Here is a 136,270-nt window from a genome sequence, read left to right as displayed (position 1 = left end):
AGTGCTCTTAGCCATTGAACCAGCTCTCTCCACTTGTCTTTTTATTATCCAGCTTCTTTAGAGTTGAGTTAAAAGTCACTTCATGTAAAACTCACACAATGGCTTTAGAAAACAGTAAAATTTTAACACCGTTTAGATTTTTGTCTCTTGCAGCATTCCCAAATGGAAGTACCCTGAGTAGAACTGTGAAAATACAGTTTCCCTGCAGAAGGGGGTAAACCCATTCAGATAAAGTTTCTCAAACCTTGACTGATGCAGTTTCTTAGTTCTCCCCGCCATCATGAGAGCTGCAGAACCTGCTGACCATTCACCACTTCCCACAGGCCTCAAGGCTCAAGTTAGTATGTCAGTTTAGCACTTGAGAAATTTGTCCTGTAGAAAGCAAAGCTGCCTTTGAGCCAGCCTCCACGTCTGCGAATCTCACCTCTGTTGATGACTGAGGGTGAAAGCTTGATAGGCATCCGTGTCAGGAAGGTGTTAACAGTGTAGGGCCTGACAGCTCTTAGATCAGAATAGACTGGAAGTGCTCTGCTTGGAAAATAAATACATTTCTTTGAGTTTGTTGAGAGTGGAGTAGAGTACTGTTGCACTGAGTAGTTCTGATGTCCCTCAGGTGGAGTGTGTCCCGCTGAAGCCAGCTGTTGACTTGGTAAATAATGCTTATCAGATCATGACCCATTTGGCTATGGGGAAAAGGTCACTAGTGACCAGCCAGCTTTAGTCTTCATGCAAAGGAGTGTAATTTCCAGCCAGTGACAGGAACTTCATCTCTTCACGGTGCTGAGACCCCAGGGAAGATGCCAACCTAGACGGCAGCTTTCCATTGGTTCTCCTTCATTTAAGGGAGCACTTGAGGTGCTGTGAGCACTGGCCGAGCCCTCAGAGCTATTGCTTGTACACAGGGCCCAGCCACTGTTCACAAGTTTGCAGTACACTGCCTGATGAATACCTCCATGTGCCTTGAATGTGCTCTTTAACCATTCTCAGATGAAAGCAATAGTGTAGACTGTCCTGTATGTGAGATGGTAGAGTTGGTCAAAACATGCTTTTGGCTCGTTATAAAAATATTAATTGGCCAAAGGCCTCAATTAAGCAGTTAATTGGGTAAAGCCCTTTCTTGCCAACATCCATTGTGTTTGGGGTTCTAGGGTATCCTCTTAGTCCAAGACTCCAGTTTCACCAGGCGTCTCTGCCTAGCTTCTGGAGCCTCAGAGGCCGATGCGTCATTCCTACATACCCATTGCTTACACTCTGTTAGAGAACTGTGATGCTGCCCTCCACCCAGCTTTCTGCTCAGCCTTTATTGTCACTATATTCTTGGTACCTGTTGGCAATCTAAATTTGGCATGGGGTGTCCCTGCCTAAAAGCCTTCATCGACACCTCCAGAATCAGAGCTTAGGCCTGCCATGCCTGCCTCCTCACAGCTTCATTAGCTGCCACATGAAGCTACTTCCAACTTAATTACGCCTTCCAGGGTACCCCTAGCCACTGCCTGGGTTCTACTCCCCCACTCCCTCCCTAGCTAACTTGCCCTGCTCGCACCTTAAGGCAGAACCAGATTCAGTGTCCGCATACTGAGTTACGGGTCCCCTGGTCCCAGACTGATGCTTCAGTTTTAGGCCCAGAGTTCCTCAGATTTTACTACACTACTAGCTAGGTAAGATTGACTCTATACAAATTTTGTTAAATGAATTTGAGAACTGAAAAACCTAGGCACCAAGGCTTCAGAGAGTCTCGGAGGCACATCTCAGCAGTGTTTCTTCTGTTTATGGGGTTTGAAATTAAGAATGTGTTGCTACAAAAAGAGAAGAGGTAGCGAAGAGAAAAGCTCAAGAAGCTGTTTATGAAGCCAAAAGTAGACCACGGAAGTTGATGATTTTGCAGGAGGCGGACACTCCAGCACTGCAGCCTGGACCTGAGTGAGCCCAGGTGCAGGATAACTTAACATTACTGTGCCTGGGAAACTCTTTTTCCCTTCCTACTGACCCCAGCCACCACACCACAACACAGGCACTCCTTACCTGGCCTAGTTGACGCCAGTGAGAACTTGGAAAACAGCAAGGTAAGGTAAGAAACACTTGAGTTTACAAGGGCTGGAGTGATTGTTCCCTGCTTAGGAGCACATACTGTTCTGGCAGAGGGTTCCTAGCACCCGTGTTGGATGGATCCCCACTGCCTAGAACTCCAGCTCCAGGTGATCTGATGCCCTCTTGTGGATTTCACAGGCACCTGTACATGTGGGCACATTCACACACACATGTAATTTAAAAATAATGAAATTTAAAGGACAAACTGATAAACGGAAACTGACTGGGACCTGATGTCCTTTCTTGTGGGGAAAAAAAGCCTCCCCTGTGTGGAGAGACCTTTGCCCTTAGAGCAGGGAGAAAAGGGAAAGAGAGAGGAGTTAAACCATGTTTCGCAGAAGAGAGTTCGTGAAGAAGTGAGCGCTTTCCTTCTACCCATGTGTAAGCATGGAAAGTGCCTGGGCCCTGGAGCAAGCCTGCTGCTTTCCAGTGAGGGAATTCACTTCTTGAGCCTTTATCTTTAGGTAGTATACAATTTACTTACATAAAGTCACAATCTGAATCATCCTTGATGGTCCCAATAAGGAAAATGTCCTCTGCCTTCCCCACAGTTCACCTGGTAAGTAATCAATGCTGCATGGTAATAGCATCCGACACTAGGTTCAGCAAGCAGGCCTGAGGCAGTTTCCACATTAATATTCTCAGTGCTGGGATGGCAAAGTGCTTCGAAGGCCTAAGTCTACACCCAACAACCTATGTAGCCAAACAATCTCGCCTACTGAAGAAGTTCCAGACCAGTGAGAGGCCCTGACCAAAAAAAAAAAGATGGTACCTGAAGGACACCCCCTGTGAGAGTGTTGCCAATTTGACAGAATCTAGAGTACGAGCATCTGGCCTCTGGTCGTGTCTGTGGAGGATGGTCTTGAATACATTAGTTGATGTGGGATGACTCATATTGAGTGGGTGGGACCATCCCCTAGGCAGGGATCCTGGTCTGTATAAAGTAGGGGAAAGGCAAACTGAGCAGTGGTGTAAAGCTTTCATTGTGGTTGTGCTGTGACCAGCTGCTTCACACTCTTGCCACCTAGACTTTCCCACCGTGATAGACTGCCTTTAAGTTGTCAGCCAAAATAAATAATTTCTCCATTAAGTTGCTTTTGTCTAATTAGTATCACAATAAAAGGGGGAAAAAAAACTCAAAAAAATTGTCCTCTGGCACACACATTCCTCTCTTTCCCTCTCCTCCTCCTTACCTCCCCCCCTTTCTCTCTCAATTTTTTTTGGCATCTGAACACTCATAGTTGTGGTTTTCTGAAATTGTTTGCGTAATGGTGAATCTAGTTGAGATACCAGAATTGGAACTGAGAAATTAAATTATGAGGAGAGCTGGTGGTGTTTGTCTTCACTGTAGAACACCAAAACAGCCCCCAGTGTGTGTTAACTAATTTTAACCAGCAGCAAAATACAAAATGCCATTTGACAGCATAAGTTTGTGCTATCTCCTGTTTACCCTCAGGTTTGCTTGCTTTGTCTCAGTTGATCTTTTACCATCACAACCCAACTTGTGTTAAGCAAAACGAGTGCTGCTCAGAGTTTGCTCAACTGAGTCTCTAAAGCCAGGGAATACTGTTGTCAGTCACGAGTTCAAAACAAAACAAAAAACATGACAGTTAAATATTGCTAACATGCTTTGAAGAGCCAGAATCTACTTCACTAAGATGTGCTCTCATTTTGTATGATGATTTGACTGGGCTGGAATGCCCAGTTGTTTGATTGAACAGATGTTGTGAAAGCTATTTGTAGACATGGTTACAACATGGAGTCAGCAGATTTAACAACAGGTCACCACTTCATATGGACAAGAGTGCTGTCAAATCCATCTAAGACTGTCAGAACAATTCTGTCTCCAGCATTCAGCACAGAGCAAGCCTGTTTGGGGCTTCCTGGCAAAACTTGTAGATTTTGGACTCAAAATTGTAACATCACCTCCTACCTGAATGTCTAGCCAGCCAGCTCTGCAGATTTCATAACTCACAGCAGTGTAAGCCAAGTCTTTAAAGGCATAGTCTCTCTCCACCCTCTCCCCTCCTTTCTTTTCTCCCTCTTTCCTTCCACCCTCATTGTTCACTCTGTGGATGTTGAAATTCGGGAATACTTCTTAATTATTAGTATGTCTTTTTTAAAAAAATGCTTTATTTTTGTAATTAGGTTATGTGCTGGCTAAATTCATGAGATTCATGTCAACCTGACAATCTAGTCATCTGAGAGGAAGGAATCTCAATTCAGAAAATGCCTCCTGTGATCAGGCTGTAGACAAGCCTGTAGAGCATTTTCTTAATTAGTGATTGGTAGGGGAGGGCCCAGCCCGTTGTGGTTGGTGCCACCCCTGGGCTGGTGGTCCTAGGTTCTGTAAGAAAGGTGGCTGAGCAGCCGTGAGGATCGAGCCCATAAGCAGCACCCCTCTGTGGCCTCTGCATTAGCTCCTGTTAACTCTGGGATATACCACATTTAGCAATAAAAGTAGGCATACATTTTCGTCTTGTCTCTGAAGCAAGTCATGAGACTGGCCAGAAGGGAAGATGAAACTAGCCTGACCTCAGTGACAAAAGAGTCAATCTGACATTTACGATGAAGAGCATCTTCTAGTGACTGTGCTCCAAATCACATTGCATGGGGTCGCATTAACCCCAACAATGATTTTTTAAAGCAATTATTTATAGATACATTTAGCTTCAGAAGTAACATGAAACCATTCTCTTTGGGGAGGAAAGCACAAAAAACTTCACAATTACACCTAACAGCACTGGAATTGACTGCTCCAAATTTAGTTCTTAGTTCTCTCCCAACATGCCTGCCACTTTCAGTTTATGTGAATATATCCGACCTTTTACTTTGAGGGTTTATACTCTTATAACTTGAACACACCTAGAGGGTAAGATAAAATCTAGACTAACTGCTTGGGTTAGAACCTGCCTCCTCACTAGCTGCATGAGTATGAGTGAGACAACATCTGAACCTGATTATAATTCATAGGGCAGACTAGAATCCCAAGAGCCCATTCTGCAAAGCAGCCAGAACAATGTGACAGATAGCAAACACTATAAAGTGCTAGCTATGGTTATCCCCCCCCCCTTTTTTTTTAATATAAATGGCCTCCTACTGGATGTTATTTTATAAACCTGTTGAATTTGTTAATGTCCTGTAGATATCACTCCATAGTAATAATTACTGATAGAGCCATCTCTTTCCAACTTCAAGTCTCATTCTCCATGAAATGATTTCAATAGTACCTAGAAGAAATATCTACATTTACTCAAAAAGCTTGCCTCTTTTTCTTTATAGTAAAGTGAATCAAAGAATCTGGGGGAAGGAGTGTTTGGTGAATTAAACGGTGAAGTTGGAAAGAAGGCATAGAGTAAGCAAGGCAGTGTGGGAAGCTGGAGGGAGGTAGTAATGGATGGATATGATCAAAATATATTGTAGACCTGTATATGATTTTCAAATAATAAAAATATAATTTAAAAATGTTATGAAAACATTTCTCTACCTAGTCTCCACTGGGCACAGGCTCCCGACGTTAGTTGGTGTAATCACCTCCCTCGAGGCCTCTGTTGGTCTTTGAGTCTTGCATATTTGAAGACAGTGGCTCCCCCAGGATGAAGAAGCTTCTGTCAAAGTTATCTTCCTTGCTGGTCTAGTTTTGCCTTGCTCTGTGGCGGCCACACTGTAAAGAAAACCACAAAGCGTGCTTAGAACTCAAACATGTGTTGTGGTCCAAGGTGATGGTTTTCAGTGGAGGCATTTCCTCCTTCCCACCCAAGAAAGATTAGAGTGCTGGTGCCTCAGGCTACTGCTGTTGCCTTGTAGCCCTCTACCTGTGCTGAACTGGAAGCGGTCCAGGAGGGAGAACGAACAGAAGACCAGGTGACACGGATGGAGAGGAACAGATGGCTGAGCAGTTAGTGGCGTGCTGCAGAGGACCCCAGTTGGGTGCCTAGCACCCATGTCCGTTAGCTCACAACCGCCTGTCACTACAGCTCCAGGGAATCTGATGCCTCTGGTCTCCATGGACACCTGCTCACACATACAGATAATACAGTTAAAAATAATAAAATCTTTGAAGTAGAAAGACAACCATAAGGGAAGAATGATTTGGAAAGGTGTGTGTGTGTGTTGGTGGTGGTGGTGTTTTTTTTTTCCTTTTTTTTTTTTTTGTGTGTGTGAGTGTGTGTTTGTTTTTTGGTTGTTTTTTTTTTTTTTTTTTTTCTTTCACTTTTATTTCAGATGTAGCAGAAGTGGAATGTGCCAGAACAGACAAGCCCTGGGAAAGGTGGGTGTTCCCTGGTGTACAGTGATGCATCCTGAAAAGACAGCACTCATTTCTGCCTTTCCTTCCTGCAGCTTCTAACAAGGAGAATGCACAATCTGGGCACAAATCTACCTAGACAGCCAGGTGAGCTCTGTAAAGGAGGGCTCGGGCTGCCGAGAGCCAGCCAGCCAAGGCCTGTTCCCACACAGGTCCAGGGTCTCTCCTTTCCTTACTGCTTTCTTCTCCCTGATCTTCACTATAGATCCTCTGCTTCCATCTCTGGTCACAGCAGCTTCTGCCACAATCCTTAGGGGTCTCCTCTTGCTTGCCCAGTACACTCCTGGATAATGCTCCCGACTCTTGCCTTAGAGGTCTGATGGCAAGCATGTCTTGAGCACTTCATATTAGAGGTCACACAGGTTTCCCCACCCTGTTGTTCCTCCCACCTGGCCCACATGCCAGCAGCATTGTCATTAGCTGCCCAGGTCAGCACCTGGAATCTTCCTATGCCCACCACTGAACCCTGCTAAATTCTCCATCCAAAAAGATCTCCCTTTTTCCACCTCCCATTCACTCTTCACACATATATACATTCTCATAACACTCGAAGATCTGGCCATCCAGTGCTCTTTTGCTGATGCCCTTTTGAGGCAGGCAAGCCAGTTCTGTCTGGGACCCTACTTGATTTAGGGTTACTCACATTTCCTCCTCCTCATAATGTAGCCCAGTTCCTTCACCTATATGCAATATACACATACAATAAATGTGCCTAGCCTAAACCATGCGCCTAGCAACCTTAGAGCCCTCCCTAGTTCACCCCATAAACACACTGAGCTATGCATATGCCCATCCCTGGACAACCATGTGTTTCTCTGCCCCTGGTAACAATCCGATTTAGATGATTCCTATTCAAGTGTATTCCCAATGTCTCCACATTTGAAGAACAAAAGGACCGATGAGGCCTGAACTTGCTTAAGGTTCAGTCAAAACTGTGTCCTCTAGTGACCTTTTAGAAAGAAGGTTTATCATCTTAGGCCTGCGTGTAGTTGCATGTGCATATGGTTAAAATCAGATGCACTATGAGAAGGGACATGCCCAACTAAGTGAATGTTGGGTGTGGTGGTGTACAGCTTTAATCCCAGCACTTGGGAGGCAGAGGCAGGTGGATCTCTGAATTTGAGGCCAACCTGGCCTACGTAGAAAGTTCGAAAGTAGCCAAGGCTACATAGAGAGACCCTGTCTCAAACCAAAAAAAAAAAAAAAAAAAAAAAAAACAGAGAGAGAAGAGGAAGAAAGGTGAATATATGGACTATCAAATTATACCACCAAGTAACTACCCCTCCTTCCTTTAGACACTATTCGAAAGAAAGAAAGAAAGAAAGAAAGAAAGAAAGAAAGAAAGAAAGAAAGAAAGGAAAAAGTATGTAGCTTGGGGCCTTGAGTAATCCTGTGGACTTACTTCTTTTGGAAATCTGAGCCCTTATTGTCAATCCTTTGTCAGAGGCCAAGAACCTGGAAACATGTGGTCCAGATGCTGACCACCAGTAACACATTCCTGAGGGCTGGAATGTAAGCAGTTAGCTGGCCCACTGCTACCTCACACTCCAGGGAGGAGACAGTGCTCTGGACTCTCCCTGCTCCAAACTTGTGTACAATTCTTCTTTGCCTAAGTAATTCCAATAGTTTCTCTACAAAACCTTTATTAACTGCACTCCAGCAGGAGAGGTGCCCTTTCTGTGTCCCTATCCCCAGTGGCCCTTGCTTACCTGGGCCAGGGTGACAGCAGGGTGACATCTGCACCTACATAGGCCAGCTGTCCTTCCCTCTGAGACCTTCACCGCTGGAGCACCTTCAGGTCATAACTTGGCTCTTTCAAGTCTGTGGGTACTGTGGTCTGAATGTCTGTGTCCCTCTGTTAGGAGGGTCTGGGTTAGTGTTGTTTGGCTCTTGCAATGAACATGACTAGACCTTCCATCTGTGAACACTTTGGCCTTGAACTTCCAACCTCTAGAAAAGATAAAAAAAAAAAAAAAAAAAAAAAGATGTTACCCATGTATGAATTATTCCACCTCAGATATTTTGCTGGAACGACACAAGACATTATCTCTAGCCCCTCAGACTGAACTGAATGAGCTCTGCCCTGAAGCCTCACTTTAGATTAACAGCATCCTGGGATGTCGTTCCTCAAGGCAAACAACCTGACACTTAGACCCCTCTGCCCTATGGCAGAGCAGAGCCACCTTTATAAGGCGGAGTCAGAACTCATGGGTGTGGGTATTTTAGGAATCAAGGATGAGGCAGATATGCCTAAGGCATCTGGGCATGGTGCCACCCGCCATGCTGAAGGATCATTCTTACCAGATGCTCTTCAAGCTGGTATTTCTTCCCGGTCACATGGCTGAGCTGAGGAAATTGTGTTCCAGAGGTTGTAAGAGAAAAGTTGCTGGCATTCGTATCTGCAAGAGCCCTTGTCTTGTTTCTGTTTATGTGGCAAAGGTTTTCACAACAGTCAGCCCTCTGCAGGAGAGTGCACACAGCTTGTATGGCCAGCACAGCGGGAGACAGAGCACAGTCAGGCAGAGTTCAGAAGGAATACCTCTCTCAATCAGCACCCCTGTGGGGAACTCAGAGCACAGCCAGCTTACTCAGTGCCCTGGAAGAAAAAGCAATGAAAATCAGTGAGTTTCCACATGCACCCCATGGTCAATAAATGAGCATTTGTTCCTTCAGTCACAGTAAAGGAACAGGACAGAACATCCCAAGGGGCCCAGCCAGCCAGGTGTATGCCCTTTTCATGGAGAGCAGGATGGACCATGGCACATGTGCCCTTGCTCTCACTGAGCTCTACTTGTACTGGCTAACTCAGGCAGGTGGCAGAAGGGTCAACATCAGGCAAAGGATTCTAAACCATTTCTTCAACCAGATCCCAGAGACCTCCAGTTTGCAAAGCAGAAAGTAGGGTGCTTTTAAAAGAAGAAAAAAATATGAGACAAGGTATCAGTTGCCCAGGCTGTCCTTGAAGTTAAAATCCTTCCTCCTGCCTCAAGCTTACAAGTACTGTTTGTTTTCCAGACAGGGTTTCTCTGTCCAGCCTAGGTATCCTAGACAAAAAGTACTTTTCAATGAATTCTTTATTTCCCTGTCTTCCATCCACAAGAGCAAGATTTTCCTTCCCTGGCTGCCATCACCAACACAAAAATGTACAATCTCCAAGTTTGTCATCATCAACTCTTCAGTGTACATGAGAAATATCAGTTCTATCCCACCACATATCCTGGGGGTGGTAAATAAGGCCATTGAAAACTTTCTTCCAAGCTAGTTGTCATGGTGCATGCCTGTAATCCCAGCACTCAGGAAGGCAGAGGCAGATGGATCTCTTTGAGTTTGAGGCCAGCCTGGTCTACAAAGTCCAGAACAGCTAAGGCTACACAAAGAAACCCTGTCTTGGAAAACAAAACAAAACCCCCAACCTTCTTCCAGGTGCTGGTTCAGACTGTAATCTCAGGCATGAGGAGGAGGAGGAGGCTGAGGCATGATTGCTAAGAGTTCAAAGCCGGTGTTTCTCCACACTGCCTTCATTTCTGACTGATGATTAAGGCAGCAGTCAGCGGTGATCCCTCTGCATGGAAGTTCAGCTTATGCCTTTAACGTGGGCCCTGATGTCCACACTGAATGGAAACCAGAAATAAAAAAGAAGGACATGACTGCTCCTAGGTATGGTGGAGGAGAAAGTTTTTTGTAGATAAAAGAGAGAGCATATACAGAGGCAGGGACATGTGGGAGAGCCCAGAGTGAACATGACCTTGAGCTGGGCCAAATGAGGAGAGGGTGGAAGGGAGAGGGAGAGCTGGGAGAGTAAAGGGTGGGGGAAGAAAGACAGGTAACCAAATGACTGGATTATATAGGGAAGGTCAGCTGGGCAGCCTAACCTCTGGGCACGAGGTAGGGGGTAGGGTATGCCAGCCAAACTCTGTAACAGACAAGGACTGAGGGATGCTGGGAGAACCTGGTGGCCAGGTCTGCTTTGATACATTACATGGGTACCATTTGTCTCAGGTTTGAGACCTAACACATACAAAGAAGAGACTTTTTTTTTTTCACAGACATTTTCTATTGAGGCCTTAAATAAACTGAGGCCCTGTCTTAGTCTGCTTTCTATTGCTGTGATAAAGACTAACCAAAACAACTTAAAGCAGAAACGATTTATTGGCCTTACATTTCCACACCACAGTCGATCATTGAGCAAAGTAAATGTAGGAACACAAGCAGAGAGCATAGGGGAAGGCAGCTTACTGGTGTCCACCAAGGCTTTCTTGTACAACCCAGGGCCACCTGTACAGACGTGGCACTGCCCCCAGTGAGCTGGGCTCTCCCACATCAATCACTAATCAAGAAAATTCACTATAGACTTGCCTACAGGCCAATCTGATGAAGGCATTTCCAAAAGGAGATTCCTCTCCCCAGATGATTCTAGCTTGTACCGAGTTGATAACCTAACCGACGAGGCTCCATGCTATTCAAAACTTGTGCTCTTAGGCTGGGAAGGTGGCTCAGTGGATAACAGCACCTGCAGGCAAGCCTGAAAACCTGAGTTCTGTCCTGGGACTCCATGATAGGAAAGAACCAACCCCTGAGAGCTATTCTCTGACCTCATATGCATGCTATGCACATGAGTATGCTCTTGTGTGGGCACTCCCCACCCACACATATGTAGTGGGAATTTTGGTTTCTTTGAAAACAAATGTTACAGGAATGTGTTTGTTTTAGCCCCAGGTGTTGGATATGGAGCTGCTTCAGATTGTCCACAGCAGCTAATTATGATTGGTCTCAAGCTCTGGCAGGGCCAGCTGAGGACAGTTTACATTTAGACTTCTGGGGATTCTTCAGAGGGTATATAAATGCCAGAGCCCTGATCGAGGCAGTGGTTGCTACTTACACTGCTGCTTGCTGCTTGCTTGCTGCTTGCTGCTTGCTGCTTGCTGCTTGCTGCTTGCTGCTTGCTGCTTGCTGCTTGCTGCTTGCTGCTTGCTGCTTGCTGCTTGCTGCTTGGAGATATTCTGACGATGATCATACTCACCCTGAGGAACTTAATGGCCGTAATCAGCAGGAAGTACTCTAATAATATTGATGACCCCCTCCCCTTTCCTCCCAGCCTTCTCTCCTTTTTAGTGTTGGGATAAAGATGGTATAGGGAGGTAGATAAAAGAACCCATAAGTAACCAAAAAGTCCGGCTACATACAAGCATACACACACACACGTACCAACTCACCCCATACTCTTTGTCTTCTTATGTAAAGTGCTACAGCCTCTGTAAGGGATCTAAATTGGGTTTCTAACTGGGCATTCGGCAGCCTGTTGACATAGCTAGGAAATGACACCCCCAGAGTCTGAAAGACACTGTCCTCTGGGGCTCAAGCTTAGCAAGGATTTGGGACTTTAATACATACTTTGCCTATTGAGCAGGTACGCAAACTCTGCATGCATACGATATTGAGAAAGCTCCCTCTTTCTTAATTAAACATGATTTCTAGTATAAATTCTCAATTCCCTCTCAGAGGGATTAAAATGGCCCCAGACACTCCTCACATTTAGAGGGAAAATCTGTTTCTCCGCCCTCTGAGTCTGCCTGGCCCTGGGACTTGCTCTGATTGACCTGTGTGGTGTAACAAAAAGCCCAGGAGTGAGTTTTTCTGACGTTGGCCTTGAGAGACAGCGAAGCTTTTACTTCTTGGCAAGTGTCTCCCATGGAATGAAAGGCTTGAGAGACAGAGAAGCCCAACCTATCTAAGTCATTGGGTACATGAGAGATACCTTGCGTCGTTCAGCCTGGGCAACCCCTGAGTGACTCCAAACTCAATTCTTCTGATTGCAGAAGAATACTGCAATCAAACCCTGTCTTGGTAACCAGCTCAACAAATGAACAAATGAACACTGTTCTTTGGCTTACTAACCTTTGGGGAGATTTATTATGCAACAATATTCCTGGCATTTGAAAACATGATGCTAATCCCAGGAAGTGTGTTTTGCTTAAATTATGTCCATTCAAATGTGGCCTTCTCCCTACACACCAAGCTAGATCTGTAGGCTTCTATAACATCACACCATTGAAGATACTCTGAAGTTGCCCTTCTTGTGAGCATTGGGAAAGATGAGCTCTCACTTATTGCTCACTGTTGTTCTCCACCAAATTGTGTCCCAGCCATGGAGCCTATAGAGTAGTCACAAACATTGCCTTAGTTTCTTTCCCTACTGATGTGGCAAGATTCCTTTTAGAAGTAATTTAAGAGAGGAAGGGTTTATTCCAGCTCTCAGTTCAGGGGAACTGTCCATCATGGTGATGAAATCAAGGTAGTAAGGGCTTGAAGCAGCTGGATATGTCATCTACAAGAATAGAAAGCAGTGGGCTGAGAGTTGTCTCTGTGTCTTAGAGTACTGGCTGCTCTTCCAGAGAACTTGGGCTCAGTTCCCAGGACCCACATTCCTCTGTAACTCCAGTTCCAGGGGATCTGGTTGCCACTTTTGGTCCCTGCAGGCAATAGCTACAAAGGTGGTGCAGAAATATACATGCAGGCAAAACATCCATATGCATAATTTTATGCAGTGAGCAATGAATGAATGAATGAATGAATGAATGAATGAATGAATACATCCATGCCAGGGCACCTTAATTATGCAGTTCTGAATCTCCTGCCCAGGGAAATGGTGCACACAGAGTAGGGGTTGCTTCACACATGAATGAACTTAATTACACGAATCCTTCACAGATATTCTCAGAGGTCCTTCTCCCAGGTGATTCTAGATCTCACCAAGATGTGAATGAACACTACATTACTTTTCTATTGCAGTTATAAAATGCCACAAGCAAGGCAACTTTTAAAAGAAAGTGTTTAATTTGGTTTAGGTTTAGAGTTTCAGAGAGTTAGAGTCTGTTATGACAGAGCAAAGGCAGATGACAAGAACAGCTGAGAGCTCACATCTTGATCCTTAACTAGGAGGCAAGAGAGAGGGGGGAGGAGAGAGGGAGAGAAAGAAAGAGAAAGAGGAGATCGCTTGAGTCTTTTGAAACCTCAAAGTCCTCACCCTCCTCCAACCACACCACGACTCCTTATCCTTCCCAAACAGTTGCACCTACTAAGGACCAAATGTTCAAATATATGAGCCTATAGGGGCCATCCTCATTCAAACCACCACAAACAGTATCCTTCACCTTCATATGACACTCCACCAGGTCTTGCTTCTCAGGGTGTGTCCTTTGTTGTTTCCAAGCATGCTGAGCACACAGGACATTTCCAAGTTCATTCGAGTTCCATGTGATCTTCCCCACCACCTGAGTATCAGAAGTGCTTTGTGGGGCTTGCCACCTCCCAAGGGACCCACATTCCTTTTGTCCATTTATAAATTGATCTTAGCTAAGAGGATGAAGTGATGTAACACTTTTTTTTTTTTTTTGGTATCCAAGTCAATAGCTACCATACAATTATCTTTCTCTCTTCTCTTTATTCCCTAGCCTAGCAAGCTTTTGTATTGTTAGGTATTGAGGGTAAAGAGAGCATTACTTTGACCATTAACACATTGTTCCACACCTACTGTTTAGACTGGGACTTTAACTTAATACTACTCAAATGATTCGAAGTTTTACAACTTAGGAATTCTATTTCAAGAGCTAGAGAGATGGGTCAGTGGTTAAGAGCACTGTCTGCTCTTCCAAAGGACCAGGGTTCAATTCCCAGCACCCACATGGCAGCTCACAACTGTCTGTAACAGCAGTTCCAAGGGATCTGACACCTTAACACTCACTACTGCACATAAAATAAAATTACCTTTTAAAAAATAATTTTATTTCAAGCATACTATTTGTCTTGTTTCAAAACTTGGAATTCCCATTTTCCATATTCTACATGCACTGTATGTGCACATCTGCATGCACGTGAAGGCTAGAGGTCAACCCTGTTGCCCTAGATTTTGGTGACAGGGCTCCTCATTGTCCTGGAACTTGCCAGGCAGGTTAGGCCAACTGGCTAGTGAGCCCCAGGGAACCTGCCTGTCTCTGCCTACTCAGTGTTGGGATCTCACCATGCCCATCTTTTCTGAGATGGGTCTGGCATCAGACTCATGTCCTCACGCTCACACAAGCATTTCCTGAGGGAACCATCTCTTTAGCTCTATACGTGCATTTTGAATGTGTATTGTCTTCTGTGCACACATCGTGTTATGTCCTGTGCCTTACTGTCTCCACTATGCTTTGTTTTCTTGTGCTACTCTGTGTGTATCTAATGTTGTGTCTAATTGCTACAGGACACTCCTTAGATAGCCACATTTTTTTTGTGTGTGTGTGTTTCTGTTTTCGTTTTGTTTGTTTGGTCTTGGACATGGTCTCTTGTGTAGCCCCACTTGTTTCAAACTCTAGAATGATCTTAAACTCCTAATCTCTCCAGTCTCCTCTTCCAGTAATGGGCATTACAAGAATGCTCCATCTGTTTCATATGATGATAACACTTAAACCCAGGACCTCATGTATGCTAGACAATCAACTCTACCAACTGGACTATAATCCTAAGGCAACATCCACAGCTCTCTCCAATGATCGTAATGCATGCTTCCAGCTTGTTCTGTAAGATTTTTCCTTGAGAGTCATGGCATAAACATCTGTTTGTCCCAGATGGGAACTGATAACCAATGAAGTAACAATGACACCAAAGTCAAACCCAGTGAACCACTGAGTTCAGAGGGGTTACTTACAGGAGATGGGTGAGGGGTAACTTTCAGGATCAAGTGTGACTCAAAGGCAATTGCATCACCAGAAATTCTGCCCCAAGCACGTGAAGGCGTTGGAAAGCTGCAACCCTGAAGCTCTCTGGAACTTGCCAGCAGCTGCACAGGTAGGAGTCCTTCCCAGCAGCTGTTTACTGTCCCATAACCTTGGGTATCTTGTGAGCTTCAAGAACTACCTCAGACAGACTACTTCAGTCATTTATTTCCCAAGTTTTTTGTTGCTGTTTTGTTTTTCAAGACAGGGGTTCTCTGTGTAGCCCTGGCTGTCCTCACAGAGATCCACCTGCTTCTGCCTCCTGAGTACTGGGATTAAAGTGTGTGCCACCACCACCACCACCAGGCTTATTTCCCAAGTCTTGTGACACTCCCTTCTCTCTCCTGAAGACAATGCTTTACTCTGGGAGAAATGGCTTCGCAACAAAAGTCCTCGTGGCAATAGACACCTTCCTAGAGCTCCCCTTGTCTGTGAGAATTCCTTGGAAAAACATAATAATGCACAGGTTCTCATCTGGCTAGGGGCTGGTGTGCATTCCCTTTACAATGACTGTAAGTATTTGTATGTATTGTTTGAGAGTCTCTTTCTTAGTAAATTGCTTGTCATGTTCTTTTCTTATGGGGCCCGTCTTTCTTGTTGAGCTGTATTTTCTCCATCTTCCTTCTTCTCTTCCCTCCCTTCCTCTTCCTCCCTTCATTTTGCAGTACTGGAAATAGAAGGCATGGCTTAGGCATGCCAGGCAAGTGTTCTACCACTGAATTATATTCCCAGTACTTTGTCAGTCTAAACCATTGAAAATTCTCCTTCCAATCTGTCAACACCTAGTACCACTGTTGGCCATGATGTCCTTCATTGTACATAGACCCTTCATTTTATACTGCATTTACTGTATTTTTAAAAAAATTATTCTTTGTGAATTTCACATTATGCACCCCAATCCCTTTCATCTTCCCGTCCTTTCATATCCACCCTCTGCCCATGCAACCTCCCTCCCCAACCCCACCCCATGCCCAGCTAAAAGAAAGATATACATATATATAACTATCATTTATTAAAATTTATTCAATTTGTATCCCAGCTGTGGGCTGTAGGCCCCTCCCTCATCTCCTCCCAATCCCATCCTCTCTCCATCTTCTCCCCCCATGCCCCTCCTCTAGTCAACTGATATGGGAGGGCCTCTTCCCCTTCTATCTGACCCTAGTCTATCAGGTCTCATTAGGACTGTCTTTCATAGTCTTCCTCTGTGGCCTGGTCAGGCTGCTCACCCCTCAGGGGGAGGTGATCAAAGAGCCAGCCACTGAGTTCACTTCAAAGACAGCCCCTGCTCCCCTTATTAGGGAGTCCATTTGGACATTGAGCTGCCACAGGCTACCTCTGTGCAGGGGATCCAGGTTATATCCATGAATGGTCCTTGGTTGGAGTATCAGTCTCAGAAAAGACCCCTAGGCCCAGATATTTTGATTCTGTTGTTCTCCTTGTAGAGCTCCAGACCCTTCCAGGTCTTTCTATCTCCCCCTTCTTTCATAAGATTTCCTGTACTCTGCCCAAAGTTTGGCTAGGAGTCTCAGCATCTACTTTAATACCCTGCTGGGTAGAGTCTTTCAGAGGCCCTCTGTGGCAGGCTCCTGTCTTGTTCCTTATTTTCACCTTCTTCTGATATCTATCCTATTTGCCTTTCTGAATAAAGATTGAGCATCTTACCCAGGGTCGTCCTCCTTGCTTAGCTTCTTTAGGTGTACAGATTTTAGCATGATTATCCTATATGTCTAATAACCACTTATGAGTGTATACCATCTGCGTCTTTCTGCTTCTGGGATAGCTCACTCAGGATGATCTTTTCTAGATCCCACCATTTGCCTGCAAATTTCATGATTTCCTTGTTTTTAATTGCAGAGTAGTATTCCATTGTGTAAATGTACTACAATTTCTGTACCCATTCCTCAATTGTGGGACAACTGGGTTGTTTCCAGATTCTGGCTCTTACAAATAAAGCTGCTATGAACATGGTTGAGCAAATGCCCTTGCTGTAGACTTGAGCATCTTTTGGATATATGCCTAGGAGTGGTATAGCTGGATCTTGACGTAGCACTATTCCTATTTGTCTGAGAGAGCACCAGATTGATTTCCAAAGTGGTTGTAGAAGTTTACATTCCCACCAGCAATGGAAGAGGGTTCCCCTTTCTCCACATCCTCTCCAGCATGTGTTGTCACTTGAGTTTTTGATCATATAAGGTGGAATCTCAGGGTTGTTTTGCATCTCCCTGATGAGTAAGGATGTGGAACATTTAAGTGTTCCTCTGGCATTCAATGTTGCTTTATTGAGAATTCTGTTTAGCTCTGTACCCTAGTTTTTAATTGGATTACTTGGATTTGTTGTAAAACTTCTTGAGTTCTTTACATATTCTGGATATTAGCCCTCTGTCAGATATAGGGTTGGTGAATATCCTTTCCCAGTCTGTAGGCTGTCGTTTTGTTCTGATGACAGTGTCCTTTGTTTTACAGAAGCTTTTCAGTTTCATGAGGTCCCATTTATTGATTGTTGCTCTTAGAGCCTGTGCTGTTGTTCTGTTCAGGAAGTTGTCTCCTGTGCCAATGAGTTCTAGGCTCTTCCCCACTTTTTCTTCTATCAGGTTTAATATGTCTAGTTTTATGTTGAGGTCTTTGATCCACTTAAGACGTTAGTTTTGTGCAGGGTGATAAATATGGATCTATTTGAATTTTTCTACATGTAGACTTCCAGTTAGACCAGCACCATCTGTTGGCACCTCATGCCCAGCTAAAACAAAAAAAAATTAAAAAAACATTAACAAAACAAAACAAAACAAAACAAAAAACCTTGTCAAGGAAGCTCTGGTGTGTCAAGGTGTGTCCCACAGTCTATCTTTTTGTCCAAACATCTTACTTACAAATGTTCATTGCAATGAGTCATTGGTCTGATTCCAGGCCTCTGGTTTCGGCTATACTATCAATACTGGATCCTCACAGGGACTCCTCTCAGATATCCTGTTGTTGCCCTGTGTCATGGAGATCCTGCAGCTTTGGATCTGCAGGACTGGCCCCTTCACTCATTCCAGCAGTTCATAGAAGGGGTAGATTTTGGGGTGGGCCAACTCAAAAGCCTTGGATCTGGTCCTGGGCAGTGGCTGAGCTGGTCAACTGCCAGCTCTCCTGAACCCACACCACCAAGGCCAGCTTTCCTGCAGTGCCCCAGCTAGCTCACCACAAGTGCCTCAGCCAGCAAGAGGCAAGCAAGGTCAGCTCTCCTGTGCTCATGCCCTCCAGTCTAGCTCACCTGCCTGCTGCAGGCCACAAGAGGTAAGGGGCAAGAGGATGGGGAAGGGCATCTCTCCAATGCCCATGCCACTGCACAACAGAGAAGGAGTGGGGCTAGCTCTATTGTGCTGTGCAGGGCCTGTTCTCCCCAGTGCACATGGCTTATATTTTTAAAGTTATATATATATATATATACGGTTATATCTATCTATATATAAAACTTTAAAATATATATAACTTAAAAATATATATATATATATATGAAATGCATCCACACTCCTAAAAAGAGAGATTATTCTACGTTTTTGACATCATAGTACTTTTGTGTTCAGGACTTTTAAAAAGATTTTCTTTTCTTTCTTTTTTCTTTTTTGGTTTTTCAGACAGGGTTTCTGTGTGTAGCCTTGGCAAGCTTTTCTTTTTAAACTGTTTGTTGTGTGCGAGTGTCCCCCTTTGTGTTGGTTTGTGCATATGGATGCATTGCTCTGGCCAGGAGAGGCCAGCAGGCTCTTGGAGTTGTGCTGTGTATCAGGTTCCTCCAAATTAAAGGGGAAATTACCTTCAGGAGAGAGGAGAAAGGCTTTAAAATTTCTAATTAGTATAAGGCTAAACTTATAAGTCACCTTTATTCCTTTATGAAATAAAGCATACTATTTTAAATAAAAATGAAAATACTGATATTTTAGGGAGTCCTTGAGTTAGGTATAATCATCACAGAAAGCATCCTTATTATCTTTCACACTGACACATTAGATCTAATGGAACATTTCTCCTGTTTCCTGCTTCTCTGTTTTCAGAAAAGAATGTCAACCCAATAAACTATCCTAGTATCAATGGGGTAAGAGGTAAATACCTCCCCACAGGCTGCTCTTAGAACCTTTGCTAACATTCAGGTTGGGGTAACCGGAGAGTAGCTGGAAAGGATGGCTATGGATCTCGAGAAGAATTCATACTCCTCACCTTTGTTTAGGAAGATGGCCAGGGCTTTCTCAGACAATTAGGAATAGTGCTACCTCAAGATCCAGCTATACCACTCCTAGGCATATATCCAAAAGATGCTCAAGTACACAACAAGGACATTTGCTCAACCATGTTTGAAGCAGCCTTATTTGTAATAGCCAGAACCTGGAAACAACCCAGATGTTCATCAATGGAGGAATGGATACAGAAATTGTGGTACTTTTACACAATGGAATACTACTCAGCAATTAAAAACAAGGAAATCATGAATTTTGCAGGCAAATGGTGGGATCTAGAAAAAATCATCCTGAGTGAGGTATCCCAAAAGCAGAAAGACACACATGGTATATATTCATTTATATAGCCCTATAAGATAGGATAAACATACTAAAATATGTACAACTAAAGAAGATAAACAAGAAAGAGGTCCAGGGGTAAGATGATCAATCCTCATCTAGAAAGACAAAGGGGATGGACATTGGAAATAAGAGAAAACAAGAACAGGACATTAGCCTACCACAGAAGGCACCTGAAAGACTCTACCTAGCAGTGTATCAAAGCAGATGCTGAGAGCCATAACCAAGCCTTCAGCAGAGTGTAGTGAATCATATGAAGGAAGGAGGAATTGGTATATCCTAGAGGGGACAGGGAGCCCCACAAGATCCAAATATATCAGGGCACAGGGGTCTTCTATGAGACTGTTTATCCAACCAAGGACCATGCATGGATATAACCTACAACCCCTGCTCAGACATGAACTCATGAGCTTCCCCTCCCCCCTGAGGGAGGAGAAGCCTTGCTAGACCACATATAAGGACATTGCAAACCATCCTGAAGATACCTGATAAGCTAGGGCCAGATGGAAGGAGAGGAGGACACCCCCTCTCAGTGGACTTAGAAGGGAGCAGGGAGAAGATGAGGGAGGGAGGGGAGGATTGGGAGGGAAATAGGGAGTGGGTTACAGCTGGGATACAAGTGAATGTATAAAATTATTTAAAAATAAAAAAAATAAAAATAAAAATAAAAAAGGAAGATGGCCAGGACCTGGCTGCCTCAAGCTCACACTCTTGCCTCAGCCTCCCAAGTGCTGAGATTGATCACCAGCAGGCACCACCACACTTGGCTGTCCTTCTCCACGGTCCTAGACTTTTGAAAATACTAATTCCTTCCTCTTGGTCTTATTAAAAATTGGATAATTTTTGATAACTGTTCCTCTAAAAGGAAATGCAAGTTAGCCATTTTGGTGAAATTTTTAAAAATGAAATTAATCCTTTTAGATAGACAAACATTACAGTGGGATTCAAATGTATGGTTATATAGCCTTTTAAAATAGTGTTTTTAGTGTTCTGTTGGTTCTTGTTATTTTGTTTTTGTGAAATGGTGACTTTTGTTATCAGACTGGCCTCCAAATTTAGGTTCCAGTGAGCCTCCTGCCTCAGTCTCTGGGATAGTTCAGTACAGGCCTATACTGTCCAGCAGTCCCATGCTTGGTTTGGTTGGTTTTGGTTTCCTAGACAGGGTCTCACTCTGTATACCCAGCTACCCTGTAACTAGGTATGAGACGGAATCTCAGAGTTGTTTTGATTTGCATTTCCCTGATGACTAGGGACGTTGCAGGTGATATGACGGTATATGTAAGTCACCCCAATAATTCTACCAAGGAACTCTTAAGCTGATAAACACCTTTAGGAAAGTGGCTGCATACAAAATTAACTTAAAAAAAAAATCAGTAGCCCTCCTGTATACAAAAGACAAATGGGCTGAGAAAGAAATTAGGGAAACAACACCCTTCACAATAGCTACCAAAAAAAACATAAAATATATTGGTGTAACTCTAACTGAGCAAGTGAAAGAATTGTGTGAAAAACAACTTCCAAGTCTGTAAAAAGTAACTTGAAGAAGATATCAAAAGATAGAAAGATCTCCGATGATCATGTATCATTAAGATCAGCATAGTAAAAATGGCCATCCTACCAAAAGCAATCTATAGGCCCACACTTCCAATTACTAGACCTTTGTAAGTTTTGAACTTAAGGATACAAGTCAACTCTGCTCATTTTCAAAATATTTTGCTCATTTTTATGTAGCTAGACTTGAGAGTGTGAACACTTATAAAAGAAAAAGGGAAGCCCCCAAAGTCATGCTTTCTTGTAGCTCTCCATCTTGACTTTTTAAATTTTATTCACTTTTTTATATGTGTGTTTTATCTGTATATATGTGTGTGTAACATGAACCTGTAATGCCAAAGAATGCTAAATGAGAGGAGAGGATCCTAGAGACTAGAGTTACAGATTAGTTGCCATGTGGAAGCTAGGAATCAAACCCAGGTACTTTGTTAGAAGAGCCAGTATGATCTTAACCACTGAGCCATCGCTCTAGCCTTGAACTTTCCTTCTTTTGAAAGAGTCAGTCAATCAATGTCTGTTCTCAGAATGGTCCACACTGCACTCCTGGAATAGCAAGGTAGGTATGCAATGTACTCACACTACAGACAAGTGGACATGCTAAGGGGTATGTGAAAACCCATCAAAGTTCTATATTGTAAAGTACCAGTTCTCAACCTGTGGGTCGTGACCTCTTTGGGGTTGCAAATCAGATATTTACATTACAATTCATAACAGCAGCAAAATTGTAGTTATGAGTAGCAACGAAAATAATTTTATGGTTGGGGGTCACCAAAGCATAAGGAACTGTACTAAAGGATCAAAGCATTAGGAAGGTTGAGAAGCACTGCCAGTGAAAAGAGAGTTGTACAGAGTGAACACGAGGTTCCTAGCTAGCCATGGTAGTACATGGCTGTCATCCTAGGACTTAGGGAGCTAAGGTAGGAGGATTGTGAGTTGGAGGTAGCCTGGAACACAGAGATAACTGTCTCAAAAAAAAAAAATCCAAACCAGAAATGAGGAAAAGTCAACAAACGTGGGAATGGAGAGATGGCTCATTCAGTAAAGTCACTCCTGCAAAGGCACAGGATTGTGCATTCAGAATGCATGTAAAAAGCGAAGCATGGGAGCACACTTACGTGGTCCTAGCTCTGTGGGGGTAAAGATAGAGGAGCTTGCTGGCTGCTCCAGGCTTGATGAGATCCCTTGTCTCAACACAGTGGAGAATGCTAGAGTAGACACCTAATATCTCTACTTAAACACAGAGAGAGCAGTGGGCTTTAATGAATCTGTTAGCCCTCTGAGTCTGTCCCCTCATTCTTTTCTTTTCATTGATCTTTATGTGAGGGTTACATTACCTGTTCTGCCTGCCTCCCAGAGATACACTGAGGCTCATCTGACATCAAGCGTGTGACAGTCCTTGCAATATTGCGATGCTTGCCGACTTGGAGGCTGTTGTCATCCACTTGGCTATTGATCTTTTATCTCTCCAGAGTCATGAAGCATTCTTAATCAGCCTCTTGGTGACCATTAAGTAGGATTTTCTGGTCACAGAAGTTCATAGATCCTCCAAAGTTCATTGTTAAGAGTTTCAGCTGACAGCTTCTTCCCCAGTCAGCTCAGGCAGACAACCAAGAAGCCATAGTCACACACTGATTTCATTCTTGTCTCACAGCCAAGGAAAGACCCAGAAGAAGGTAGGAAGCCTGAGGGAGAGGAAACTCCTGGGCATCTAGGAAAAGCTCCCTTTTCCCTTCCTGAACCTGTGAGGAAAAGTACTAATACTATTCATTTACCAGGCTGCCTCAGTGCTGGCTGGTAACAGCAAGGCCTATCCTAACAGGAGGTCCTTTAAAAAGACTCAATCAGCCCAAACAACAGTCTCCATTGGCTGTTGGCCTCAGAGCAATTGCCAAGGCTCCTGACAAGTCACTATAGGCCTCTTGATAGGATTCACGCCACCTACAAAGGTACAGAGAAATCTCTTCATCTCTGCATGTTAATTAAGGAGGACAGATGGCCCTGTGATTATTCAACCATATGTAGGTCAAGACTAAATGAATTAATAAGCAACTTAATTCTTAGCCACCTCCATGAGCTTATGGGCATTTACGAACAAACAATTGTAGTATCCAGGGAAACCAGCACGGCAGGCAGAGAAAATACATCTCCCTTTCAAACACCAAGTCGTATAGTCCAGGAAAGGACATCTTTGCCTTTCCACCCCATGTTGCCTGTTACATAATATTTGGGATAATAAAATGAGCCAAAAGTTACACATTTTAGTTGTCCACTCGCAAACTGTGCAACTGAAGTGAAGAAGGGGGTCTTGGTCTCTCTATCCCCTCTCTCATTTTTTTCTTTCCTGTCTTTAAGTTAAGCTTGCCTTATTTGATCACTTGAGGGCTAAAAACAACAGAAGTCCCAGAGCTATCTACAAACAAACAAACAAACAAAAAACCCAAAACTAACAAAAAGGCAGAGGAAAGAAAGGTGAAACAAATACTAAAAATGTTCAAGGGAACAGGAAACTGTCATAACTCAGACTGCTGAAGTCAGAAATTGAACTCCAAAGGCCCATTTCAGAACAGGGGACCATAACTAATTCTTGCTTTGATTTTTACTCTTGGGATATAGCAAGGCTGACTTTGAAGTCATGGGCCCCTGCTTATGACTTTGGATGTGGAAGGCAGAAAGCTGTGCCAGACATGCAAGGGGCTGGAGTAATCTCCTCTGAGGGCAGAGCTGAGACAAGGGAGGGTGTGGACTGGATGAGGCGGCTCAGCAAGAGGAGCCCCAAATGTACTTAGTTGAATCCCACAGGGTAGAAATTTATAGCCCTCTTGGTATCCTCTGTGACAGGAGTCCCTTGCAGCGTCATCTGCCATGTATGCATCTCTTATTGCCTTGATAGTTTCTACCCCGCTTGCTAACTTCTCTTTCGTGTGTCCAAAGCTTTTCTTCCATTTTCAGACACATGCCATCCGATTTTCACCACAGTAGATATTTTTTTTTTTACCTTCAAGAAGTACCAGTGGTTTTTCATACTGTCAAGCAGGACTCCATGCATATATGTGTGTGTGTATATATATATATATATATAATTTTGGAGCAGAATATTACACACACTGGAGTAACTTACCATGAACATGGTGCTTCTCAATTCCAAAGTCCCATCTTCTTCACTGCTTCTAATGTGTCAAAAGAAATCCAGCACTATTTACAAATAATGTATTTTGTAAACAAACACTAAAAAAGGAGATGTGAGAATTCACAGTAATCAAAAGATACTTAATATGATTTGATTAAAACATGTTTTGACCTCCCCCCTTGTTAAATAACACAGTGAACATAAGCCAAAAATACAAACAGTGTTTTCCTTTACAGAGCTGTTCATAAAGAAGAGAAGCTTAGTAACTCCTCTGGGTTGGCAGCAGCCCATCTCTGTGGGACTTGAGCACTACCAAAAAAACCAGGAAAGCTGACGAGGTCTAGAAATGTGTAAGTTTAGAGTATCTGTCCACGTAATCTGCTCTGGAGAGTTGTGCGCCTCCATGGACAGATCCTCCATTTAAAACCCTCTATTAAACCAGCCTGACTTGACAACCCAAAGCAGTAAGAGGGTGTGGGCACGTCATTGCTGCTGTTGTGCTGTCACTGTTTCTAAGATATGGCCAGGCTGAGCTGTCCAGGTGCTTGTACCCTCCGGCCTCAGCTTCCTGAGCCCTGGGATTAGAAGTGAAGCCAACATGCCAGGACACATTGGTTCTCTCCCTCTCTTCCTCCCTCCCTCTTTTCCTCCCTCCCTCCCTCCCTCCTCCCTCCTTCTCTCTCCCTCCTTCCCTTACCCACTTCCCACCCCTCTCCTCTATCTCTGTGTATATGTGTGCATGCATGCCATGGAATGCATGTGGCAGTCAGAGGGCAACATGTGGGGGGTCAATTCTATCCTTTCACCGTATGCATTCTGGGGATTGAACCCAAGCTGTCAGGCTCTGGATAACACCTCTACACATGGAGCTATCTTACTGGCCCCCAACTTGAGATTTCTGACACACTTGTGAGGTATTCTGTCTTCCTTTGACCCGTAAGTTACACTATGTCATTTTGTTCACCCACGCAACATCTGTCACACAATACTAACAGAACCACAGCCAGGTTCTGGTTTGAGGATTCTCCAAAGACAGTATCAAAAGTGTGTCACACACTGCACATGCCGGGCAACAGCCAGACTTGAGTCTCATGAACGCTCCACCAAAGGGATTTCCGAAAACAACGCTGCTATCATGTGCCACTTAATTTTGTCCTCCCCACTGCTGTTTTATCCAGTGCTGCTTAACAGACTTCACACATTCCCCATCAACAGCTTAAGAACTTATACAAACTATGGCTGTGTGTGTGGTGGGTGGATTTCAGGTGTTCTCTACCCTCCTCTTCCTTCACACTTTGTGGAAACAGCTGTGGCCAGAGGAGGCAGCATTTCTGGCCCTTGTTTGTAGCTAAGTGGTCAACTGTGATGGGGAAAGCAAGCTTTGGCTGGACCATAACTTCCCTGATAATTCTTCCTCAAAACACCCTTGTTGTGACTATTTGAACTAGAACTACATCAGTGCAATATGACTTAAGCATTAATAGTTCAAACACAGTCAAGATGGGAAAACTAAATGTTTCAGGAACAGTAATTAAAAACTCATTTCTGTCAGATATAGGGTTGGTGAAGATACTTTTCCAATCCGTAGGCTGTTGTTTTGTTCTCATGACAGTATCCTTTGAAATCCAGAATATATAAAGAACTGGAGAAGTTAAACAGAAACAAATTAAGTAATCCAATTAAAAAAATGAGGTACAGAGTTAAACAGAGAATTCTCAATAGAGGAATGGCAAAGAAACACTTAAAGAAATGTTCAACGTCCTTACTCATCAGGGAGATGCAAATCAAAACAACCCTGAGTTTTCACCTTATAACCATCAGAATGGCTAAGATCAAGAACTCAAGTGACAACACATGCTGGAAAGGATGTGGAGAAAAGGGACACTCCTCCATTGCTGGTGGGAATGTAAACTTCTACAACCACTTTGGAGATCAATCTGGCACTTTCTCAGACAACTAGGAATAGTGACACCTCAAGATCCAGCTATACCACTCCTAGGCATATATCCAAAAGATGCTCAAGTCTTCAGCAAGGGCATTTGTTCAACCATGTTCATAGCAGCTTTATTTGTAAGAGCCAGAATCTGGAAACAACCCAGTTGTCCCACAATTGAGGAATGGGTACAGAAATTGTAGTACATTTACACAATGGAATACTACTCTGCAATTAAAAACAAGGAAATCATGAAATTTGCAGGCAAATGGTGGGATCTAGAAAAGATCATCCTGAGTGAGCTATCCCAGAAGCAGAAAGACACACATGGTATATACTCACTTATAAGTGGTTATTAGACATATAATATAGGATAATCATGCTAAAATGTGTACACCTAAAGAAGCCAACGAAGCAAGGAGGAGGACACTGGGTAAGATGCTCAATCTTTATTCAGAAAGGCAAATAGGATAGATATCAGAAGAAGGTGAAAATAAAGAACAAGACAGGAGCCTGCCACAGAGGGCCTCTGAAAGACTCTACCCAGCAGGGTATTAAAGTAGATGCTGAGACTCCTAGCCAAACTTTGGGCAGAGTACAGGTAATCTTATGAAAGAAGAGGGAGATAGAAAGATCTGGAAGGGTCTGGAGCTCCACAAGGAGAACAACAGAACCAAAAAGTCTGAGCCTAACGGTCTTTTCTGAGACTGATACTTAAACCAAGGACCATTCATGGATATAACCTGGATCCCCTGCACAGAGGTAGCCTGTGGCAGCTCAATCTCCAAATGGACTCCCTAATAAGGGGAGCAGGGGCTGTCTTTGAAGTGAACTCAGTGGCTGGCTCTTTGATCACCTCCCCCTGAGGGGTGAGCAGCCTGACCAGGCCACAGAGGAAGACTATGAAAGACAGTCCTGATGAGACCTGATAGACTAGGGTCAGATGGAAAAGGGGAGGAGGACCTCCACTATCAGTGGACTGGGGAAGGGGCATGGGAGAAGAAGAGGGATGGAGGGCAGGTGGGATTGGGACGGGGCGAGGGTGGGGCTACAGCTAGGATACAAAGTGAATAAAATGTAATAACTAAAAAATTATATTAAAAACCATCGTTCCTGAAAAACCGATGTTGAAAGTGAAGATGCTTGCCACCGCCACACAACACAGCACGGTTGCACTGAATGCAGTTTATACACTTTAAGAAGACTGGAGAAAGTCATGTTTATTAAACTAGGCATGGTGAGGCCTGACTCAGGCCAGCACTCGGCAAGTAGAGGCAGGAGGATCAGAGGTTCAGGGTCAGAGGTAGCAAGTTCAAGGTCAATCAGGGTTGTATGAGACCCTAACTCAAAAAAGACAATTTTTACCACTAGTCAACAACTAATAGAGCCTATGAAACTTCACTGTGTCCTCCTTAAAGTCCATACTGTAATTTTGAATACTGACATGTGCAACACTTACTAAAAAGTACAGTAGAATAAAGCAGGCTGGGGTTGGTCATGACTGGGTGGTTCCTGCTCAGTCAGGGTGTCTGTTCAAATTGTTTTCAACTTAAGTACAGGAAAAGGCAGGTACACGCTGACCTGTAATAAAACTGATCTACAGAGGATAAAAGACAAATTTCTGTGCTAGGAATAAGCTGTTGTTAAAGTTGTTATAAAAGTTGTAAAAATTATCGAAGAATTCTTGGGGCAAATTATCAAAAGTGAACATAAATATGATTTCTGAAAAGCAGGGCTTAAGTCTAACCTGGAAATGTGTGGCCATACAGAAGGGACCTCAACTGGATGGGAGAGGCCCTGGCAAGGCAGTCTCGTGTCCTGCTCCTGAAGGGTCATAATGAGGCAGACTAGCTCCCAGGCACAGAGAGTGGCCATGTTTCAGATCTGTAACCCAGCACCTACTGCACAGAACTCACCGTGGCCAGCTGTTCAGCCCTGATTCTGACAGGCAAGTCAACCTGCCACACACAAGGCCAGACAAACAGTCCTCACTCATCTGAGGGCAAGAACAAAGACGTGGAGCTTTAAGTACACTGACTTCACAGAACCCTTGAACACTGCTAACCTCCTAGAGCCAGCAAGTCTTGCCTACTGAGTGTCTGGTCTCAGGCAGCTCCCCATCTCAGGTGCTGTGTCCAGAGCTCTGCTTGGGTTCTGACAACAGCTTGAAATAAGCAGGACTTGGTAACTGAAGGGCAGTAACTTACCATGAGGAGCCTGAGCTGCACAAATGAGCAGCTGTTCACTTCCTACCTTAAAACCTCAGGAGTCTGTGGTTTATGGACTGTTCTCAAAAATGTCCATAAAGGCCTTCCCTCAAAGCCCATACCTTAGATTTTACTTAGGGACATGCGACTCCAAAGCAATCTAAACATAAACATTATGGGACTAATATATACATTATAACAAGGATCAAACACCTCTTAAATACTGTCGGTGGGGTGCTATACACCTGCAATCCTGGTGTGTGTGTGTGTGTGTGTGTGTGTGTGTGTGTCTGTCTGTCTGTCTGTCTATGTTGAGGCAGAAGTTGGTTGAATTCAAGTCCAGCTTATACAGTGTAGTGAGGCCCTGTCTCAAACAAACAAAACTCCTATCCTAAAAGACATACTGTTTGTAGACTAAGAATCATCTGGAAAAATAAAAATGCAATGGCACATTCTGGCTTAGAATTTACCACAGTAATATGTGTGTTAGAAAGCATTTTAGTAGCCAAGTCTTTCTTCATTGTTCAAAAAACAAACAAACAAACAAACAAACAAAAAACCAGAATCATTTGAAGCAGGGCTGGAGATATAGCTAGACATGAAGTATTCGCCTAGAAAGAGAGAGGACCTGCTTCAATCCGTGGCACCTTGCCGGGCAAGGTGGCACACACCTGTAATCCCAGCATTCATGGAGGCAGAGGCAAGCAAATACTTGTGAGTTCAAGGCCAGTCTACAAAGAGAGTCCAGGAGAGAAACCCTGTCTCAAAAAAGAAAAAAAAAAAAAAAGTCAAACTGGCAAACAGTAAAAAGCTACAGATGATTCTTTTTAAAAGTATTTTATTCTTATTACTGTGCACCTGTAACCACAGAAGCCCGAAGGTGTTGGATACCCTGGAGCTGGAGTCTCAGGCAGTCATGAAGTGTGGGTTCTGGGACTCACACTCTGTTCAGCTGTAAGGGTAGCTACCACTCTGAATCAGTCATTTCTGCAGCCCAAGATGCTTCTTAATAAACCTTGGAACATAACTTCTACATACCTAAAAGCCAGAAAAACATTACTTCTGAGTCATCTGGAATACAAATGATCATTTTTGGTTTGTATTTTTCTGGGAAAATGAGGACTCTAGTCTTTTCTAACCATTATGTCCCTGAAGAATTATCTAAGTACTACACATGTCTGCATCAGAAGCCACTAATCCGACAAAAGCCTTACCCATAAGCACCCAGTTGTGATTCCAGCTGCGACACAGCACTGTTGTTATGTCTCCACTGTTGAAGGGCCCCGTCATGTTATGGCTGACAGGTTATGGCCAATGGCCTGGGCTTCAGGATTGCAACCCTAGCTTGGTCATCTGCCCAGCTGTGTGATAATTTGTTCCTCATAAGAGAATGCTCTACTTTTAAATTTCTCATGTCTCTTTACCAATGATTTAACTACATAGTTTATGTTGGCCAGACATGTAAATTGATGTATCTGATAATCTTCCTTTGTTTCCATTCTGAGAGAGTCAATTACTAACTTTTAAGTGACAGGAAAAAAATACCAAAGCAAAAATTTAATATGTTTGTTCTATCAATAATACAATAGCTCATACTAATTTACTAATAACAGGGTAATGTGTGTGAATATTAGGAAATCAGGTCTTTGATATAATTCTGTATCACCACAAGATGGAGTAAGAGTTCAACACACACACACACACACACACACCAAACTCTCTCTCTCCCAAGTCATAAGTCTCCAAGCTCTGACTTATTCTGTTCTGCCATCTAGTGGTTATATGATTGAGTATTATTCTGTTGGAGCTATCTCCCACCAAGAATAGAAAAATTAAGTTTTGTAGGACATAAGGGATTAGTTTGAGGAAAAGACTGAGCACATAAAGAAAGGTGGTAACACCACAGCATGATAGAAAGATGCTAAGAAAACGCCAGGCTGAAGTTTTAGCTGCCAAAACAAGTTCAGGAAAATTAAAATAAAAGCATGGTGTGGTGGTCTACAGAGATCATCCCAGCACTTGAGAGGTAGAGGAAAAAGGTCAGGAGTCAAGGTCATCTTTAGCTTTACAGTGGCTGGGATAACAGGTGTGGGACTGTACCAGGGAAAGAAAAGTGCAGGATCTCAAGGAATTTAAACTGTGAATTTGACCACTTAGATTTATAGTCAGTTAAAAATATTTTCTTTTTATCAAACACCAATGCTTTTATTTGCTGGAGTTTAACATTTATAATTAAGGGTACATACTTTTAAGTTTTATCAAAAAAATGTACTTAAATGTAGAATCAGACAGCAGGGGTTTAACATTCTTGGTAAGTAAAATGTCAAATCAAGTCAAAGAAGATAATCATTCCCCTAAGGGGGGGAGAAAGGACATAATCAAGCAATCTACAAATAATATAATCAATAGAAAATACAACTTATCACTCAATAATTTGAGTGAAATGACGACAGAGCCAGCAAGAGGTTCAGAAAGCTCTACATCAGCACAGCAGCTGCAAAATCAGGTCTGACTGGGGGAAGGAGCAGCCAAAGCTACAGGCCTCACAACAGCTACAGTCTGCTATGCAGTCCTGTTTTGTTGACAGAAAGAGAGAGGAAAGAAGAAAATTTCCTTCAAACTGTATATATAAAAGATATGCATCATTCATATCCATTTCTGAATTTACAAACTATATGCATAATCCTCCCTTGCTTATGACGTGTTCAGATATGGATTGACAGTGGGATGATTTGACTCCTTAAAAGTTCTATAGAAGAGATGAATACAACATGCTGTATCTTCTGTAAGAAGGCTGAGCTGAAATGCCAGGTATTTGTGTGTGAGATCGAGTGTGTGTGTGTGTGTGTGTGTGTGTGTTTTGTTGTTGTAAACAGTAGCCTTCAAGAAAACCTGATGTCAAAGTGCATTAGTACAGGATCTCTTAAGGTCAACCAGACCCTTGTTTGTGGAATCAGAGAAAACATGTGGACTTTATCTTGCTAGAAAAAAAAAACACTACAATTTTTCTTCCCTATTGTTTTTCTGATTATCACAATTAAACATCAGAAGATCTTCCTACATACATAGACACCAATGTTGATTTCAAGAACACACAACGTTCGTGTAAACATCTACTTCCCTGGTACTTCACCCCTAGAGGCCAAGACAGCACTGTCCCGGTGTGAGTTGTCACTGGGCTCCTGTAGATTTCTCCTGGGCATGTTAGTTGGGACCTGCAGTTCGCTGGCAGATGCAGGCTTAGCAGCACTTGATGGTGTTGTGGAGGAGCGACATGGAAGTCTACGGCGATTACACTCTTCCCCAGAAGTAGATGAATGTCTTTTTCTTCCAAATTCCTCACTAATAGGGGGCTGCAAAGCATGAAAGACAGCAGAGTAGACATTTTCACCTCTTCCCTCAGAGTCGAAGGCCAGACTTTCCCACTGGGGGATTCATACTGGTGCTTTGTAGACTTCAGCAGTATAATGAATTCTTACAGCAACTCAGAGGACTGCATTTACATTTCCTTGGCAGACTAGGACTAGCTTGTTCAGTCAACATGAACTTGAGAAGCTTTTCCTATGCTTGTGGCTGGGCTATGATCAGGGCATGAGTACAGAGGTGGTTCCTTCCCTCCAAGAAAATATTTCCATTGACCTTCCTTTAGCTTGGATTCATTGCAATCTTAGCCTTTCCTAACCACTAAGGTCCTATTCCAAGCCTCTCCAGTGTGTAAAGTTTAAATAACAGCTGAGTGGAACCAGGAGAGAAAGGTGCCAGGGCAAACAGCCTCAGGCCAGTTTGACATTTCACATAGGATTCCTATGCTAGAGGGACCAGACCAGACCAGTATTATTGAGGATACTACATTTAAAACACCTTCAGACCCATTCAGACTGCAAGCCGGAAGGGGAGGGACTCTGTATTTAAAATGTCTATGCTTTAGGATTTGTTTCAGTTATGCAGTTATAGATCTACCACCCTCAATCTAGCCCTTAATCCAGAAAGAATTCCAGGACAACCAGGGCTACACAGAGAAACCCTGTCTCGAAAACAAAAACAAAACAAAAAAAGAGGAGGTTGGGGCTAGAGAGATGACTCAGCAGTTAAGACTATCACCAGAGTTGAGAGTCCTAGCACCCATATCAGTTGGCTCCCACCCCCCTGTAATTCCAGCTCCCGGGGATAAAAAATCCCTGTTCTGGATTTTGTTGGTTGTCTTTATACATGCATACACACATGCACAAATAAAATAATTTTTGAAAAGAAAAGGCAAAAAGGTTGGGTGAAGATAAAGCTTAGTGGTGAATACTTGCTCAGTCCTCAGCAAAGAAAATAACCCAAAGCTAAACCAGACAAAACTGAGTGAAAAGGTTTCACACTACTAGTGCATCTCATGGTTTCAGAAACCATCTAAGTATGGTTGGGCATCAGAATCAAATGCACTGACAACCGCACCAGGTAAGATGTTCCCACTGGGGAAATTACATGAGTGTCTGTGTCTGTGTGAGTCTGTGTGTGTGAGTGTGTGCATGTCTGCGTGAGTGTCAGTGCATGTGGAGACCAGAAGTTGATGCTGCTGTCTTGCTCTGTCACTCTCCATGCTCTCTTTGGAGACAGGGTCTCTCACTAACCCTGCAACTTAGGGCTTTCGGTAGGCTGGCTGGCCACTGAGCATCAAGAATGCGCCTGCCTCTGCTCCCACATTCTGTGCCCAGCACCATGGTCACAGATACACACACCACCATGCTCAGCTTTCACATGGATGCTGGGTAGATCTGATGCAGGTTTGGCAAGTACTTTACCAACTGGGCCATCTCCCCATCTCTTAGTTTTGGGAAGTGTAAATGAAGAAAGTATATGGTAAGTTTTAAAATCTACTTTGGTGCCTGTTTTCAAAGTTTGTTGTCAAAAGAGAAAAGTTAAAATTTCAAAATTAAAAACCAAAAAATTTAAGATTAACGTTATGAAAATCTGTTATATTTTAGTGTTATACAGGTACAATCAATAGAGGAAAGAAATGAAAACTTACATCAACACGGAAGTCTTCTAACTTCTTAAAGCTACAGAGGTATTCCTGAAGTTTTGGGTCGACAGACTGGGTCTTCGATTGAGAATATTTCAGATAGGCCCAAAATTTTTCCAGTCCATATAGCTGGCCTTAATAACAAAAGTATATATGTTATAGGTAACTAAAAACCCTGTCATGCATATGATTCTACCAGCAGTAAACCACTTACTGTCCAATAAGACACATAATGGATTAGAAATGGTGGCAGCTATTATTTGCTGATCATTTGTTATGTAATAGGTACTAACTAAGTTTTTATCACATGTCAAACTAACCTGAACCATCTGTAACCAGCCTGGTAAGACATGCCCTCCTGTTTACATTATAGATGGGAACACTGGAGCTGGCAAGGTAGAGGAACTAGCCTAAGTCACATGGCTTCTAAGAAATGGAAAGGGACTCAGACCTAGGGATCTGGATGGGTTACAGGAGGTTGCAACATTTGACAACTCATTGACCGATTCAAGCCTACAACTTTGAAAGAGAGTGTTTGTTTTTACCAGATTCGTAGTCTTTTTTGGTTTCTTCTTGAAAATCCTTAAAAATTTCTTGTCTGAATTTTTTTTCCAGTCCATAACTATAAAACCTGAACAGACATTCTAACCCATACCTATGGAAAGGAAGGAAAAGGGGTAAAATTGTGGCTTTACTCAAATAAAGCAAGCGCCTCCTAGTGATGTTTTGTACAAGCAAACATGGTACAGACCTTAACAAGAGATGAGTTCAGTAGATATTTCTTTGGTTTTCTCACTCTATACTCAAAGCTACCCTCGAACTCACTATGCAGTTTTAGCTTACCCTGAACTTGCCAGCCTTCGGCCTCAGCTTCATAAATGCTGGAATGGTATACAAATTTTTAACTGACTCGCTAATCTGTGCAGGACAACATTATTTCTTAAGAACTAGTGAAAAGACTAAGTGACATTGGAAATGTTTTAGATTTTTCTTAAAGCGAAGTTTAAATGGTATGCTTGTTTCTTGAATATACTCTTCCATCTGGAAAAGTCCACATTTTTGAACTCTTCCACTATAATGGCATAAGCTTATTTAGATAGCTCCTGATAATTATAAAATATATTCACAGCAGATCTATTGACAAGAGAGCTATAAGCTATAAACTTGCTTTACAAATCAGAAAATCATTTTCCCTGTTTCTTCTAACCACCTAGAGTACCAGTGACAAGTACCGACTGGATCAACAGACGGGCTCAACCATCAGTAACAGTGAGCAGAGCCACTCATGACAGAGGGGCATAGTGAGATGGAACACAAAGCATGAGAAATCTTGCTTTCCCCCATTTCAAGAGACCTTAAATCTGCATTGACTCTCAGTACGCATTAATCTGGGGTTGCACATGCATAGCCAAGGACATGTACATGATGGGAGCATTAAGACAGAACATCTTTAAAACATTTTAAAATTTTTATTTAGGTATGTGTGTATGTGTGTCTGCTTGGCTGTATATGTGCCAAGTGTTGCACTCTTGGAGGCCAGACAGCATCTGATCCCCTAGGACTGGAGTTACGTTTGTAACCACTTGATATGGTTGCTGGGATGGAACCCAGGTGCTCTGTAAGAGCAACAAGTGTTCTTAACCACTGAGACATTTCTCTAGCCAGGAAAGAACATTCCTGTGATTACATTCTGCTCTGTGCCAGACTGGATTTCTACTGATCACACCTTCTGTTTTCCGCAGTCTCATGTAGTTCTCTTTCACTGTAGCTAGGCTGCTTTGTCTGAACAATTCCATATGATAGATGAGACGCTGTCAATTCTAAGGAAAGGTTATTCAAGATATTGAGGCTTCTGCCTTGGAAGCTGCTCTTCTTTCTTAGATCACTGCTTTGTGAGTAGCTACATTGAAAAACACTGTATGGAGAAGCAGCTGTGGTCAGGAAATGATATTCTGGTCAGCAGCTAAGGAGAAAAGCCTGAGGAAGACCCTGCAGAAATGCCAGCCCGAGTAATACTTTGAATGAAACCCTATGAGGTTTGGGTTGGAGCTACCCGGCTAAATGGGTTCCAGAGACCCCTGCACCCCACTAGTAGTTAACAAATGTTTGTTTTACTTTGAATTTAAGCATTTCCTATTATATAGCAACAGAAAACAAATACAATCCTCATTCCAGTTACATTGTTATTTTCATAGCTCAAAAATCAGACTACTTGAAATTGTGATTTAAAAAAATACTAGAAAAAGCATTAGGAACCGTTTGACCTGTAATTCTCTTTTGCATCTTCCCAAGCAAGTTGTCTAAATTCCTCATACATTTTTCTATTGAAGTGGTCTCTCAGGAAGAAAGACCAGAAACGAAAGAGGGTGTTCATTTCCTGTGACTGTCCAATTCCCAAGCGTTTTCTCTCTGGAAAGACATAAGAAAACACCTTAAAATTAAACATGCCTTTAATAGCCAAGGTAGCAAGCATTTTATATAACTCAAAATTAAAAGCTAAGCAAAACAAAACAAACAAACAAACAAACAAAAACCCCGCAATGAAACAGTAACTGAGATTCTCTTAGATAGAGGACAAACATTAAATCTATGACATACTGTTTAAGTTATAAATACTTGTCAACAGTAACAAGAATGTATTAAAAAACAACAACAACAACAAAAACCGAGAAAATGTAAACTAAAGGCCAGACTATCTTGGCCAGATATGAAGCGACAATCAATTTTTAGAACCTCCTGTAACATCAGCACAGCTTGGCGAAGTGCATCTTACCACTTAGGCACCTTCGACGATATTTGTGGTACACTTGTTGGGTGAAGCCGTTTTCCTGCAGCAGTTCATGAGAAGGGTGCTGGACCTTTGGGAATGAATGAGGAGTGCAGCTGCAGCTTCCCGTGAGTGGCGCACCTTCTGAAGGTGAAGCATTTGAACTGCTGTTTGAGGAGAGGAAAAAGCCTTCAAAATGAAGCCTCAGTGGTTGACTCAAAACAAGAGGGCTGGATTCGCATCACCAGAGCTCATGTGAGTGCTGAGTGGACACGGCAACTGCCTGCACTTCTAGCTTCAGAGGTGGAGACAGGAGATCCCAGGAGCAAGCTGCCTAGCAATATCAGTCATTTCAGTCACATCAGTGACTCTGGGTTTGACCAAAAAGACAAAAAACAAAAACAAAAACCCTGCCTCAATGAGTAAGGTAGAGATCAATTGAGGAATATTCCCGACATCAATCTCCAGCCTCTATGTGCATATGTGCACATACACACACGTGAAAAGAAGAAAGAGAAAACCCCCAAACACAAAGCAATCCGTGTTATTCTTTCTTCACTGTTGACTGCCTGGGCAGTGCAAAGTTATCCTTAACTACTGACACAAATGAACAGAAGGGACGCTATACAGGTCCAAAATAGGATCACTCAGAACAATGTCACAAATTCACTAAAGCTCAAAAAAGAAAAACTGAACAGCTCAGATACTCTGTCAGGTTGATTATCAATTTAATTGAAATTGGGTTTTGTTTTGTGTGGTCAACATTATAGTACTAGAGAAAACATCAACTTGACTAGATTAAAAAGAAAGATGGAAATGGGAGACATAAAATGACAGGATGAAACTAATAATCTCACCTTCTTAAAAAATACCTTATGTGCCCACCTTAGCCTCTCTCTGAAGTACCCACTGCCTGGGTCCTTGTTTTCGTATGAACCTGTTATTCAAGTTTAGGCCTTTCTCTTCTTCCACTTGTATTCACTCACTATTCTTCTTCCTCTGTCTTGCCACCAATATCTTCCCAAGACAGAGATCCACATCAGCAGTTTTCAAAGTGCAGGCCCCAGAGGGTTCAGGAGAACCTTCTCAGAGCCAGCAAACCCAAACGGTTTGCGTGCAGCACTAAGACACTGTCGGCTGCTGCAGTCCACCCTAGCAGGACAGAAGTGTGGTGTGACGACATAAGCTGAGGCTGTGGTCAAACTTTATTAATGACTGTCTTCTTCCCTGCTGTGATGTGAGGAACTTCCCTACTTGTAATGAGAAAAAAGACGTAGCTTCACTTTTGGATGTCTTTGGTGAAGCAGAAAAACTAACTTTATAGGAATACTACTCAGCAATTAAAAACAAGGAAATCATGAAATTTGCAGGCAAATGATGGGATCTAGAAAAGATCATCCTGAGTGAGTTATCCCAGAAGGAGAAAGACACACATGGGACACTCACTTAAGTGGATATTAGACCTAAATCTGTACACTTAAAGAAGGTAAGCAAGAAGGAGGACCCTGGGTAAAATGATCAATCCTCACTTAGAAAGACAAATGGGATGGACATTGGAAATAGGAAACAAGTAACAGGACAGGAGCCTACCACAGAGGGCCCCTAAAGACTATACCTAGCAGTGTATCAAAACAGATGCTGAGACTCACAACCAAACCTTGGGCAGAGTGCAGGGAATCATATGAAAGAAGAGGGAGTTAGTATGACCTGGAGAGGACAGGAGCTCCACAAGGACCAAATATATCTGGGCACAGGGGTCTTTTCTGAGACTGTTTCTTCAACCAAAGACCATGAATGGATATAACCTAGAACCCCTGCCCAGATACAGCCCATCGCAGCTCAGTATTTAAATGGGTTCCCTAGTTAGGGGAACAGGGACTGTTTCAGACATGAACTCAATGGCTGGCTCTTTGACCTCCCCTCCTCCAAGGAAGGAGCAGCCTTGCTAGGCCACAGAAGAGGACATTGTAGCCAGCCCTGAAGAGACCTGATAAGCTAGGATCAGATGGAAGGGGAAGAGGACCTCTCCCCCATCAGTGGACTTAGAGAGGGGCAGGAAGGAGATGAGGGAGGGAGGGTGGGATTGGGAGGGATTTAGGAAGAGGGCTACAGCTGGGATACAAAGTAAATAAACTGTAATTAATATAAAAATAATAAAAATTTAAAAATAAAAAGAATTAAAAGATATTTTTGAGCATAGCAACAACAAAAAGAAATCATAGCCTTAGCACGCTCATCTTTTCTGTGTGACAGAAGTATGGGAGCTTCAGATTTGCATAGTGGACATGTTATGAAAACCTTTATAACTGCATGCTGAAAAACAGGATGGGGCTGGAGAGATGGCTCAGGCAGTAATGCGTATACATCTATATCCCCCACACTTGGGGTTTTGTGAAGTCAGGCACATCCTGGGTGCTTGCTGACTAGACCATGTGGCCAAAATGAAGACCTCCAGGTTCAGGAAAGGTGGGAATTGACAGAGGAGGAAAATCAATATTGGCCTCTGTCCTTTACACTTGCATGCAGGGTACATACCTACACGCACATGAATAATTAAGACAGCAACTTTCTGTTGTTTTTTACCACAACCTAAAAACCACAATGCTTTCGTAGTCTATTAAAGAACAGATATCTTGTGCCAAATCACTCATGTGATTAAGCTGTGAGGTAAAACAGCAGCTTTCCCATGGAGCAATGTTTTTAGAAAATATTCATTCGTGCGTGTGTTATGCGTGTACGCATGCGTGTGCTTCCATGTGCATGTTGTAGTCCACAGGTAGAGGTTAGAGGATAACTTGCAGGGGTCAGTCCTTTCTTTTCACTATGTGGGTCCTGGAGGTGAGACTCAGGTCATCACGGTTAATGGCCAGTGCCTCTATTTGATGAGGCAGCTTACCTGCCATAGCACTATCTTCATTAAAGTGACCAATGACCACATTCTACAGGCATCATTATTTGTGAGACGTTACCTTGACTGGGTTTTTAACATCAAGAAAAATTACTGAGTATTTTCAATGATAAAACTTGAGTTTTCAAGCAAAAGTGAGATTTTATCAACATTGTATATTTGTCTGAGGCTAATACCTAAAGATTTTTCCCACTGATAACTAAAGACTTTTCTAAAAAGTAATGACCTTTTTGGGTTCTTATGTTAAAATATGTATAACATAAATGACCATTCTATGTGTAAACATATAGTTCATTGGCATTGTTATCCGCACCCCAGATTCTATTAGCCTGTCTAACAGTGTACCTATTAACCAGGAACTTTTAATCCTCCTCCTCCTCCCAGAGTTATCCATTCTACTTTCATCTCTGAGTTTGACTCTTTTACATACTTTACACAAATATGATGAAAAATGTTTTTAGGACCTCCAGATAGGACTGGACAGAAATCTTTCTGGCAAGGCACTAGCTTAGAAGCACGAGAGTCTAACTCAATCCCTAGAAACCACATAAAAAAAAAAAATCAAGCCCTGGCACATGCTTGTACCCCAGTGGTGGGAGAGATGGACAAAGGCATATCTCTGTGCTTACAAGGGAACCAGCCTGGTGTTCTAGGGAGGTTCAAGGCTAGTCAGAGGCCTTGTCTCAAAAAAAAAAAAAAAAAAAAAAAAAAAAAGGTAGACAGTGCCTAAGGAATAGGTAAGGTTGCCCTGACCTTGACATGAATGGAACACAGTTATGAATACCAGCACGCACACACAAACGTGTGTGTGTGTGTGCACCCAAATACACATAGGCATGCATACAAATGCACACAGTACCTCTGGGTAGACTTCTAGGCACAGTATAGCCGGGCCAGAAAGTAGTTCTACATCTTAATATCTTGAGAAAATGCCACACTCTTCCACAGCGGCTTCAGCATTTTATATTTCTACTAGCTATGCAAGAAGATTCCAACTTATCTGCATCCTCACAAACATTTTCAGAAAATTTTTTGTACTTCTGTAATCACCTTGGGCTATAACAAGACAGAACAGATTGGACTGGCTTCAACAAAAAAAATATGTTCCCTTAAATTCTAGACACTTGATACCGAGAACAAGATGGCAAGTAGAAGAGGTGTTCTGGTTCCTTTCTGACAACTTGCCCCAGACTAGAGCAGCCTGGGAAGAGGGAATCTCAGCCGAGGAATCGCCTCTATCAGGGCGTATGGTCAAGTTCGTGGGCGCATTTTCTTCATTAATGGCTGATGTAGGAGAGGACCAGGCCCTGTGGTATAGGAAAGCAAGCCAGTAAACTGTAATTCTTTATGGTCTCTGTTTCCTCTGTTTCAGTTCCTGCCTTGAAATGCTGTCCTGATGTCACTGAGTGATGGGCTGTGACCTGGGAATTGTAAGACTAAGTAAATGCTTCTCTGCCAAGTCGGTCAAACTAGGACACAATGTGGTGGGTGGCACACAACTGTAGTCCCAGCACGCAGGAGGCAGAAGGCAAACAGGTCACATGTTTGAAGCCAGCATGCTCTACGTAGCATCTTCCAGACAGGTTTGGGCACCACCATGAGTCCTTGTCTCAGAACTAATGGAAGGAAGAGAACTCAGCAATGGCCTAGCATGCATAGAGCCCTAGGGCTTGATTCTCAGCATCTTCCCACACCCCAAAAAAAGCTGGTTTCCAGTGAAACTTCTCCTGACTTGCAATGAGACCACGTTCATGCTATGTCCTGTCTTCTGTTTAGGCAAAAAGAAATATGCTTGGTGTATCTATATCTTCTTATAAACCTTATAAAAACAAATGCATTTTAGAACAGAATTCTACCCTTACAGCTTCATTTATTGCCTACTGAAAGGCCCTATCACCAAACACAATCACATGAAGGGTTAGGGCTTCAATACATGGATTCTGAGGTACAGAATTTAGTTCACTTGACCTAGTGGTATCTTATCATAGGGTTTTTTTGTTTTGTTTTGTTTTGTTACTTATCTTTTTAATCCTTGTCTAGCCAAGAACTATGTCACAATTTTTTTCGTGTGCTGAGTTTTTACTTGCATACTTTACCTTCTAGAGAAATGACTACGTAAGTTTCACACACATTCTAAAACTGAACTTTCTTTCTGTTGAGACAGGGTTTCTCTGTGTAGCTTTGGCTGTCCCGGACTCACTTTGTAGACTAGGCTGACCTCAAACTCATAGAGATCTGCCTGCCTCTGCTGGGGTTACAGGCATGCACCACCATGCCCATCTTAAGATTTTCCTTTAAAAACTTATTTTCATTTAGTCGTGTGTGTGTGTGTGTGTGTGCATGTGTAGGTGAATGGAGTCCAGCAGAGACTACTGGCTCCTCTGGCATTGGAATTCTCAGCAGTCGTGAACCACTTATCAGGAAGCTGGGGGCTGAGCTTGTGTATTGTAAGAGCAGCACACACTCAACCACTGAGCAGTCTCTCCAGCCCTGGGCCCCTAACTTTGTTTAAACTTTATTGTAATTGTTGCTGTTGAGTTACAGATGTCTTTATATGTTCTGGACTTAAATTCTTTATCAGCTACTGTAATTTCCCCACTAAGGTATATTATTCTATTGATGGCTTCCCTGCTTCACAGATGTTGATTTTGATATGGTCTACTTACTTTTTTTCTTTTATTGTCTGGGATTTTAGTGTCCCATTCATGGAAATGAAGCCAAATCCAATGTCATGAGATTTAATTCCCTGAAGCTGGCATTATAGGCAGTTGTCAGCCACCTAAAATGAGTACTGGTAACACTCCCTACCACCTTTGACTTTTGGTTTTTGGGTTTTGAAACAGGGTTTCTCTGTTTAGCTCTGCCTGTCCTGGGTCCTGTAGACCAGGCTAGCCTCAAACTCAAAGATCTGCCTGCCTCTGCCTTCTGAGTGCTGGGATTAAAGGAGTGTACCGCTATAACTAGCTATAATGAGTCATATCACTGGCTTCATGATTTGTAGTTTTGTGCATACAAGTTTTTCACATCCTTGCTTAGACTTATTCCTTTCTACTTAATTTTTTGGATACTAATATATGCAAATGCTTTGTAAATTTCCTCTTCATATTGCTTATTGGGATTATATTGAGAAACAATGCATTTTTTTTCCTGGCTTTTCAAGACAGGATTTGTCTGTTTGTAGCCCTAGCTGTTCTGGAACTCACTTCTGTAGATTAGGCTGGCCTTGAACTCACAGAAACTCACCTGCCTCTGCCTCTAGAGTGCTGGGATTAAAGGCTTGCACCACCATACCTGGCTTAGGCAGTAGTTTTCAAAATCAACCTTAATAGTTTTCCTTTGGATTCCTGAGACTTGCACTATCCATAACAAAGTTTTAATCTTCCTTTAGAATTTGATGTCCTCTGTTTTTTTGTGTGTTTTTGTTTGTTTATTTGTTTTATGTTGTTGTTTTTTTCTTGTCTTTTGGCTCTGGCTAGAACCTTAAGGACTAAAAAGGAAAGCAAGCCCATAACAAAAGAAAAAAATTGCAGGCATTTGAACAACTAGTATCAGAGCAAATGTAGTCTTAACATATAGAAGAGTCTACTAGCCCATGGAATTACCCGTGTTTGTTGAGAAAGAAAGAAAGAAAGAAAGAAAGAAAGAAAGAAAGAAAGAAAGAAAGAAATCAGGAAAATGGAGGATGATAATGGATTTAAGAGCAGTCAACAGAGTAATTCAACCAATGAGTCCTTTACAGCCAGGACTTCCTTTACCTTGTTACCTAGATCATGGCCTATAATAATAGCTGACTCGAAAGACTGCTTTTTCACAATACCCTAGCATGAGCAGGATAGGGAAAGTTTTGCTTTTTCAGTTCCTACTCTGAACAATAGTGGTCCAATACAAAGATACCACTGGAATGCATTTCCATAGGGAATGTTAAATAGTCCAACTTTACGTCAATATTTTGTACAACAACCATTAAAACAATTTGTAGGCAATTTCCTCAATCTATTATATATCATCACATAGATGACATTTTATTTGCTGATTCTGACCCAGATACTTTAGAGAAAATGTTTAAGGAAACACAAAGAGTTCTGCCTTGCTGAGGGTTACAGATTTCTCCAGAAAAAATATAAAGAGGAGATTCACTTATTTATTTGGGTTTTAAAATCAGTCAACAAAAAATTCAACCACAAAAGGTACAGAACTGTATGGACCAATTGCAAACTCTTAATGATTTTTAAAAAGAAATAGAAGATATTAACTGGCGGAGGTCTACAATTAAATTGAGTTAAGTAATTATTTCAAGCATTACAAAGATATTCAAACTTAAACAGTCCAAGATGTCTAACAGAAAAATAGTTAGCTCTTGTTGAACAAAGACTGCAAGATATATATGTGGACTGAATTGATCCTAAATTCAATTGTATTTTAGTCATTTTGCCTTCAACTCATTCTACTACTAGGCTTATTATGCAAAGGGAAAATAGTATTATGGAATGGATTTTCTTAGCATATAAACAAAGTAAAAAATTGAAGACATATATAGAAAAGATTTTTGAATTAATTATAAAACATAGAATAAAACTATGTCAATTGTCAAGAACAGACCCAGTTGAAATCGTGGTACCTCTTTCTAATGCTGAGATCATGTCATTGTGGGTGATCAATGACATTGGTCATGACATTGTGGGTGATCTTTAGCCTGTCGTAACTACTTGGGATAATAAATATCATAAAAGCAAATGTATTCCGTTTATAAAAAGAACAAATTGGATTTTTTCACATATTGTAAAGAGAACAGCAATTCCAGAGGCACCAATATTTTCTATACTGATGCAAACAAGAAGGGGATGGCAGATTATAAGTCAGGAAAAATAAGCCAGGCGATCAAAAGTCCATATGCCGCAGTTCAAAAATCAGAATTGTATGTAAGCCTTATGGGATTATTAGATTTTCCTGATTCTCTTAATATAATTATTGATTCTTTATGTGCAGAAAGAGTTGTTTTGCATAGGGAAACTGTTGAATTTGTCCTTGATAACTCAGAATTAATCTTGTTATTTATGCAATTACTACAGGCCATCAGAAATAGAAATTATCCATTATATATTACTCACATAGGTTTGCCAGGTCCATTGGCACAAGGAAATGAGAAACTGACCAGCTACTAATAGTGAATGTGTTAAAAGCCTCCACATTTCATGAGAAACATCACGTTAATGGAAAAGGCTTAAAGAAAAAAATTTTGGCAATATCAAAAAAAAAAAATTTAAAATTTGTCCTACGTGTTCTCTATACAACCAAATTCCCTACGGGTAACCCTACGGGTACCAAACAAAATGAAATCAGGCAGATGGATTTTTTCATTTTGCAGAATTTGGAAATCAAAAGTATATACACCATACCATTGACAAATACTCAGGGTTTCAATGGGCAACTATTTCAAGTTCTGAAAAGGCTGATTGTAAAATTACACACTTATCAGAAAAAATGGCAATTATGAAGATACCTGTACAAATTAAGACTGATAAATGCTCCTGCATATGTATCCAATAAAATAAAGCAATTATTTGCAGAACAAGCAGTTATAGAAAGAGCCAACTGTACCTTAAAAGAGATGTTTATTAAACAAAAAGGAAGAGTAAAAAAAAAACCCAGGAACAGACTAAATAATGCTTTGTTATTTCTATATTTTCTTAATGTTGGTGAAAAAGAAATAGCTGCTGAGATACAAAAAACTGAAGAACTAGGTCAACCAATATACTATAAGGATGTGTTGACATTAGAATGGAAACCTGCAATAATTTTGAGATGCGGATGTGGTTATGCTACCGTGAATGACAAAATATGGTTACCAACAAAATTTACAAAGACCAGGGAAAACCTCTTATCACCTGAGACATGAAAGTCTTCACAAAGCAAATAGCCCAGCTGATTCACTTTCACAGAGTGCCTCAATTACTGATTTTTGCAAAATTCTGCATGGAAGTCATCTTCAAAAGAGCTAGCCCAAAGGACAGACAACACAGAAACTAGACAGGCAACACAGAAATTGGAAAGACAACACATACACTGGACAGACAACAGAGGTAATGGACAGAAAAACATACAGGTAGCTTTCTCGGGACTTGGCCAATATTCCAAACTTTCATAGGGCACCCAAAATATATCTTTGCCTGCATGACTTCCCTATTCGCAAAAGGTGGGGAAGATGTCGTCTGTCATTTAGCGTGTTATTTTACTTTAGTATAGCTTAATGTATATTGGTAGAAGTTTATGGTTATTTTGTGTAATTATTGAATAGTCATAAAATTTTAAGCTATTTTGTATTGTATATTGATAGACATTTAAGGTTTTTTGATGGGAATTTAAAGTTATTTTGTTTGACTATTGATGTATTGTGCATAAGTAGCTCATTTAAAAATATGATGTAACGTTTAAATGTTATGGTTCTCATAACTATTCTTTTTTTAAGTAATTAATTTTTATTTTATGTGCATTAGGGTAAAGGTATGAGATCTATTACAGACAGTTGTGAGCTGCCATGTTGGTGCTGGGAATTGAACTTGGGTCCTTTGGAAGAGCAGACAGCGCTCTTAACCACTGAGTCATCTCTCCAGGCCCTCATAACTATTCTTTTTTTTTTTAATTATTTATTTATTTTATGTATATGAATGCTCTGTTTACACACATACCAGAAGAGGGAATCAGATTCCATGACAAATGGTTGTGAGCTACCATGTGTTTGCTGGGAATTGAACTCAGGTCCTCTGAAAGATCAGTCAGTGTTCTTAACCACTAAGCCATCTCTCCAGCCCCATAAGTATTCTTATTGTGTATACACTGTTAATGTTAAAGGAAAGACCTTTAAAAAAACAAAACAAAAAGGGGTATATGAAGTGGAAGTTTCTGGTTTCTTTGAAGACTTGATTGAGTCATATGTTGCTTTGCTAGAAGCTGTCTTATGAGAGGGCATGTGATGTTTTGCTGTGAGCTCTTTTGTGTGAGGGGCCTGACTCTGGCCAGCTGAGAACATCCATGGGTGGACTCTAAGGAGAGGAGATATACAGAGGCCCATGGACAGTGAGACATCACTTTTCTGGATCGACATTGCTATGCTGATTTTCGTGCTTCGACACTTGACTTCACAGAGAGAAAGCTCCAAAGATCTTCTCAGGGAAATCCAGCTCAGTCTGTGGCTTTTGCTGACTTGTCCCGATCTTCTGAATCGTGATGATTCATGTTGCTTCTTGGTGTTGGCCTTTGGACTGGATTACTGGTATCCGGACAGTGAAGAGTGGACTCATCCCAAGGAACTACTTCTAAAAAGGTCTACAAGCCCCTTTCCCTAATAATCTTCTTCCTCCCCTACCTTTAATCAGCAGGAACCCTAAATAAAGTAGGGTTGGTGAACAATATAAGCCTACAGCAGTATGTTGAACAACACACACACATTCTGTCTGTTAAGGACAATGCATTTAATGGGAGCAGTGTAAAAGTACTCTAAATAGGTGTTGATAAAAGTAAGTTTCAAGATTTTGAGTTTAAGATGAAATCTCTAGCACTTATTTTCATAAAATTAAGAGTCTTTCCTGGGGCCTACAAAATGGCTTGGTAGAATTTAATATGGAACAGGAAAAAAAGATCAGATTTTTTTCTTCTGAAAATATCTACAAACTTGAAATTGGCTTTAGTGTTTTTATATTTATTGTGTGTGCAAGCTCACCTGCACACATGCCATGATATTAGAAGACAGATTATGAAGAGTTGGTTGTCCTTCCACCATGTGAGTTCTGGGGCTTAAACTCAGGTTGTCAGGCTTCATGGCAGGGATCTTTACCCAGGGAGCCATTTCAGGGGCCCATGAAATAGGTTTTAAATACACAACACTACCATGGTTTATATTTTCACCTATTTTTGAGGTAGATAATGGTGTTTTTAAAGTTAAAGCTAAAGGAAAAAATATATCCTAATAGATGATCTAAATTGTTTCTTCCCAAGAGGAAAGCAAATTCAAAATATTCTGTTCCTATATTCGTAATATAGTTTCAATAAACCATTTAACACAAAATTCTCTTAATAATACCTCCTAGGAACCTACTAAATATCATGAACTTTCCTTAGAAAGTTCTTCTTTCTAAGGAACTTTCACACCATTCACAAATCCCCTTTGTGAAAAAGAACTAAAATGGAAACATGTGCCACTGAAGTCTTTGCTCTGTGTACGCCTTGGAGAACCCTCCTGAGGTCTCTCCTCCCTGTGCTCCCTACAGTGCTGTGCTCCTTCACCCCTCTGCGGTTGCTTGCTATTGTGTAATTCTCTACATATTAATTTTTCAAATACTTCCAAATAGCAACTTGTACTCTTTTCAGAAAACTTGAAATGAGAGTACAAGACAGTGGCTGACAACCACGTACCTGACAGAGGGTGGTCTTGGCCTGTGGTCCCTGGAATCCATCACCCACCCAAAGGGAGACTCTAGAGGGGGGGTTGTGCCTTGACTTGTCTTCCTCTTTCGTGGACTCTAAAGAAAAAAAACTCAAACATTGCAATTTCTTTTGGTAGTATAAACTTCACAAGTAAATTGAAACCCTCTGACTGCAAACCAACTCATACATTTTCACCCTGCAGATGGCACATTATGAAATCACATGAAGTCACAAAACCCAAATATCTCACACACAAGTTACAAAGCTTAACATCAAGGACCCTGACTTGGTTTGAGTACAAGACTAAAGGAAATCAAAGCAGAATAATCCACCTCACCGTGATTGTCTTTAACTACGTGACTCTGTGAAAAGAAGGTACTTCTCAGGCTGAGAACATCACTATGGTAAATAATATTCTAAACAGAATTGCTCTAGTTTAAAAATGACATGTTAAAAGCCTTCTCTTGCACTGTTAAGAGGACATACAATGCAGACCTCATATTCCTGGGTGTTGTACCTTTATGTTGATGGCACTTGGTTCTTTGATGACAGGATAAAATCTTGGTGTTTTCTTTAGATCTTGTAGTTGGGGCATTTGAGGTGCTCTGTGAGTCCCTGCAGGATGAGTCCTGGGAAAAGCAGGAATTGCAGAGGGCATTGTGCAAGCCACTGTGCTGAAGTCATTTCTGAAAGATCAAACAGCTTCTAAGCTCATTCATCAGTCAAGTCTGCAACATGGCTCTTTAAGTGATTTAGATGCTAAGAAAATATTTTGCCTTGAGAGTAAAGACAAATCTGAAAAACTCCAGGCACAAGAATTTTTTTTTTTTATTGAAACGTTTCAAATATCTTAAAAAGAATTTTAAAAAATACTCGGTAATTAACTGTTGCCTAGTTTTACACCATTCTGTTCTGTTTTACAGTGAACGGGCAAGATGGTTCAGCAGGTAAACATACCTTCCATGGCGGCTGAAGACCCAAGTTCTGTTACAGAACGCATGTTTGCAGGGAGAGAGCAGACTACAGCAAGTTGTCTTCTCACCTCCATAGGTGTGCTGTGGGGTGCGTGCCCCCATACTCATGCACAAATGCATAAATAACACAACTTTAGAAGGAAGGCTTACGCCTCTATCCTCATTCATAATTCCATTTCCTTCCTGCCTGCGCCCTCAGAGATAACCAAACTCTTAAACTCAGTATTCTAATGTTAATACAAATATACAACAATATTATTTTTCCTACTTGATTATATATGAAATCACACTTTATGTATCATTCTCTAGTCATTTGTACTTTACTCGTTTGCCAATCTTGCATTTCTGTACTGAAGAATATGTCATTATATAAACATATCAAATCTACCCATTCTCCTACTGTTTAGACATTTGTTTTTTTCCAAGGTTTTGGCTAATCAGCAATACTACACCAATGTTGCTGAAAATGTGTCTTGTACTGGTGTACCTTTCTCTGGGGTTTATATGAGGACATGCCATCAAAGCAGATCTTCTGACTTTCTCAAGGCTAACTTCACCATTCTACAGTAGGTCTGCAGCTGACACTCCCACCAGCAAGCAACACTACAGACTTCTGCCAATTTCACATCCAAGTCAAAACCAGCTTTTCTTCAGACTTAAGCACTTTCCCATTATAGGATCTGAACGCTGTTTGCATTTCCTGGGTGGTTACCGTGATCTCGAGCATGTTTGCATACACCTACTTAAACTTTCAGAATTCCCCTTCTGTGAGTTTATTACTGACTTCTATTGAGCTGTTTGTCTTGTTGACTTGTTCATAAAACTCTTATGGCAAGAAAATGGCCAGAAAATGACCAGAAAAATGGACCAAGAAGCAGAAACATTCAGGCTCTATTTCTGTGTTTCCTGTGATGCTCACATAACCTTTTTTTCTTTCATTCCATAAATACTATCAAGTACTTGCTATCTGCACATACTTGTGTAGGTCTAAGTCTGTCACGTGACAGCTGAACTTGCCCATGTGCCACTTCTACTCCAGTGATTTCTCTCATGTTCCCATGAGACCTGCTTCTGCTCAGAACCCTGCAGCAGAAAAGCCCATCTTTGCTGATTTGTTCCATCTATTGCTATGCTCCACATCAATCGTGGTTTCCCAAACAGCTGTCCTGCTTCCTTGATGCACAGATTTTCAGGTGTATTTCCTTCTCTCTGAAAGCCCCATCCTTTAAATTGCACATAACCAGTTGTCCCTGTGTCTTTCAATGCCCAGCACAGATGTTGGGCACACGAGACACTTCTTGAGCACCTCCTGCCAGTAGGGTGAGTACGTCTTGTGTCCTCTGTACTTTATCCATTTGTTGCTTCTGTTATAGCATGGATACCTCCCAGAGACCCAGGTGTAAACAGCTTGATACTAAGATTGGCATCATTGGAAATGGTGGAAACTACTACAGCGGTAGAGCTTAGTGAAAGTCAGGTCACATAGGGACAGAGGTCCCTTTTCTTTCTTCACAAGCTACCACCACAGGTCCAAGTGACAATGGACTGGATTCTTAAAACTCTAAGCCAAAATAAACTTCTTCTTATAAGTTTCTCAGATACTCTGTCTTAGTACTAGAAAACTGGGTCATAGTTTCATTTAGCCTACTAATGTTCACTCTTATCTGTCATCTCATTAGATCCCTGAAAAAAGCAGACACAGTCTCATGGAGTACCAGTGTCTGTTATAGTGGCTCTCAGAAGGAATGTTAAACTTAATTCAAGTGGGTTTGTGCTATTTTACATCTGTCAAAATATCACAGAATTTTGAAAATAAGAATGAGCAGATACTAGAAAAATGAGAAATCAAGCACTAAGGTGAAAGAAATACCAAACATCTGGGATCAACAACAACCCGGGCAGTGATCTCTGGGTCTGATTCTCACTTGAACAGCTGGGTTTGCCCAATAATATCTGAAGTAATATACAACATAAGCCCTGGAAATCCTGAGCCTAGGACCCAATAACACTAAATTATTAGAAACATATTAGTAGGAAGTAAGAACATACTTAAATAATAGTAACAAAGGTCAAAGGACAGGGGAGAAGTTTAGGAATCCCACCAATTAGCAGCAATATGACAACTAAAAACAGTGGCTGAAACAGATTACCAAGAAGCAGATCATGAATTCCTTGAGTTTACAGTGAAACACTAAGACTCAGTTATTTTCAAAGGTTGCTGGTATACCAACTTAATATTTTGAAAACTGATAAATTGAGTTACAAGAAACAAGGGTTTGTCACTTAATTTCCTATAAAAATTTAGTTTCGAATTAAACAGAGTTTTCATTGTGAGACAGTCTCACTATGTAGCTCTGCTTAGAATGAAACTCCCTACAAAGAACAGGTTAGCCTTGAACTCAATAGAAATTTGCCTGCCTCTGCCTCTCCAGGGCTGGATTTAAAGATCTTTTTAACCAAATAATTCTGTGTAGGAAATGCAAAAGAACTTGACCAAAGTGGAGGGTCTAGGAAATATTCATGAAGGACTACTATAAAGGCCAAGGAAAACCTGTGTCTGTTAGCCATCATCATCCTGCAACAGATGAGGACGTATTTCCAGAAAAATGATGCAAAGTGAGACCGAGCATAAAGTACCTGAAACAAACAGATGATGAAAGCTAGTGAGATAAAGAAAGAATGTCAAACTACTACCATCCATCAAAATCAGGTGAGACTGGCACATGGCATCCCTTATACAATCTCCAACATTTTATCTGTATCCGAATATTTCGAAAATCAAATGATAAGGCCTTTTAATTACATTTATGCACCTGAGTGTAGGTGTATGAAGTATGGGCTCAGGTGTGGAGGTCAGAGGGCAACATAGGGTCACAAAAGATAAGATTGTTTATTTCATTTTTGAACTTGATTCTACTGTTAGTATTAATTTGATATGCCAGTAGATATAGCAATTTTATGACCTATGATCTATATATGCTTTTTAACTCAAACATTTTTTCAAATTGTATGAACCATTATTTATAATACTTTGTCATAAAATTAAAAAATAGTTCATTTCAAATAAAATACTTACAGCAGGCATTAAAATACTATTAAATTAAGCACATTTAGGAACTGGAGTAATGGTTCAGAGGTTAAGGACACCAGCAGCTCTTCCAGAGGACCCAGGTTCAATTCCTAGTACCTACATGTCAGTTCAAAATCATCTGTAACTCCATTCCCAAAAGATCTGACACCCTATTCTGACTTCCACAGCTTCCATGGGTAGCAAGCACACATGTGGTTTATAAACATACATGCAAATCAAACACATACAGACAAAATAAATAAATTTAAAATATGCATATATAAATAGAAAAAGCACATATGAACATTTTTATCAACTTCTACCCTGGTAGAATAGATTAATATTAATTCCTGTTAATCAAAACTATAGGTCTTATCATATACATGAATGATCCTAATAGTTTTGTTTAGAATAACAAATAAATATTTATTTGAATAAATATTTGAATAAACAATCCAAATATCCACTAAGTGTTAGTCAGACAAACAAAATGTTTATACATACATGGAATACTATCCGTAATAAAAGAGAACAAAACACTGGTCTGTATAATGACCCTCAGCTGTAAGACTGGCTCGTATGAAGGCTTCCACATAGCCACTTATAATGTGATGCACCTATATATTTTCTGGGAAATGAAAAGCCATAGAGAAGCAAGTATGCAGCTGCTGCCAATGACTGAAGTCAAGTGCTGACATCACCAGCAGTGAGCAAGAAGAAACGTTTAGCACGATGGCATTGCTACATACTGGCAGGGTTGCTGATGTGCAACCATAGCATACACTGAAAATCAAATAATAGCCTTAAAGTGGTTAAATTTTTAATGATATGTAAACTATACTTCAAAAAGCTATAAAACAAATCACCCCATCTGCTCTTCAGAACACCATGCTACAAGCCATCTGTCATCCATCCAGAGTTTGAAAAAAGCTTATGAAGGAATAATATTTCATAAGCTAAATAGTGGCTAACAAAATGTGGCCCTAACAGCACCCGGAAGAAAGCTCGCTAGTGATGTGCATCCCCAGATCTCACCTACCACTTACTGAACACGTTTCCCAGCGAATAACCAACACTGGCTAAACTTAAGGGACCACTGAGCCTACTTTTCCACAAGTTGAGATTTTCCAAATCTTCCCCCTCCCAAATCAAAGCACAGCCCAGTGTGACCCCTTCCCGCACTGCTGCTGCCCATGCGTTGGCTTGTTCAACAGCAACACCATATTCACGAGAGCCAGAGGCTTCAAAGGTTTTATGTTCGTCTGGTTTTAAATCAATAAAGATGTCGCTAAAGCCAAGTTCAGCAAATGCCAATGTGTAAATATTTTTGGCTTGTTGGGTCAAGTGACCTCTGTTGAAAGAACTCAGGCTTTGCGTCTGCAGGATGAAAATAGCTTTTAGTCCTAATAATGGAAGGTATGACCAGCTAACAGGTTCACAGCACTCAGAGTCCACCAGTGAGAATATGCTGAGCACGGACTGAACCAAAACAGCAGGTCACACCTGGCTTGGACTTTGCTTGTTGGTTTGTTTGTTTTTAAGTGCTGGGTGGTCATGGAGCATGCCTTTAGTTCCAGGCAGGTGGATCTCCTGAGTTTGAGGCCAGTATGGTCTACAGATCAAGTTTCAGGACAGTCAGGGCTACACGGAGAGACCCCTTCTCAAAATGACAAACAAACAAACAGCATGAGGAACCAGACAAACTTGTACAGTAGAAAACCACAGTTTCTAAGACTTAAGAACATGAAGTAATACCCTAAAGAAGAAAGGACGGGTGAGTGATGAAAGTACATGACCGGGGGCTGAGGATGGAGTAGGGCATTAGTGAAGGAACAGCTGTTTCAAAACAGCCTAACTTATACATAACTGGAGTCTGCAGAGAAAGGAACAAAAAATATTTTTTAACTAAATTAAAAAATTTTTAACTAAATTAAAAAATATTTTTTGTTGATACTGGGTCTTGTTATGTAACCCACACTAGCCTGAAACTGAAGACCTTCCTTCATTAGTGTCCTGAGTACGGGGGGACAGAATACTTATCACACCCAGCTTCATTTAATTTTTTAACTCGAAATCATGGAAGTTTCCTAAGATTTATTTAAAAAAAATAATTAGAATTATGTAGATAGAATTCAATGGCCAGCACTCGGGAGGCAGGAGCAGGCAAGTCTCTGTAGAATGCTCCACATAGCAAGTTCCAGGCCTGGCTCAAAAAAAAAAAAAAAAAAAAAAAAGTTAAATTAGTTTAAATACAAGAAGTAGAGGGTGGGAGTGGGAGGGAATGAGGGAGCAGGATACAGCTGTGATACAGAGTTAATAAAATGTAACTGATAAGAAAAAAATAAAATTATAAAAAAGAATACAAGAAGTATGGGGCTGGAAATATGGCTCAGAGGTTAAAAATACTGGCTGTTCTTCAAAAGGTCCTGAGTTCAATTCCCAGCAACCACATGGTGGCTCACAACCATCTATGAGATATGGTGCCCTCTTTTGGCATGCAGGCACACACACAGGCAAAACAGTGTACACATAATAAATAAATATAAATATATATATATGTATTTAAGAGTACAAGAAATACAAAAAAGGAAACTATGGCGATTATACCTAAATGTCTTTAAATGGGTCATAAAATAATTTAAGAGGAACCAGGCAAAAAGCAATAGAAATTGTACAATCTCAACAGAGAAAACCAATTAGAAAACATTTGCAGTGCTTCAGGTAATTCCTACGAAGCCATCCTGACGACAGCGTACTCCAACTGGATGTGATTGATAGTGCACAGCTGCCATCCGCCACTGAGGAGGCTGAAACAGAAGGACCACCTTAAGGCTAACCTGGGCAACACTGGCAGATGCTGCCTTGATAGAAGATAAGGAAAGCTAGAGAGAAAAAAATATCGTCTGCACTGTGAGACTGAATTTCTGTGACCAAAATCAGGCAAGCAAAAGAGAAGTGGTACAATGGTTTAAAGTGCTAAAAGAAAGAACTTTTGACCCAGAGTTTTACATCCAGTGAAACCACAGGAAGTACTAGCAGATAAGGGAAAATTGAGAGAAATCACCAAATGCCCTAAGAGAGTTGCTAAAGAAAGGACGTTAGTAAATAAGGCAATGATACCAAAAGGAGACTCAGACCACCCCCATGTTTAATAAGTAAAAAGCACAAGGTGTACACCGCCCGATGGGCTTTTAATTGTATGAAGATGTAAGAGGAAAACTATTGTGTAAGGAAATACATGGGAGGGGGCTGGAGAGCTGCCTCTGCAGTTAGGAGCACTTATTGCTCTTGTGGGGACCAGGTTCCGTTCTCAGCACCCACATGGGTGGCTCCAAAAGATCTGATATTCTCTCTTCCCCCGACAGGCACCTTCACAACATGGTGTACACATACATGCTGGGAAAACAACACTCACACAATTCTGTTGCAGAAATAAATCTTTTAAAAAATAAATAGACAGGGAGACAGTGAGATGACTCAATGTGTGGAAATATTTGCTGTTCAAACCTGACAACCCAAGTTCAATCTCTGGACTCCATGTAAAAACAAAACAAAACAAAACAAAAACCCAAATTACCTGTTCTCTTAAGATGAGATAGGAGATAGAAACCAAAGAATTGTCTAGAAGATGGCACAGAACTAGCCTAACGTACAAAGGAAAAGGATGGCAGAAATACGAGATACTCCATCTCAAGGGCAAGGTGAAAAGAACCAGTTCCTGAAAGTTGTCCTCCGACTGACCTCTCCCCTATGTGTCATGGCATGCATGTGACTCTAGACACACATCAATCTCCCTCCCTCTCCCCCCACACACAGAGGGAGAGGGGGGAGAGGGAGAGATTAGAGAGATGAGTCTGTTGGGGGGGGGGGAGATAGAACAAATGGGGGAAATTATTGCAATAGTAAAATAATGTTGCCCATAACCTATGAAAAGTTGTTTCACAAATGCTAGAGCAACCACTAAAATCATTAAACACACACATAGTCTAAATTCAAAATAAATAAAAAAAAAAAAGAAAATTACAAATAACCAACAGAAAGTAGAAAAGGGGAAACAAAAGCAAACAAAAGTCAGGGAGCAGAAACAAAGAAAAACATAAACCTGATATTAAACCTGAGAGAGAGAGAGAGAGAGAGCAACTGTATACATGCATTAAGGTGGAAAGAAAGTGGAATCAGGACAGAGGAGGAATTGAAGGCGAAGTAATGGGGGTGGATTGGATCTAAACACTTTATATCTATATATAAAAAATAAATAAAACATTAAATTAAAAATGTAACCACAGTCAGGCACAGTGGTACACGTCTCTTAATCCTAACACTCTGGGAGACAGAAGCAGATGGATCTCTGTGAGTTCAAGGCCAACCGGGTCTACGATGTGAGTCCTAGACAACCAGAGCTACACACAGAAACTCTGTCTCAAGAAGAAAAACAAACAAACAAAAAATATAACCTCAAATCTCAACATATTTATTATATTAAAAGTATGCCCCCAGAATTTGGGAGGCAGAGGCAGGTGGATCTCTGAGTTCAAGACCAGCCTGGTCAACAGGGTAAGTTACAGGACAGCCACGGTTACACAGAAAAACCCTGTCTCAAGCAAACAAACAACAAAACAAACAAACAAAATAATTAAAAGTAAGCAATCTAAATATGCTGACTAAAAGGCATTAACAGATTGAAAACAACTTCACTTCAAATATGATACAGGAAGTAAAAAAATATTAAAATATATATCACACACCATAAAAAATAATCAATAAAAGCATAGAGTAGCTTGACAAAATCAGAAAAACTAGATTCTAGAGCAAAGAGAACTACCACAAATAAAGAATGATAAAACATCAATAGGAGGGTCAAATTCACTGCCAGACACAATGATCTATGTATGTAATGCATCTGACAGAAGATCTTCAGAAACACAGAATAAAGAGAAAGTGCCTTCAACTTATCCTCAAAAATAAGCAAAAAATAAAAAAATAAACATAGCAAGCAGACAGAAAAGCCAGTTCATCAATACCAACAGCCAACTGAATCAAAAAGATACCATAGAACATTCCACTGAACACAGCATGGAACTCCAGCGGGGAGTGATTTCGAAGCATCTGAGAGGGCTTGGATTTAACCACCAGAACACATATGCATACACACAAGTTAGACTTTCATGGCTATAAAGTCACTGAAATAATGTAAAATATATTCTTTATAATGAAATTGAACTATACAAAATAAGACTGGTATGAAAACAATAGAAAAACTTCCAATTGTTTGGAAACCAAATAACACATTCCTAAATAAAGATAAAAGCTGAAATCTTAAAATATTCTAGAAATCATTACAAATGAAAATTAATAATTATATCAACATTTGTGGCTGCAGCTAATGTAGTATTGGAAAGAAAATAAAGCCTACACTTGGTAATTTAAATTTTTTCCTCAAAAAATTTTATGAAAACCCTCAAGAAATCTTTAAAAACCTATTGAAATAACTGATAGGTCAAAACATTTTTAATTACAAAATATTAGGAACTGAATGAAAATAAAAAGCATGTTTTGCAATTTGTGAAATGCATTTTGCTTAAAAGGAAACTTGCAGCATTGGGTGTTGTCAGCATAAAACTCAGTCCCACTGTCCACTCCAACTCATGCCAAGAACAAAACAAACCATGCCAGGACAGAGAGAAGGGAGCAAGAGCAGAAACTAATGGGACCTCAAGAAAGAGCGAAATAACTCAGAAACACTAAAAAGATGAAATTAAGAAGTAACAGGGATGCAGAGGAGACGACCTGCCTCTGGGGACATAAGCTGGGGCACAGCTGGGCCAGGAGAGGCCTCTGTTCAGTTCTCTACGCTACAAAACAAATGCCAGGAATTTTTTAACCAGCACAGTGGTGCATGCCTGTAGTCTCAGCTTCTCAAGTTGGGAAAGCAGGAGGATGGCTCAAGCCAAAGAGTTCAAGGTGAGTCTGGACAAGATAATGAAAATCCCATCTCACAGTAAATAAGTCATATTATTGTGTGTGCAAAAGTTTTAGCGTCAAGCAAATCAACCTTCTATATGGAACTTGTGGGAATAGAAAACAGGTTAAATGTGACCACTGGGACCCAATTTGCAAAATTCTGACAGTGCAAACTTCCTACAACAAACCCCTTCGCTTCTCCAATAATGAACTGTGAGACACAGCAGACTTTACTACAAGACATAGCAAGAACTTCTCAACTAGAGGGACTAGGTATTTGCAGCTTACATACATGCTGATTAAGAAAATGCCACTGGGGCCACAGAAATGGTTCAAAAGTGCTTGCTGAACAATCACGAGGACCCAGCCAGAACACATGTAAATGCCATCTGGGTGTGAAACATGCCTGTAATTCCACCCAAAGAGGTGGAGACAGATCAGAGTCACTTTTTTAACCATATTCAGAAAAAGTATCATCCTGAGTGAGGAGGTAACTCAGACCCAGAAAGACAAACATGGTATGCACTCACATATAAGTGGATATCAGCTGTAAAGTAAAAGATAATCATGCTACAATCCTACAGTCCACACAGCCAGAGAGGCAAAGGAACAAAAAGGGCTTATGGGATGACGCAAGGATCCCTCTGGGAAGGGGAATGTAATAGACTTCACTGATGGACTGGAGGCGGGTGGAGTTGACAACAGGAGGAATCGTGTAAAGGGATACTGGAAGAAATGACTGAAATGGGGGGGAGGCATTTCCGGATCAAGGTAGAAAGCTAGTGTATTGGAAACTCTGTGAAATCGACAAGAGTAGCCCTAGCAAAGAATTCTAGTAATGGGAGACAAGGAGAATGAATCGGCCATCTTCTCTAGCAGGCAAGGCTTCAACTGGAGGGACTGGGACACCAACCCAGCCACAAACCCTCTGACCTATAGTTCATCCTGCCTGCAGAGTGTTCTGGGACTGGAGCCAAGCATAATTGCCATCAGAGACCAGAGGGACTTCATCTAGCAACGGATGGGAGCACATGCAGAGCTCACTGACAAACATTAGGCAGAGACGGGGGAGTCCTGCAGAGGAGCTGGAGGAAGGCTCGGAGGAACCAGATGGGTCAGGGACACCACAAGAACACAGCCCACAGAATCAACTTGACTAGGACTCATGAAGGCTTGCAGAGATCAGGGAGCCTGGTGGGGTCTGACCTAGACCTTCTGCATATATGCTATGGTTGTTAGCTTGTTGTTCTTGTGGGATTCCTAACGGTGGGAGCAAGGGCTGTCTTTGATTCTTTTGCCTACTTGAGGGATCCTTCTCCTACTGGGATGCCTTGTGTAGCCTCGATGTGATGGTATGTGCCTGGTCTATTGTTGCTTGTTATGCCATGTTTGGTTCATGTCCCTGAGAGGCCTGCTCTGAAAGGCAGGGAGGGGGGTGGTGGATCTGGGAGAGATGGAAGGCGAGAGGAGGGGAAGAAGGGTAAAATGCTGTCTGTAACTCCAGTTCCAGGGGTTCTGACTCCCTCAAACAGAAACAAAACATGCAAAACATCAATGTACATAAAATAAAAAGGAATAAAACATTTGAGAAAGGAAGGAAGGAAGGAAAAAAGAAAAGAGAAAGAAAGACAGACTATAAATAAATCAATTACACTTGCCTGGAAATGTCAGATTCCATTTAGGGCTACTACCTGTATTTGCATTTTCACACAGAGCTGCAGCCTCAAAACAAAAGCGTAAACTCCACAGTGTGTTCTAAGGACTGAGAATTTTAACTAATCATAAGAAGAGAAACATTTCCAACAAACTAAAAAAACTGCCTCAGATGCACACAGAACCAGCCAATTTTGAGCAAGAATGTATCGCTGAGCACTGTGCAGTGCTGGTGCAGTAACAGATGAGGACGCGGCAGTGGTGAGGTTATGTGCCTCGGCTCCGACTAACAGCAATCCCATCGAGGCCTCCTACTGTACAAGACTGCCTCCTGTCAGGTTTGTAGTCAGTGTTTTTGAATTATTCACAAGTTCATTATATATAATACGTGCAGTTTTTAAATTCTAGTATTTCCCAATGCCTAATGCATCCTTTAAAACAAGGTAAAAGTATTCAGACACGAAAGCAGGTGTGCGTACCTTGCCTGGACTGCAAAGGTGCTACAGGAACTTCTCAGTTTGGCTCAAAAGGAAATTCAGGTGTTAGGTTTTCAAACTGCTCTTTACTAACGAGATTTAGCTTCTCAAAGTTCTCAATTTCTTGCTGAAGTAGAATGGAGTAATCTAATTAGTAAACTGGCTAAAAACTGATCAACAAACAACAAATGAGCTTTTGAACATGGCTTAACTCTAAAATAATAGAGATGTTCTGATAAGGAATCTAGCAATATATTTAACAATATTCAAAGATTAAGAGGCATAGAGAACTCTAAAGTATTATGAATATTTTATAATTAAAAACTGTAAGAGCGGCAAATGGTGGGATCTAGAAAAGATCATTCTGAGTGAAATATCCCAGAAGGAGAAAGACAAACATGGGATATACTCACTTATATAGACTTATAAGATATGATAAACATAATGAAATCTATACACCTAAAAAAGATAATCAATTGAGCGGACATGGGGTAAGATGATCAATCCTCATTTAGAAAGACAGATGGGATGTGCATTGAACGTATGACAGGAGTCTACTGAGCGCATCTGAAAGACTCTAACTAGCAGTGTTTTCAAAGCAAAGACTCATGACCAAACCTTTGGCAGAGTACAGGAAATCATAAGAAAGAAGGGGAGTTAGTCTGATGGGGAAAGGATAGGAGCTCCACAAGGACCAAATATATCTGGGCACAGGGTCTTTTCTGAGACTGACATTCAACCAAGGACCATGTATGGATATAACCTAGAACCTCCGCTCAGATGTAGCCTGTGGTAGCTCAGTAACCAATTGGTTTCCCAAAGTGAGGGGAACAAGGACTATTTCTAACAGGAACTCAATGACTGGCTCTTTGGTCTCCCCACCCCCGAAGGGAGGAACAGTCTGTTAGGCCACAGAGGAGGGCTTTGCAGCCAGTCCTGAAGATACCTGCTAAAACAGGATCAGATGAATGGGGAGGAGGTCCCCCCTATCAGTGGACTTGGAAAGGGGCACGGTGGAGATGAGGGAGGGAGGGAGGGAGGGACTGGGAGGGAATGAGGGATCGGGACACGGCTGGGATACAGAGTTAATAAAATGTAACTGATAAAATAAAATAAAATAAAATAAAATAAAATAAAAAAAGATGCTATCAACTAAATTTTTGAAACAAACAAAAAAAAACTGTAAGAGCATATATACTAGTCATTAGTTGAGCATTTATAGACAGGAACGCTGGGCATTATGAATTTACATAGTTATCTAAATATGCCTCACCCTTAAGGGATCTTTTATTTAAGTTCAAAAAAGAAGTATACACATAAAAACAAATGATTATCAGTTGAAATATAAAGAGTGACATTTGGTATAAGATTAAAGATCACTAGAAAAGTATCATGGGAGAGCTGGGACAAAAAACAGTCCCTAAAGGATGAAAATTTACAGTAGAAAAAACATTCTAAATAGGGATTGTAAGCAGACACAAGACACTTAGAAAAGGCACCACATTTATTAGAAAATAATTAGGTAAATGAGAAAATGTGTGTATAACATGGGCAATTACAGGCCTGTTGAGGAACCTGGAGAGAGCTACTTGGAAGTTTTGCTTCATTTTCTAGTGATGGGGTATGCGTGATGGATGATACACTGAGAAGGGCTGGAGATTCACTTCTAAACCCCTCTCACAAGCTCGGCGGACAGAGAAGAAGACTGTCAACCTCCAGCCCGCAGGCTCCTCCTCCTACATTATCACGTACGTGTCCACTGCCCTGGTCTACAAACATGCATTACGAGATGCAGAGGCCATTCACTTCTGTAAGGTAGAAGAAGATCTGGAGTGACTGATTACAAGCTGCTACAGGAAGGTTTACCAAACACCACCTAGATTTCATCCAGGTGGACAATATGCAAAGAGGGCTTGTCAGATGGAGGCAAATTAAAAGCATAATTACAGAGAGTTGTAGAAGTTTGCTCTGAATATCTAGCCACTGAATGTCACGTCTTCAGTCATTAGTTACTACCAACCGGCATCATCTAAATTCTGTTGGTGTTTTAGATGATCTTGCTTACATTTAGAAGGTCAGTGTGTTGGGGGATTTGAAATGTGGAGGAGATAGGGAAGGAAATGGATGATCTATTTCATGGTATACATATAAGGAGTCTCAAAGAATTAGAAATATATATTTAAAGAGCACCTTAAGAAACTATATTAGTTCCTTACTTTAGGCCAAAATTTCCTCTTCCAAAGCCTTTAATAGAGTCTGGGAGAGTTATCTTAGCATGTGTGAAGCACTGGGGTTCAATCCCTAACACTGGGGAAAAATAGGGGAGGGGTTTCTATGTTGTAGAAGGAAGGAAAGAAGGAAAAGATCTGGGCACAAGGGTCTTTCCTGAGACTGATATTCCAACCCAAGACCATGCATGGAGATATAACCTAGAACCCCTGCACAGATGTAGCTCATGGCAGCTCAGTGTCCAAGTGGGTACCCTAGTAAGGGGAACAGGGACTATCTCTGACATGAACTCAGTGGTTGGCTCTTTGATCACCTTCCCCTGAAGGGGGAGCAGCCTTCCCAGGCCACAGAGGAAGACAATGCAGCCAGTCCTGATAAGACCTGATAGGCTAGGGTCTAGGGTCAGATGAAAGGGAGGAAGACCACCCCTATTAGTGGACTAGGAAGGGGCAATGGAGGGGATGAGAGAGGGTGGGTGGGGGCTACAGCTGGGATACAAAGTGAATAAATAAAAAAATAAAAGGGAAATAAAAAGAAAGAAAAAAGGAATTGTTCTTCATTGTCTGTTCCTTATTGTGGCCCAAAGCTCATTATCAACAAGTTCTAATTCAAGTCAATTCTATGTTTATAACATGGGAGACATAAAAACACAATCAACCTGGATATACCCAGGCAGTGTCTGTTCTCTGTTATAATTTTAAAACAATTGATATAAACTAGATTGATAAAAAATTAGTTAAGTGCAGGAATCAAAAGTGTCAATCTAGATAGTAATCAAAACAAGAATGGGGGCTAGTGATCTTTCTCAGTGGGATAGAGTTTGTCCAGTATGAGACCTCAATACAGTTCCCAACAATTCCCCCTTATACACATGGTGAACAGATCCATGTAACTACCTCTCAGAGTGAACACTAGCACTCTAAAAGCATCTTCCATGCCTGTACCTAGCACCCTGCTGTCAGCTTCTCCTTCCCCAATGTTAGCCAGGGAGCTGACTTCATCACCATAGATTCTGGTTTGCCATACAAGACTGTGTGACTCACTTGTGTGTATAATAGCTTACAATGCTACAGACCAAAATCAGTAAGCTACACACAAACCTGGACAAGGCCAAAGTCTGCTCTCGGCATTAACTGGAACACAAGCGCACCCAGTTGCTTAGTAGGACAGCTTCATCAGTGTGACTGAGAACTGAGTGGTTGCCACAGACAACACATGACACTCTTTCACCTCCATCCCATCCCACTGTACAAATACACAATTCCTTTTAAGACCTGTTGTACTGTTACTATTTAGTCCTCTCAGCATTATGGCTATCACAACTAAGTTGCTATAAAGATGTGTTTAAGGACTCCTTTTTTATGAACAGTTTTTGTTGTGAAGTCAGCAGTATGCTGCTCCTTAATTTTAAGAAAAAATGCTAAACTGTTTTCTAGGTTGCCATCCACACCTCACCAGCAGCAGAGTAAAGGTCCCAGCCTTCACTATGCACCAACACCTGCTAACACCAGCTCTTAAAATCTAGCCATTTTGACAAAAAAGAACCCAACATAAAACTATGGAGTGTGAATGAGAACACTGTGTAGGTTTGTAGTTGAAACAAATGTTCCAGGGTGATGAAGGTATTGATAATGGAGGTGGCTAGACATATATGGGGGGGGGGGTCGAAAAACTGACTTCTCATTTTGCTATGAATTCAAAACTTTCCTAAGAAATAAGTAAAAGTTCAAAGCCATTTTGACATAGACTATGGGTCTATGCACCCCAGACTGGCTTTGAACATGCAGTGATCTTCCTACCTGAGTGTTCTCCATGAAGGATCAGAGGCATAAGCTACCACACCTAACACCTTGACAGGGGTGGTGACATGACTGTGTATTTGGTTTACTCCCAGACTAACTTCAAGCTCAGTTTGAAGCCACAGTTGGTATGAAACTCCCATTCTTCCTGCCTTTAGCTCTAGACACCTTACTTTCTGAAAGCTCCAGTTGTGTGTAAATACCTTTGCTTTCTCTTTAAAAAATTGAATGTGTTTACTTGTCAGTTTTTATACTATGTACTTTGTATACATATATATGTATGTATTTGAAATTTTATGTATTAGTAGATGTATATTTAGAGGATGAAAGTTTTGGACAGTTAACTCTATGATTATAAAAAGCCCATCTTTATATATTAAAAATTATTATTATGAATTTATTTTATTATGTGTGTGATGTGTTTGGGTGTGTGATGTGTTTGGGTGTGTGCCATGACAAATAAAGGTCAGAGGACAACTCTGTGGGGTTGGTTTTCTTCTTCCACCTTTGTGTGGGTCCTGGGGATTAAATCAAGTTGTTAGGCTTGTGTGGCAAGTGCTTTATCCACTTAGCCATCTCTCCAGCAATTCTTTCTGTCCTGAAAATCTGCTCCTCTCTGTTGACAGTATTTTTTTTTTTTTTTGGATGTGCAGAGAAAAATCAGCTGGGATCACAGACTGCCCATACAATTGGAGAAGACCTATTTCAGACAGGACTGGTATCTAGAATTTCAGAACTTCAGAAATTAAGTACCAAGGAAATAAAACTGACAGCCAACAAACTAGGCTAACAAATTCAATAGGAAGTTTTCAAAAGAAGAAATGCAGGGGATGAAGAGATAGCTCAACAGTTAAGAGACTTGGCTGCCTCTTCCAAAGTTCAACCCCCCAGCACCCACAGGGCAGATCACAACTGCTTGTAACTCCAGTTCCAGGGGATATGACACCTTCACACATACATGCAGGCAAAACACCAGCGAACACAACATTTTTTTAAAAATAAACACGAATGGCTAGTAACCATTTAGTAGGTATTCCGCATCTCTCATCACTGGGCGAATGTATATTAGAACTAACTTTGAGGTACTAGAGCAGCTGTCATCAAGAAAACCAACAAGAGGATGTGGGGAAAGAACTCTTTATTCATTGCAAACTAATAGTTATGGAAATCAGATTGGAGGTTCTTCAAAACATTAAAAGGGTAGTTCTACTACTTTATTAAAGAGAACTACCACCCAGGAAGTAACACTGCATACCTTTAATCCCAGCACCTGGGAGGCAGATGCAGATGGATCTCTGAGTTCTAGACCAACCTGGTTTACAAAGTGCATCCAGGACAAAGAAACTGTCTCAAAAAACAAACAAACAGAAACAAGAAAACTACTCAGCTTTCACATTCCTGGGCATATACCCTGAGAACTATACACTCCGCCACAGAGACACCTACATGTCCATGTTTACTTCCATGTACAGCAAGAAATGGAAACAGCCTAGATGTGTCAATAGATAAGCACATTATAAAAGCTGGCACAAACTATTTAATTCTATTAAAAAAAAGAAATCACTCGGGAGGCAGAGGCAAGTGGATCTCTGTTAGCTCAAAGCCAGTCTAGTCTACAGAATGGTTCCAGAACAGCCAGGGCTACAAGAAACCCTGTCTCAAAACAAATCAAAACAAAACAAAACAACACACACACACAACTTGCAGGAAAATAGAACGAACTAACAATGCACAGTGTTACATGAGAAAGTCCCAAACTTGGGGTGGGGGTGGGGGGAGAGGAACCATCAAACTGTCGGCTGTAGTTCTGAAGAACACATAGCAGGTGAGCTAATGAATAAAACCAGGCCTCCACCTGCTGCAAACAACAGTTAATAAAGCTGAGCCCATGTAGGTAGCTGCTCAACCTTTACTCATAGGGACAAGTACACCTCTTTCAGCTTTGTGGGCAACATCACCCCCTGCCTCCTCGGCTCCACTATTTTTATTGAAAACTTGAGGCCTCCGTGGTACTTGCTTCAGGAAGGGGGTTGAAGGCACCATCAGGCTGATCAGACCCCAGGAGCTGACCCTCTGGAAGCAGTCTTTTCCTCATTTTGACTTGTAGGAAACAGCTCCTATGGTTCCCAAAGCCTACAAGGCTTACTACCGGAGGTCTCTCTAGTCTTTAAAAATATACTCTCAGCTTTTAGTCACTTCTGGTACTGCCAGGGGCCTCTAAGTAAAATGAAGGCCCAAATTCCTTCTGTATTTCTCCAAATTTCCCTTTTTCTTCTAGATTTTGTCATGAGTCTTACTGTCTTGTTAGCTCTTTGATTTCTTCTAATCAACTTCTTAAAACTCCATTTTTCTAACTGTGCTCAGCAGAAGAGGACGGGACGTATATTTAAGCCCATTTTTTTGTATTTGCTCTTCTTTGTACATTTGTATTGTGGTCTATCAAAAAGGGAACCAGAGAAGTCAGGCACTGAAGTGCGCATCTGTTATCCTCTCGAGCAGCAAGTTCAAATAAGAAGATATTGTTTCAACACCAGCCTGGGCCACATAATGAGATTGTGCCAGAAGGAGGAATAAGCAGAAGGGAGGGAGAGAAATGGAGGGAAGGGAAAGGAAAAGGAAAGGAAGGACAAAAGAGAGAAAAGAGAAGGTAACCCTGGGGTTTAGCTCAATGGTAGAGAGCACTAATTTTGATGCCCAGCCTCCACCTCCAGCCACCACCACCCTCAAAAAAGAAGAAAAAATCAGAAGCTATCAACTATTTTCTGGACTATTGTTTGATCTGGGTCTGCCAGCTAAAGGATGAAAAGGAGCTCAGCAAGTAAGAAGCTATGTGGGAAAACAGCATGTGCAGAAGATTGAGAAGCCTAAAAACATGAGCTTGAAACTGTCTGTGGCCGTTATTGCTGCCGTGTGGAGAAAGCAAACCAGAAAAGAAGACAAGCACAGAGGAAAGCCGATCAAAGACACAGTGAAAAAAAAATTGGGGGGGGGGATTGTACAAAGCCTTGCCTGAAAAAAAGCACTATATCTGGGACTTAGCAGGAAAATTCCTTATCCTCTGGGCTGAAAAGGGAACTAGAACACAAGAGAGCAAGAGAATGAATGAGTTTAAAGAACCTACGAGATAAATGCTATGAGAAGATGCATGTCAGGGGAATGGAGAAGAAGGACCAGCACCTAAAGCTGCATGCCAGAAGCTATAGGGGCTTCTTAAGGCCCAAACAACAAGAAGCACAAGAAACAGGGTCTGGGTAGGTTTCCCTTTTCATGGTAAACACAATGTAACTGAAACGATTAAGCCACACAGTTAATAGGCTACTGGTTATGGACTTGTAGAGTCCCACAGAGACACTAGGGAATTATTTGTGTAAGCCAAGTTAGTAAAGTAATATGAGAAGTAAGGCAAGAATTTGGGAAGGCCACATTTAAAATCAAGCAGTGGTTAGCAAGATGCCTCAGTGGGTAGAGATGCTTGTGTGCAGGCCTGACAACCTAAGTTCAGTCCCCTTATCCTGCAAGACAGCAGGAGAGGAAGACCCTGAAAATAGTCCTCGGGTCTCCACATAGGTGCTGTAGTACATGCACATGCATGTGCTTGAGCACCCACAAATTGTTAGCCACACCCAGAGTGGCACAAAGTCTCTTTTTGCTGCCTTGGAATCAAGATGTAGAACTCTCAGCTCTATTTGCAGCACCATGTCTGCCTGCACCCTGCCATGTTTCTCACCATGACCAAACCTCGGAAACTATGAGCCAGCCTCAGTTAAATGTTTTCCTTTATAAGAGTTGCTGTGCCTATGGTATCTCTTGACAATAACAAAAGCCTAAGACAGAAAGCAAGCAGAAATGATTCCTTTTTAAATGGCAGAAGGTTGATGAGATGGTGCATGGGGTATGGGTGCTTGCTCCCAAGTCTGATAACCTGAGTTCTATATACCCCAAACCCCACATGATGCAAAGATAGACTCCCACAAGTTTCTTTGACTTCCACATGTGTACTGTGAGATAAACGTGTGAACTGTGAGATAAATGTGTGCACAAATACACACAAACAAATTAATTCATTAAATTGAAATGGTTGAAATGTTAACATTTAAAATTAAACAGCTTTATGACAAGCAAAGATCTGAAGAACGTACACATACACAAGAATAAAAGGCAAGGAAGCACACCCTCTTATTGCACCATAAAATATAAAGGTACTAAACAGATGGGAACGTTCCAGTTGTGTACAAAAGCCATCTTAAAAGGGCTCTAGTTTGAAAAGTGAGATATTTTGAACATCAAAATGAACAGAATGAGTGAGAGAATTCATTCCAGAGTCCATTCTAACAAGAAAATAGACTACTCCATATTAAAAATGAAGTAGAAAGTTCTGTACAGAAGAATGCTTACAAGGAAAACAGTATCAATAAAGGCAAGAAATTGATCAGATTTCAAAGCATCACTCTGAAGATATTAATTACAAGGTGAGAAACATACCTTCACAATGAGGCAATCTGTAGACAGTGTCCACATGGTCAACTCTCACCATATCACCATCCCTGAAGAGAACCCCAAACCGTTTAACCCAAAGTTACTTATGTGAAGAAACAACCATGAAAATTTAAAACAACTATATTGGGCACTTCAAAGCCTTCGATGTCATGAACGACAATAAGCCAATAAATAAGCAAGCTGCATAAGTTTTCTTTTATTTAATCACTTTATAGCCTGATCCCAGTGTCCTCCCTCCTCCCAGTCCCACCTTCATATCCCCTCCCTCCATTCTCCTCTGTTTCTTCTCAGGTGAAGGGGAGGCCCCCAAAGGATACCAATCCACCCTGGCATCTCAAGTTGCAGAAGGACTAAGGGCATCTTCTCCCACTGAGGCCAGGCAAGGGAGCTCAGCTATAGGGAAGTTATCTAAAGGCAGGCAACAGAGTCAGAGACAGCCTCTATTCCCACTGTCAGGGGACCCTTATCATGACCAAGCTGCACATCTACTACATTTGTGTAGCAGGTCTAGGAGCAACCATGCATGCTCTTTGGTAGGCAGTTCTTTATCTGTGTGTCCTCATGGCCCTGGGTTAGTTTACTCTGTAGGTCTTCTTGTATCCTCCACCCCTCCATACTTCCTCCTACTCTTCCACAAAACTCCCCAAGCTTGGCCTATTGTTTGGCTGTGGACTTCCCTCAGCACTTGGACGAAGCCTCTCAGAAGACAGTTATGCTAGGTTCCTGTCTGCAACCATAGCAAAATATCATTAATGCTGATAGGGATTGGGTCCCTCCCATGGGGTGGGTCTCAGGTTGGGATAGTCATTGATTTGCCATTCCCTCAATCTCTGCTCCATCTTTATCCCTAAACTTCTAAGCAGGACAAAATTTGAGTCAAGGGTTTTGTGGGTGGGTTGTGTCCTCATCCCTCCACACAGGAGGTGGTGACTTCAGGCTCCTGATAGATTAAAAAGGCTTTATATTTTCTACATGGAAAACACTGAATTATCTAACTCTGAAATTCTGAAATGTAATATATTATTCCTGGTTGTGGAGTTTTTAAAAAAAATTCTAAGATAATTTTGAAAATATGACACTACATAATAACAGTCCATCAATGTCAAGTATCTGACTTAATAATTAACATTATGTAGGAAAACGCACTTCCTACGAGACATGAACTTATGACTAAGAGACATAATGTCTATCACCAACTCTCAAATATTCAGAAAAAAATGTACATATATGGTATATACGTATGTATTTGTATTGCACTAGAATACAGGGAATTGCTAAGATATTAACAACTACTTGAATTTAGTGAACAGTACAGGTAATTTGCTATATTACTGCAACTTTTTTGGAAGGCATAAAACAATGTGTATTGTTAGTGTGGAGAGAGGTGTTAAGATCAACGGACTCCCTTTTTCTGAAATTCATGGTTTCATGAATAGGAGAGAAACAGAAGAAACCATGACTCGTTTAAAAAAAAAAACAAAAACTTTCTAGCTTCAACTTTCTCTACTATGTGCAAGCTAGAGTCTGGTGGCAGGCATACACAAGTCAATAGAAAGACTAACACAACCTTAGCAGAAGCCAACAGAAAGACAGATTAAATCTATAAAGCTTCAAGTAAGACATCTTATGCCCCTAAATAGCTCAGGAGCTCAGAAAAACATTCCTCTTGGCTTCTTCAGTGAAACTGTATATAATCACAGCTATTTTCTCTCAGAATGTGTGTTCATGGTGTCTACTGATTTCTGTTCTGTTCTTCAATACACTGAAAAGTCCAACCATTCATCCAGCTTTCCTTCTCCCTATTAATTATATTCCAAAATGTGTTTTTGACAATCATCTCTCGAACTTGGAAATAACAGCCACTTGATATGGATGCATGTCAAGACATTAACCAAACTTTCAAAAGCTAGTAGAAGCAGCAGATTGCTGTGATAAAATATATTGATCAAAAACAACTTAGGTGTTTATTTGCCGTATAGTTCCCATGTTATAGTCCATCACTGTAAGGAAGCCAGAGGCAGGATCTTAGACAGCTGGTCACATCACATCCATAGCTGAAATAAAAACAATAAACCCATGCTGTTTGTTACTTCCAGAGCTTTCTTTACTCAGTCAGGACCCATATGACTAGGGATTGGTACCTCCCAAAGTATGGCACCTACACATGTTCAAATTAGTCCATGTCAAGTTTTTATATGTCAGATTCATAAACACACAAAAACAAAACAAAATGGAATTGATTTTTAAATCAATTTGATGATTTTTTTTAATGAATTGTCTATCAAACATGAACTCTGGTATTTTCTTCTGTCTTAAATACTATCTGGCCATGAAGTATTATAACACACAATACTCTTGTAGACAAAAAGCCCCTCAAAGAAGTCTAGGTCCTTTGATCCCCATAATGGAACCTTGCATATGTAATTAAGATGACTAATAACTAGGCTAGAGAGCTGACTCAGAAGCTAGGAGCAGTTGTTGTTCTTGCAGAGGATCCGGGTTGATTCTCAGCATTCACATGGTATCATAACCATCCCTAGCCCCAAGGTGTCTTACTTATCTTCTACTGCTGTGACAAAAAATACCATGACCAAGGCTACTTATAAAAGAAGTGTTTAATTGGGCTAATGGTTACAGAAGGCTAGAGTTCATGGTGGCAGAGCAAATAGCACAAAGGTAGAACAGCTGAGAGTTCATATCTGGATCCATAAGCAGGAGGCATACCTGGAATGGCACGAGTTTTTTCAAACCTCAAAGCCTGCCTACAGTGACATACCTCCTCCAAAAAGCCCACACTTAATCCTTCCCAAACACAGCCACCAAGTGGGGACAAAGTTTTTAGACAGATGTGGGTACTATTCTCATTCAAATTGTCTTAGGGGATCTGTTGTCCTCTTCTGACCTCTACAGGCATGAGTTAAGCACATGGTACGCATACATATAACATAGTAACACAAATCTTTTTGTTTTTATATCAGTTACATTTTATTAACTCTGTATCCCAGCCCTGTCCATCCCTCATTCCCTCCCAGTCCCTCCCTCCCTCCCTCATCTCCACCGTGCCCCTTTCCAAGTCCACTGATAGGGGGGACCTCCTCCCCATTCATCTGATCCTGTTTTAGCAGGTATCTTCAGGACTGGCTGCAAAGCCCTCCTCTGTGGCCTAACAGGACTGCTCCTCCCTTCGGGGGTGGGGAGGCCAAAGAGCCAGTCATTGAGTTCCTGTTAGAAATAGTCCTTGTTCCCCTCACTTTGGGAAACCAATTGGTTACTGAGCTACCACAGGCTACATCTGAGCGGAGGTTCTAGGTTATATCCATACATGGTCCTTGGTTGAATGTCAGTCTCAGAAAAGACCCTGTGCCCAGATATATTTGGTCCTTGTGGAGCTCCTATCCTTTCCCCATCAGACTAACTCCCCTTCTTTCTTATGATTCCCTGTACTCTGCCAAAGGTTTGGTCATGAGTCTTTGCTTTGAACACACTGCTAGTTAGAGTCTTTCAGATGCGCTCAGTAGACTCCTGTCATACGTTCAATGCACATCCCATCTGTCTTTCTAAACGAGGATTGATCATCTTAACCCATGTCCACTCAATTGATTATCTTTTTTAGGTGTATAGATTTCATTATGTTTATCATATCTTATAGGTCTATATAAGTGAGTATATCCCATGTTTGTCTTTCTCCTTCTGGGATATTTCACTCAGAATGATCTTTTCTAGATCCCACCATTTGCCTGCAAATTTCATGATTTCCTCCTTTTTGATTGCTGAGTAGTATTCCATTGTATAAAATACCACAATTTTCTGTACCCATTCCTCCATTGATGGACATCTGGGTTGTTTCCAGGTTCTGGCTATTACAAATAGAGCTGCTGTAAACATGGTTGAGCAAGTGTCCCTTTTGTGTACTTGAACAAACTTTGGATATATACCTAGCAGTGGTATAGCTGGGTCTTGAGGAAGCACTATTCCTATTTGTCTTAGAAAGCGCCAGATAGCTTTCCAGAGTGGTTGTACCAGTTTACATTCCCACCAGCAGTGGAGGAGGGTTCCCCTTTCTCCACAACCTCTCCAGCATGTGTTATTGCTTGAGTTTTTCATCTTGGCCATTCTGATGGGTGTAAGGTGGTATCTCAGGGTCGTTTTGATTTGCATGTCCCTGATGGCTAATGAGGATGAGCATTTCTTTAAGTGTTTTTCTGCCATTCGATATTCCTCTGTCGAGAATTCTCTGTTTAGCTCTGTTCCCCATTTTTTAATTGGATTACTTGGTTTGCTGCTTTTCAGCTTCTTTAGTTCTTTGTATATACTGGATATTAGTCCTCTGTCAGATAAAGGGTTAGTGAAGATTCTTTCCCAATCTGTAGGCAGTCGTTTTGATGACGGTATCCTTTGCTTTACAGAAACTTTTCAGTTTCATGAGGTCCCATTTATTGATTGTTGCTCTTAGAGCCTGTGCTGTTGGTGTTCTGTTCAGGAAGTTGTCTCCTGTGCCAAAGAGTTCTAGGCTGTTCCCCACTTTTTTTTCCAATTGATTTAGGGTATCTGGTTTTATGTTGAGGTCCTTGATCCACTTTGACTTTAGTTTTTTGCAGGGCGATAAATATGGATCTATTTTCATTTTTCTGCATGTAGACATCCAGTTGGTCCAGCACCATTTGTTGAAGATGCTGTCTTTTTTCCATTGAATGGATTTGGCTTCTTTGTCAAATATCGAGTATTCATAGGTGTGTGGATTTATTTCTGGGTCTTCTATGCCGTTCCATTGATCCTCCTTTCTGTTTCTATGCCAATACCATGCAGTTTTTATTACTGTTGCCCTGTAGTACAGCTTGAGATCAGGAATGGAGATACCTCCAGATGATCTGTTGTTGTACAGGATCGTTTTGGAGATTCTGGGTTTTTTGTTTCTCTATATGAAGCTGAGAATCTTTTTTTCAAGGTCTGTAAAGAATTGAGTTGGTATTTTGATGGGAATTGCATTGAATCTGTAGATTGCTTTTGGCAGTATGGCCATTTTCACAATGTTAATCCTACCAATCCGTGAGCAAGGGAGATCTTTCCATCTTCTGATATCTTCTTCAATTTCTTTCTTCAGAGACTTGAAGTTTTTCTCAAACAGGTCTTTCACTTGCTTGGTTAGAGTCACACCAAGGAACTTTATGTTATTAGTGGCTATTGTGAAGGGTGTTGTTTCCCTAATTTCTTTCTCAGCCTTTTTGTCTTTGGTATATAGGAGGGCTTCTGATTTTTTTGAGTTGATTTTGTATCCTGCCACTTTGCTGAAGGTGTTTATCAGCTGAAGGAGTTCTCTGGTTGAATTTTTGGGGTCACTCATGTATACTATCATATCATCTGCAAATAGTGACACTTTGACCTCTTCCTTTCCGATTTGTATCCCCTTGATCTCCTTTAGTTGTCTTATTGCTCTGGCTAGGACTTCAAGTACTATGAGATATGGGGACAATGGACAGCCTTGTCTTGTCCCTGATTTCAGTGGGATTGATTTAAGTTTCTCTCCATTGAGTTTGATGTTAGCTATAGGCTTGCTGTATATTGCCTTTACTATGTTTAGGTATGTGCCTTGTATCCCTGATCTCTCCAAGACTTTAAACATGAATGGGTGTTGGACTTTGTCAAATGCTTTTTCGGCATCTAAGGAGATGATCATGTGGTTTTTCTCCTTCAGTTTGTTTATGTAGTGGATTACATTGATGGATTTCCGTATGTTGAACCACCCTTGCATGCCTGGGATGAAGCCTACTTGGTCATGGTGGATGATATCTTTGATGGTAACACAAATCTTAAAATTTAGAGAGATTACTAATAACCATGTGACAAGAAGTATGGGCTAGGGACACAGCTGACAAGGTACTTCCTTAGTATACACAGAATCCCATTCAATCCCCAGCACTGCATAAAACAGGCATGGTTACCCAAGCCATTCATCCATCACTAAAGAGGTAAAGGTGGGAAAACCAGAACTTTAAGGTTATCCCCAGCTCTACAGTGAATTAAAGGGCATCCATGAAACCTTGTCACAAACAAACAACAAAAAAAAAAAAAACACAAAACCAAAAAAAAAAAAAAAAAACAACCCACAAACAAGAAGTTTATTCTGGATTGATAAGAGATAAACTTTTTTTTTCATTTATAGACCCTGGATTGTACACATACACCACACCCTAGTATAAAAGTTTAAAAGCACCAGGTGGGGATACGAATAGGGCTAGTAGTAGGAGACAGGTGAATGTATTACGGGATAGAATATGATCAAAGTATATGATATACTTGAACAAAAGTATCATTTGAAACCCATCAACTTCTTTAATGGATATATGCTAACAATTTTTGAAACATCAGAAACACTAAAACCACACAGGATGGATTTGGGGCTATATTAATTTGATTCACTGAGTATTGTATTGTTAGGTTGCAGGTTGCTGTGTTCTTGTTTCACACTGACTACATGGAAAAGCACTCCAGCAAAGTACTATCACAAGGACCATATGGAGGTCAGGGAAACATAAGGTTTCTTTTTTTTTTCCTTTTTAATTTAATTAATTTTTTTTATTTATTACAATTTATTCACTTTGTATCCCAGCTGTAGTCCCCTTCCTCATCCCCTCCCAATCCTGCCCTCCCTCCCTTTTCTCCTCCCATGCCCCTGCCCCAGTCCATTGTTAGGGGAGGTTTTCCTCCTCTTCTATCTGACCCTAACCTATCAAGTCTTATCAGGACTGACTGAATTGACTTCCTCTGTGGCCTTGTAAAACTGCTCTCCCCTTGGGAAAGGGGGCGGTGATCAAAGAGCCAGCCACTGAGATCATGTCAGTGACAGGCCCTATTCCCCTTACTGGGGAACCCACTTGGATCCTGAGCTGCATTTGTGCAGGGGATCTAGGTTATCTCCATGAATGGTCCTTGGTTGGAGTATCAGTCTCAGAAAAGACCCCTGTGCCCAGACTTTGTGGTTCTGTTGCTCTCCTTGTGGAGCTCTGTCCCCTCCAGGTTTTTCATCTCCCCCTTCTTTCATAAGATTCCCTGCACTCTGCCCAAAGTTTGGCTAGGAGTCCCAGCATCTACTTCAATACCCTGCTGGGTAGTCTTTCAGAGGTCCTCTGTTGTAGGCTCCTGTCTTGTTCCCTGTTTTCTCCCTCTTCCGAGGTCTATCCAGTTTGCCTTTCTGAATGAGGATTGAGAATCTTACCCAGGGTCCTCATTCTTGCTTAGCTTCTTTAGGTGTACAGATTTTAGTATGTTAGTCCTATATTATATGTCTAATATCTACTTATAAGTAAGTATATACCCTGTGTGTCTTTCTGCTTCTGGGATACCTCACTCAGGATGATTCTTTTATCACCGTGCACAAAACTAAAGTCCAAGTGAATCAAAGACGTCAACATAAAACCAGACACATTAAACCTGTTAGAAGAAAAAGTGGAAAAGAGTTCATTGGCACAGGAGACAACTTCCTGAACAGAACACCAACAGCACAGGCTCTAAGATCAGCAATCAATAAATGGGACCACATAAGGTTTCTTTAGGCAATTTAGATTTGTCTCATTTTCTAGTTGACAGCTTTAGCATATAGATCATTACTTAGACTAGCAAGACAACTTTGTGGATAAAAGCTCCTGCTACCAAGCCTGATGACTAGAAAAAACCATTTGATTTGGATCCCGATGGTGGAGAGAACAAGTTCCCACAAGTTGTCCAAAGATTGCCACACACAGGCATGTGTGCATGCATGAACACCCATGGACACCCACATATAATTAACAGTAAATTCATGAATAAAAAAGCAAAGACTCTTAAACAGGATATGATGAATGGAAGTAACCCTCATATACAAGCTACAAATTCTAATACCTTGATTTGAGCCTGTGAGAATGAATAAAAATACCAGCCTAGTTCACCTGAACATAAGCCTGCTTTGTTTCAGCCTTTTGATTTTTTTGATGAGTGGCTATAGCCATAGAAAACAGGTTCTTCATGACTTTCAAACTACCATAAAAAGAACTGTATAAGTTACTCTTAATAACTGTTTTGAAACTCTCACTATGCACTTGTAGAATTCTTTAGATTTTATATTTACAAATTCCTAAGTTTTCTTTCTCCATCTTTACCCATTTCACTTCTTCTGGACTAATACAGATAAATGATATAACTATAGATATAAAAGGGAGTAACTTCAGCTTTCACCATTCAGAATGTCTGCTTTCCACGAGACTTTGTAGAAACCCAATTGCAAAGACAGTATTTTATCTTTATATCACTGTTTTCCTTTCTGTATACATACTGAACTTTTATGTAATTTCTTAATTGACTCATGTGATGATAACTTTAACTTGCTAATGTGAATTTCACTACTTTTTTCTAATGTACAATCAACATGTCTTATTTGTAAAATAATCCTGGAGAAATGAATTATTTTTAATTTTAGCATTCTGTACAGACAGAAGAGACTGAAACATAAATGTGAAAAGTTTAAGATTCAATCCGTAATGTAACAGCTTTATTGTATTCCAATGTCAATTAAAACAAAAACAAAACCCCATCAACCACTATGAAAACAGGTCAACTAAGACTTTGAAGAGAAATGCTTGCTGGTATCTTCACATCCTTCTCTTGGGTGTTCTTACGTACAGCACATTGTTTCCTCAGATGAACACATCCCCATACTCATTCTTCAGCTCTCCATTTATACACCTTTCTGTCTGTTCCTGTGATACATTCATGTAGCCATCCAGGCAGGCCAACACCTCTCAATAATCCACGAAAGAATTTAATGTCACCACAACTGGTCACCTGATGAGCTGCTTCGAGAAGTCACTAGGGGTTTGTTTCCAGAGACTCATTTTTAACAATCCTCACAGCCTGTTCCAGAGCCCTCACAGGTAGGCCTCCACAGACATGCGTGGCAAAATCCGAAACCCCCAATCAACATGTCTTATTGGAATGAATACAATATATGGTTATCTCATTTTTAATGGCAATATTTGGTTGGCTGAATGATTTGGGATCTTTATGGCCTTACTTCGCTGAGCTGCATGCATGCTCCAACGGATTTCAGAAACCAGTTATACCCTCCTCATCCAGCATACTTACCTCAGTTATATGTATTTGTTCTAAATTAGATGTACTTGTGCATGACTGAAATTATTCATTCCAACTAAAAACACATTAATAAAATTATTTGTCTACATCTGAAGTTATCTGTAGCATCTGAAGTTTTTGTAAAAAAAAAAAAAAAGGTCATTACTTAGTAAATTCATATATGTAAGAATTTGACTTTATATAAGTGTCAAATCTATTGTTGGTTTTTCAAGACAGGGTTTCTCTGTGTAATCTGTATTTCCTGGAACTTCCTGGGTAGACCACACTGTCCTCAGATTCACAGAGATCAACCTGCCTCTACCTCCTGAGTCCTGAGGTTAAAGACGCATGACAACCAACACCTGGCTACTATTATTAATTATTTTTAAAATTTTATTCTATTTTATTAATTACAGTTTATTCACTTTGTATCCTAGCTGTAGCCCCCTCCCCATATCCCTCCCAATCCTACTCTTCCTCCCTCTTCTTCTCCTATGCCCCTCCCTCAGGCCATTGATAGGGGAGGTCCTCCTCCCCTTCCATCTGACCCTAGTCTATCAGGTCTCATCAGGACTGGCTTCTTTGTCTTCCTTTGTGGACTGGTAAGGCTGCTCCCCCCTCAGAGGGAGGTGATCAGAGAGCAAGCCCATGAACTCATGTCAGAGATGGTCCCAGTTCCTATTATTGGGGAACCCTCTTGAACACTGAACTGCAATGGACTACTTACTCCTGTGCAAGTGTTCTAAATTATCTCTATGCATGGTTCTTGTTTGGAATATCAGTCTCACAAAAGACCCCTGTGCCCAGATTTTTTGGTTCTATTGCTCTCCTTGTGGAGTTCCTATTCCTTCCAGGTCTTTCTATCTCCCGCTTCTTTCATAAGATTCCCTGCACCCTGCATGAGTCTCATCATATGTTTTGATACCCTGCTTGTTAGAGTTTTCAGAGGCCCTCTGTGATAGGTGCCTGTCTTGTTCCCTGTTTCCTCCTCCCTCCAATGTCCGTCTCAATCTCAAGCTGTACTATAGAGCAACAGTAATAAAAACTGCATGGTACTGGCATATAAACAGAATGGTGGATCAATGGAATCAAATATAAGACCCATAAATAAACCCATGGACACCTGATTTTTGACAAAGATGCCAAAACTACACAATGGAAAAAAAGATAGCATCTTTGACAAATGGTGCTGATCTAACTGGATGTCTACATGTAGAAAAATGAAAATAGATCCATACTTATCACTCTGCACAAAATTAAAATCCAAATGGATCAAAGACCTCAATATAAAAATGGACACACTAAACCTATTAGAAGAAAAGTTGGGGTAGAGCCTTGAATTCATTGGCACAGGAGACAACTTCCTGAACAGAACACCAACAACACAAGCTCTAAGATCAACAATGAATAAATGGGACCTCATGAAACTGAAAAGCTTCTGTAAAGCAAAGGACACTGTCATCAAAACAAAACAACAGCCTACAGATTGGGAAAGGATCTTCACCAACCCTATATCTGAAAGAGGGCTAATATCCAGAATTTATAAAGAACTTAAGAAGTTAAACAGCAACAAATCAAGTAACCCAATTCAAAAATGGGGTACAGAACTACAGAGAATTCTCAATAGAGGAACACTGAATGGCAGAAAAACATTTAAAGAAATGTTCAACTTCCTTACTCATCAGGGAGATGCAAATCAAAACAACCCTGAGATTCCACCTTATACCCATCAGAATGACTAAAATGAATAACTCACCTGACAACACATGTTGGAGAGAATGTGAAGAAAGAAGAGCCCTCTTCCATTGCTGGTGGGAAATGTAAACTTGTACAACCACTTTGGAAATCAATCTGGTGCTTTCTCAGACAATTAGAAATAGTGCTATCTCAAGATCCAGCCATACCACTCCTAGGCGTATATCCAAAAGAGGCTCAAGTACACAACAAGGACATTTTCTCAACCATGTTTGCAGCAGCTTTATTTGTAATAGCCAGAAGCTGAAAAATAACCCAGATGCCCCTCAATTGAGGAATGGATACAGAAATTGTGATACATTTACACAATGGAATACTACTCAGCAATTAAAAATGAGGAAATCATGAAATTTGCAGGCAAATGGTAGGATCTAGAAATGATCATCCTGAGTGAGCTATCCCAGAAGCAGAAAGACACACGGTATGTACTCATTTTTATTTTTAATTATGTGTACCCGAATGTCCATTTGTGAGTAAGTGCATGTGAGTGTGTTGGATCCCCTGGATGTAAGCTGCCATGTGGGTCCTGGAAACCAATTCAGGCCTACGAGAGCAGGGATTGTTCTTAACCACTGAGCCATCTCTCCAGCCCATTGTTTCTGGTTGTGTAGATAGGCTTACCTTGACCTTATGATTTTCCTGTCTCAGTCTCCTGAATGCTAGAGTTAAAGCTATAATTTATTGACCTAAAAAATACCCTTAACAATATATGCATAAGCCAGGAATAGTGATGCACAAAGACAGCCTGCTCTACAGAGTAAGTTCCGGACCAGCCAGGGCTACATAGTCAGACCATGGCTTTAAAAAAAAAAAGAGAAAGAAAGAAAGAAAGAAAAAAGCAGCATGAATTTCAGCACTTGGGAGAGGCTGAGTCAGATGTAACACAATGAGCACAATGAGTTCAAGGCAAGTCTTGGGCTCATGAGACCTTATCATAAAATTCAAATAATAAAAAGAACAACAATGTTATAAAAAAAAACATGTTTATGTCAGGAATTGTATTTTATTCTAGTAAAACATCCAACTTTCCTTTGAAACTTAATTTGACCATTTTTTTAAGCTTTAAATTGTATGTATCTGAATGTTTTGCCTGTACATGTGCATGTGCATCTCTTCTGTGCCTCGTGCCCTTTGAGGCCAGATGAGAGAGTGAGACCACTGGAATTGGAGTTATATACAGCTGTGAGCTGCTTGTGGATGTTGGGAATTGAATCTAGATCCTCTGGAAGAGCCACTAGTGCTCTCAAACATCATCACTCCAGCCCCATGAGTTTAACTTTATAGACTTTTCAAAATTTTATAAATTACTACTCTATTGTGTTTGAAACATGTTAGTCAGCAAATTGTTACTTTCTCCATATTTTCACACACTGCACTTTTTTTCTAACTTCTTGATAACGTTACTATCACAGTCTTATTTATTGCCTCTACTCTGTAAGAAGATGGTGCCATCTTCCTGCAGTCACATGGATTTTGAGAATCTGTATCACCAAGCCCACAAAATTGGTGATGTGATTTACTCTAGCCAGTAAATGTCGAAAATATCAATAAATCACTAAGGCACCAGCTCAGATGTATCCATAACACATAGCTTCAACTTCTGCCTGAGAATAAGCACAGGTTAAGGGGCTGTGGGTAGGCATCCATCTCCAAGTGAGAAGATTGCTGGTGCAGCACAGCCTCCATCTTTCTCCGTCCTGTGTTCTCAGAATCAAAATCAGCTAACTCGAATGAGACATTTTTGCTTGAAGCCCTTGAGAATTGGATTCATTCATTCATCGATTATTTTTCTAACAAGGCCTTGCTACAGAACCTACACTAGACTTGAATGCACTCCCTGTCTCAGCCTCTGTAACGCTAGAATTACAGATGTATACCTCCACAGCTATCTGGGAGATAATTTTATGACTCAAGGATAATATTTGAGATTAGCTTGTCAACCCAAATTGTTCTCCCCCAAATTTACAATTTACGGCTTTGTTTGCTGCACTTCTTTAGTTGTAAACTTCATACTTTCTGATTTTCACTGAATTCTTCCTGAGCAGTGAATTACTTTAAGACATTATTTTCAGACACTAATCAATTATTTTCAAGCACTAATCATTAGTTTAATTTCTAACTGAAATCAGGTTAAAAAGCCATGGGTGGGGCTGGATAGACTGTTCAGTGGTTAACAGTGTTAACGTTCTCTTACAGAGGACCTGGGTTTGATTCCCAGCACCCACCTTGGGCAGCTCCAAGTTTCCTAGACTCCACTTCCATGGGGATCTGATGCCCTTGGCCTCCGTGGGCACTGGCAATCAACCACACACATACTGCCACATGCACACACATACTTTGGAAACAAGCCATAAAACCATTTTTTAAAAGACCCCATTTTTCTACATTTCTCACACATAGAACTGCTTCTAGATTTATTTTTATTTTATCCTTTTGGCAAGGATTACTGATGGATTTTATTTAGAAAAAAATTTAAACAATTTTTACAAAATATTTATATCACATGTGACATACTTTATAACGAAGTGTTCTCTGTCTCTTCCTCTCTGGCTTTTTCTCTTTGCCCTTCCCCTGTCAATGTTCTAATCTTAACATAGTAATTACTGTTGGCCCAAAATGAATAAGATAAAGTATTTAGGCAAGGTGGTCAAAAGAGATACAAATTATACAAATTGTTACACGGCAACTTATTCCCAACAGGTAATGAATCAGTATTTTCCAATATGAATATATGAATTTTTAAAAAAATAATTAAAATTTAAATTTTTCCTTTTAAAATTTATTTATTACATTTTTTAAATTTTATTTTAATATTATTTACAGTTTATTCATTTTGTATCCCAGCTATAGCCCCCTCCCCAAACCCCTTCCAATCCCACCCTCCCTCCCTCATCTCCCATGCCCCTCCCCCAGTCCACTGTTAGAGGAGGTCCTCCTCCCTTTCCATCTGACCTTAGCTTATCAGGTCTTTATTTTATGATTATGCCCTATTTACTTTTGGAATTAATCACAAGGACAATGGATTTGTTCTGTCAAGTTTTTCACTTTTTCTAAAACTTATGTTATTAAAAATAATGAATCATAAATTATATATTCTGATGGATTTCACTTATGTTTACATTGACGGTGACTGAACCCAGGGCTGGAACATGCTAGGCAAGTGCACTAATCCAAGCTCACCCCCGCCCTCAGCTTGCCCCTCTGCCACTGAGACATGGCACAGCCCAGCACAAGTACTTGTTCAAACAAATATTCCTCCCCCACTAACTGCCTTAAATTATTAACTTGGTTAATAATCATTTAAGAATTTCTGATCTATGGGTTTATTTTATTTGGACTTCCAATTATATTCCAATTACCCATCTACCAAATACCCTATCCTTATTCCAGTCTTGGTAACCGTAGCTTTTTAGTAAGTTTTAGGAACAAAATTGAAGGTTTCAACTTTCTTTCTTTCATTCTTTGGCTGTGCTAAGAATACAATACAGAAGCCAGGCATGGTGGTACATGCCTGTTTAATTCCAACATTCAGGAAGGCAGAGGTGTGAGTTCAAGGACAACCCAGTCTACAAAGAAAGTCCAGGATAGCCAAAGCTACACAGAATTGCTAGAATTCAAAGTAATCATTTTCCCAGTGAGGTGCAGCAACAACCTAACTTTCTTCTTTTTAAACATTGTTTTGACTATTTTGAATTATTTAAAATTTCACATGAATTTCAGATCACTGTGTTAATTGCTGAATGCACGAACACACATACAAACCATCTGGATGCTGATGTAGATTGTGCTAATCTGATGGTGTACATTTTTTCTGTCCACCTCTGCTTTCATCTCTTCAATGTTTTGCATGTAAATAACAGGTTGTACTTGCATAAGCTTTGACAACTTGCTTGCTTCAGCTACTTAAATATTTGTGTTTAAACAAACCACCCCAGGGGCCCATCTCTTTTCTTATTCACAATTTTCTGTTCTCTGTCACCCTGTATTTCAAGTTTGTAGTTTGCTGGTTTTAAATAAAAAGCTTGATGTTAGATTATACAAGTGATTTGAAACAAGAGCAAGTGGTGTGAACAACAAAATCCTTTTGCACCTGCTTTTCATGTTGCTTCTGGTTACCAATTTCCTATGTGCATTCCTCACGTTTTCTACTCAATCTAATTTGCTGCTAATTCTATCAATCAACTTCTATATCTACTATTTGGAATTTTTGTGTGTGTATATAGATGTGTGTGTACATGCATAAGGAAGTTCTCCTTGTTTCCCTTTCTAAGATTTCTTTTTTTTATTATGTGTGTATGAATCTACATGCATGAAAGTTCACCATGTGTGTGCCTGGAACCCTCAGAGGCCAGAAGAGGACTTTGGGAACTGAACTCAGGTTCTTTGAAAAGGGAAGAACTTTTAACTGCTGAGCCATCTCTCCAGCTCCCAATCATTTCAGTCACCCAAGCAATATACTTGGTTTGCAGGAATACACCTGGTATAATTTTTTTCTTCCCCTATTCTGCTTATAACAATCAAGAAAAGTTTTTTCCCTAGGGGAGTAGGTAAAAAAAAAAAAAAAAATAAATAAATAAATAAATAAATTCTATAACCAAGAATCTATTTTTAAGCCTTTAAGTTAGGGGAGAGCATGAATGCAGTACCCCAGAACCACAACTTATGCTGTGGAGTTTCCTCAGTTGTGACAGCTCTCAGGGGACAGCACACCCCAAATACAATGGACGAGCCTTGCCCTAGGAAACCCACATTCTTGTCCATGGTTTCTCCCCAGCCAACAAAGTACACAACTTATTCTTTAGGCAACCATTTGATGATGAAAAAAACCTCTTTTTTTATATATAAAATTTTTAAAGATTTATTTATTATTATTTATACAGCATTCTGACTGCATCTGCAGGCAAGAAGAGGACACCAGATCTTACTATAGATGGTTGTGAGCCACCATGTGGTTGCTGGGAATCAAACTCAGGAACTTTGGGAGAACAGCCAGTGCTCTTAACCTCTGAGCCATCTCTCCAGCCCAGAAAGGACTTAGTACAATCCAGAACTTTGTTTAGTTTTTTGTTTTGTTTTGTTTTTTGTTTTGTTTTTTGTTTGTTTCTAGTAGCTTCTGCAGGGTTAAACTCAACTCCTGCCCACCACCATCAATAGAATTCCACAATGATGGAATGTCAGCAAAATAAGCTCCAGCATTTCACATTTCTAAAGTGAAGACCTTTGGAGATTCTAAAATGTTCCATCACATGGCTATTTCACTGGTCTTTAGCAATAAAGATATGTGAGCCTGCCCTTTCACACCAGTTCAAAATAGCTTCTGGAACCATGAATACTTTTTCATTAAAAAGTGCTGTCATTTTGGCATACTCTCCATTCTTACCTAATCATCCATGCAGGTTTTGGCACACCCAATTCTCTCTTATCCATCAAGACTCGGATATAGTTCTCATTTCCATATTTCCTGTGCTACCAGTTTAATTAACTAAGACGACTTACTGTTCTCCCTCTCCTAGATGGACAGCCTATTAATTGCTTCCTGCCACTTTTGTCCCCACACAATCCACTTTGTTGTAAGGACCACAGTGATCTTTTAAAAATAAAAACGTCATAGCGTATCTCTAAACCTGCGCTTTAATTTAACATGGTCTACAGATTCTAGTCTGCCTTCACACTTACCTTCTTATACAGCTATGAGCAAACTGACTTCTCAGGGTCTCAAATACGCCAGTTGCTTCCTTTTCAGGTCCTTGACACTTCACTGACTCTTTTTCCTGGACTATGTTCCCTGCTTTTTGCATATTTCATTCTTATATTTCTGATTTCACTCAGAGGCCCACTCTGACTACCTAATCTGACATCAATCTGTTTATTTTTTTAGAGCTTTTATTATTATCATCTATGAGTGATTACTGTTAATTATTGGGGGTTTATTTTAATGTCTGTTCCAAAATTATTAGACAGTTTCAAACCATCTTATCTAATGTCTAGGGACTAGCAGTGTCTGGAACACAGCAGCATCAGTGAGTAAGTTACTCAGCTGACCCACAGGAGAAGCACTAATGGAATTAGAAATTGCACATCCAGCACAAAATCAGAACCAAGGACAGAAATGATGGCATGAAAACAGCCTCAATCGTGTAATCCTCTAGCTCTAGTCCTTTTCTATTTTAGGGCAGGGTCTTATGAAATTGATCAGGGTAGCCTTGAACGTGCGCTACTCTTGCTAGCGTCTCCCAAGTAGCTGGGATTATACAGGCCTGTGCAGTTAGAAGAATATTTTTATATGTCTGTTACAAAAATGATTTCAGATAGACATTACCTTAGAAATAATGTTAACAGAGTGGGCAAGATAGCTTAGCAAATAAAGGTGTTCACTGTGAAGCCTGAGAAACTGTGTTCTACCCTCAAGATCTACAGGGAAAGAAGAATCAATTTCTTCAAGTTGTCCTTTGACCTCTACACTTGCATAATTACATGAGTGTGTTTGCCTACCTACACACACACACACACAAAAAATGAATGTGGTTTTAGGAATAAAATCCTACAATCTAATCTTCATAAAAATATGCTTCCTTTCCCATAGTAGCAATACAAGCAGAAAACTGTACAGGCTTTAAGTCATTTGACAGGATATACTCGAGGCAGGTAGTGACTGAAAGCAATAATGGAAATTGCAAAGAGGTCACGGCTCTTACTCACACCCAGCCCATTATAGACAGTCCTCTTTGTTCAACCACTAGCTAGCCGCTTTTCTTTCTATGACTGTATGATTTCTAAGATCATACTCCTATTTAAGGTAACCTTCCCTCATTGTTCTGTCACTCAAATACTTAACTTTTGAGGCCTCTCCAAAAAGTTTAACAGCAGAAAAAGACCCCCTTATATTCCTAACTGTACCACTATAATTAAAATGATTTAGAGCTGGGACATCTTCTAGCCTAGTTTAATAGGGTAAAGGGATGAATCTGTAGTAAAATGCAAGAGAATAATATTAGAATGAGCATATCAAGAAAGCCTGTCCATAGTAACTTTTTCATTCCTTTTGCATTTTTCCACAAGTTTTAGTCAGCAAACAACATTTTGACACTGATAGTATTTAATATATTACTTAAAATTACTCCTCAGGTTGACACCATCAAATATATTTCCAAAAAATTTCAAATTGGGTATAATTTATTTATACTCAAAATTTTATGAAATAAACCCTCAACTTTAAGAAAACAAGTAATAACATACAAGCAATGCAAACTATCAGCAGAAAGATGCTGACCAGGAGGTGTTACCTTTGTGGCTGTGTGCGTATTTTCGCCTTCCATCTGCAGATCCTGTTCATGGTAATACAAGCCATCAATCACTTTGGCAAGCTCTGATGTAATTTTTGCTCATGATACATGGGTGCCTGTTCGATCTCTTCCAAGATGCTTTCTCATATAAGGTGGTGTCAGAGTTACAATCAAAATCTTGCTTAAATCCTGGTCATTGATTTCATACTCTGAATCATTATCAGAGCAATCAGTAAACATGTTTTTCCTTCTTTCTGTTTGTTCCATCTCTTCATTAAACAAAAAGTCAAGCTCTTCTTATTCTGATTCTTCTTGAAAGGTTAGCTGATTTGATGTCTCTTCAAGAACACATATTGAATCCTGAAGAAACAAAGTAGTATTTCATATATAATATTAAAAAATTCCTACATTAATTCCTACATTTTATTTATTTTAGTGTTTTTTTTTTTAAGGACAAATGTCATAAGAGTATTGTGACATTCAGGTATCCTCAGGGCACAGAACTTCCAAGAAATCTGGGACACTAAACCTAAGAATAGGACTAGAAGGAGAAGACTCTCAGCTCAAAGACCCAGAAAATATTTTCAACAAAATCATAAAAGGTAACATCCCCAACCTAAAAAAAAAAAGAAATGCTGATGAACATACAAGCTTACAGAACACTACATAGATGGGGTCAGAAAAGAAAATCATCCCACCACATAATAATCAAAACACTAAATGTACACAACAAAGAAAGAATATTAAAAGCTACAAGAAAAAAAGGTCAAGTAATATATAAAGGCAGACCTACTAGAATTACATCTGACTTCTCAACAGAGACTCTAAAAGCCAGAAGGGCTGGACAGACATATTGTAGACTCTAAGAGGCCACAGATGTCAAACCAGACTACTATATCCAGGAAATTTTTAATCACCATGGATGGAGAAAGCAATATATTCCATGCCAAAAAGCAAATTTAAACAGTATCTACCCACAAATCCAGCCCTATAAAAAATAATAACCTAAAAAGATACCAACCTAAGGATATTAAATACATCCAAGAATACACAGGAAATAACCCATGCCAGGAAAACCAAAAGAAGCATGCAAGCATACACATGCACACACACACTACCATCACAAACAACAAAATAACAGAAATTAATAATCATTGGTGACACAGGAGACAAATTCCTGAACAGAACACCAACAGCTCAGGCTCTAAGATCTACAATTAATAAATGGGACCTCTTGACACTGAAAAGCTTCTGTGAAGCAAAAGACACTATTGACAGAATGAAATGGCAGTTTACAGATTGGGAAAAGAACTTCACCAATCCTACATATGACAAAGGGCTAATATCCAGAATATATAAAGAACTCAAGAAATTAAATACCAACAAGACAAAATAATACAATTTAAAAATGGAGTACAGAGCTAAACAGAGGACTCTTAAATGGTGGAGAAGCAGTTAAAGAAATGTTCACCATCCCTAGTCATCAAGGAAGCACAAATCAAAACAACACATGCTGGCAAGGATACAGAAAAAGGGAGTGCAAACTTGAACAACCACTGGGAATAGCCGTACCTCAAGACTCAGCTATACCTCTCCTGGGCATACATGCAAAAGATGCTCCATCATACTACAAGGACATTTCTGCAACCATGTTCATGGCAGCTTTATTCATAATAGTGAGAAACTGGAAATAATCTAATGTCCCTTAACCAAAAATGGATAAAGAAACTGTGGTACATTTACACAATGGAATACTGCTCAGCCATTAAAAACAAGGAAATCAAGAAATTTGCAGGTAAATGGATGGAATAAAAACAGATTATCCAGAGTGAGGTAACACAGACTCAGGAAGACACATATGGTATATTCTCAGTTATAAGTAAATTTTAGTCATATAGCACAGGATGGACATGCTATAATGCAGACACCCCAAGAAGATAAGTCCAATGGACATCTCAGGCTTCATGTTGGCCCACTAGTTAAGGGAGTGGGAGATATCTCTGACACAGACTATGTTGCCTGACCCAGACTAAGTCCCCCTGATGGGACTTCCCTACAAGGCTACAGGGGAGGAAGTTGAACTCAGTCCTCATGTGAATAGATAAGCTGGGGTGTCTGGGTATAGGAGAGGGAATGAGGGAGGTAAGGCGAGACTGGGATGAGAAGAGGGAGGGGCCTATGACCAAGATTTAAATTGAATTATTTAATAAATAAACCATTGGTCATTAATATCTCTCAACATCAATGGACTCAAACCCCGAATAAAAAGACACAGGCTAACAGAATGGATGCAAATACAGGATCCATCATTGTACTGCATAAAAGAAACACACCTCAGCAACAAAGATAAGACATTACCTCAGAGTACAGGGCTGGAAAAAGGTTTTCCAAGTAAAAGGACCCAAGAAGCAAGCTGGAGTAGCCATTCTAATAACTAATGAAAGACTTTCAACCAAATTAATCAAAAGACATGGGGAAGGACACTTCATACTTAAAGAAAAAAAAAACATCAAGATGAGGTCTCAATTCTGAACAATTATGTGCCAAATGCAAGGGCAGCGACATTTGTAAAAGAAACATTACTAAGGCTTAACTCACACATCAATCCACATACAGTAATAGTGGGAGACTTCTACACCCCACTCTCACCAATGGATAGGTCTTTGAAACAGAAATTAAACAGAGCAATAGTGAAACTAACCAACACTATGAATCAAATGGACATAATAGATATCTATAGAACATTTCACCCAAACACAAAAAATATATACCTTCTCCTCAGAACCTTACGAAACCTTCTCCAAAATCGACAAAATTGTCATCCGCAAGGCAAGCCTCGACAGATACAAGAAAATTAAAATAACTCCTTGTATCTTATCAGACCACTATGGATTAAAGCTGACTTCAACAACAACAAAAACAGGAAACCTACAAACTCATGGAAACTGAACAATTCTCCACTGGCTCAGAGAATAAATAAAGAAATTAAAGACTTTCTAGAATTCCATGAAAATGAAGGCACAACATACCCAAACTTATGAGATACAACGAAAGCAGTGCTAAAAGAAAAGTTCACAGCACTAAGTAAGTGCCTTCATAAAGAAATTGGAGAGATCTCATGCTAGCAATTTAAAAGCACACCTGAAAGCACCAGAACAAAAAGAAGCAAATACACTCCAAGAAGAGCAGACCTCAGAAAATAATCAAACTCAAGGCTGAAATCAATAAAATAGAAACAGAATTAAAAAAAAAAAACAAAACCCAAGAGCTGTTTTCTTTTCTTTTTTCTTTTTTTTGAGAAAACCAACAAGAAAGACAAGCCCTTATCGAAACTAACTAAAAGTCAGAGAGAGAATATCCAAATTAACAAAAATCAAAGATAAAAGTGGGGAAATTACAACAGACAGTGAGGAAATTCAAAGAACCACTACAGGTCTTACTTCAAAAGCCTGTATTCTATAAAACTGAAAAGTCTAAATGAAATTGATGATTTCCTTGATAGATACCACTTACCAAAGTTAAAAACAAGATCAGGTAAACAATTTAAATAGATCTATAACCCACAAAGAAATAAAAGCAGTCATCAAAACTCTCCCTACCAAAACAAACAAACAAACCAGGGCCATATGGTTTTAGTGCAGAATTGTACAAGACTTTCAAAGAAACCCATATGATCATCTCCTTAGGTGCTGAAAAAGCCTTTAACAAAATCCCAAGCCCCTCCATGATAAAAGTCTCATAAAGATCTAAAATACAAGGAGTATACCTAAACACAATAAAGGCAACATATTTTACAGCAAGCCAAAACCCAACATTAAAAGTAGAGAAACTTAAAGCAATTCCACTAAAATCGAGGAAACACAACAAGGCTATTCACTAGCTTTGTATCTATTCAATATAGTACCTGAAATTCTAGGTAGAGCAATAAGCAACTAAAGGAAGTCAACGGGATACAAGTTAGAAAGGAAGAAGTCAAAGTATCGTTATTCTCAGATGAGATCATTGTATATGCAACTGACCTCCAAAATCTAGAGAATTCTTACAGCTGATAAAACACCTTCAGCAAAAACTCAAAAAAAAAAAAAATCAGTAGGCCACCTTTATATATAAGTGATAAATGGGCTAAGAAAGAAATTAGGAAAACACCTTTCACAATAGCCACAAGTAATATAAAATATCTTGGTGAAATTCTAAGAATGCAAGTGAAATACTGTATGACAATAACTTCAAGTCTTTGATGAAAGAAATTGAAAAAGATATCAGAAGATTGAAAGATTTCCCATGCTCAAACATCAACAGGATTAACATAGTAAAAGTTGCTATCTTACCAAAAGCAATCTAAAGATTCAATACAAAATTCCAACACAATTCTTTACAGACCTTGAAAGAACAATTCAACTTCATATGGGGAAAAAAGGATAGCTAAAACAATCCTGTACAATATTTTGGAGGTTGAAATCCCTGATTTCAAACTGTACTACAGAGCAAATGTAATAAAAACTGCATTGTATTGGCATAAAAATGCACTGGTTGATCAATGGAATAAAAATGAAGACCCAGAAATAAATCCACACACTTATGGACACTTGATTTCTGAAAAAGGAACCATAACCATACAATGGAAAAAAGAAAGCATTTTCAACAAATGATGCTGGTCTAACTGGATGTCTTCATGTAGAAGAATGCAAACATCCTTATTTATCACCCTACACAACTCAAGTCCAAGTGGATCAAAGACCTCAAAGACCTCAACATAAAATATACACTAAATCTAAAAAAAAAAAAAAAAAAAAAAAGGGAGGGGGGCATAGCCTTGAACTCACTGGTACTGGAAATAACTTCCTGAACAGAACATCAACAGCTCAGGTACTAAGATCAACAATTAAATAAATGGGACCTCATAAAATCGAAAAGCTCTGCAAGGCAAAGGACATTAGTCACTAATAAACCAAATAATTCAATCTAGAACAAAGTAATCCATTTCTTTCAGAATTTTTATACCTGTAACTTTATAGTCAGTCAGTTGACAATGTGAGACGGGCACTGTTCTACGTAAGGCTGTCTATCTGTGGATAGACTCTATAAGATGCAAAATATGTATGTAGATTGTTTTTGGCAGAATGGTTCTTTTCACTATGTTAATCCTATGGATCCATGAGCATAATAAACCCCACACCTATGGATACTTGATTTTTGACAAAGAAGCCATTCAATGAAAAGAAGAATCTTCAACAAATGGTGCTGGTTCAACTGGATGTCTACATGCAGAAAAATACGCTGTGTCTGTTTCAGGCGCTAGGATGACGCTCAGTGGTAGAGCACTTGCCTACTATACTTGAGGACCCGATTTGTATCTTTAGTCTCAAAATTTAAAAAAATATATATATTTCTTTCTTTTTTTAATTTTTCTTTTGGTTTTTTGAGACAGAGTTTCTCTGAGTTAAATAGCCCTGGCTATCCTAGACTCACTTTGTAGTCCAGGCTGGCCTTGAACTCATGAAGTGCTGGGATTAGAGGCACGTGTCCCCATGCCTGACTCCTTTATTTTATTTATTTTTCCATGCCTGTCTATCCTCAAATACACAGAGATCTGCCTGCTTCTGTTTCTCAGAGTGCTTGGATGAAAGGTTTTGCCCTGCGTTTCTTAAACTCAGCACTATTGATATTGAACTTGGTAATACTTTAGAACATGTGGGGCCCCTAGGGCACTGTGAATCATCAGCCTTACTCTTGACTTCGACTAGGCACAGAGCATCCTCCCAGTTACAAGAAAAAGTTTTTGCTGACCTGGGCACACGTGGTCCTTTTTAAATCCTAGCTTCCTCCCTGTACCTCTGGTATACAGGAGAGATAACCTTGTTTATAAGTCTTTAAAACCCCAGCATTCTCTTCTTCCCATAGTTCAGCCCATATTTGATTACCTTTCCATATAGAGCTCAACTTCAACATCTGAGCAGCAGTTATTCTAAACTTTGGCGAGCTTTGTATTCTGCAGCAACTGTATGTTTACGTAGTCATAAAAAATAGTGGATCTCACCCATCCCTCACCCACTTCCCCCCAAACTAAGCATCCCGTGAAACCATTGCAACTATCACAAAACAAGTTACTCACACCCACATAAGTCTACAATTTACTTAGTTTTCTCAATTTTGCTTGTAATAAGTAGTTATTCAGCTGAAGTAACAACATTTTATTGTAAGCTGTGCACCAGTCAACAATCAAAAAATGCAAAGTAGATTCCTCTGGTCCCGTTACAAGCATCTGATGCCTTTTTATGCACCATTTGCTTTTTGCTTCTTTTTACACTGATTCACTCTAACATGTGCCTTAAGAGCCTTAAAATAATGATATAACTTCAAAATTTGGAAATTTTTAAAACTAGTTTAAATTTAAATAACATTTCAATTTTTGTAAACTAGTCACACAGGAAAAATTAGTATTAGATGAAAAGATCAAGTGAAAGCATTCTCAAATTACGTTAAAAATAAATCTTAATAAAGAAATACAATTTACTTTTCAAAAAAAGTAACCCAAGTTTCTTTAAAAGGCCTTAATTCCAATTTTTATGACCTTTTAAAAATCTACGTATATACACAAATAGAAAACTCATTAATTATATATTATACCCAAGGCATACATTCATTGGGTTTGTAAAGTTACCTTCAGTCACTGGGGATGAACGATACCTCTCTTTCACTTCTACCCATGGTTCTGAGTCCAGGTCGGGCAAACTGGTAGACAAACCTCTAGATACCATTCAGAAGGTATTTTTTTTCAGTATTTTTCTTTGGCTTCAGTGGACTTCCAATTCTTGGAGAGTTTAGGGTAGACTCTAAAATTTTAAATTAGTTCTGCAATTAAAATACTGGTTCTTCTTACCCATAAATTGCATTTCATCTTTCCTTAATACAGATTTTTTTCCTGTACAAAATATAATTGATTTCAAAACCTTTCCATGATTTTTAAATATTAAAAAGAAAAGCCTCTAAATGAAGGAATGTCACCAACACTTATACAGAATATCACATTTGTTACAGCTTCAAGAACATCAGTGAGTCATCAATTATGACAATCAGTTTACTTGAGAATCAAACTGAATTCTCCAACCTGCACATTGAACTGTAGAATGTCAACTGCTATGAAGCCACAGGAAGTCTAAATACACACAATATTCAAGGCAAAATGATTTCCTGACAGACTGGCAGCCATTACTCCTACATCCACAGTTCTTGCATGAATGGCAGTGTGCCCACTTCCTACACACTTCATGATGAACACTGCAAAATAGATGCCACTACAGCAAAGCACCAGCAATAACACCTAACAGAACTGCAAGGGCCTCTCTAGGGGCTGGAGAAATGGCTCAGTGGGAAAGAGTACCTGTTCTTTTCAGGACTAAGCATCTATGTGGCAGACCACAACTATCTATAACTCCAGTTTTAGGGCATCTGACTCCCTCTTCAGACCTCTACAGGGTCCAGGCACACACAAGGTATACATGCATACATGCAGGCAAACATATACAAAACTAAAAATGAATAAATATTTTTTAAAAAGTAAAACCTTTCTTCACTTTACCTTTTCAGTTATTAATCAAAATAAATGTAAACTCTATAGAACTCAAGTTGTTTTCTCTAAGTTGCTTTTCAGAAGTTTAAAACTTTAAGTTATAATTTCATCCAAGTTAAAAGATTACCTATTTTAACCCTTGAATATACACAAAATTCATTTTTACAAGTGTATGCTCTAAAATTCTAAATATCATTACTTTCAAAATTAGATGAAAAGACCAAGTCAAAGCATTCTCAAAATTAGTTCACTGAAAACACCTCAACAGTGAATGTTGTATGCAGAAAGCTAAAAAAGATGAACACTAAGTCTTTTGCTTACTAAATTAAAGGCACAGAGCAGGAATGTGTGTAATGAGAGTTGCAAGATTTATTTCCATAAACATGCTAGAGTTGGATTTAGTGTCTTCCTCTTTGACACATGGATACACAACCATCAGATCACTATTAAAGAGGTAAGTTAATAATAGAATAGAAAAGCCAACAGAACACCCCAGTCAATACAGTGGGTATGGGCTTGTAAGCATATGGATCATGGCAGGCCTTTGGATTTGATGGCCAGAACAAGAAAAACAATTGTTCAATAAAATAGGTTCTAGTTATAAGGAGTAAAGAACCTGAAATGAGGCTCATTCTGAAATATGTTCAAGATAATTGTAAAATGTATCTAAAAATGACCTGGTATGTTCTGTACCTGATAAGCAAATATTAGGTATGTTATAATAATGTGGCTATATTAAATAAAATATCTATGAAACTATTACTGAAATTAAATGCTTTTGTTTACTTGCTGTTTTGTTTTTAGTCTCACTATGTAGCACTGTTTGCCTAGAACTTGCTGGGTGGACCTGCCTGGCCTGGAACTCACAAGCCATCAGCCTTCCTCTATGTCCTGGTGCTAGGAATAAAGATGTATGTCACTATGCCTGGCAAAAAATTTGTAGTTTAAGGCTATCCTTCTTGGGACACTGTTGCTTCACAACTTTCTCTAAAAACAGCAAATGTATCACCAATTCAAAGCATAAAACTAGTACAAATAAAATAAGGGATTATACTTTTTTCACACTGAGAGGAGTATACAAAAAAACAACTCCAAAGAACTGTTTTTCTAATACACTGAAATATCTATAAAATGGCCAAAGCTTTAAAACCACAAAGAAGCGCTGTCTTGTTAACCATGTGGCTGGGGTGACTTAGTTCCTTACACAGCCGTCATTAAATTTAGCTGAACTACCACGTACAGTAAAGATCTAAATGTCAGAATAGCAACGAGAGCCATAGTACAAAAAATAAAACTATAAGTTTTTTTTATGTTTATTTTTATTTAAGGGTCAGGGATGGAACCTGTGTGTAGGTGCCTAAGGAGGCCAGAGGAAGGTACTGGATCGCCTGGAGCTGGAGTTATAAACTGTTCTACATGAGTTTTCTGGAAGAGCAACAAGTGGTCTTTTTTTTATAATTATTATCATTTATTACAATTTATTCAATTTGTATCTCGGCTGTGGCCCCCTCCCTCATCTCCTCCCAATCCCACCTCCTCTCCTTCTTCCCCTCCCCCATGTCCCTCCCCTAGTCCATTGATAGTGGAGGTTCTCCCTAGCCAATCAGGTCTCATCAGGACTGGTTGCATTGTCTTCCTCTGTGGCCTGGCAAGGCTGCGCCCCCAGGGGGAGGTCATTGGAGAGCAGGCCACTGCAGTTAATGCCAGAGAGAGTCCCTGCTCCCCTGACTAGGGACCCTACTTGGAGACTGAGTCTATGGGCTACATCTGAGCCAGGCTTTTAGGTCCTCTCCATGCACTGTCCTGAGTGAGCTGGTCTAACTGGATGTCTACATATAGAAAAATGCATATAGATCCATATTTATCACCCTGCACAAAACTAAAGTCTAAATGGATCACAGACCTCAACATAAAACCAGACACACTAAATCTGTTAGAAGAAAAAGTGGAGAAGAACCTTGACCTCATTGGCACAGGAGACAACTTCCTGAACACAGCACAGGCTCTAAGCGCAACAATCAATAAATGGGACCTCATGAACTGAAAAGCTTCTGTAAAGCAAAGGGCACTGTCGTCAGAACAAAACGGCAGCAAGTGGTCTTCACAGCTAAAGCCACCTTTTCCAGGCCCAGTAGTTACTGTTTTAATGCACAAGTTTAGCCTTCTTATACTCAGCTAATAATTTATTATATGATCATCTCTTATGGTCTTCTAAGCTTGAATTATGGGTTTACCATGAGTTGTTCCATTATACTAAAAATTTATGTGCAATGTTGGAATTTACAGGGAATGTTAAGAAAAAAATTAGCACTATTGGAATGAAACTTTGAAGTTGCTCACTTTGTACTTAAACTTACACAAATATCGTTTTTTTTCTTCTAGACTCCTAATTTCTTTTATAACAAACATTTCAAATTAATTATTTTTCATAAACTAAAACCAACAGTTTAAGGATAATTTGGAATTTCTGACATTAATTTATGTAGGTAAAAATTTAGTAGACATAATACCTTGGTTACAATTTGTGAGAAGATGGACGATTCACTTTTTCTGACTTTCTGTTAAGTGAAAAGTGTCAGCCTGGCTCTCCAAAGATAAATGTCTGCTTTGATCTGGTGTGGCTTCTCCTTCACTGTGGGTTGACTATAGTTCTGGGTAATGAGGATTTCTTTAGGCACTTCTACATATAGCTTTTAAAGAAAGTCCCACAGCCTCTTCAGTAAGCATTAGGCCCTCTCACACATCATGAGCTGACAGTACATCACACACACACAGCAAACCCTGCATTCCAGAAGTCATCTTACCAGTCTCAAAATCAACCTTTTGTGGTGATTAAGATCTTCTGCTCAGTGGCAATGCCAACCCATGTTATACAATTCAACCTCCAAAGAGGAAAAAGTAGATATTTAAATTTCTGTGATGAAAAGGATCAATTATGTTAAAAATATTTTACCATACAAATGGCACAGAAAATATTATCAAGTTATTAAGATACTCTATTTTGAGATTAAAGGATATTAGATAAAAGCTTCAATCCTCTTCTTCACCTATAGTTACATAAGGCTGTCTATACTTCCTACCTTATTTCTTCTCCAACATATAGTGACATAGTAGTAATCCAAGCAATCTAGAAGTAGACTAACAAGGCCAGAATATGAAGATTCAAATGAAATAGAGGCGGACACATTTACTCCTGTGAACTAATGTGAATAAGGATGATTCTATCAGCATCCCATATATTTATTTCTTCATTTTATCATCTACTCGCCTTTTATATAATACAAAGAATCTTGCATTAATGTGACATTTATTTACACTGACTTATTTGTATGCATCTGAACATATGTTGAAAAGGTAAAATATAAAAAACTTTGATTTTATTCTCGCAATTTTATTAATAATGCATAAATGCTTATTGGAAAGGCATCTCCAGCTTGACTGACCTATCTCAGCTAACTTATAGAAAAAATATTTCCATATTACCCAACGCTCCCAATTAATTGTTCATAAGCTGGCTAAAAATAAACTTGAACCCCAAGTTTATTTGCAGAAAAAAATACTTTCTATTTTATTCAACATTCCCAACTAATTGCTCATAAGCTGGTTAAAAAGGATCCCAAGAGGCAGGTGTTAGTGGCGCACACCTTTAATACCAGCATTTGGGAGGGGGAGGCAGGTGGATCTCTGTGAGTTCAAGGCCATCCTAGTCAAAAGAGTGAGTTCCAGGACAGCCAGAGCTATACAGAGAAACCCTGTCTTGAAAAACCAAAACCAAATCAAACCAAAAACAACAAAACTGTTCACAGTCTTTTATTCAATCTTTAGGAATAGAAACCTAAATTTCACTTCTTTAAAAACATACCCTCGCTGAGTGGTGGTGGTGTACACCTTTGATCCCAGAACTTGGGAGGCAGAGGTAGGTGGATCTCTGTGAGTTCGAGGCCAGCCTGGTCTACAGAGTGAGTTCCAGGGCAGTCCGGGCTACACAGAGAAACCTTGTCTCAAAACAAAAACAACCCATATCCTATTTTTTTTCAGAGAAGTAAAATTACAGGTACAAAACATCTGCAGAAAGATAAAACTATAGGGCACAAAACATTTGAAACTTTCAGGTTGTACAGAAACTAGTTTTTTGTGACTTAAAGAGTAACAAAATCTACATATTGTTTCCAATTATAATTAAAACACCTTTACTATAGAATTTAGGTCATACGGAATTTAAAAGGAATAAAACCAAAGGAAATATTTTGGTTTCAAATAAAAACATCTGAAATTATCCATCACTGTTTCCTGACAGGCAGTATATTAGCTACCTTTCTTGTCACTGTAACAAAACTCTTGACAAGAAACAACTTAAGGGAAGAAAGATTTATTTTGGCTCACAGTTTGAGGGGTAGAATCCATGTTGCAAGGAAGGCATGGTGACAGAACCTGAAGTGGCTGGTCACACTGCATCTGCAGTCAGGAAGCACAGAGAGATGAGTGCTGGTGCTCAGGCTAAGCGCCCAGCCCACGGTTAGGATGGGTCTTCCCTCTTCAGTTAACCCTCTCTGGAAATGCCTCCACAGACATAGCCAGTCAAGTGGACAATAAAGGTTAATCATCCAAGTAACTACACTCCTCATCAACTTGAATCTCAAATAACTCACTGTTAAACCATTACATTATCATCTCTGACTCCCATAGGCTCATAAAGCAAAATGAATTCAGTCTGACTTCAAAAGATGCTATAGTCTTCAACTGTCCTAACATGTTCAAAATTCTATGAGATGGAAGGCAAACTGGGCGTTTCTATAATTTCAGAAAATAAGTTATATACTCCCAATTTACAATGGCACAGAGTAAACACCCCTATTGCAACAGAGCAGGATGAGGTACAGCAAGGGAAGATCCGGCCAAAGCAAGTCCTAAAACCAGCAGGGCAAACACTAAACCTTGCAGCTCCATAACCAGTATCTGTGGCCTCTGGTACCACCCTCTGGGCTCCTTGACCAAGGACAACTCCATGCCCTCCAATTTTGTCACCTGTAGCATATATAGCCTCTCTCATGGGATGGTTCTACTCCTCCAGTTTTCCTTGGCAGATGCCCCATAATTTGGAATTTCCAACAGCCTAGAATTCTACTTTGCAACTTGACCTTCACAGCTTCAAACAATGGCATTCAGAGTCCCCCTTGCTACACAGTGTCAGCAGCTTCTGGGGTAAGCCTCCATGACCCTGTGACTTGCATTTTACATGGAGGTAAACTGCCAAACTGAGATGCTGTCTGGCCCCTCCTATCACTGCTGTAAGTAGCCCTTGTACAACTTGGCTTCTAAACCTGGGAAATATTTCTTATAGGAGTCTGTTTTCACAGCAGGGAACCCTATCACTGACAGTCTCAAGTTTGATTTCATCTTCTTTCAAATAAATTTTTAATTTAACTAGTTGGAGACTTCCATAGGTTTTATCCTATCTTAGTGAAGAACATGAGATATCACTTTTTGAAACTATTTTCCTTAAAAATTACAAAAGCTTTGTGTACATTATTATGCTTGCTGGCAACTTTAAATGTTCTTCCCCAAACTGCACATTTTTCAATCTTTCTGCTTTCTCCTGCTATAGATCTGAATAAGAGCAGTGAGTGAGTAGTAAACATGCTTCAGCCTAAATGCAATGCTGTTTTGAAACTGCCTCTGCCAAACAAACTGCAAATCACTCTGACTTACATTTTCAGGAATGGGCAGAATACACGCAAGATTCTTCGTCACAATAAAATGCAAATACCTTTTACCACAGTTCCCCTCAAAGTACTTGCCCCTCTCTGACAAAATCTGAGCACCAGGTTCACGTTCTACCTTTCATTGGCATGCTGGTCCTCCATAAGAATGGCCCACTAATCTCTGTGTATCGCACCCCTGTCTTCCACATTCCTTCTGATAAGCAGTTCCATGCCTACAAACATCACAATGAGGTTTATCACAGTAACAGCTCTAGTCCTTGGTACCAACCTTCTTTATTAATTACTTTTATCATTGCTGTGCCCGAATTCCTGACAAGGAGGGTTTATTCTGGTGTATGGCTTGAGAGGCATGGATAGTCAGGCAGTGCTTTCATGCCAACATATGAAATACAATTGTGAAGCCAGCAACAGGGCTCTGAAGATAAGGGCACTTGCTGGGCAAATCTGACCATCTGAGTTTAGTACCTGAATCCCATGATGGAAATAAAGAACCAACCTCAAAAGTTGTCCTCTTACCTCTACACATACACACACACCATGACACACATATGTCCACACTCAAAAACACACATATCATATATACACAATAATAAATGAAACAAAAAAAGAAAAGCCCTCAAAAACAATTTTGAAGCATAAAGGAAAAATGCCCTTATTTATTTAACTTAAATTTCTTACCCCTTAAGTATTCACATTAATACATCTTATAGTACATGTGAAATATGACAACATGTGAGTTATGCAAAGTATACTATATTAAAGAGCAAGTCAAATAGCAAAGGACCTAACAATTTTGGAAATGCTACTCAATCCTCTCTTTTTCTGCTTTATTGATCTGGGCAAAGTATAAATGCCTGGAAACAAAAGATAGAATTTGCAGTATTTCCCCAATGATAACAATTAACTTTCCCACCATGAATGAAGTAGCCCGTGCAGCCTAAGCTAATGACATAGAAAGGAGAAGCTCCTACAGTAACAACAGCAGTCCTCTGGTCTGTCTCACATCATTATCGTAAAGGTGGTTATCTCCACTGCAGGCTGGCCCAACCTTCTCCACAAGGGGGTGGGCGTAGACATTCTTGCACAGAAGACAGTATGGTCACTCTCACTTCTGCAGCACGATTTGCTCTCATATTTACATGGTATTTCAGGGAGTCACCTACTCCACTGTACATTCCGATCATATGACATCCAAGAGCATCAGTAGATCATCACCCTGACTGAAAAAAGGTTAAGCACACATATTTTTCCCAAGAGCAATTATCTTTAAAATGAACCAGGCAAAAATTCTTAGTACAAAAAATTCTCAACACACTTTTGAGTTTTTGGAAACTCAAAAGAACCAGGTTAAAGAAAATCCCAATTCTCTTTTAGAATATGGGTTGTCTTAATATTTTCAAGACAAGGTTAAAGTATGTTAGTAACAAAAGAAAAGGAAGGCTAGCCCACCCCTGGGCACAAAATTTGGCTCTTTCAGTTTTATATGGAGAAAATTGGCATAACATGTAGTCATTTAGTAGAATTAAAAAAAAGATAGGGAAAAAGACCAATCAAAACACACACAAAATCTAAGATGAAGAAACATTAACAGAACTTTACCTATGATTCTGTATAATTATAGTTTAGCTGGGAGCTAATTTATAGGATTGGGAAGACCAGGAGCCATTTAATTAGCTTCAGTTTTTCTATGAAGCTCAGTAAACTACAGATGGATGGGCAAACTCATCACGCAGTCCACTAGAAGACAAGCAGTTACCTGTATGGGAGCCAAAGGCTTGGCCTGGTATGAACTCCGGACAATCAATCAACTGAGAGAAGTCTGTCTGAGGCACATTTCGTGGAGGAGGGCCTGGAATTGGCCATTTTTCTGGTTCTATTTTTTTCCTCATTTTTTCATCCACAATTTCTACTTCTGTGCTATCCTTAAGTGCCTGACAATAAAAAGTTTAAGCTATTAAGGTGACATTCAAAAGGTCTTAGTTGTGTGCTTTGTATTTCTAATACAAAAACTACAAAGCTTCAATTTATCAGACTGTAATATACTTAGTGTCTACAAAACTAAGTCCATGGGATTTAAAAATCCCATCTCTAATTCCAGTGAATAAAGAAGGCTGAAGCTGTAACTCACTTGCTAGAGTGCTGCTTTCCTAACATGACACATGTCCTGGGTTATAGCGCAAGTACCTAAGAAAAGTCTTGTATGGTAAAGCATGCCTGCAATCTCAGCACTTGGGTGGTAGAGGCAAATCTGGGCTATACAAGACCCTATCTCAAGATGAATGTATAAAAAAGAAACCACACTGATAGTTAACAAGAAAACAACTGACTGATTACTAACCAAAGATGAGACAAAAACTGTTTGTTACAGACCCTGTGGAATTTATTCCCTATGTAGAAAACAGCCTATAGTATCACTATGTGGTACCACATACAAGGCTTTATATTCTGTCTTTAGAAAATGAACAGGGGAAATCAAACTTAAAAGAAATGAAATATTCACTATTCATGCCTTCTGAAAAATTATGGAAGATAGGCATGATGGTACATGCCTATAATTTGAACACTAAGGAGGGTGGGATGGCAGGATCACTACCCTTGCATATGCCATGGTGAACATGAGGAGTCAGAGAACAACTTGTAGAAGTCAGTTCTCTTCTTCATCATGTGGGTTCCATGGAAAGGACACAGGTCTTCAAAGTTAATAGCAAGCACCCTTACATGGACGCATTTCAACAGCCCACTTTTTTCTTTCCTTTTTTTTTTAAGACATAAAAAAATTATTATTTACAATTTATTTGCTTTGTATCCCAGTTGTAGCCCTTCCCTCATCTCTTCCTGGTCCACCCTCCCCCTCTTCCTTATCCCACTTTCCTAGCTCTCTGATAGGGGAAGTCCTCTTCCCCTACTATCTGACCCTAGCCTATCAGGTCCCATCAGAACTGCCTGGATCCTCTTTCTCTATGAGCTGGCTAGGTTGCCCTACCAGGAAGAAGTGATCAAGGAGCAGGCAACTGAGCTCATGTCGGAGACTGTCTTTTCTCCCCTTACTAGGAACCCACATGGAGACTGAGCTGTCTATGGGCTACATCGGAGCAGGAGGTCTAGGTCCTTTCCATGCATGGTCTTTGGTTGATGTATAGTCTCTGCCATCCCCCCTGGGCCAGCTTGTTTTTGGATATTCATATAGATAAACCCAGGACTGCATGTACACTGGCCAGATATTCTACCACTGAGCAGTACACCTTTTTTTTAAACCCTATTTTTAGGGCAGTTTAGGTTCTTTGAAAATTGAATATAACTTAAATTCTTTTTTCAACAATATTTACCTCCAAGATGAGATTAAGGTTTGTGGTGAGAGCCTGCACACGGTGAAAACCAGCAATCAGGGAAATGGGCAGAAATCCCTGTTCATCCATCTTTCTTCGAAGAAAGAAGTCCCGCTCCAAATTCTCTATGCTGAAATAATACTCACTAAGAAAGGAGAGGACATGAGTTCATCTACTCATTTGGCAACACAGAGCTGTACAACAACTGCTACCAAAAAATCTTCTCTGGTTAATAATACTATCTTACAGGTTAGGCAAACTATAACATGGAATACAACAAAGCAACAGGCAAATATGAATGAGACCAAGCAAAACCCTGCTCAATTAATAATTTCTTTTACACACAAACAGAAACTTAGAATATTGATTAAAAATTAACACTATATAGAATAACTTCACCTAAGTCTAATAAATTAAAAGCTAATTTTAAAATCCATTTGTTTATATTGTTTGGAATCCAGTCAACAAATCTAACCATATATATATATATATATATATATATATATATATATATATATATATGCTGGGTAAATGAAAATGAAAACCCAGGCCTGAACCTTCCAATGAGTCACTCCCACAAAGATTTCATTACAAGCCTGGCATGGTGGTGCACGCCTTTAATCCGAGCACTCAGGGAGGCAGAGGCAGTTCAAGGCCAGCCTGGTGTACAAAGTGAGTCCAGAATAGCCAAGGCTACACAGAGAAACCCTGTCTCAAAAATACCAAAACAAACAAACAAAGACAGGATCCCAGTTGGGATAAAGAGAAACTCATGGTGACACTACAGCTGGAAATCCTACAGCTTCCCACTCCCAGAAAAAGTTTTAAGAGGCAGCAAGGCAGGAGAAAACACACAATTTCACATTTCTCAATGTAAAACTCCATTACTAGGTAAACCTTGAACTACTTAGGACAAATTCTAACCTTGAAAAACTAAGCACTTCTAAATATCAACAAGTGTTTTGAAGTAACATTTCACTTGTAGAAAGGGGCAGATTTACCCTACTTTAAAAACATAAGAGATCTAAAGCCAGGCGTACGGAATGGCATGCGCCTTTATTTAATCCCAAGGCTCAGGTGGCTGAAGCAGGTGGAATCTCCATGGTCTACAGAGCTCCAGGCCAGCAGGGACTACACAGATAAACCCTAAACAAAACAAAACAAAAAAGACATCTAACTCTGTCCTGTGTAATATTTATCAGTCAAAAGTTCAAAGTTCTCATAGAGAACTCAGCAACACTATTCAATCATTTACTCTTAAACAGTAAAAAAAATTAAAGTCACACATTCTCATTTGCCTAATCAGGTGCCTCAAAATCTTGAAATGTCTCATATTACAAAACCTGGGACAATACACTAGATATCTGATGTAGTCATAAGCTTAAACTGTACTTAGATGCAGATTCCTAAATCAATAATAAGCTTCCCTTTAAAGGTAATCCACTGTGAAGACCCAACTATTAAGTAAATCCACAAATCACTATTAGCTACGGTCTATGTTGGGTTACAAACACACTAATCTGTAAATCTGAATGAGAAGACTGTCCCAAAAAGAAATAATCACAGTAGAAGTTTAAACCAGTGTGGTGAGGCAGGAGGAATCAGGGCAAGCCTGGGCTCCATGAGTGCCTATCTCAAAATGAAAAATAAAAATCTAAAACTTAAATGTTCTTACACAAAAAATTACTGATATAAAATTTTCATTTGAAGTGACTGAGACTACCCATTAGAAATAGTGAAGCATCTTACTTTAAAATATAATTTTCAGCTACCTAGTTAGCTCAGTTGGTTAGAGTGTAGTACTAGTAAAATAATTAGTACAGGGTACAATGAAAACTTAAAGGCAAATGCAAAGCCTAATCCATCACCTCCCTAAGGAACAGAAACAGCATGACACAGTCTAAAGCACAACTTCTCAAAGCCACAACTCCAGTGAGCAGAGTGTGAACCGGCTTCTCTAAGCGACACTCGACACTCCATGGATGTTTGCCAAAAACCATGCCACTGAAACAACTCAAAGGGGTCATGTTCAATGTCTGACATTTTTCTCAGTGTCCTATATGTCCTACCTGAGCAGCTCTGCATTCTATAGTGCATGAGCAGAAACTGTCAACAAGGGAGTAGCTCTGCTCCCACCTCACTGACATGAACACAGCAGAGGGTGATTATCCTGACATGGAGTTGCATGCTCACTGTCAGGTCTCAGGAGGGAGCTAGCAGTAAGAGTTACAAAAGAAGACACGAATAATGGCATGAAGGTGACAGGCACTTTCTGGCCATAAAAAGGACCCTTTTCTCAGTCTTGTGCCCAACTGTAACAAAGAACAAATAAGCAAGTTGCTCTGAGAGTACATCACATCTACCATCGAGGCAATCACAGGCATCAAGATGACCAATGAAAAAATTAATTACTAGTCACAGAGAGGGATTCAGGTTCTTTTTTTTTTTATAAAAATGGTTGTTTTTTTAAAATGCTTGTGCCCTCTCAAAAATAAACCATTTTCTTTGTTATGCAAAGTAGAAAAATAATTAAGATTTTACCCAATTGGTTACACAAATCACTTGGGAAGGTTGTTTTAAGATTTGTTTTATATTTTTTATGATTTCCATTATATAAACATACCATCCAAATAAGCAAAAGGGTTAGTAGATCTTATGGAGAAGTAAGGTCTGAACTAAAACAGTCTCCTTTAATAGATATCATGAAGAAATAAGAGCTTAAAAGATTTAAAAAAATAATAATAAAACAAGGGCTAGAGAGATGGCTCAGAGGTTAAGAGCACTGGCTACTCTTCCAGATGTCCCGAGTTCAATTCCCAGCAACCACATGGTGGCTCACAACCATCTACAGTGAGATCTGGTGCCCTCTTCTGATATACATGCAGGCAGAACACTATCTAAATATTATCTTTAAAAAAAAATCTAAAAAAGGATAAAAACATTTAATGAAGCAATCAATTCCTATGAAAAAATTTAAAACATCAGGCACTATTTTAATCATTTACAAGTATTTTTATTATTGTTATTTTTCATATCTGTTTTGCTTTTTGAGACAGGGTTTTGTGCTGCATCTTCAGCTAGCTTTGAACTCACAGCAATCCTGCTTTAGCCATCCTAGTGTAGTGCTGGAGTTACAGGCATGCACCATCATACCAACTCGTTTACAAATTTTCATATAAACGTCTATTTGCAAATAAGAAACATTTTCCTTAATTTAAAATAATATGCAGAAGTTTTATAGTCTTACAGGAGAATGACAGGAACATGAACAAAGACAAAAATTTGTAAATACCTATTTTGTCATTCTCCTAGAAAAAAACCAAAACAATATTCTCATTCTCTAATTTTTACTATTTCAGCTTTGAATATGTGATAAAATAGACATAAATTTGCTACAGAAATAGACTATACCATCCTCTGCCTTTGCCTGACATCTACTTACATTTGGCGCTTAATGTACTCTTTAAGCAGTGTTTCTTCCACAGGATACACCTGCACACCTGTGCCATCATCATAGTAATACATCATGCTGGTGCTAAGTTCTGTGGGAAACGGCTGATCAGTCCTTTCCCCTGGCTCTCGATAACCATATGAATAATCAAAGTTCACTAGACACAAAGTAAGAGAAAGGTGACCACAGTTAAAAAAATAAAAATAAAAAAAGTAAGCAGTAATCATGAAGAGAAATCCAAAATAAAGAACTTCAAACACAAAACTGAATTTACAGCCAAACTAAAATAATTAGCTGAAACATCATGAAAGGTCAGTGAGATGGCTTAGCAGGTCACCAAGCCTAACACCCTGAGTACAGTCCTCAGGTCACACATAGTAGAAAGAACCAACTTCTGCAATTTGTCCTCTGATTTCCACATGCACAGCATAGCACACTGTCCTAAACACACATGTAACACATACATAACTAAAAATGTAAAAAAATTAACATAATACAGGGTAATATGAAAAATGAGGACATTTGTTAACTTTTTTTTTCAAAGCTTATCTAATTTAACAAAGGAAAAAAAGAATCTTGTGTCATACATCTAGGGTTTCCTCGACCTCGGCCTCTTCCCCGGCCACGGCCTCTTCCCCGGCCTCTAGCGGAACCTCGGATGGTACCACCCTCACTTCTCACACTGGATACTTCATCTTGATCATCTCTCTTTTCTCTATCCCGTCTCCAACCTTAAAATAAAAATATTTAATACATTCAAATTTGTGATTAAAATAATACAATTATCTTTATGAAAACATAATAACTACCCTCCCCCATTTTTTCTCTTTGGTATCTTTTATTTATTTTTTGATAATTTCATATCTGTATACAATGTATTTTGATTATATTAATCCCCTACCCACCTTTCTTTGGATAGTTTTTTTCAGAGAAAGTATCACTATGTAGCTGGGGCTGGCACTAAATTCAGAAATATGTCTGCGGTTACCTTTCAAGTGATGGGATTCAAGACAAGCATTACTTATAAACACCAGGCCTGGCTCCCCTTTGGAGGTTTTTGAAATAGACTCTAACTTGGTAGCCCAGGCTGGCCTTGAACTCTTAGATCTTTTTGCCTAAACTTTCCAGAGTGCTGGCATTATTAGGCAGGAGCCACCACACCCTCTCTCACTTCTATATTAACTAGTTGAGAGTAGTGGTTGGGCTGTCTTCAAACACAGGAAGAAATCCAAGGTGACCGTTAATATCTTTGACATAAAAAATGGGTGGGGGTAAGGAATGTACTGGCCATATAAACAACATTCTATAGTAAGTAAATAATACACTAGAAAGACAAAGAGGTCCTCTGCTAAGAATGTGCTGCTACACGCATATTCACACTGCCCCATGGCTACTGAATTTACATGTAAAACTCCTCTAAAAATACAATTTCCAAAAAACATGGAAATAGAAGGTATGTGTTTTAAAGAAAAGAGAAACTGAAAGCACATTTTAAAAATCCAGATAAAGAAGACACACGAGAACTGTATAACACACACTCTACCACCAGTATCTCTTATGCAAACATAAAATATTTAACATGAATGAAAAAACTGCTAACAGGCATAACACAGACATACTAGTAGTAAATGAACATAAAATATGATCCGGGACTAGGGATAAGAGCATTGGCTGTTCTTCCAAAGATCCTGAGTTCAATTCCCAGAAACCACATGGTGGCTCATAACCATCTATAGTGAAATTCGGTGCTCTCTTCTGGCATGCAAGCCCACATACAAGCAGAACAGTGTATGCATAATAAATATATTTAAAGAATGATGCTCCATCTGATTGACCCTGAGGAACAAGTCATGTCTCCAGTCTGATAGGCATTTTAAAGTCCTGTGATATCAATTTTGTTTTGTTCTTTTGGTAATATAGAGCATTTTGCATGATAGCTTAGCACTCCACAACAAGCTATGCTATCAGCTAAAATTCTGATCATGACAGAAGATCAGACAGGATATGGTATGCTGTTAGTGACAATGAAAATATCAACTTTAAAAACTAATTTGGACAAATGTGGCCCATGGCAGTTCAGTATCCAAGTGGGTTCCTTAGTAATAGGAACAGGGACTGTCTCTGACATGAACTGATTGGCCTGCTCTTTGATTACCTCCCCCTGAGTGTGGAGCAGCATTACCAGGCCACAGAGGAAGACAATGCAGCCACTTCTGATGAGACCTAATTGACTAGGATCAGAAGGAAGGAAAAGAAGACCTCCCCTATCAGTGGACTTGGGGAGGGGCATGTGTGCAGAAGGGGGAGGAAACCACAGGGGGGATACAAAGTGAATAAAGTGTAATTAATAAGGAATTTTTAAAAATTTAAAAAAAGAAATTACCAGAATAAAAAAAACTAATTTGGAGAAATCCAATATTTATGTAAACAAACAAATATTAGCAACAAGGATTTCCTTTTCTTTTCATTCTTGCTTTTTTTGAGATAGGGTTTCCTCTTTGGTTATCCTGAAACTCTGTAGACCAGATGCTTGCCTCAAACTCAAGAGATCTGTCTGCCTCTACTTCCTGAGTGCTGCTGGGATTAAGGGCATGGACCACCACTGCCTGCATCAAGAACGAAGATTTTCAACCTCATCTTTTTGATGCTGGTTAGAGGAGGGTGATATGTAACTACCCTGTGTGCTATTCAGATGTTTCACATCACATATCACTTCTGCTCATTAGGCAGCCCCCATAGCATCTATTCATTCCTCAGTAACGCCATCTAACATTATCTCCTTACTGAGAGCCGATGCCCTATAACTCTATCCTCAATGACAACTTACATTTCTTTGTAATATATGTGTCTGTTTATGCATGGATTTATGTCTACCACATGTGTAGAAGAGCCCACAGATGCTAGAAGAGGCCCCTGGATCCTTGGAACTGGTTACAGGTGGGTGTGTGCTGCTATGTGGGTGCTGGGACTGGTGTTCTTCAGGAGCAATGAGCATTTTAAGCACTGAATTATCTCTCCAGACCGTAAAATATTCTTGCTAAAAAATGGTTGCACACATTTACAATTCTAGATATTGAAAGGCTGAAGTAGGAGGATTTTGAGTTCTAGGCCAGTCTGGGCAACAATACCCAGTGATATCATATCTAAAGTAGATAAACCAAGTACTCTTTCCTTTAACCAACATAGGGCTTATTTTATACCATACCATAATGAACTCATAAAAAGTCTGATGTGATTTAAACATAAATGTCATTTTAGAAAGTATGTAGATGCCAGGCACTGTGGTGCACATTTTTATTCCCAACAACTGGGAAACAGAAGAGGAAGGTGGATCTCTGGTCTATACAGAGACTCTGCCTTAAAGAAAAAAAAAATTAAAAAGAAAAAAATAATAAGGTATTCCTAGTAAAAATTAGTAATTCAAAATCAATCATAAGTAAACATGACCCAAAACAAACCCAAAGTAAAGTGTATCTGTTTAAAATAATTCCTTTACCTTACAGGGAGTAGTGTGGTACATGCCTTTAATTCCAGCACTTTAACTGGAGGCAGAAGCTGACCAATCCCTGAATTCAAGGCCAGCCTGGACTATATAATGAGTTCCAGACAGAATGAGGTACACAGAGAAACCCTGTTCCAAAAACCACAGTAATATGTTGGGGGATGTCTTGTGTACCATGTATTCAGATACTGTTTTCTATGCTCCCCACCCCCAGATCTGGTTGTAAATGTGGGCATTATCACTTCTATGAAGAGTCTACTGTATGAATGTTGTGTAAACAATGCTGGAGAGCCAATGACTGGGCAGAGGAATAGGAAGGATGCACTTCCTATCCTAGTGAAGTGGCCAGGAGGAGGACAAGCAGGAGTTCCCCATGAAGACAGAGAGTTACAGCAGAAGGTCAAGGTAAGACTGAGATTGCAAGTAAAAGGTCACATGGCTGAGGCAGCCAGACTAGCATAACTGGGTTAAAATAGGTGGCTATCTACCCAGGTATAGAGCTTAAAGCTTGGTGGATAAATTTAATAGGTCTCTGTCAATTATTTGGGAACTAGAGCTAGTATTAGAAAAGGTCCCTAACTAATTCCATAATTCATCATCACATATTATCTTAAAAAAAATCAATGTCAGGAAAGACAAAGCAAAAGAACTATTAAAGACAATGATGGAGATGTTGCAGACTATTTGATCCCATTGTGAACCCCAAAATTGTGAACTGTAAAACCCCTCTTTCTTTGGTGTGGTTGAGCCCTAGCATGAATCTTTAATCTAAGAGCTTTCCATACACAGGACTTAATAAGTCAATCCTAGGTCAAGATGCTGAGCAAGAAACTAGCTGTCAAGGATTAAACAGGAGGAAGGACTTCGAGTTGAGGGGTATTTAACACAGCCTGTGTTGGGATCCATAAGCAGGCATCTCTACAGCCAGCCCCTGGGGGACCTGACAAATGGGACATAAGGCATCTGTGAGGCCACACGCCACCACCAGCAAACACCTGCACATGTGCTGGGTCACATGAGAGGACTCATCCTTTCTCTCTCTCTCTCCTACCTTACCTAGAGATGGTCTCTGTGAGACCCCTTCCCCCAATAAAACCTCCCACATGGAACCAGTCACGTGACGTGATTTATGAACCTGCCATATAGCTCCTGCCGCACAATCCTAACATCAGAGCTCATCTTAAAGAATGTTTATGCTGTTAACACAAACGTGTATGTCTACTGCCTTTTTCCATAATGTACATTTCACTGAAAATTATAATTGTGTGCTAACATGTCTAAAGTTTTTATCTCCTTTGTAAAACTTAAAAGTAATTCTTGTAAGCTGCAGGAAATCCACCTGAATCCACCTCTCAGGTCAGTTGATCTCCTGATAAGTACTGCACCTATTACCTATCTCAGAGTATGGGATTCTTCCCCTTTCCTTGGTTTTGGGACTCCCCTTTCTTGGCTACTCAATTGCTATATTCCTACATCCAACACAGGCTAACTGGTGAATCTTCACTTCTGGTTGGGGTAAATGCTTCCTACCACTCTTTGAACTACATCCAAACCCTTTATTTAAAACCTTTTTCTCCCTTGGGAGAAAAAGATTTCTTTTACCAGCATGGTTTCACTCCCTCCCCTTCTCTCTACAAAATCCTAGCTAGGTAAACTGTGTCTGCTACAGCAACTGTGCCCTTGCTCTCTGGCCAATGCTGTCGAGCTGTTGGAATAGATTGTACCATACTAATCTACTCACTGAGTCAAACCTTGCTCTTGGGATGCCTTGATAGGTCACTGACTCCTAGCTGCCCAATGGGAATAGTCCATTCGTCCGTTCTTCCAGATTCCTACACCTAGCGCCTGCTTTAAGGGCCTCTAAGCTTACACACCTCTGCAAACAAATGTGGCCTCAATTTCCTTAGATGACAGATCCAAAGCAAAACCTTTTTAATTACTGCCAATGACTGGGTAAATGGAGGTTCCCATGTTTAAGTCTCTTCCACCTCTGTTTGCTCTCCCAAAAGTTTTAAACTTACACCAAAATTTCCTCCATAACCTACTTAACTTTGTCTTCTGCTTATATATATGTCCCAGTATACTGCCAGACCCCTGTGTTTCCTACATCCACAACACCAAAGCAGCTACACAAGTGTTCTAGTCTAACCTCACAGACTGCATCAAGCCAGACCTGCACTTCCCCTCCCAGCCATGGATGTTCTTACAGACTCTGGACAGCATCAAACAGCCTGTTCTTCCTGGACTTGGCCAGCATTTCAGCATTTTGATCTCCCTACAGCACCCAAGGTGTCAGCAGGACGAACCTAGAAGAGAATCTCCACCCATTATTTACTTATTATTAACAAAAGGCTGGCAGGCACCCGATCTCAAACTGAGGGGCATGCACTTGGGAAGCTGGGGGTGTGGGGGTAGGGGGAGAGGATCAGAAAGTCAAGGTCATCCTCTTCAACACAGAAAGTTCAGGGCCAGCCTGTGCTATGAGACCCAGTCTTTTGAAATTAACAAAAAGAAACAAAAGACCTTCAACTATCTTCTCCCCAACACTCTTGGAGTCCAGGGCCTATTTAAAACAACAACAACAAAAAAACAAAACAAACAAAAAACAAAACAAAACAAAACAAAAAAAAACACACACAAAATCTGTATTGTCCTGTAAGCCATCAGCCAGAAAGGGTTTAGGATGTGCTCCCACCTCAGCTTTGGGGCGTGGCTTCTACCTTCTTGGGCTTTGGTACAGAATAGTATTTTAAGTATCCAATTAGCATTCAAACAAAGAGTTTTCAAACAAAAGGCTGGAATGGTGTGCTTCAGGTTCTCCCAGCATTCCTCATACCCTATCTGCTGCTATGCACAGCTGGCAAACTCCACCCTCTATCCTGAACTTTTCAGAGCAGGGGCTTCCCCTCCTCCTCACCATGTAATCTGGACATTTTGATTCTATTACTGTTGGTATAAAGTTCTTTTGGAATGTATACACCTTAACCCTTGTTCATTCAAATGCTGATTTCTCCCCCCACCCATTATCTGGTTGCAATCTGGTCATTGCTTTGTGATAAGCATCACCTGTCCCAAGTTTGTGTAAACATGCCACCATTTGTTCTCTAAATTGTCAAATAAAACAACCAGCCACAATGTTGAGCAATGGAAAGGATAGGGTGGGACATCCTGGTTCAGAGTCGGAGGAAAGGAAGGGAGCAGGAGGAAAGGGGGAAGGAGGGAGGAGGAGGAGCAGAAGCTGGAAGAGGAAAAGCTGGAGGAGAGAAATTGGAACAACGTGGAGAAATGAACCAGACCTAAGATGACCTAAGATATCACTAAAAGCAAGTATAATGGGTAAATCTGAATGGTAGAAACTATGCAGGGTTGGGGGTTTAGGATTGAGTAACTATTGCCCAGCATTGTGTTCTAGGTTAATTAAATAAATCCTAGTCTCTGTGTGGTTAGTCAGCTGTTTAGGATTAACCACAGCTTTACTAAAAGATATATCAATAGTAAATATTAATGGCCTAATACAACATATTACACACACTCTCTCTCACCCTTGCATGGCAACCAAGAGCTGTTTCCAATAAACCTACATTTATATACTTTACCTTGCCTTACATGAGAAGCAGCCCAAGCTCCTCATTTTTTAGTTATAGAAAGAGAGGAATGTTAGTATTTAGGCAGCCTGCTTTTGGGTTGCCTAGTAACCTATGATGTCATCATGCATTGCCCACCAGGTAGAAATACCTGGCTGGCACAGTTCAGCTGTGCAGAAGCTATAAATAGGCCCCTGTCCCTTTGCCCTCTCTCTTGCTCTTGCTCTTGTGCTCATTGCTCTCTCCTGATTTCTCCCCTTTCTCTGTCAGGGCACCTCCTCCCCTCCCCCATCATCTCTCTCTCTCTCCATCTCCATCCAATAAACCTATCTTATGTAATATCTGTTGTGCACATCATCATTTCAGCTTGGAAAAGAAGAAAGGGCTACTAGCTCAAGTTCTGGCTTTAGCACCTCAGCTCCCTGGCTTTTTGGGCTTTGACCTAGCAAGCCTTTGGCCTTTTGCTCCTGGGCTGTCAGCTGAGGTAGTGAGCCTTTTGGATTTTTTTCCATCCAGACCTGAGCTGAGAAGGAAGGTTAGTTGGTTACTTTCTCTGCCTCTCTGAGCTAGTAGGTTAACTTTATTAAATCCTGTGTATGGAAAGCTCTTGGATTAAAGGTGTGTGCTAGGGCTGGGTGAACCATACCATAATCACTGGTTTACAACAGAAAGTTCTTGGATTAAAGGCTCAACCATACTAAAGAGACAGGGTTTTTACAGTTCACAATTTTGAAGTTCAAAATGGGATCAAATATGCTGCAACACAGAGATGAAAAAGAAAAACAACAAAAGCAATGTGTAATGCCAGACCAGATGGGGAGACAGAGAACTGTAACAAAGACTAGAAAACCAGAGTGATGGCATCTCTCTGTAATCCTAGCACTTGGGAGGATGAGGCAGAAAGATCAAAAATCTAAGGTTAGGTACATAAGTGCCTGACTTGGCCCAGCTAACTAGAGAGATCCTGTTTCAAAATACAAAACAAGGTATAAAGTTAAACAAGGTGGTGGCGGCAGTGCTTACCTTGAAACCCAGCATATGGGAGGCAGAGGCAGGTGGATCTCTCTGAATTTGAGGCTATGTAATCATTCTACACAGTTAAGTTCCAGGCCAGCCAGGACTGTTACACAGAGAAACCCTGTCTTGAAAAAAAAAAAAAGAATGATAAAAAATGAAAACCAAACCTGTCTAAGGTTATAGATAGTTACACTGTGTTAACATTCAGCCTTGTTAAGTGCCATACTTACACTATTTTTAAACATGTCCTCTGAAGATATGCAGAGTTAAAGAGATGTGTCTGTAGCTTACTCTATACAGTTCCAATGATAAGCACTAAAGCTATGTTCCTTCAAATTCCTGACATTCTTGAAATGACACTTACTTCGTGAATCACTTTTCCTATTACTGTGAGCTGGTTTATTTGCTTCAGGTTGACATCTAGAGCTGTTCCGGGACCCAGGTCTTTCCTGGCTGTCTGGTCTCACATCATCTAAGTGGAGTGGTACCCATTTGTGCTTATTAGCTTGAAGAAACAAAACAAAATCATTTCAAGATAATGTACATTTTTATTAAAGCTCTGCAATTCTAAAAGCAATAAATTTTAATTATTCAGTCTGTCCTTAAATGGATTATCTATAGAATACCAACAGAAAATTTTCTGTCTTAACAGTCTGATCCTTAATTAAGGTTGTGCAAATATTTCTCAATAGCAAGTGAAAAGCCAGTAAATAAAAAAAAAAAAAAAAAAAAAAATCAATCAAACCAATATCCAGGGCCTAGGAAGGTGAGTCCACCAGTAACACACTTGTTAGCCAAGTAAAGGTCCTGAGTTCCACCCCCAGCACCCACATAAAGCCAGTCCTCTGATGTTGACACTCAGGGCTGGGAGGCAGGGAACCTCCAGGTTCAGTGAGAGAAACCATCTCATATAAACAAGACTGAGAGCAACTGGCCTGAACATGCACACATGTGCATGCACACACAAACCACATACACATACATACACACACACACACACACACACACAAACATAAAAACAAAACCAGAGACTATGGCTTCAGAACACTGAGGTAATCATTTGTATTACTGCTAATAAGAGGTTTCTCAAAGTTTATGAGGAATAAGCATAAGATGTTTCCTCTCTGGTCCAATTTTCTTTACAGACATTATATTACAGATGCTACAGACACAATGAAGATGAAGGAAGCTGGACAAAGTGGCTCCTGCCTATAATTCTAGCACCTGAGAGGTTGGGGCTGAAGGATTTCAAGTTCCACTCTGTTAGGGATACACATGAAGACTTTCAATTAAAAAAAAAATATTTGTAGTGCTGTTAATTTCTTTTCTCCTTCCTTCCTTCTTTTTCCTTTCTTTCTTGTTTTTCCAAGACAGGTTCTCACTCTGTAGCTCTGCAAGTCCTGGAACTAGCCAACTTGGTCAACATAGTGAGCTCCAGGACAGCCAGAACTATACACAGAAACCCTGTAAGTACTTAGAATATGAAAATTTGGTACTGACAACAAAGAAGTTAAGCACCAAATACTACATGACATGTATCTTGATGTGCCATTTCACCTCTGCAGAGTAAACACTTCAATGCCTTCCCAAGGTCCTTAAAATCTTAATTTTAAGTTACATGAACCTTTCCTATGTCTCCTACTGCTCATCCTAGGCTCAGAACCCTGAATGGGTTAAGTATAGGCTTTTACCAAGCTTGTCCCTAAACCATGAAGAGTCCAGAAAAAAATAAAATAAAATAAAAATTTAGGACATTAGTTTTTCATTCATAACTTAATCTTTTCAGGAAAAACCTTGACTAAAATTGGGGCTGGAGAAAAGACCATTCAGTGGTAATAGTTCAGTTCAGATGAACTGTTTTTCCAGAGGACCTAATTCCATTCCTAGCACCCATCTTGGGAAACTTAAAATTGCCTACAATCCCAGGGATCAAATACTCTCTTCTGAATTCCATGGGTAACTGTGCCCAAATGCACATACCATACAATATACACACAGGCACACACATATACATGCACATAATTAAAAGTAAAAATAAATCTTTAAAACAGATGTGTATTAAGGAGACAAAAGACAGGTGAGTTCCAGGCCACTCAGTGCTACAACAAACAAATAAACAAAAACTTCTCAAAACACTGACTAAAACTGTTCTTATTTTTTTCCCTTAGAAAATCAGTTTTCTCAGAAATGCAGGCAGCAATTTCAATGTAAATTTAAAAGAACAATGTTTTCCAAGGACACATCTACAAATACCTATAAGGAATACCTATAAGGATTTCACTCCAGTTTGTTTTTTGTACAGAGTTTAAATGCAAAGAGAGAAAGAAAGGAAAGAAAGAAGGAAAGAGAGAAAGAAAGAAAGAAAGAAAGAAAGAAAGAAAGAAAGGAAAAAAGAAAGGAAGAAAGAAAGGAAGAAAGAAAGAAAGAAAGAAAGAAAGAAAGAAAGAAAGAAAGAAAGAAAGAAAGAAAGAAAGAAAGGAAGGAAGGAAGAAAGGAAAAAAGAAAGGAAAAAAGAAAGAAAGAGGGGACCGGAGGCAGAAGACCGAACAGGCCAAATCAGTTGCTACTACAGATGGTTTATCACAACATAAACACCTGATGACAAGGAGGGCAGCTAACTTATGCAATTCATCACCATGCAGTCTAAAAACTTCAAGTTAAAATGAAGGCACAGGCCAGCTGACCTCTCTTCCGCTGGCTGCTTGACTGAGCCTCATCCTCGCTGACATTCTCAATAGGACCATCTAGTTTTGCTTCCCGGTTCTCTTTGCTCTCACTGTTGCTTCTTTTTTCAATCTTCTCTTCTTTTTCTTTTCTAATTTGTGGCTTCTTATTTCCTTGGCTGATAACATTCTGAGACTGCAGAAAAAAAAAAAAAAAGTGTTCTCATTTCTATTAACATTTCACTACAATAAAAGTCAATATACCTATTCTAAAAATTTTGTTAAACCAATGAGAAAGAAAATAAAAACCTAGAGGGTGGGCCACTTGTCTAGTACTATAAATATAAGGTGCTGGGTTAGATCCCCAGTTTCACTAACATACATGAATATGTTGCCATCCTTAGTCAAAAAAATGCAAGTTAACCACACATTATTACAATGGATAGTTTTAAAAACTAACCAAAATAAGAGTTATTGAGACTGTGAAGTAACTGGAATTCTTCTATAGACCAGGCTGGCCTCAAACTCACAAAGATCAGCCTGACTCTACCTGCTGGAATTAAAGGCATGTACCACCACTGCCTGGCCAGTAACTAGAATTCTTAGACACCACCAATGGGAGTGAAAGCTTGGCAGTTTCTTAAAAACACTAAATATTTATTATTCTTCTCCTAGTTATCTACTATGAGGAGAAAAAAAGAGAAATATCCATCCAAATTTTTATAGTACAAAAGTCCACCACCATTAAGTGAGTGGACAGAGTTATAGCCATGAATTGAAATGTATCACCGGTACAACATAGAGGAATCTCAAGATAATATTACTATACACAGAAAGTACAAACAGTTCATAGGAGCAGAGAGGTTACCAGTGGACGGTGGGGAAGACTGCAACACTCACAAGCAGGAGAAGAGCTCATTTTCTGGTGGTGGTTATGGACTTACATGCATATTCAGATAAAAACCTATCACATTAAGGCTGGGATGGTGATACACTCCTTTAATCCCAGCACTTGGACGGCAGAGGCAAGTAGATCTCATTGAGTTTGAGAGCAGCTTAGTCAACAGAGTGAGTTCTAGGACAGTCAGAGTCAAAAAATAAAATGCAACCCCTCCTCAAAAGTAATGATAATTAGGGGCTGAAGAGATGGCTCAGCAGTTGAGAGCACATGTTGCTTTTCTAGAGGACTGGAGTCAGGTTCCCAGCTCTGCTTCTCACCCAGGCTCTGCTTCAGTCCCAGGCTGGCTTTCTGACCTCCACAGGCACCAAGTATGCACATGGTGCCCCTACAGGCAAAATACTTACATTAAATGAATGAATCTAATTTCTTTAGTTAAAAAAATAAAATGTAATTTTTTTTGGAAAAAAAAAAAATCATAGAACAACACAAACACCTTACCCCAACTTCTGGGGATACAACCAGGTAGGAAAATGTAAATACAAGCAGTACCTTTTAATTGAGTAAAACTATAAAAAGGATAGTTGTCAAGTTTTTATCATCTTCTTATCAAGAGATATACACATGTAAAGTGCAAAATTAATTTATCATAATTTATATGTGATCATTATTACAAAAAAATCAAAGATAAAGTGCACTCTGGGTAAATGTTAAACCACCGAACTCATTACTAATACTACTTGCAGCAAAGGATAGTGCATGTCAAAATAATGCTGCTGATGAGCCACATCTTTAAATACACCAATCACGGCAAATAATGTTGAGATGAGAATTTTCTTTTTAAAACAAACTTAAATACACACTTACCCCTGTGTTCACCACTTCACCTGGTGTTGGCCAGTTTGCCATATCACTGAAGTCACTAGCCTAAAAAGTAATAAAATAAAGTGTTATAACTGATTTTTTTTTTTTTTATTTTAAACAGAAAAAAAAATTGCTAAAAGCATTTTTTTGTAGCCAGGCATGGTGGCACATGCCAGCAATCTTATCATTTGAAAGTAATTCAAATCAACCCTGGGTGCAAAAGGCTGGACTATGAGGAGACCCCTTCTCAGCAAAAGAAATAAGTTAGATGTAGTGCCACATGCCTTTGATCACAGCATTCAGGAAGCAGAGGCAGGTAAATCTCTTGAGTTTCAGGCCAGCCAAGGCTATGTAGGGAGATCTTATCTCAACTCAAGGGGAAAAGAAGCAACAACAAAACCAAATAAAGCAACAGTAATTATTTAAAACCACCTATATTTACTTATATGCAGACTTGGCCCGTTAATTAAACTATTTCTCAACCACTTTGAAGTAAAAATTCAGTGGTATTAGAATCAGATTGTTTCAAAACCAGTTAAAAAGTACTCCTTGTAAAGGCATACCTTGTTGGATTTCTTTGTCTTGAGTTTTCCCGCTTTTATAATTTTTGGGGAACTGAGCTCTAAAGAAAATATACAAAATTGCTTTTACAACCATTTCATTTAATAAGTTTAGCAAAATAAGTATTAATTTCAATTTTAGCAAGTTAGCATAGTTAGCACTCCCAACAAAATCCAAGTTTCTGGAACTCAAATTCCTAGAAGGTCATCAACTGTAATACACAAATCAAATGCTACCCACATTTTAAAAGTGTAAGATATTAGCTGGGTAGTGGTGGCCCAAGCAAGCCTTTACTCCCAGCACTTGGGAGGCAGAGCCAAGTGGATCTCTACGTTCAAGGCCAGCCTGGACTACAAAGCAAATTCCAGGAGCTACATAGAGAAACCTTGTCTCAAAAAAAAAAAAAAAAAAAAACCAAAGAAAGAAAAGTAGAAACTACTAAAATACAGTAAACTGACAGAACAATCTTTTTATTAGTAAAATATAATAAAACTAAAACCTTAACTTCTAGCAAAATTCTACTCCACCCACTTTCTTGCTCTCTCTCTCTCTCTCTCTCTGTCTGTCTTGTCTTTCTCTCCCTAATTTTTGGCATGTCATAAATAGGAAAGCAAGGTGTTCTACCTCTGAGTTACAGCTCCAGCCTTCAACTCACTTTGTAACAGGATAAATTATTCTATATGATACGTTCACCAAGAAGCATTTAGAAAAAGTGTTGAAAGATTTTAAACTACTTCTAAGAAACAAACAGGTTTGGCAGCCTTAATAGATTACACCCAGTATCTCTGTTAGGGATTCTGTTGCTGTAAAACACCTTTACCAGAGGCTAGAAAGATGGCTCAGTGGTTAGAAGCACTTGTTGCCCATGCAAAGGACCTGGGTTCAGTTTCTATTGCCTTCGTGGTGGTTCACAACCATCTATAAATGCAGGTCCAGGGAATCTAACACCCTCTTCTGACCTCCGGACACTACACACACACGGTACACATATATACACATAGGCAAAGCACTGATACACATAAATTAAACAAATATTTAAGAAAACAAACAACAGAACCACCATCAGCAAAAGCAACTTTGGAGAGGAAAGTGCTTGTTTTATCTTACACTTCCTGATTAAGAGTCCATCCCCGAGGAAAGCCAGGGCAGAATCCTACAGGCAGGAGCTGATGCAGAGGGGTGCTGCTTAGTAGGTTGCTCCCCATGGCTTGCTCAGTCTGCTTTCTTATAGCAGCCAGGCCCACCAGCCCAGGGGTCAGAGTAGTAGCACAACGTATTGGGTCTTCCAACAACAACCATTAATTAAAATGGCCCACATGCTGGCTTACAGGCCAATTTTATACAGGAATTTTCTAAATTGTAGTTCCCTCTTCTCAGCTAGTGCTAATTTGTGTCAAGTTGACTAAACAAACAAATAAATTGAAATAATAAAGTAAAACAGCCACCCACCCAGGACACCCAGAACCCAGCCACACAAAGGAAAGTAACCGGTCTCAGGGTTCCATGGCAGGTAGAGTTTATCCAACGTACAAGGTTGGTGCCTCAGCAAGCAACACAGACAACTACTGCATCATCTGTTGTTACCTTGAAAGAAAGCACAATGGTGGATCATGCCTTTAAACCCAGCACTTAGGAGGCAAAGACAGGCAGATCTCTGAGTTAAAGGCCAGTCCGGGGCAACACAGAGAAAACCGTTCTTGACAAAAAACAAAAACAAACCCAAACAAAAACCACCCCACCCCCAACACAAAAACTATCTTTAAACCAGGTGGTGGTGGAACAGAGGATCTTTGTAAGTTTGGGGCAAACCTGGTCTACAGAGCTAGTTCTAGGACAGTCAAGACTACACACACACACACACACAAAAACCCTGTCTTGAAAAACCAAAAAAAAAAAAAAAGCCCATGGCAGATACGTAGAGGGCTGCCAGTCCCATGCACCTGCAGTGGGAGCCACTACAATGTGCAAGTGTATGGTGGAGAGATGGGAAATAGAATGATTTGAGCACTATGAAGAAAGGCAAAACTAGAGACTCAGGGTGGAAAGGAAGAACCTGATGTGAGTAGCCAGTCCTGCCACCTGAGGCCATGAGAAGTCCAGGCCACGCTCCTGGTGAGGGCCATGTCTGAGTCTGTGGTCATGCAGCAGCAGGGTCCGTATCAATGTCCCTGCAACAGATTACCACTAAAGAAATTTCAGAAGTCCCTAGTCTGGGATGCCATATTGATGTCCAAGGGCTGAGCAGAGCTGGCTCCACCCCCTTGCCAGTTGCAGCACTCAGGAGAGTAGGCCCTGCACCTCGCCTGGATAGCACAGTAGAGCTGGCTGGGTGGTAGATGCGTGGGTAAGCCAGCCCTGAACTTCATTTGCCAGCAGTGGTGTGGGCAAGGGAGAGATGCCTCCCTCTCCTCTGGAAACCTGTGGCAGGTGAGAAAACTAAGCTCCAGGTCACAACAGCAGAATTGCTGTCCCTGCCTGTCACCAGCTGCAGCATTCTGGAGAGCAGGCTGTGGGCCTCACCTGAACAGCACTGTAGAGTTGACCCTGGTGCTGGGGTCAGGGTGAACCAGCCCTTAAGGCATGGGAGAGCTGGCCCTGCCCCTTGCCCAATGTGACATTGTGTGAACTAGCCAGAGCAGTGCTTGAGAGCTTGCCCTGGCGGTGTGTGATTAAGAAAGCTGGCAGGCTGACCAACTCCGCTACCACCCAGGCCCAAGATCCAGGGCTTTGAGTTGGCCCAGCCTAACATACATCCCATCTATGAACTGCTGAAGCAAGTGAAGAATGAAAAGTCCCATGAATCCAAAGCTGAAGGATCTCTACAGAATATCTGGGAGGAGTCCCTATGAAGATCCAGTACTGATACTGTGGCAGACGCCAGAGGCCTCCATCCAGGCCTAATGTTTCACTACAATAAACATTTGCAAGTAAGCCTGTAGAAGCAAAAAGGTATACTGTAGAACACACTGTGACACACCACAGCTTCCACGAGAATTTTATTATTTGGTTGGTTTTGTTTTTCTTTTTCTTTTCTTTTTGAGCACATGTCTCAAGGGTGGAGGGTGAACATGAAGGAATGGGGATTGGGAGTGGGATTGGGGTGAATGATTGAAATTTACAAAGGATCAACAAAAAGCTTTTTTAAAAAAAAGAAACTTGTCTTTAAATTAAGGTTTTTAAACTACAGGTTTTTTTTTTTTATGTTCATTCACTTATTTATTTTTTTGATGCTACATCTGGATATGTAGATGTAATCCTGGCTGACTGGAACAGGCTATGCAGACCAGATAGCCTAAACTTGCAGCGATCCTCCTGTCTCTGCTTTCCAACCTAGTATTCGGATCATAGGGATCTGCCACCACTACCAGCCATAACAGCCTGAGACTGGGAGAGCCTACCTACCATCTATATGTGCTACAGTAAGTCTCTCTCCCTCCCCCATCTTCCATACTACCTCCTCCACATTGTAAGACTAACATTTACTAACAAGGCAACAGGGAAGCTGCGGCTGGGGGGACTACCAAAAGTTCAAAACCAGGCTGGCTGCAAACTGAAATTCTCTTTGAAGTGGGGAGGAGAGCTGGAGAGATGGTTTCCTGGTTAAGAGCTCTTCCTGTTCTTCCAAAGGATCTCAGTTTGGTCATGCAGGTCCTGTAACATCTCATAGCCTCTCACATACAAACCCCTCACACATACATACACATAACTAAGATTAAAATAACAGCCATGCATAGTGGCACAGGTCTTTAATCTCAGCTCTCAGGAGGCAGAAACAGGCAGATTTGAGGTTTGAGAATTTCAGGATAGCCAGGGCTGTATGAAGACCTTGTCTCAAATAAACGAACGAACCAGGCTGGCCTTGAACTCACAGAGACCCTCCTGCCTCACAAAGTGCTGGATTCCAAGCCTGGGCCGCCATACCCACCTCAGGGCTGCCCTGGAACTCTCTCTCTCTCTGTAGACCAGGCTGGCCTCAAACTCAGAGATCTGCCTGCCTCTGCTTCCTGGGATTAAAGCTGTGCACTACCACTGCACAGCTAACTATATTGAAAAAAAAAAAAATACCAAAGAAAGAAGATAACACCCAGACATGGTGGCACACAACTTTAATCCCAACACTCTGGAAGGCAGAGAGGCAGGAGGATCTCTGTGAGTTCAAGGGCAGCTTGGCCTACTGAGTCCAGGATAGCCAGAGCTACACAGAGAAACCCTGCCTCAAAAGAAAGAAAAAAACAAAACAAAAAAAATGAAGGTAACATGGCATGTGGAATGTGCCTGTAATATTCTACAAAGACATGGAATAGGAAGCATGTATATGTGCATACGTTCATAGACATTGTGTATGAAAACATACACCATAAAACACATACCTTGGCAGAAATCCACATCTCTCTAACTGGACTAAAGATCCACTCATCAACAAACAGAAAAATCATGTTTGATACAGGAAACTTAGCCAACTACCCTGGGTTAGTGAAATCACAAATCTTGGGAGGGTTACCTGCAACCAGCACTCTCCTAAGACAGCATACTCCCTAACTATATTCTAAATATTTGTCCTATACCCAATTGTAGTTCCCCCTTCTCATCAAGGAAACCTGAAACTTCTCTTTAAGAAAACCACAATCAAATGCAGAGTTGTGGAACCTAGTCCCAGAGGATACAACTGTGATACAACTCACTCACCTATGGCTCAGGGAACATGCAAAAGAAGGGGCAGAAGATAGTAAGAGCCAGAGGATCAAGGAGTCTGGTATGATTTTGGGTATCATAGGAATGCTAGAGATTACACCCGTAGTCTTACCAATATGACTACCTAAATATGAGCTGAACAAGGACAATACCTATAAAAGACAGAGGGATGACCACAAAGCCTCAATCCTCCACAAAAAAGCTACAAACTGCAAAAAAGTACTGAAAGAGGAAGAAAGTCTTCCCCAGAGAACAGAACAATCGGTTATACAGTACCAAATGGTCAGCCCTGAAAACATATATACAAGGAACATTATACAGAGCAGGTTGTATTTATGTATAGAAAAAGAAACACATATGTAACAATGAAAAAATGAAGTCATAAATTTGAAAGAGCAAGAAGAGATATATAGGAGCATTTGGAGGGAAGAAAGGAAAGGAAAAATGAAGTAATTTCATTATAATCTCTAAAAATAAAAGAAGTAACAAAAAAAACATTCCATGCAATTAAAAAAATATATAGGCATATAGAACATATATAGGAGACCACGGAAAAGAAAACAAAACCTCCAATCAAAATATTATTTGGAGGCTGGAGAGATGGCTCAGTGGTTAAAAGTACTGATTACTCTTGCAAAAGACCCAGACTTGATTCCTAGCACCCACCGTTGTTCACAACTGTCTGTAACTCCAGTTCTAGGGTATCCAATGCCATCTTCAGGCCTCTGAAGGCATCATACACACAGGTGGTGCAGACATACGTGCAGGTAAAATACCCAAACACATAAAATAAAAATAAACAAAATATTTTTTAAATGTATCTAAAATTCCAGGTTAGTGTTGCAAGTCTATAATCCTATCCCTGGGAAGGCTGAGGTAAGAGAGTCAATAAGTAAGCAATCTGAGCTACCACAGCAAGACTTACATCTAAAAATGAAAACTCCCCAAACACAAGGAAATTCTTAATTATCTCCTATGCTAACAAAGAAAATAATCAATTTATAGGCACTGGAAAACAATGTGTGAAACAGTAATACCTTGTGGTATAACAGTTGATTTCTACTTTACCCTACTGAAGTACCAAAAATACATATAAAATTTTGTTTTGTCAAGATAAGGGAAGGGAACAAGTAAGGCTTAGCTATGTGAACTATATTTATTGATTACAATTACTCTACAGAGGGTTTCTCTGTGTAGCCCTGGCTGTACTGAAACTCATTCTGTAGACCAAGCTGGCCTTAAGTTCACAGATACCTGCCTGCCCCTGAGATAAAATGTGTGTGCCCCAGCCCAGCAATCACCCAGTACTTTAAATGAAAAAATGGTGGATGAAATTTTATGTTCCAAGCACATCTATGAGAGTAATTGCTAAAAAGATCATTTAAAAAAAATCAGTAAACTAATTAATCAGCAACATGACTTTTTTGAAGATGAGTTCTGGGTCTTTTGTGTGATGGTGTGTGCTGCAATCACACCCACAGGCTCAGCTATGTATGAAAGCACTCTACCAACTGAATCTTAATAGTTCTATTTTTATGTTATAAGGATATACAGTATATATTATCTAATATTTTATTTATGTTACATGTGAATATATTTTATTGTAAAATAGAACTTGCTTAAGATGTATTTCAGGAGGGTATTAACAGCAAACTTACTTGTGGTTTCTGGGGAAAAAAAATGGGGAAAGGTGGGTGGATAAAAAGCAACATAGAGCCAGGCACGGTAGCACTAACCTTTAATCCCAGCGCTAGTGAGGCAAAGGCCTGGTGATCACTGAGTGAGTGAGGCCAGTCTAGTCTACATAGTGAATTCCAGGCCAGCCAGGGCTGTCTAGTGAGATCCTTTCTCAAAACAACACAGGGTCAAAGAATAAGAATGAAAAACTTGGGCAAAATATCAGTATTTTTATATTATATTTCTGTGAAATTACACTTACAAGACTGATTTTTACTACACAACCACAGCTACAAGCAAGTAATTAACAAGTCTTAGCCTGTTACTTTATTAAATAATTACAACTATTTAACAAAAGCTTACGATGGTTTGGGAAGATCTCAGGTCAGCCAAGTCTCAATACTGAATTCAAGACAGCCGTAGGGGCTGGAGAGATGGCTCAGAGGTTAAGAGCACTGGCTGCTCTTCCAAAGGTCATGAGTTCAATTCCCAGCAACCACATGGTGGCTCACAACCATCTAAAATAAAATCTGCTGCCCTCTTCTGGCATGCAGGTGTACATGCAAACACACATTGTATACATAATAAATAAATAAAATCTAAAAAAAAAAAAAAAAAAAAAAAAGACATCCCTAGATGGGCTTGGCTTTGACTGAAGTTTATTATAAAAAAAAAAAGAAAGAGAGAGAATCACATAATTCCATAAGAATAACATATACCTCTGATTTTAGAACTGAATCATAAGGGCTCTGAGCCACTTTACTTATTTTTCCTGACTTATAACCTCCCTTTCCTGGTTTATATGCCAGAGTTTAAAATGTAGGTGCTCCAGAGATTGTTGTCCCTTTTACTATATGACAGAGAATCAAATTAGTTCTTTTTATAAATTGAAGTCTCTTTTGGGATACTTGTTAATCTCTTCCCCCAAAACTACTACAAGCTCTTTGCCAATTTTCATTTTCTTCCCATAATGAGGCAATTTCAGCATTAGTAAAGGACACTACAATGTCTGCTGGGTCTATTCCTGCTAATTGATGAAGTCTCATTTTTCCTTTCAGAATTACCTCAGAAATCTTTTCCACATAAATCTTTAATTTTTAACTATTTATGTGCTAAAAAACCCACTCTAAGATACTATCTTCTCTCTGCATTAGAATTCCTGAAGGAGAATGGATAGAAGACAAAATAACCAGAATACACTCTCGCTATACACTCCAAGCGATCCATATGTGCATACTGTAACTCTCTCACAGCTTCAGCTGATGATTTTCTTGGACTATATAAGTTCTTGAAATAAATTACTTAGCTCTTGAGTTGTTATTCCAATTGTGGGGCCGTAACCAACTACTATATCCCAGCAAGTTTTGAAAATAAGAGTTTGTAATTGATCTTACTGTGGTTGAATTTTCTGCAAACCTATCATATGTATCCTAGAACTGATAGAATCTCCTCTTTATATTTTTTCAGGAGCAATTTGTAATCCCCAGCAAGGAAAAACTCTCTTTACTTCAAATATTTTTTCTAAGGTATCTGCATCTGAATCAGCCAGTAAGATAACATTCTTATAATAGTAAATTTTAGACTGAGAAAACTGTTTATGGATTATTTCTAATGGCTGCTGTACAAAATATTGGCACAGCATAGGACTGTTTAATATTCCTTGTGGTAAGCCTTTCCAGTGATATCTCTTTATTGGACCACTATTATTATAAGTTAGCACTGAGAAAGCAAACCTTTCCCTATCATGCTCATGCAAAGGAATTGTGAAAAAACAATCTTTTAAATAAATTACAATCAAAGGCTAAGACTTAGGTAATAAAGAAGGCAATGGAATTCCAGGCTGTAAAGAGCCCATTGGTGGAATCATCTTATTTAAAGGAGTTTGTCAATATATTTGTTTTGTGGTCTTTCTTGAAAAATTTTTGTTTTATCTATTGAAGCTGTTCTGTCCTTGATTACATTCAGAGCAGTGCTGTTTTTAACGACAGGCATTAAATCTTTTAATTGTTCTGTGAATGAGTTTCCCCTACTCTGACAGGGAATTATTGAATCGAATTTGCTGTTGGGGCCTGCCTTAGGCCCCCTTGGGCGTTTCCCAAAGGCAAAGTGTTACCATGCTATCCATTGTTGATCTGTGGTCACTAGTCCAGTGCCAGCCCTCGCCACACCTTCCGCATACCCCAGAAAGCTGGGGCCTTCCTTTTGGATTATCTCAAAAAAAAAAAAAAAAAAGAAAGAAAGAAAGAAAAGAAAACAACAACAACAAAAAGTTTCTAGGAATTCCTTGCCTACAATCCCTTTTTATATGGTCTTGCTTAACACAATTAAAACATCTGCCATTTTGATTTTTTCTAGGTCTTTTAGAAATTACTTATCCTATCAGATTAGCATCATAAATACATGAGATCCAATATCAGCCATATCTCTAATCCATTCCTCCATAGGTGCTGATATTGCCTTTTTTAAATGTCTAGTGACTCTTTTGTATTCTGAATTAGCATTTTCAAAAGCCAAAGTTTCAATTGGTAATTTTCTGACTCCTGAATCTGATCCTACTCTATAGCTGCAGTCAATTTTGTAAAAAATCAGTGAAGGCTTCTTTGGGGCCTTGTATAATTTTAGTAAATGACTCAGACCTCTTTCCTGATTCTTCAACCTTACCTCAAACAGCTAAAGCTGCTACACAACATAGTGCCAAGGTATGATCATTAAATTCAAACTGCCTTTGTAAAGTAAATCAGCATATTGACCTTCACCTAGCAACTGATCCTGGAAAATGGCAATTCTTCTGGCCTAATTTTGTTGTTCTATGGCCTTTACTTCCTCTTTTCACCATGATTGCCACTGTAACTGAGGACCAGATTCCAATACTGCTGTTGCCAAATCTTTCCAGTTTTGGGGGAAAATCCTGTTCTGAGTTGATCATGAATTTAGAATCTGCTTCACATAGGATGACTGCATACCACAATAGACAGCCACTTCCTTAAATCTCAATCTAATGTGTGTATAGGATGACTTTTAGATTCATAATAAGCTGGGGGGTGTCTACCATCTTCTGATAGGTCTTCTGTAGTAACTGAATAAACTAAGGCTAGTTTTCTTTCGCTTTTTGTTTGTTTGTTTGATTGATTCGTTGGTTGGTTGGTTGGTTGGTTGGTTGTTTTGTTTTGTTTTCTTGAGGCAGGATTTCTCTGTAGCCTTGGCTGTCCTCACAGCGCTCCATCTGCCTCTGCCTCCCTGAGTGCTGGGATTTCAGGTGTGCACCACAGCTACAACTGGTTTTCTAACAATCCTGAGCTGTCCCTTTTCAGTTTCATTATACAGTGGCGTGGTAGGCTCTTGTCTAAAATCGTCTGTGTCTGAGAATTTTCCTTATTCTCATTTATAGGTGTTTCTACGGCTTGTCTAAATTCCCCTGTCTGTGTCTGAGTATTTTTATTATTCTCATTTATTAGTCTAATTTTCCTCTTAAGGCCTGTATCTTACCAATGCACTTTTCAAATTTTTCTTTTTCCTGTCTCTCTAAAGTTTTTCTTTTTCTTTGAGCCAGTACAGAAAGCCATTATGGCTATTAAAAATAAAGTATAAAATACCCAAATGACAATAATCATAACTGATATTGAGCCAATTTCAGTTAAGTTATTTAGCTTTTCATTTACTACTTCTTTTTTTTGTTTTTTCTTTGTTCTGTTTTTGAGACAGGGTTTCTCTGTGTAGCCTTGGCTGTCCTAGACCCACAGAGATCTCTGACTCCCCAAGTGTTGGGATTACAGGCATGCGCCACTGCACCCAGCTTTCATTTGCTACTTCTATTTTTAAGCCATCGGGAGTAGGTAGCACTAAACAGGTTCTAAATACTTCCTATCCTTAACTGTTCTAGAGGACTTCCCAGATGACTTCCCAAATCTGATGGCTTCTTAGTTTGTCCACAAATGGAGTGATCTCTCTATGGGGTCCTGCCACTCCTTGGAGTGCCAAAATGTTGTTATAAAATTTGAAAATCCCAACTGTTTATTTTACCAATTGAAGACCCAGGAGCCAGATGCTGAGGTGAAAACCTGCTAGCTCAGAGAGGCAGAGAAAGCACCCAGATGACCTTCTTAACTCAGATCAAGTCCCTAAGGAAAAAGCCTTTCTTACTCAGCTAATGTCCCAGATAAACAAACAAACAAACAAACCAACAAACCAAATGCCTGGTAGCTCACCCAAGAGCCCAGGAGGAGAAAGCCAAAAGCTCAAGGCCAAAGATCTTAAGAGCCTAAGGGCAAGAGAGCTCTGCTTCTTGACCTAGGTACAGAAAGCTCTAGGATTAACGATATGTGTTAGCACTGAATCACACCAAACAATACACAAATCTCGGGGTTCACAATGGGATCAAATATCCTGTAACAGCTTTATCTGGTTTCCCAGAAACAGCAATATACCAGTCATCCTAAAAGTGGAAGAGTGTCTCAAAAATATGATAGCCATCAAGAATCTGCTTCAATTTTGTCTAGAGAAAGCTAAGCTGCCAATATGGCAAAGTAGGTAAAAAAGCTTGCTGCCAAGTCTGACCTGAGTTTGATCCCCAGAACACACATGATCTAAGAAGAGAAACAGCTCCTCCAAAACTGTTCTCTGATTTTCACATAAACCACCATGGTACACACACACACACACACCAAATACATGTAATGAACAAAGTCCATAACTGTATCAAGACTCCATGCTTCCTATAATATATTTAACTCTGATAATGATGTTTATGACAAAAAGTTATATTCCTTCACTTCATTAATAACAGTGACAGTTTGGCTGGGATTAACACCCTCTTTCTCTTTCAAGAGTATCCTATTTTATAGAATAAATCCTAAAAGTATCATCAATATATTAAATTAAGCTAATTTAATATAGCTTAATCTTCATTCTTTGAATCCTAAATGATCTCTGAACAAAACAGATTGTCATTACTATTATTCTCTTTCTGATAGAGAGCCTCACTATATTTTTAATTATTTATTCCACTTTAATTATGCATTTATGTGTGTGTATGTACATGTGAGTGCAGGTACCCAAGGAAGAGAGAAGAGGGTGTTGAGATTCTCTGGAGCTGGAATCACACGCACCTATGCGCTGCCCAATGTGGGTTCTGGGAGCCCAACTCAGATCCTCTAAAAAAGCACAGTGTGCTCTTAACCTGCGAGCCACCTCTGCAGCCAGACCTCCCTGTGCTGCTCAAACTCCCAGTGTGGGTGGCCTCAGTCTCAGCCGGGGTAGCTGGGGTTACAGGCGTGTGCCACTACATCTCATTAGTCCTTTTTTTTTTTTAATTTTTCATCTTTTAGAAGATTTCTTACTTTTATTTATGTTTATGGGCACCACCCATGTGCAGACACTCTCAAGGGCCACAGGGCAATAGATCGAGCTGTGGGTGCTAAAATCCCAGAGTCCTCTCCATGAGCGGTGAGTGCTCTTAACTACTGAGCCATCTGTCCAAGCCCTAGTTCATCCTATTCTTTTTTTCTTAGGAAAACAAGAAAAAGACCATGGCATTTAGCTTGCATGCAGAAAGCATTCTAGTGTTAAAAACTGTAAGAGCTGGGAGCAGTAGCTCCTTCATGCCCATCACCCCAGCTACTGGGAAGGCCAAGGGTGAGGTTTGGGTTAGTTGCTCGCCTCTACAATTCAGAAAAATGCCACCTCAAAACAACAAGCAGCAAATAGAAAGCCAGGTGTGGTGGAGCATGCCTGTAATCCCAGCACTTGGGAGGAAGAGGCAGGTGGATCTCTGTGAGTTCAAGGCCAGCCTGGTCTATAGCTCCAGGACAGCCAGGGCAACACACAGAGAAACTGTCTCAAAAAGCCAAAAAACAAAACAACAAACAAACAAAGCACAAACCTATCCATGTCATTAATTTACAAGACCAATAATCTTGCCAACAAAAGTCAACTATTTAGTAATAACTATATTATCACATGTTTCTTTCGGCAGTACCTTCCTACACCACAATCTCTTATTTAGATTACTCATTAGACACTGTGGAGGAAGAGCTTAGAGTCAGGGTTACTACCCTGCCACAAATCTGAAGAAAAGCATTTCCTAATATTGCAGAATGAACCCAAGATGACCCTAGTCTTGAGGCTAGCCTCAAACTCAAACGATCCTCCTGGTGGAATTACAGGTATGGGCCACACTCCCAGTTAAGAGTCTTAATCTAAGGAAGACTGGAGAGCCAAGACACAAGTAGGTTAAACTGTCAAATATTTTTCCAAATAATTTGCAATTAAAATTCTTGAGGGGGTATAGAAAATCTGCACATACAGCTTGATAATAAAGCACTTGCCCAGCAAGTACAAAGTCCTGGGCTCATCCTCAGCACAGGAAGAACAAAAAAAAAAAAAAGAATCCAGAATCCCCAAACTCACTTTGAAAAGTTTTAAGGTCTAAAAAACTGAGTTTATACAATCATATTTAGTAGTTCAATAAATGTTATAATGCAAAATACAATGTGTAAATCTAGATGTGGAGGGCTAACAGTCCATAAAAGTGATCAACAGAGGCTTTTCTTACTAAATTTTAGGAGACTTGGCATAGCATGTTCTCTTCAGTAGCAATGATACTAAACAGCTCTTTTCATCTAGGCCGGAATTATGCCAATACTAAATGGAGAGCAAAATTCAACAACAAACTTTGTTGTTGTTTCTCCTGAAAGTGCCAAAACTGATTAAGAATGAAGAGCGCTGCACGCCAATAATCCCAGCAACTGGAATCAAGAATTCCTGACCGCCTGAGCTACTACAGTCTTTCAAAAGCAAACAAAACAACAATAAACAAAACAGTTAACGAAGATTTCCGTGCAAAAAGCTAAGAAACCAAACTGGTTCAACATTTATCTCCCCCTACAGGAGAGATGCAATAACCACGTTTGTGTACTCTCCCTTCACCGCATTTGACCCTCACAACCCGGTAAAACACGCTCAAACTTCGGCTGTTCCGCGGACTCTCCCCAGATCAGCGCTAACTTGCCAACCGAACAGCAGCAACTTCCACATAAAAAGCCCAGTTATTTTAGTACGGTTTAATTTTACAAACAAATCGGGAGCTTCACTCAGCATTTCCATTCTAACTTCCCTCCCCCCCCCACCAAAGACTTTACTAAATAGAGCGGACTGGCTTCGAACGCCTAATCCTTTATCTGCATCCACAGGGTTGCAGGCGTGCGCCACCAAATACAGACCGCTCTCAATTTTTTTTTTTTTTTTTTCTAAACTGCAGTTGCTGCAACCCAAATAAAGCCCCAAGGGCCATATTGCATGGGTCAGCATTCGGACGCAGTGGCACAACCCAGTTTCTAACGCGCCGGCTACCGTGGGACCAGCCGTGCGCGACGCGGACTCCGAGGCAACTGTCCTGGCTCGGGCGCTCGGAAACGCCGCCAAAACCCCACCTCAGCAGCAGCGAGGTCTACCTGAGACTCTCATCCCACCCCTCGCCCGGCCGCGCGTCCACTCACACTCCCACCCGCTCGCTCCGACCCGCTTCCAGCCGGCGGCCAAGTTCACCCAAACTTTGCCCCCGCCCCGTCGTCGGCGCGTCCCGGTCGCCGACGCGCGGAGGCACGAGCCGAGCACGGCCGCGCTGCCCGGTCACCCACGCCGCGGCCCCTACCCGTCAAGGAGAACCTGAGGTCCCACCTCTTCCTGTCGCTCCCTCGCCCCGATGGCCATTTATGTAAATGGGCACGGGGGGTGACCCCGGGGGACCCGAGCGCCGCCCGCGGGGCGCACTCACCGGCCTCCGGGACGTCCTGAGCGGGCGGCGGCGCGCCGGTGCCCACGGGGGACAGGTGCTGCGGCGGCTTCTTGGTCCACGGGTTCCCCTTTGGCGGCGGCGGCGGCGGCTTGTCCTCGGGGCCGGCGGCCGCTGCGTCCTCGCGGGCGTCCTCCGGTGGGTCCCGCGGCGCCGGCGGAGGTGGCGGCGGCGGCGGTGGTGGCGGCGGCAGCGGAGCCTCCCCGCCGAAGGGACCCCCGGGCGCGCGCGCCTTGTGCGCCAGGTGCAGCGCCAGCGGCCTCACGGGCACGGCCGCTTGCGGCACGCTGTGTCCCAGCACGAGCGCCGGCGACGGCTCTCCCCGCGCCCCCGCGCTGGTGGCGGCCGCGGCCCGCTCCTCCCTCGCCTCCTTGCCCTCCCGCTCGCCGGACGCCGGCTGCTCCGCCCGCCGGCTCGCCGCTGCCAACAGCGCGTCCCGGTCGCCGGCCACGGCGGGCGGGTCCTCCCGGGGGCCAGCGGCGGGCACCGGGGCGCGAGCGGACATGGCCGGCCCCTGGCCCAGCCACCTGCCCAGCCGGGGGGCGTCCGGGTCCAGGGAGCCCGGCCGCCCCTCTCTCCACACGGGGGCACCGACCCGCTTCGGTCCTGGGACGCGGAACCCGCCCGCCGAGGCGTGCAGCGCCCGGCGTGCCGCTCCTCCCCGCCCGCCGAGCGGAGCGCTAACCGCCCGCCGCCCGGCCTCGTCGCAGCGCACGGCCGGAGCTCGCCACACGCGCCGGGCGCGCCCGAGCCGCGAGCCCTCAGCGGGCGCGGGCGACAACGCGGAGCTCCAGCCAGGCTGAGCGATCTTTAGGCGAGCCGCGGAGGCGCGCGCGGCCGGAGCCGGTAACTGCCCCAGGGGGCGGGGCGTGCAGAGGGCGAGGCCGCCGGGGGCGGGGCGGCACAGGGCGAGGCGGGCCAATGGGCGGGGTGGGCAAGGTAGGCGGGGCGTGCGGAGGTTGAGGCGGCCCAGTGGGCGGGTCGTACAGAGGGGCCAAGCGTCCGAGAGACCGGGCGTGCGGAGGGCGAGGCGGGCCGGCGGGCGGGGCGTGCTAGAGGCGAGCCCGCCGGGAGGACCGGCGTGCCGTAGGCTAGGTGCCCAAGGACCGGGCGGGGGCGAGGGGGGAGGCAGGGCGAAGGGCGGGGCTGGCAGAGGGCGAGGTGAGCCAAGGGGCGGGGCGTGCAGAGGGCGAGGCGGGATAGGGGGCGTGGCACTCCGGAGAGTGACGTGGCTACTCGCAAGCCTCCCTAGTCCCGGTGGCTGCGCGCGACCGCGGCCTGCCGAGTCTTCCCGAGTGCGGCGGGCGTGTTTCGATGTGGCCCCCGCCCTAGCAGCGGGCGAGGCTGAACCTGCTACTCTTGGGGCGCAGCCGGCATCTGTGACCCAGGGACAAGGACTTTCCCCGGGGATGAAGCCCTGCAGGGTGGCAGCTCCTCGGGACCGGGGAAAAGTTTCCCAGGGAAGCTGTGGCCTCCGCCGGCACTCCTGAGCCGGATGCAGGACCAGGTGAAGACCCGGCCCCGACATTCCAAGGCGTGCACTTGTCCGTCCTTATTCCACCCCCAACAGACAACGAAATGCTTTTCGAGTGCCCTCGAGTAAAACAAATACTTAACATTTCGCCACCTTCTTCATTTTTTACTCTTTTAGCGGGATTTCTCTAGTCGAGGTCGCCCTGGAAGTCATCGACTTAGACCAGTCTGGTTCTGAACTCGAGGGAATGCACCTGCGTCAGGCTTTTAAATACTGGAATGAACAACAAGAACAAAAAAGCAAGCCTGGCAGGTAGTGACACAGGCCTTTAATTCCAGCACTTGGGAAGCAGAGGCAGGTGGACCTCTGTGAGTGCGAGGCCAGTCTGGTCTACAGACCAAGTTCCATGACAGCCAGGGCTACACAGAGAAAACCTGTCTAGGGAAAAAAAAATGGAATGACTGCAGGCGTGAGTACCACGCAAGCAGCTAATCTTGAACTTTTTTTTTTTTTTTAAAGATTCTTTCAGATTTTCCTGCTACTGCGCTCCTAGGGCTTGTATATAAGGAGCACAGCCAACGGCTTTGAACTTTCACAGTGTCTCCATCTAGAAGAGTTATATTTTAGATCCGCCTGCCTTCGCCTCCCAAGCGCTTAAAGGTGCGCACTGCCTAGCCCAGCGTGCATTACTCTGTTTAATTATAGGCGCCGCGCGCGCGCTCGTGTGCGTGCGTGCCCGCGCACTAGTGTGCAGGTGTTCTGGATCACCAGACGTATTGCATCCTGAAGCTAGAAGTACAGGCTGTTGTGAACTGCCCAACAGGGGCAAGCGAGCAGCAAGAGTTCTTAATCTTTAAGCCATCTTTTCAGCCCCTTGGCTTTGAACAACTGACTAAATGAAAAATAAAAGAAAGAACTTTAAAAGGAAAAATTATGACTGCTCCTAGTATGGTGGAGGAGTCCACAGTGGACGTGATCCGGGACTTGTGAGGAGAAGGGGAGGAGATGGGAGAAAGGGGAACTTTTCTGGTTGCTGCAGCCAGGAGGCCAAAGGTACAAAACGG

The 136,270-nt window shown here is 40.7% G+C and overlaps 1 protein-coding gene, 1 long non-coding RNA gene, 1 other non-coding gene and 2 pseudogenes across 4 annotated transcripts; all 5 read right to left on the bottom strand.

The window, feature by feature from the left end:
* Positions 1–5,362: 5,362 nt before the first annotated feature.
* LOC132652468 (uncharacterized) lies at positions 5,363–12,180 on the bottom strand. The gene is made up of 5 exons (XR_009590092.1): positions 11,274–12,180; positions 8,696–8,990; positions 8,104–8,344; positions 5,904–6,102; positions 5,363–5,752 (listed from the first exon to the last, which is right to left on the bottom strand). It is a non-coding gene; the product is annotated as an uncharacterized LOC132652468 (long non-coding RNA).
* A 3,967-nt stretch (positions 12,181–16,147) lies between these two features.
* On the bottom strand, positions 16,148–100,222 carry LOC110552046 (la-related protein 1B-like; annotated as a pseudogene).
* Positions 76,768–77,283, bottom strand: LOC110552045 (U6 snRNA-associated Sm-like protein LSm6; annotated as a pseudogene).
* Positions 83,755–83,918, bottom strand: LOC132652586 (U1 spliceosomal RNA). The gene has a single exon (XR_009590184.1). It is a non-coding gene; the product is annotated as a U1 spliceosomal RNA (small nuclear RNA).
* A 112-nt stretch (positions 100,223–100,334) lies between the features above and the next one.
* LOC110552044 (la-related protein 1B-like) lies at positions 100,335–134,561 on the bottom strand. Of its 2 annotated transcripts, none has more exons than XM_021643065.2 (10): positions 133,715–134,561; positions 119,577–119,635; positions 119,017–119,076; positions 117,273–117,447; positions 114,953–115,093; positions 107,073–107,216; positions 106,477–106,642; positions 103,035–103,179; positions 101,465–101,639; positions 100,335–100,928 (listed from the first exon to the last, which is right to left on the bottom strand). In XM_021643065.2, the coding sequence occupies exons 1-10, from the start codon at positions 134,235–134,237 to the stop codon at positions 100,909–100,911; spliced, it is 1,608 nt and encodes a 535-aa protein (XP_021498740.1). In that variant the 5' UTR covers positions 134,238–134,561; the 3' UTR covers positions 100,335–100,908. The 2 variants fall into 2 exon arrangements, with proteins under 2 accessions (XP_021498740.1, XP_021498742.1); XM_021643067.2 differs by lacking the exon at positions 133,715–134,561 and adding an exon at positions 133,437–133,530.
* Between the last annotated feature and the right edge of the window lie 1,709 nt (positions 134,562–136,270).

This window comes from Meriones unguiculatus, chromosome 2, assembly GCF_030254825.1.
Source record: "Meriones unguiculatus strain TT.TT164.6M chromosome 2, Bangor_MerUng_6.1, whole genome shotgun sequence".
Classification (NCBI taxonomy): Eukaryota; Metazoa; Chordata; class Mammalia; order Rodentia; family Muridae; genus Meriones; species Meriones unguiculatus.
The sequence above is the reverse complement of the archived record's forward strand: the minus strand, read 5'-3'. Positions and strand labels throughout refer to the sequence as shown.

Bases quoted from the DNA above. Each gene is read 5' to 3' on its own strand.
- LOC110552044 (XM_021643065.2), bottom strand. From the start codon at position 134,237: ATGTCCGCTCGCGCCCCGGTGCCCGCCGCTGGCCCCCGGGAGGACCCG. The intron at 117,448-119,016 runs GTAAGTGTGTAT...TTTTTTCTGCAG, and splicing joins GTGAAGTGGTGAACACAGGG to TCTCAGAATGTTATCAGCCA. The intron at 107,217-114,952 runs GTAAGTGTCATT...TTTTATTTTAAG, and splicing joins TAGGAAAAGTGATTCACGAA to GTTGGAGACGGGATAGAGAA.